The 134,961-nt window shown below is 41.7% G+C and overlaps 4 protein-coding genes across 5 annotated transcripts in view; 2 read left to right on the forward strand and 2 right to left on the reverse strand.

Moving 5' to 3' along the window:
- Positions 1 to 4,166, forward strand: part of armc7 (armadillo repeat containing 7) — a 4,609-nt gene extending 443 nt beyond the window's left edge. Inside the window, exons 2-4 of the mRNA XM_028818587.2 lie at positions 535 to 651; positions 3,052 to 3,195; positions 3,481 to 4,166. Coding sequence (XP_028674420.2) covers positions 558 to 651; positions 3,052 to 3,195; positions 3,481 to 3,818 — 576 coding nt within the window. The 5' untranslated portion in view covers positions 535 to 557 and the 3' untranslated portion in view covers positions 3,819 to 4,166. The remainder of the gene's footprint in view (positions 1 to 534; positions 652 to 3,051; positions 3,196 to 3,480) is intronic.
- A 2,089-nt stretch (positions 4,167 to 6,255) lies between these two features.
- LOC114664421 (5'(3')-deoxyribonucleotidase, cytosolic type-like) lies at positions 6,256 to 14,788 on the reverse strand. Its single transcript, XM_028818503.2, has 5 exons — positions 14,361 to 14,788; positions 11,680 to 11,780; positions 9,419 to 9,479; positions 6,858 to 6,972; positions 6,256 to 6,511 (listed from the first exon to the last, which is right to left on the reverse strand). Exons 1-5 carry the CDS (start codon positions 14,538 to 14,540, stop codon positions 6,369 to 6,371), a joined length of 600 nt encoding a protein of 199 aa, XP_028674336.2. The 5' UTR covers positions 14,541 to 14,788; the 3' UTR covers positions 6,256 to 6,368.
- A 6,919-nt stretch (positions 14,789 to 21,707) lies between these two features.
- Positions 21,708 to 28,752, forward strand: LOC114664472 (uncharacterized). Of its 2 annotated transcripts, none has more exons than XR_003718258.2 (2): positions 21,708 to 21,879; positions 28,137 to 28,752. XR_003718258.2 is itself a non-coding variant. In XM_028818586.2 (2 exons), the coding sequence occupies exons 1-2, from the start codon at positions 23,684 to 23,686 to the stop codon at positions 28,214 to 28,216; spliced, it is 669 nt and encodes a 222-aa protein (XP_028674419.2). In that variant the 5' UTR covers positions 23,544 to 23,683; the 3' UTR covers positions 28,217 to 28,444. The 2 variants fall into 2 exon arrangements, 1 of the variants encoding a protein (XP_028674419.2); XM_028818586.2 differs by lacking the exon at positions 21,708 to 21,879 and adding an exon at positions 23,544 to 24,272 and having other exon boundaries at positions 28,137 to 28,444.
- A 16,146-nt stretch (positions 28,753 to 44,898) lies between these two features.
- Positions 44,899 to 118,302, reverse strand: LOC114665072 (monocarboxylate transporter 6-like). Its single transcript, XM_028819446.2, has 5 exons — positions 118,163 to 118,302; positions 108,826 to 109,218; positions 95,658 to 95,801; positions 72,960 to 73,838; positions 44,899 to 52,566 (listed from the first exon to the last, which is right to left on the reverse strand). The coding sequence occupies exons 2-5, from the start codon at positions 109,205 to 109,207 to the stop codon at positions 52,322 to 52,324; spliced, it is 1,650 nt and encodes a 549-aa protein (XP_028675279.2). The 5' UTR covers positions 109,208 to 109,218; positions 118,163 to 118,302; the 3' UTR covers positions 44,899 to 52,321.
- Between the last annotated feature and the right edge of the window lie 16,659 nt (positions 118,303 to 134,961).

A 134,961-nucleotide genomic window follows, 5' to 3' on the forward strand; every position in this document is an offset into this window, starting at 1 on the left:
ATTTTCTTAAAACAGGCGCATTTGCTTGCACTCTTTGCAGTTTTTTTTTTTTGCCCTGAAGTACATTTACGGTTTGTCAAGCTATATGTATTTAATTTATTGCATATTACGCCAAGGCTGCGTGATTCTATCCTACTTGAATGCATGCATGCATGCAGTTTTCCTTGTTTGGTATAAAGTCGCCCGCAATAAACCATTTAAACTTAAAAGTGCTCATCGTTTTCACAGCAACCTGAATCTCAAAATGAAGTGTATATGAAATCGCCATTCTAGACGTTCGTTTTGTACCCCCCAGTGTCCCTTATAGGGGAGTCATGGAGATCTTTGAGTCGATCACGCCAATTCGATTTATTTTCAATCTCCAAAGTGTTTCATTGGAACATGGAAGCTCTTACAATGAAAATAGCGGCTTTCCCATAATCCTCTGCACACGAGTGCAAGTCACTAGACTTGAGACATTTCAGAAACAGTATTCTTATTGGTACAGTGTTTTTGTCTTCTTGTATAACCCTTCATTTTAATGATTTTCTGAAGGCTACCTTCGTGGCATAAGCTGTATGATGTCCCACAGGAGAAGTGGCACCCATGAAGATGACCGGTTAGAATACCTCCAGGCCCTGGTCACAGAATTCCAGGACACTGACAGCCAAGGTTAGCATGTAGGCTGGGATGCAGTTCTGTTTTTCCTAAAATTGATATTCTTTAAAAATGAGGAATGTGGGTGTTTTGTAAAACTGTAAAGTATGACTGGTAAGACAAAGTAGTTTGTTCAAGCAGTGTATCAGAGTACGAATGCAGCTTTTGTGCGTGATTTGTGTGCAATGTCGCCCTCTAGTGGGTAGGATGTTGTCTTTGCAAAGTTTGAGTGTAAGTCGGTCAAACTTGAAGGACTAGCATCCGGTAAAGACGAGAGCAATTCTACTATAGCACCTCGGGGTGGCGAGGGGTCTCTGGGAAAGTCACATTATGTAAACACAAGGTCACAGTATCAGTCCTCATTACTACACTGCCTTCACCTGCATGGGCTTACAGTGAAATACCGAACCTGTGCATTTTGGTGGTTCTGTTCACACTAGAGTGATTCCCAGATTCGGTCCTGGCTGCAGGTTTTTGTTCCAACCAGATTCACAATCGGTGATAATTAATAACAACTGATCTCATTTAATTAGCTCGTCTTTTTTACTCTTATTCTGCATTCAGAAAAAACACAACAGAATGGTTTTTACATTTATAAGACATTTATTGATTACATCTTGCCTGAAGAAGGGGCCTGAGTTGCCTCGAAAGCTTGCATATTGTAATCTTTTTAGTTAGCCAATAAAAGGTGTCATTTTGCTTGGCTTTTCTCTACATTCAAAATGGCTAACACGGTACAACACCCTAGTACGAAGACATTTAGAAATATTTCTATTTTTTCTAAAGCTATAAATGTTTAACTCTCTTTTGTTGTTTTCCTACTATTTTCCTCCTTTCCTGTGTAGTTTGCTTCCTTCATTTAACCCTAATACTGATATTTAACAGCCAGCAGAGCAGACACCCAGGATGATGAAAGCAGCAATGACATCAGTGTCAGACCCGCTAATCTTTATTTATAATACGCTACCGTGGCTGTTCATGTCTGTCCAGGATTTTAAATCTCCTGTAGCTCGCAAACTGTTTGTCCTATTGACCTGAAATTTGGTACACATGTACTACGTTACGTCTGCTATCCACTTTTGAGGTAATGATTGACCTCCAAGGTTATTCCTCTCTTTATTTTTTTTTATTGTAGGATCAACTCTCAGCAGGGCGGCTGTGTGGCGCACGCGTACAGGTGCCGTTCTCATCCCTACCTCTTCATATCTTAAATCATTCTTGAGGCAGATTGAAGACCGCTTAAGTGAAAAACTAAAGATAACGTACTAAGTAACTGCAACACAAACACTGACTTAATCAGTTTTAATGTGCCGACGAAAGAAGAGAAGAAGCGGGCCGCTAGGGTGGAGAACAGAAGAGCTGCTCAGAAAGCAGCAAGCGCATCAACCTCTTGAGCACATGAATGCTAAACACGCAGAGAAAGAGGATGAAAACTAGGAATGCTCAAGTCAATTGGATTCATGCAGTGTGCCGTTACTGGTTAGTAAATCAATCAAATAACCAGAACACCTAGAAAAGCAGAATGAAATTTAGGCTGAAAATACTGTTGACTTAAAAAAAAAAAAAAAACTACATATTCCCCTTATAACTGCTTATTACATTTTAATAAAAATCTACCAAACTTAGTTTGTAATTTCTACATTGACTCCAAAACACAAACTGGGAAATAACAACTCACTTAATTAGGCTAAGAGTCCAATGAAAAACAAAAGATGGTTGGAACAAAAACCTGCTGCCCCAGTGGGTCCCCAGGACGGAGTTTGGGAACCACTGCTGTAGACGGTGCAATGTAAAATCATAAGTGCAGTTCACATTTCTTGACTTTTTTGATGGACGCTTTCACCAGCCACTACTCGCACTGCAAAAATACATTGCTGCAGTCAATACTTGTTAACTTCTGCTCCGTAGATACTTACCGAAAATGTACATTTTTGTAATATATAGCTTGTTAATATGATCTGCTGTGGCAACCCCTAACGGGAGCAGTCGAAAGAAGATCGCGTATTAATATGGTATATTTATAGAAACATTTAATCTTTTATGGGGGGGGGGCAGAGTGGTGGCTCTGAAGCTAGGGATCTTTGCCGGCAATCGTAAGGTTCCTGGCGTGAATCCCGTAAACACCACAAGTGACTCCATTCCTTTGGACCACTGAGCAAGGCCATTAACCTGCAACTACTACATCCTGGGTATGATGCTAACCTGCAAGCAGGTCCTCCAACTTACAGGGAAAACTTAGGGGTTGGTGACAGGATTGGCACTCCAGCCACCTTAATAAAAACAACCCTCACACTATTCCAGTGTGGTGCTGAGGTGTCGCTCGCTGCACTCTGGTCCCAATCGGGGTGGTTTGGCGTGTGGTGGCCTGCTGCTGTCAGTGCATGATTCCAACCTCTCTCTTCTGTTTCTTTTAAGATGCTAAAGAGCAAGTGCTGGCAAACTTGGCAAACTTCTCATATGATCCCAGTAACTATGTCTATCTGCGACAACTGCAGGTCGTTGACCTTTTCCTGGACATGCTAACGGAAGAGAATGAAAACTTTGTAGAGTTTGGAATAGGTGTGTATGATTATCTGTACATCAATTTTCCAAGACTGCCTTCCCTGTTGCAGGATTCTAAGAAGATTGACTGTCCCCGCTTCATCAGGAGCAAAGTAGGAACTGACTTTGAACACATGCTGGACACATTCACAAGCTTTCTTGCAGTCACTCCGACTTACTATAGTAGTTAACCTAATGCTTCCATCTGCGGTGCAGCGTGTAATGATATGTCTAAACTCCGTTGTCTTACCATTGTTGAAGTGTTGTTTGAGTATGCCATTTCCTTTTCTTCACGTTTTTCAGGAGGAGTATGCAACCTGTGTCTTGACAAAACCAACAAGGAGTATATTCTGCAGAACGGTGGACTGAAGTTGGTAATTTCATGCCTGTCAAGTCCCAATGAGGAAACTGTGCTGTCTGCCGTCACAACACTGATGTATCTGATGACGCCTGACTCGCGCCAGGACATTACTGCTCCGCCAGTAGTGGAGTGCATGCTGCGCTTCTCCTTGTCTGCCAACAAGAGGCTCAGCAATCTGGCTGGAGTTTTCCTTCAAGATTACTGCAGCCCAGAGCAAGTGGAGAGCGCTAGAAGCCTACAGCAGCATTCAGCACTGGGAATTCCACTGCCTAGGAATTAGAAGCAAAAAAGGCAATGGACAACATGTACTATTTGGGTACTACACAAATACAGCAGGGAATGGAGCGAGTCGGCTTAAAACTCCGAGAGCCAAGGGTACAAAGTTGTAGTGGTACATGTAAAGGAGCAGTTTTTCTATCTGCAGTAAATGTCTTTGGTCTTGGATAGTCAAAAGAACAGACTTTATAGGTGATGATGGTAGGAGGGGGAAAAAGCTAATATTGAAGAACTGTCTACATTAATTAAAGTTGAATTTAAGTTCAGTGTTCTGCTACTCCAAACCACTGGAGTCTGCATGTAAAGTCTGTAATGTGTTTTTTTTTGTTTGTTTTATTATCGTAATTCACAACACAAGGTTGAACATTTTGACACAATTTTGAATTTGACATGCATTGGTTTTAGATTTATTGATTCACTCTGAATGTATCAGTAGAGGATTGGCACTCAATGCTCAGTTTGTTTCTTGCTTTGCACTTTATGCTGCTGACGTGTATTTGTACAACACACCTCAGTCCCGAAGAGCAGGCTCATAAAATGGATGGCTGGAAGAATATTTGTTTCCCACAACATCATTGACAGTTAATGTTTTCCCCCCATCTGTTTTTCAGCATTGCTTTTAATAATTTGCAGCAATAAGGATGAGGTAAGAACTAACTTTAAATAGGTCAGTCCAACATTGGACACACACAAGCGATTACCAGCATCCGGCGCGTTTAGAAATACTGTACTTACCTAAAAACCAGCAGGAGGAAAAGTCCCCGACACATGGAATCTTGACAAGAAAGCACCTCGGTCATGAATGGTGATGGGTGACAACCCTGTGTATAGCACCATCACACTGCCTTAATATACTTTTGTTTTTAGCATCCCATGCCCAACTGTTGTTTGTGAGGTTTTCCTACTGGATACTCTGTTTTTCCTCTCATATTCCCAAAGAAGTGCAGATTAAGCTAATTGGGGGAATTCATTTGCTCCCTTGCATGTGTGTGAGTGGCTCCTACAATGGACAGACACCAAGTTCAGGGTGAGTTCCTACCTTGAGTTTTGTGTTTCCAAGATAGGCTCCCACCCTCCCACAACCATGCATTGGATTAAGTGGGCTTGAGTATGTTATGTAATATTGAATGAGACAAACAGGGTTATGGTCCTCACTGCAACCTCAAAGCATTGTGTTCATCTTCAGTCCTGTCAAAAGCAATTCTAGCTTTTCTCACAGGCTGGACCCAAAGACATGCAATTCAGGTTAAACAGCAACTCTAAACTGCTCCAGTAACAGATCACAATGTGGGTGGTATGGTGGCACAGTTGTACACATTCTCCTGCTTTTTAGTTTTAGTCCAGTTATTGCCTCTGTGGAGTATTCTCATTGTGTTTTTAACTTATTTTTTTAAATTGGATGTTCAGAGTTTCTGCACACATTCCAAAAACATGCAATTCAGGTTAAACAGCAACTCTAAACTGGTCCAGTGCAATGCACTGGTGCACCATTCAGGGTTGGTTAATATATTGTGCCTGATGCTACTGGACTAGACGGAGACTTGCCCGCAATCCTCTACTAGACAGAGTGCTGAGAAAATGAAACAATTTCAATGGAGCAATAAAGTGAACAGAGCTAACTATGTATTTTAAACTAATGCTTACTAGTGAATATTCCAGAACTGGCATAAACTTCTTTTTTTTTTCTCCGCATAGTGATTAGCATGACTTTGTCATGGCTCCAACATCCTGGGCTCAAATCTTCTGTACAGTCATTGGCTCAGTGGCATTTGCCCATCGTCCCATGTGTGGGTTTTCTTCCTATATCATTAAAGACTTGCAAGTGAGTATAATTGTTGACTCTAACTCGACCCGAGTGTGAGTGATTGTGGACGTGTGCCCTGCAGTGGGGTGGCACGGAGTCCATGACTGTTTTCTTGGTATGTTCTGGCTACTTGTGACCCTGAATTGGTTTAGGTGGTTTACATTATTATCTCGTCTTGGGAATTTCAATGTCTGATGTTGTGTAATTTAGTTCTAGTTTGAACCTATTGTCTCTTCTGTAATGATCAGTTAGAAACTTATTAGAAAATCATTGGATCCAAGTCATCATATCATGCTGGCTTTATGAAAACTGCCTCCTATTCTTCTTGTGTCATCTCTTCCGTCTCTGTAAGCTCCTACCTGACACCCATACCCCAGTGCTCGTTTTTAGCTTCTAGTTCACCCGTGTGCCCAGGCCTCTTCACTGTTGACTTCACTTGCCACATCGTTTTTTTTTTTTTCTCTGACGGTTCTGCTTCTCCATGACACAGTCACCTGATGATTCTCATCTCGGTGATTTCCATCTTTGCTTCATATTCCACCTCCTCTAAGCACATCCCCATATCTAGCCCAACTCCTCAAACAGACTCTATAAATGTCTTACTCCATGAAAAGTTTAATATTCATAAATAACATTTTGCCTTAACCCAACATGTACTTTTTCTTTTAGGTGTTTCATTTGGGTCTCTGTGGCCATTATTTCCAAATGGAGCAACTTGTCCCACTGGCCTGCATCTGTAAAACGCCACTGTCAGGTTTTCCTTTTGCTGTCTACGATGGACCTCCAGTCATCAGCCCAGGACTGCAGTCTGCGGCGAGGGGGCCTCGGATCCAAATGTGTGTTGTGACAGCAGGTGAAGAGAATGTGTTCCCATGAAGGATTGGGCTCGACTCCTGCAAACATGTAAGAGCTTCTTACTATGTGGGAAGACTTTATGACAAAAATAATTTACAGGGTATTTATGTTTGGCGGAGGTTTACATATTTAAGGCCATTTAGCAGTTAACAGATATCGGTAAATAGACACCTCCAAGGAAAATCAGAGTTCTAATTTGGTGCCATTTGACAGTAAAGCTTCGGTACAGTATGCAACGTACTGAAAATTTGATTTGGCAAGACCTGAAGGTGTTAATATCGATATACCACACCACATGTTCTAATAAATGTGAAAATGGAATCCAGATGAGTATCTTTCTTGTCACAGTTCACTTTTGGGGGGAAAAAACTGCTGCTGACTTACCTGTTATACAGTCTTTGTCATCTATAAGAAGATCGCCCCACACAACAGTTTTGTCACTAGTCAGAATTAGACGTCTCACAAATTCCGGCCCAAGGTGCTTCTCCACCCATTCATACTAAAAAAAAAAAAAAAAGAAATATGCCATTCTCTGATGCAACTAACTACGTAAAGTACAAGAAAGCAATCGACAAAATGAAAACTCAAGTGGTAGTTTGATAAGGTCATGGGGAACAATTTGGGCCAGCAAACCAGGAGATAACTTGGGAGCTGTGTGCGGGACATTTATATAAATAGTGTAGCAATGGTGGGAGAAGATTGGCTTACAGTATACTGAAAGACTCTTGTGCCCAACACACACGCCGTACTCTATGGAAGTTGTTCACTAGAAGCAACCTGTCGGGTTTGGGTCCGTTTCTGTAGCTGAAGTCAGTGTGACGGCTGAGAAGTTCTACAGTGGCAACATTAACGTGGTGGATGAGATCGAGCTTGTCAGGGGGTCTTAGTCAAGCCATACAAAACAGGTTAACTAATTTGAGAGATTTTCAATCTGGTGTCCGTCTTAAGATGTGAAGAATGTGCACTTTGGGGTACACTGGAGGAATTGATCAATGTTGGGGACGTAAGAAAAAGTGAGGACAAAGAAAGTTGATCATTAAAATGGCACAGTTATGGAAATAATGTAAGCATTATACCAATGAAGTAGGAACCATGAAGTTCCTGTGATTTCAGTCTGTCATTTTGGATAATGACTGATGAGTCTTTAATAATTACAACATTCACTATCATAATGGAGGGATACAAATCTTAATTTTGGAACAACATTATTAAACAAGGTGCAGTCTGCCACAATTTATGAGTTTTGTTTTCAAATGGGGTGCAGTGAACTTTTGAAGGCAATTTATTTACAACTGCATTCCTTCTTTTTTTGAGACCATAATTTATGACTTTAATGCATGTGGGTGTTGTTCCTTTCTTGTTTATATAGTCATTCATCCTTGTTTTCCAAATTTATGACACTCTTAATTTAAAATGATCAAACAATTTACAACTTAATAGTAAAATAACTGAAGACAGCAAGAGATTGCACAGGTAAGTAGGAGGATTAAATCTTTCAGGCAGAGCTGGCCATCACCAGGAAATTTGGTACACATATGCTATGTGACGTCTATTATCCGCTTTCGGGGCGATGATTGACCTCCCAAGGTTATTCTTTTTATTTTTATATTATTCTAGAATCAACTCTTGGCAGCAGCCGTGCAGCGCATGTGTAAGGGCGCCATTCTCATCCCTACCACCTTCGCTGTCACTTCCCCTACCTCTTCATGTCTTAAGTCTTCAATATGCCTAAAGAATGATTTAAGTGCCAGCTTAAGTGAAAAATTAAGGAAAACGTACTAAGTAATTGCAACACAAACGATCAGGGTGGAGAAAAGTTTTGCTGAGGAAGCAGCAAGCGCATCAACCTCTGAGCAAACGAATGCTAAACGCACAGAAAAAGAGGAGGAAAACTATGAACGCTCAAGTCAAGTGTATTCACTGCACATTATCGGGCAATGCGCTGTTACTGGTCTATTTTATATTTTTCTATTTTTTCTACTGGTATTCGTTTAATAAATGCCATGTTGCGAAAGGTGCTATATAAATAAAATGTAGTATTATTATTATCTATATCTAGAGGACTGGTGTAGAAAATATCACTTCTATTTTTTTTCCGGCAGGGTTTTCTGACTGGGGACAGAAGTTTCCAGTAGAAGAGCAGTGCAGTAAAAGAAAAACCTTCTTGGTTGGTAAGTGGCATATAACCTAATGGTGAATTACTGTTTAGCATATTCTTGGGGACCAAAGTAGTCTTTCGACAATGGGTTATATCTGGGGACCACCCGTATGTTGTTCACTCCAAAGATGGCGGTACACTATGTGGAATATGAGGAGTGACTGGCATTGTAGGCATCACTCATAAATCAGATTAGATTTCAAATTAGAATTCACTTTATTGACCAGATACACTAAGGTGTATTAGGACTTTATCTCGATAGTATTTGTGCAAAATACATGGACAACACAAAATATAGATGATAAATATTAGATGATAAAATATGATGCAGCATACAAGGGCAATACAAAACAATAAAGAGAGAATTTGATTAAAATGTCTGGGCAGCCTAGTGTGCAGGTGCACGTAGATACCGAGTAGAAGAACAGACCTGATCAGTAAGAATACCTGCACATGGGGCGGGGGGGACTGTTTAGGTGACGCTGTTGTTTTAGCTTTCACTGCACGAAGACGTTTGCCGGAGGGAGCTCTTTGGAACAGGTGACGTCCTGGGTGAGTAAGATCAGCAATTATTGTGCTTAACTAGACAGGCGCTGTGTGTGTTTCTTTCTGTGTGCATTGAGCTTATGGCTTGAGAGTAGACTAACCCAGTAATACAACTAGGGACAGCAATAAAAACAAGAAAATGGGTGAAATGGTGACAATCATATGTACAATCAAAGAAATACAATTTAAACACCCTTTTCTGGGGAAGAATGGAATGTGTCTCTTATTTTTGTGCAGATACCTTTTCCTGGACACAGTGTTCATACTTCATTAATGGACTGGTGCAGATAAATACATCTGTGCTGAAAAGAAAAACCAAAGAAGTGCATTAGTGCCAGAGTGGCCACATCTGAAATGAGATTCAAGTTCTCTTTACAGTTGAGCATTGTATAGCCTTCCCCTAATAATTAAACAACTTGAAAGCATCACACTTTTTTTGGCACTACTGGTTACAGTGTGTTTTTAACATGTTTATGCCAGTCCTGGAATATTCAATAATAAGCATTTTCTGCATTAGTTTGAAATACGTAGTTGGCTTTGGTAGATATGTTCACTTTATTGCTCCATTTAATCTGTTCATTTTCTCAGCACTCTGTCTAGTAGAGGATTGTGGGTAAGTCTCTGTCTAGTCCTGTAGTGTCAGGCACAATATATTAACCAACCTTGAATGGTGCACCAGTGCATTGCACTGGACCAGTTTAGAGTTGCTGTTTAACCTGAATTGCATGTTTTTGGAATGTGTGCAGAAACTCTGACCATCCAATTTAAAAAAATAAATAAGTAAATAATAACGAGAATATGAGAATACACCACAGAGGCAATAACTGGACTAGAACTGAAAAGCAGGAGAATGTGTACAACTGTGCCACCATACCACCCACATTGTGATCTGTTACTTGGATCCCTATATGTCGCTGACACTCAAAAAATTAGACATTTCTTACAGAATATTTTGCTGACTCACAGGTGTTTGGCATCTCATGTTTCTGAACAAAAAAAATTTATTTTACATTTATTTTTTGTTACCATTAAATATTTTGCTATGATGATGTAATATTGATACTGCCTGTTTTTTTACTTTCTCGTATACGAAGCAGAGGGAAAGTCTTGTAATCGTCCAAAGATTCGATGTCGAGATTTTGGTGAATCTCTGTTTTAGACCTCCCTGAGTCTGAAAATACAATTTCTGGAATTGTACGTGTGTAAACACAGTAACTCATACGTTTTCAGCCAAATTTTGCATACAAGTATTAGGTACAAAACATATATTTCAATCAACTTTTGAGCTATTTCCAGACGTGGTACTTTACCTTTTATACATGCAGCTGCAGAGTTGGATTTATTCAAATTTACTTGTATAATAATTATTCAGTATATTATTAATTTGACTTGATGTTGATGGTTCTTTAATGGGCTCACTAGACTGAATACTACCTTCTTAGGCGGACATGTTCGTTATTTACTTATGTTTATGTATTTTTCACTAGCTGTGCTACCTGTCTAGGAGGGATGAAATTTAAGTAATCAACTCGGACATCAGCATTAATGTTTGCAGGGCACCATCTATGTATTTTGTTATGCATGTGGTAAAAAAAAGTTCATTGCATTTGTCAATCCAACAGATGGTGCATCACAAACATTTGTAGTAGTAAAATACATGACCACAAACGTTTGTGATACACCATCTCTTGAAATGATAAATGCAATACATTTTATTACTACAAATGTTTGTGGTGTGCCATCTGTTGGAATGACAAAGACATAGCAACCGACGCTTTTTTATTAATTAATCTGAGGCTTTTCACTTAAAAATGGTGAAGTGTTGCATGCTGATGAACACATACTAGTAAGAATTCCACTGGACCCTGTGTCTGTGACAATAAAAACTCAGTAAAGGCATCTTAGACACTGGGTATTTGTAAGATGGTGGTGCCCAGCATCTAACATCTTAGCTTTGGATGTCTTCTCTCAAGTTGTTTATTTGGAAGATCGATGTTTGTTGGGTTTATTTTGGTTATTCAGTCCTTTTCTGTTTCCTGACCACAATTTGTGTTTATTACTTTGGGTTCCTTTACCTCCTGTTTTCTTTTTTCGCTTTTGTTCACGGTCTTAACATTGAATAGAGTTAAGAAGATGGACACTTGGGTTAAATGCCTAGTCAATAGCCTCTGTCCAGTCAGTGCTGAAATGGAAGAAGCAAATAATATGAACAGCCTCCGAGCCTGGGGAACAACCATTGAAATCAATTGGGGGCAACCTCTCTGGAGGAAAGAAGACCAACTGGCAAGTGTTTCAGCATATACTATTAAAATGTTCATAACAAATGCAGCAAAAACATAGCAACCTGTTTTCCTATATAATTTCCTTTATACAGCCATTACCACTGAATATCAGTAAGAAAAAGTGTCACAGACTTTAATGCAGGAGAGACTGGGCATTGTATTTATTTATAAATCACAAGTTTAACATAATACAGTCTCATTTAGAAAACACATTTCTTACTTTTTTAAGTTGCTCATCTCATTCATGGCCTCAATGGCTCCAGGGATGGGCTCCAAATTCAGGAAGAACCCTGGTGTCTCATAGATGCTTGCTATTTTAGGCTGTAAAAAAAAACCAAAAAGCACACGGTGCCAGCCTTGTTGAATACGATCTGCTTTTACAGGTAAAGCAACCCGTCGCCATATGCGCTATAGAGAAACAGAAAATGCACACAGTATACACAGTGCCTATAAAAAATATTCATCCCCTTTGGAAGTTTTTAGATATAATTGTTATTCAGTACTGAATCCTAGTGGACTTCATTTGGCTTTTTTGACACTGATCAACAGAGAAAGTCAAAATGAAAACTAATCTCAAAGTGTTTTAAAATACATTACAAATGTAAAACACAAAATAACTGATCACTTAAGTATCATTAAAACTACACCTATGGAAACATCTGCACACTTCATAAACAGGACATGCACTGCCATAGTACAGTACTGTCTTTGTGAGCTGAAGATCTGCCTCTCCCCTCAGTCGCTGGTCAGGAGTCCTGTCTTCAGCTCATAAGCACAATCCCATGTGATCTGCATTGATGTGCACTCACTTTCCCAGAAGTGTCTATTTAACCTTATTTTAGCAAAAAAAAAGCGTGTTTTACACATTCTGAATGCATAACCTTGCATATCAGTTATCCAGTTGTGTAACACAAGTAACGTGACATTTTTGCCCATCATTTGCTGTCATGCAGCATTGGTCCCCATTGGCTTCTGTTATACCATACAAACTTTCTTCACCATGCTTAATAAATTAACGAGACTAAAATGTTTTCTCAGTCATCACTACAAACTAGATGGAGAAATGTGTAAAAGTTTTGGATGGGGTATTTCTTTAACCCCAGAGGACACCTTTAGGATCACAACACCTGGAAATGTGACCCTCTGAATGCCAACGGGCAGCCACTTCTGCAGGCTGTTTTGTGGGAGTAGGATGCCATCTGACAACTGAAGACTGATTCAAGGTCAGTGATTGACTTGAAATCGAGTCCTCTATGGCTCTCTATCAGAGGGTGGAAGTGACGCACATCTATTACCATCGAGAATATTTAAACATTGAAATTAAAGCACACATTTTAATATTTCAATATTTGACATAATTATTCATATTTAGTATGTACTTCTGCCTCATGAAAATCATTATACTTCTCATGATGAGAACACCCTGACTTAGGGCGGCTTACGCTAATTCAGATGTTCATTACATTGTGCTCCAAGTATTGTGCTTGTGTTTCAATGCGTTACTTTTTTGCCATATGTCAACGTTTCACCAGCCAAGCTTGTTTGAGTAATGTTGGCATACTGCTTATGTGTACATTAAATCTTCAATTTCAGGAGAACAGATTTAGAGGAAAATTGGCACCAGGGCATACATGGCCTTCATATGGCCCTCCTGGCATTTGCATTGTAACATCACTAGTACAGTAAATTAAATTATTCACAGCAGCGTCTTCTATGTGAGTTAGCCGATTAATAAATGTGCTTCAAGAATAATCATATTCTATCATTTTACAAGGTTTAACTAAGATTTACATAGTTTTAAAAACGAGGAATTTATAAACATTTTGTCTGAAGTATGTCTGACAAGGAAAAGTTTGTTCATGCAGTAGGAGTAAGAACGCAGCTTTTGGGCTTAGTTTGTGTACAATGTCGCCCTCTAGTGGGCAGATGTTGTCTTTACAAAGCTGACCAGCGGCTCGAGTACAAAGCGCACTGCACGTTTGACCGGCGAGAGCAATTGTGCTGTACCTGTGCAGCACCTCTGGATGGGGGGTCACTGTGAAAGTCGCGTTCTAAAAACACAAGGTCACAGTATCGGTCCTCATTACTACACTGCCATCACTCTTATGGGCTTACAGTAGACAAATACTTAAACCTGTGCATTTTGGGGTTGTGTCCACTGTAAACGGTGCCATGTAAAATCACAAGACCAAACGTACAGTTCACGTTACTTGACCAGTTGCGATTCAGTGGAACACTTTACAAGCGAATACTTGCCCTGCACAAATAAACGGATCGCGGCTTACACAAATTCAGACTTCTTATTTCAGCAATGAAGGTTGAAATTCCAGTCCAGTTTTTTTTTTCTCGGTGTATTAGTACTTTTTTTATTTCATCAGTGCAAAGAGATAAACATTTTGTCGCGTGGATCGTTTAATCAATTCAGTTCCTTGGCCCCCTTTTTCCAGAACCAGACCTCCAGCGGATGACAGTCCATCAGAGGTGAGGCACACACCCAGTCGCCCGTCGCTCAAATACCAAGTCAAAACTGGACGACATCCACACAGCCATGGGGGGTCACCAAGCGGGCAGCCCACTCAGACATCCTCCTGAGGTCTAAAAAATGTGAGATGCCTACTATAAACTTTTTTTTTGCAGTTTGCAGGCTGCACATTTCTGCTTTGATGCGGTCAGATCCGAGTTGGGACGCGCAGTTTTCGGTTTCTAAAACAAAACTACAATCGGTGAACACCCTGATAGAGCACAGGTGTTAAAGCGAAACGGAATACATGACAGAGCAACGATCTCCTTACTTGCCTTGGGTAATGTGACCTGTAAAACTCTTGAAATAACCGATTGCAGAATAAAGTACGTCTGATAACACTCCCATTGTAGCTACTGCAATTCTTTACGGTCTCTCACCCTGAGGTCCGGCCTGATGCCTGCGTATTGGTCCCCGGCCAGAAAGCCCCGTCGATCATTCGGTTCAATGGAGGGCTCGTCGGGGTAGCGAGATCTGTAGTTCTTATACAACGAGGTCTCGAAATCGGCCAGGACCCCATCCATATCGACCAGAACTCGAACTGTGCTGGGCGAAACCATACTAAATCCACGGGCGGACACGGCAACCTGCAATCCGGATTACTGTATTAATAACGAACAGGAACAAGGCAGCCGGGCAGCATAACTTCCGTCACAGCGGTCTTATCTGAAGACAAGCCCATCTGCTAAACCTGAAAGCCGGAAAACTGGCAAGCGCAGACTGCGCAACGGTTTCATTGGAAGGACACATGACGTTAAACGCAAACATCGTTAAATACAAACAGTAAATTGTCAACCGTTTCACTTGACTGATTAGGTTTGATCGACAGATTTTTTCAAGCCAATCAGAGACAGGAGGTGGGACTGGGAACTCTCGAGTAACAGGATGTTGTTACTGGGCGTCAGTCGGCGCGTCGTTTTGTTGTGATGTGCAACACGATTCTTTTCACTAATTCGATTCATCTCATCAAAATGATTCGAATCTTTGATTCACTGATTCGTTCACTTTAAAAATAACAAGCTATATTCTTGTTTAAAATCTAAAATTGTAATATAACAACTAGCCATCAACCAATATAAAAACCAAACATGTGCCTGTAATATGCTGTTAACGTATGCTGCAGTTAAAACGTAGGCTAACAAAGTTGGATTGTTCATATTGTAAGTTTATAAATGTAGCTCCGTAAAAATACTAGCAGTTTCTAGTAGATTGCCTTCTGAGGCACCCTCCAGTCGCTCAGTGAACTGAGATTCAATGTACTGCTTGGCGTGTTTCTGCAGTTTGCTCCACACTAACCGATCCTTTCAGTGAACTTGTGCAGTGTACCGTACCAGAGAGGGGGCGCCAATGACCTTGCAGTGGTACTCGAGATCTGTTGGGGCGTACTGGTTCATTCTGTCAGTCAGTGTGGTGAAACGGCCACAGTCACTCTGTCAGAGTAACTCGTTTCGGGGTGGCAAGTGGGGCGACCGCCCCAGGCCCCGCTTTTGAGGTCCGCGTGTCCGTTCGAGCGGATTTGTCAAGTTACATTCTCCAGTTATATTTTGATAAAATCCGCGTTTTATCTTGTCAAAGTTTAGCTGAATACTGTAATAAGAAAACCCGGTGTATGTTAACATTATTTTTTATTAAACTCACGCGCAAGTTTATACAGTTCACACATACCAGTAACAGCGTATGACGTAACCGGCCAAGCGTGGGGTTAGTCCGCCCAAGGCCCAGCACACTCCTAAGGCCTCCTCTCGTGGTATCAAAACAGGAGTAAGAGGTACATCAGATAAGCCCTTTGAGTTTTGTATTAAACTAGGGGGCTTTGCTCTCTGCTTGCTTTGCTCCCAGAACCACTACCCAAGGGGGCATGCTACCTGCCAGCCACTTGGCGTCTCTGCCACTCGCATTGTGAAAGGGAGGGGGGAGTGAACAGGCACTAAGGAGATGCGGTCTGATCAGCTGCTGGCTTGCTGCTGCGGTGGAGCTGGATGTTTTGCTTGTTGTGCTCTGCATCGACCATTCAAAAGTCTGTACAGCAGCTGTCCTTTTGTCTCGCGGGCCATTAAAAGTGTCTCTCGCAGTCACAGGATGTTAGTGTCTCCAAGAAAATCACGCATCGTCTCCTTCTAAGCCTTCCAAGATTTTTTTTTATTATAATAAAATTTATATATGAATTATAGAAGAGATAAAATGAATTTTAAAAATCTTTATCACCACTTTTGAACTTGTGACTGCAACAAGGCATTATGGGTCATAACTAGAACTAATAAATGTGATCATGTTCCTCTAGCTCTTTAAAGGGGGGTACGTTGGCTTCCCACTGAGTTTGGAGATGATTTTGAGGCTCTCCTTTGGACACTGAGAACTGATTTGTGAAGTACCATTCGTACTTGGCTATTTATAAACCCTGTTGCAGATATAAAGCAATAACGCTCTTTCTGCAGTCTTCATACTGATGGTTACCCTACATCATCGCTCGAAAGGGCAGCTTTACTGTTAAGAGTGCAGGATTGGGATTGGAAACCACTGCTCTAGAGCAGGGGTAGGCAACGTCGATCCTGGAGTGCCACAGTATGTGCAGGTTTTTGTTCCAACCCAGTTCCTTAACGAGAACTCAATTATTGCTGATGAAGCACATATTGCTTAAGTGACATTTTAATGCTTCATTTTAGTGGTCTCGCTTGTTAAGGTTCTCCAACCTTAATTGCTTATTTCAATCTTAAACTGCTGCATTCAGTGTTTTAATTGCTCCTTATTAGCAATAAGATGTAAAAGACAAAGCAGCCAGCAGTTCTCCAGCTAGCTTTTTTCCAATTACATCTGTGTGTGTTCATCATGCACGGTTTGATTTAATAAAACACTTAATAGAAAAATGTGACAGACTGAAAATGATCTGTTTTAGGCTTCAAATAATTTGGATGATATCCTTGGAAAGGAAAAAAATCTACGATATAAAAGCCTTACATTGCACAGACTAACAAGCCATAAAATTAAATAACGTCTGAGATTGGCAATGATTGGTTTCTAATTAAGCAATTGGGTTGAATGAAAACCTGTAGCCACTGCGGCTCACCAGGACCGACATTTCCTACCCCTGTTTTACATCTTATTGCTAATAAGGAGCAATTAAAACACTGAATGCAGCAGTTTAAGATTGAAATAAGCAATTAAGTTTGGAGAACCTTAACAAGCGAGACCACTAAAATGAAGCATTAAAATGTCACTTAAGCAATATGTGCTTCATCAGCAATAATTGAGTTCTCGTTAAGGAACTGGGTTGGAACAAAAACCTGCACATACTGTGGCACTCCAGGACCGACGTTGCCTACCCCTGCTCTAGAGGACGAGGACCTTGCAGGTGGAATTTGAAAGTCAGGCAAGTATTAAGTTCTTCCCTGGACCAGCAGATGGCGGTATTGTGCTTACTGGTGTAAATCAGTCATTGCAAAATCTACAAGAATGGGGGAGAGATGGAATAGGAGAGTGAGAAGGGGGGGGTCATGTTAGGACTTCATGCGTTCCCAGCGTTCATTTGACGTATGCTCTGAGCAGGTTCTCAAAAATTAATGCGACAAGTGTGCGAGTTGCAGTACCAGCAAAAAGTCAGAGGGGCGCAGTGTGATAAAAGTTGGAATGTGAGGTCAGAGTCTCTGTTTACTATCTACATGTTACTGAAAGCCGCTATGCATTTATACTTGATATCACTTTCATGATGAAATGCATTAAAGTATGTATTTTGCATTTTACAGATAAATCGCTAATTTTGTTTAAATGATGCATACTGTTAATAATTACACACGCTGGGTTGACACGGTGGCGGAGCGGTAGCACTGCTGTCTCACAGGTAGTCACGTGGCTGGTATTCCCTGCCTGGAGTTCTCATGTTTTCCTGCTGTGTTTCCACACTGGGCTCCGGTTTCCTTCCAAAGATATGCAGATTTGGTGACACTAAAATGATGCCAGTGTAAGTGAGTGCTTGTATTCACCTTGTGATGAGCTGATGCCCCTCTAGGGATTGTTTCTGCCTCGTGCCCAATGCTTGCTCGAATGGACACCTCCGTTGATTGATGGATTTAATCACTAAGCAACCTTTTCAGAGATATTGCGGTAAGGTGTCCTCGGAATTTAACGGGTGTTTCAGGCAATTTACAACACAGCGAAGCCGAGCCTGTTCTCACCGTGATAATATCTCACACTGCCACCTGGTGGATTCTTCCAGATTTATGTAAAGTACGCACACAAGTATAAACAGTAAAACGCTTGAGTAGCAGGAGCATCTGCTGGAGCATACGTGGCATTGCGTGAAGTATAAACCCAGCCTTATTGGACTGCATCTCGTTTCTCATTGGGGGGGGGGGGTTGTTTTTTTCTTAGGGTGTCGCTCGAGGCTGTTACTGTAGCAAATGCCATGCAGTTTCTCCAGGTGTGGAAACGGCACTGTTTAGACTCCTCAAGCATTTGCTTCTCCTTTGTGCTTTGCTTTCTTACAATTTTCCTCACTGTGAAAAATCATCGTTTATCTTCCAAACATTCAAAGATGAACCAGAAAACTAATATAATTAGGGGAACTGAAAATATAAATGTAATATGATCTGTTCACATTTGATGGTTACATTTATTATTATTAGTGTTACTTCTTTTTTGGCTAATGATATTTTCCAAGGGGACTTGCACCGTTTGAGATCCAACTGGTTCATTTTTGTATTGTCTTTCTAATTGGCGCACAGCCAGATGAAGTGACCTGCTCGGGGTCACACAGGGTCAGTGGTGGGCTCGGAACCGACAGCCTCAGGGTCTGCCAGACCCGACTAAAGATGGCTCATCAGTCACATCTAAGGTTCCATTCTTTACATCCGGGGTCTCTAATCCCAGTCCTGAAGGGCTGCAGTGGCTGCAGGTTTTTGTTCTCACCCGGTTGCTTAATTAGAAAGCAATTCTGCCAATAATTTAATTTCATGGCTAGTTAGTGCTTTAACTCTGCTATGTCAGGTCATTCTCATATCCTAGACTTTCTTCCCCTATCTAAGGATATCATCCAAATGATTTGAAGGCTAAAATGGACGAGCAATTCTCAATCATTCACTTTTTTCTCTTTACTTTCCTTCCAAGTATTTAATTAAACCAAATAATGCAAGATAAATACACACTGGCGTAAATGGTAACAAGCCAAATGGAGAAATGCTGGTGTCTTTTGTCATTCGCATGTTATTGCTAATTAGTATCCATTAAAAACTGAATGAATACAGCTGTTTAAGATGAAAATAAGCAATAAGCATTCAAAATCTTAATGAGCGAGACAACTAAAGTGAAGCAGAAGTGTCACTTGAGCAATTAGTGCTTCTTATTAAGCAACTGGGTTGGAGCAAAAACCTGCAGCCACTGTGGCCCTCCAGGACTGTGATTGGAGACCCCTGCTTTACATGAATAATCTGGCTATAGTAAATAATTAGCACACTTTTCTAATCGGTTTGTAAGATTATACCCTTATAATAAAAGCTATGAATTAACAATGAATAATGATTGAGGATATTTGATACTTTTATTTTCCAGAGTAAACTCATTCACCTTAGTGATTAACGCTCAGTGAGTCGCATGAAGTTGTGTGATATGTAAGAGAACTAAAAACATGAAGAAAAAATGAGCCCTAAAGATAAAGGATTTATGGGGGGGATTGTGTTGGTCCTTCACATGGAGAGAAGATTCTATGAAGTATTCCAGTAAACCAGGGCACCACACGGCTCGACTCCAATCTATTAACCTTAGTGAATAAATCATAAAACGCTGCAGGAAACCATACAGATATATCACAGGTCCTCAATCCCAGTCCTGGAGGGCCGCAGTGGCTGCAGGTTATTTTCCTAACCCGGTTACTTAATTAGAAAGCATTTCTTGCCAATAATTTAATTTCATGACTTGCTAGTGCTTTAACTCTGCTATGTCAGGTCATTCTCATATCCCAGATTTTCTTCCCTTTTCTAAGGATGTCATTCAAATGATTTGAAGGCTAAAATGGAGGAGTAATTCTCAGTCCTTCAATTTTTTTCTCTTCACTTTCCTTCCAAGTATTTAATTAAACCCAATAGTGCATGATAAATACACACAGGAGTAAACGGTAACAAGCTAAATGGAGAAATGCCGGTCTCTCTTGTCCTTTGCATCTTATTGCTAATTAGGAGCAATTAAAAACCAAGAGTACAGCCGTTTAAGACTAAAATAAGCAATAAGGGTTCAAAATCTTAATGAGCGAGACAACTAAAGTGATAATGCAATAATGGCTTCTTATTAAGTAATTGGGTTGGAGCAAAAACCTGCACGGCCCTCCAGGACCGTGATTGAGGACCCCTGAGATATAGTAACATAACAAAAAGAAAAGTCAGAGATGGAGTGGAGAAAGAGTCCAGTCCATTGTAATCCATTAAATGGTTGAATAGATGGCTGGCCATGTCAGCCTCATCTGCAAAGCAGGAACCATAAGGGCTGTGGAACTTCTACAGCGGACGTTTAATAATTTTACTACTATAATAGGGAAAAAAATGTAAAACTCAGTTAACCCTATGGTAGCTCTTAACGGATGGTGCTCCAGACTCACAGCCATACCCACCTACTCAAGACCAGCTTGATGGCTGCAGCTGACCTAGAACTTGAGGGAGAAACCGTGAAAGCCCCTGCAGACAATAAGCGTGTAGCAATCTGAATTTATGTTGGATTTATATTTTCACAAAAAGAATGACAGCTAATGACTGATTGCTTTGTGTGGTGATCAGGCAGTGAATTATTAGAGACCTGGCATTTCTCCCAAAACACAATCGTAAAACGAATATGAACAGCTCACCTAAAACTATAAAGTCTTTAATAGGTGAGGGCTTACCGAACACGGATTATTTTTGTTATTAGTTTTGTCATTTATTCCATCTAACCACACAGCCATATATTTTCAATGCATCTAATCCACATACTTTTTTGCTGACCTTGAGGGAGACCACTGTGTTTGAAGACAAACCTTTTTGCTGTGAAAGTTGTTCTAGTGGTGGTCAATGACGGAGTTGGAGGTGCGTTTGGCCACACGTCACAGCTCGACAAAAAGTACAGAAGAGGGCACCACGTTCTACCCTCCTCAGTGCATTGTTGCTGCGCTTCTTCAATGTTTCCAAACTCGGCCACCTACAAAGGTTCAAGTATTTCGTAGGACTCATAACACCGTCCAAGTCTTAATAAACATTCAGAGAAAATGTCATGACATTTTTAACATTCCATATATGTAAATGATTGCTGCCCCACATTTTTAATAGAAGTCTTCTGAACATTTAAAAGTAGTGAATATCGCAGAACAGTACGAGTGAAAAATAGCGAAGTATGTGAAGTGCCGCTACGTCGATTATTCTGGAAACAAATCCTCTCAAAACGTGACATGCAAATATAATCATACATATCGTTTTCTTGCCTGCGCAGCCGAACGTCAACTTTAGAAGAACTCCATCTCTTTAAAAACATTCTCACGTTGCCCCGCTTAACAGAATGCCACCCAAAAACAGCATAACTGAAGGCACGCGTGGTTGGTTATGAAGGAAGACGTCGATTGGGTCATCCAAAAGATTGACGGGCAACTCTGGCGCCGATATCGCATCACAAGCCCGATTGACAGCTAAACGTAAAAGCTGGTTGGCTCTTGCCCGACGCCTCCAAACTTGTGATTGGATGCTTTTGTGGCACCTGCCCACACGCGTATTCGTATGTGAGGTGCGCATGCGCTTCGTGTGAGATGTCCATGGAGGTGTGACGCTTTTTGGAGTGTTTGTTTGCAGTGCCTTTAAAGATGAAGCAAGTTCAGCTATCTGCTAGAAAGCGCTACACCAAGCCGCTCTTGTTCGGAACAGTGCTTCTGGGGTTGGCGGCTGCCTTCATCAACAGGTGTGGAGTGACCTTCAGGCTTGAGTGCGCCCGTCTGTCTTAACTTTGTCTTCATGTTTTGATGACTTTGGCCACCATGGGTGATCGTTGTTGCTTTCTTGTCCGTTCTTGTATTTTTCTGCACGTACGTAGGTAGGTTCCCGCTACTAATGCAGAGGCCGCGATCGGTACCCTCAGGTCACGATAGACTCCCCTGACATTGCGTGGCCTTCGTGTCAAGGGGTGCGTTAATGTTACTAGACGGGGCTCCGAATTATCGCTGGACAACACGTTTGAGTGAAATCTTGATAGATTTTGACCTGCTGATTTTATAAAATTAATTTATAAAATTAATTAGCCCATGCTGAATGTTTATTTCGTAACTACGTTTTCTGAGTCGTTTACAAAAATACAACAAGCAGATAAACTAAAACAACATTTTGTTATTTCAGTATTAGTAGTAGTACTTGTGCACTTTTTGGTCATTTCAAAGTTATAAATGCTGAGATTTAGGTTATACTGCAACTTGGTTTTACAGTCAGTGGAACGTGACTTGGGCAGTACGGCTGTGCCGTTAAAAATGCAGGTTTTTAATAAATTAAAGTGCAAATTTACTATTAAATATAGATTTTAACACTTTAAACATGCAGTTATTTTTTAATGATTCATCAGCCTCTAAAAAAAAAAAAAAAAAAGTTAAATTCTCCCCATGCCTATTAATTCTTTCTTGTTGTCACACAAGAAATCTCGTATAGAAAAAGTTGTCCCAGAATTACGAGTCAGTAGTGGCATCCTTGCGCCCATTAGCTTCCCCACGGCCTTGCTCAGGATAAGTGGGTTTGGAAAGTGGATGGATGGTAGCCGTGTGTGTGTGTTCACCCTAAAATGGACCGGCGTCCTGTCCAGAGATTGTGCCTGCCTTGTGCCCAAAGCTTGCCGAGACAGGCTGCACCTTCCCTGTGACCCCGCCCTGGATAAGTGGATGGCGGCATACTGTCTGTGTGTGTGTGTTCACCCTGTGATGGACTGGTTTCCTGTCCCCGTGTTATTCCTGCCTAGTGCCTGATGACTACTGGGATAGGCTTCAGCTTCCCTGTGCCATTAAACTGGATTAGCGGGTTTAGAAAATGGGCAAGTGGATGGATGGTGGCTTATAATGTATCTGTAATGGTCACTCTTATGGTAACACTTTCAACTATGATTACAGAAAACTGTCACATATACTAAAATGTACATTTATCGTAGCATTTTACCGACAGCGTGTTTATCATAATATTAAAATGAGCACAAAGAGCGTACTTGGACGTTTGATGCACTGACAATGGAGGGTACGTCTGCAAAAATCTGCAACCCCGAGCCTCCGCCGCGGAGTTGACTTAATGAATAGTGGTCGTTATTTGAGTCAAATAAGCCCCGATCTTAAAAATTGAGTTACAGGCCGGAGTTCTGGAGGTCTTCAGACCCCCGGTAGCGCTTATTAGAGTCCACTCCGCCTACTTGGAACTCCAGGAGGCAAAGATGCACGAGACGTGCTACTCCTTCCACTGGCTGCTGTATTTTCGTTTGGCCACCAGATGTCGCTGTTATCTAAAGTTCGTCTCTTTTGAGAAGAATCTGGACTTCAATGTTGTTCGTTTTTAATGACTGTGAGACTTGTCGATTGCTAATGACGTTTCGGGGCCCTGGGAGAAAACACGTGCGGTAAGACCCCTGCTGCAGGAGCCCGGTACATGTGGCGCGTTTGAGCGGAGATTCACACGAGCGCACCGAAGGTGAAGTGCCGACACACCGCGAGTGCAGCCCCAGCCTTCTCATCACTGCAGGAATGTCTCGCCAGTGTCGTAACAGCCGCGACACGTTCTGTTACATCTGTGGCGAGTACACGCTGAAGCCACAGAGACGCCGCATGACCGCGCTCGTCAGGAAGGCTTACGAGCTCTACTTCGGCTCAAAAATCGCCGATAAGAACAAGTCGTGGGCTCCCCGCGTGTGTTGTGCGACTTGCGCCGTCCATCTGAGGGCTTGGCTCCGTGGTGCGCGGAAGGCGATGCCGTTCGCAGTCCCGATGATATGGCGAGAGCAAGAGGATCACGTAACGGACTGTTACTTCTGTCTGGTCAGCGTCTCCGGCTTCTCCACTAAAAATAAGAAATCGATCGAATACCCCAACCTGCCTTCAGCCATAAGGCCGGTGCCGCATGACGACCGCTTGCCAGTGCCGAAGCCCCCAGAGACGTGGAGCCTCGATGAGTCGGACAGCGACGGGGAGCCAAATGGGGAACGACTTACGGCTGATGGGCCTCACCTGATAACTCGATCAGAGTTAAACGACCTGATCACAGACTTGGACTTGTCAAATGCAAAGGCAGAACTGCTTGGCTTGAGGCTGCGAGGATGGGGTTTGCTGTCGCCGGGTAGGACTTCATTTTGTCCTTCATTCGCGATCCAGACACTCGGACATTGGACTTGATGTCGGCATGAAGGTGCCTTACCGTAACCGCTAGCCACGTTTCAGGAAGCCAGACGTCTGTTGTCCGGTGTTACGGGGGGATACGAGAAATGCAGACATTGTAGAGAAGTGACCGAGACAGCTGGTGGCAATTTAAGTTATGTAGCGCCTTGATGTGTGCAAAGGCAAGGCAAAGGAGTGCTTAAAGCTTCACAATAGTTGGATCAATCTGTTAGAACGATCTGAAAGGCACTATATATCCATCTTACAGTGCCCTTTTCAGTTTGTTCAATCTATTAGTGCATATCAGTTATTTTTATCTAGCTATCTGTATTATAGTGCCTTTCAGTTCACTCTAGCTATCTGTTATAATGTTCAGTTCATTCTATTTTATATTATTGTGCCTTTCAGATGATTCTGTCTAGCTATTCTGTATTATTGTGCCTTTCAGTGTGTTGTAGCTATCTGTTATAATGTTGTTCTGTTGTATATTAAAGTGCCTTTCATAGATATCTGTTCAAATTTATAGCACCTTTTGGTTCATTTTATCTAGCTATCTATATTGTAGTGCCTATAGAATAGCCAGATTGAACAAACCAAAAGGCACTATAATATAGAATAGATAAATATGAAGGCACTATAATTTAGACTGATATAAGATGTTAACTATTCTATATTACCTTGTACCTTTCAGTTTGTTTTATGTATTGCTGTGCCTTTCAGTTCATTCTGTCTATTCTGTAGTGCTAGTTCATTCTGTTTTGTATCAGTCTGTATTATAGAATGAATAGATACGATAGGCACTATAACATAGAATAGCTAGACAAAACGAACTGAAAGGCACTTTATTCCAGCAATTTTATATAATATAGTTCCTTTCAGGTAATTCCAGTGAGCTAATGTGCCAGTGAAGCCTCATCTGGAGTTACTTAGAGCAGACCACCATAGTTACCTGCAAGGCTAACAAGGTGTCTTAAGGATGTGAGAGGAAGAGCACAGGGAGAACATGCAGAGTCCACATCTGGCAGGCGCCTGGAGCTGAGAGCTTAGCGGTGCTCACCATTTTAAATTGTCGCAGTTTTGTAAAGCTCTGTGAGTGCAGAACGAGTCATCATGTGAAATGTGAATTTCCCCTTGGGATTAATAAAGTATCTATCTCTGTCTATCTAATCCTGCCAACTACGCTAACATTAAAATCTATCTAATCCTGCCGACTATGCTAACATTAAAATCTATCTATCTACAGGACTGGGATAAAAGCAACAGATCAGTACGGCGTCTTTTTATTTTTATACATCATTGGATCCCAGTGGATTTCATTTGACACTGATGAACAGAAACGGACTTCAATGTCAAAGTGAAAACAGATCTCTACAAAGTGGTCTAAATTACATATATCAAATACAAAATAATCAGTCCCATAAGTACTCACCTGTTCACATCAGTGATCAGTACATGGGTGTCCTGGAGGGCTGCAGGTTTTCATTCTCACCATTTCCTTATTTAGTGGTTGGTTTTTGCTGCTGATGAACTTCTTCTGCCTTCATTTTTATTGACTTGCTATTTAAGACTCCGGCAGCCAAAGTGCTATATAAATGTAAAAGTATTACCAATGAGATTCGAAACGAGTCAACACATGCGCAGCTGACCAGTGTCCATCATACATCTTTTAAGACTGAACCCGGACATCCTGTGAAGGAAGCTCATTTGTGCTGCTTGTCTGAACAAGGACATCGAGCAACTGGCAAACAGAGAAGTCGTGCTTTTTTGGCTAAGCGCTCACTTTAAACGGGAGGGCCAGAGTGGGCATTTAGGTAATGAAGAGTCCGAGCGTGAGAGAGTAGAGACCCCTCTACGGTTAAACGGGTGGATACTCAAGTGAACAATAATTCTGTGCTTTCTTTTTGTAAGTAATGTACAGTAATCCCTCGCTGTATCGCGCTTCGACTTTCGCGGCTGCACTCTTATCGCGGATTTTATATGCAAGCATATTTTAAATATATATCATGGATTTTTCGCTGGTTCGTGGGTTTCCGTGGACGTCTTTTAATTTCTGGTACACGCTTCCTCAGTTGGTTTGCCCAGTTGATTTCATACAAGGGACGCTATTGGCGGATGGCTGAGAAGCTACCCAATCAGAGCACGTATTAAATAAAACTCCTCAAATATATTGTGAGCAGGGGGGGCTGTTCGCACCCCTAGAGGATACGGACGCTCCTCAAAAAAAAAAAAAGCTGAAAGACTACCTTCACATTGCTCCCTTCCTTGCTGGGTTTACTTGTGGCTGCTTTGTCAAGCAACATGCTTCCCGCGTGGTGCTTCGCATACTTAAAAGCCCAAACAGCACCTGTCAGTTTTTGCTTTTTTCTCTCTCTCTCTGACATTCTCTGCTCCTGACACGCACTCCTTTGAAGAGGAAGATATGTTTGCATTCTTTTAATTGTGAGACGTCTTGTCATGGAGCACAGTTTAAACTTTTGAAAAAGAGACAAATGTTTGTTTGCAGTGTTTGAATAACGTTCCTGTCTCTACAACCTCCTGTGTTTCTGTGCAAATCTGTGACCCAAGCGTGACAATATAAGAATAACCATATAAACGTATGGTTTTTACTTTGTGGATTTTCACCTTTCACGGAGTGTTCTGGAATGCAACCCCCGTGATCGAGGAGGGATCACAGTAGACCACTTTGTGGAGATCGGTTTTTCACTTTTGACATTAAAGTTGTCTTCTGTTGCTTGGCATCAAACAAAAAAAAAAAATCCAAATTCAGTCCACGGTGTTATATAACAAGAAAACGTGAGACTCTAAGGGGGGGTGAAGGTTCTTTAAAGGCACTTGACATCTTGGCTTAGCCGGTAATACTAAGTTGCTGGACCCGGTGCTGCCTGAATTGGATCGGGTGCGTTTAAGGAGGCCATGTTGTGGTGTATTCTTATTACTCACTTTTTTAATACTGTAAATGTATTTTTCCTATTGCACTGTACCTCACCAAAATGTGCCTGGCTGAGGAAATTAAAGAAAAACAAAATGACTTGGCTAAAACCGGGAGAAGCTTTAGATTGGTTGGACTACTGAATCCAAAAAAAGGGTAAAAAAATGTAATTGGAGGGTTCAGTCCACACTCGCCTTGGGATTATCTGGAAAGAAAAGGTGCAAAAAATTTAAAAAACGCAGTTGTTAGCCCGAGTATGAAGCCAGCTTGGAGGAAAACTTGGCAGCCATCATTGTGCCTGTTCAGGACTGAAATTACCTGCAGCTTTTCAGAAGACGTGCCTATCGAAACAAACTTAATTTCCATCCATCCATCCATTTTCCAGCCCGCTGAATCCGAACACAGGGTCATGGGGGGTCTGCTGGAGCCAATCCCAGCCAACACGGGGCACAAGGCAGGGAACCAATCCTGGGCAGGGTGCCAACCCACCGCAGGACACACACAAACACACCCACACACCAAGCACACACCAGGGCCAATTTAGAATCACCAATCCACCTAACCTAAACCTGCTTTGGACCGTGGGAGGAAACCCATGCAGACACGGGGAGAACATGCAAACTCCACGCAGGGAGGACCCGGGAAGCAAACCCAGGTCTTCTAACTGCGAGGCAGCAGCGCTACCCACTGCGCCACCAGCCGCCCAAACTTAATTTCCACTGTAATAAAATAAAGTCACTCTGCCGTTTGTTTAGTTTTGTTCTCTTAGGGTTGACCGGTGGACTCCAAATCGCCATCTTCACTTGTGGCGTCTCCCGGCCCCAGCGTTTGTTCCTCAGAGACGCTTTCTAAAATGCGTGCGTTTGCTGACGTTGGTTTTGTGTTTTGTTTTCACAGACACAGATTTTTTCCCGATGTTGATGAACTACGTTCACAAGAACGTGCCAAGTATGGACAGAAGCTCCCAGAAGTTCTAGAAAGAAGAGAAAAGCTGCTAACTGAACTGGCACAAAAGAAAACCCCCAAGTGATGGTGGGGACTTCAGCTTTGGGAACAGAACTGCGTTGTAAACCTTCAGCTTGCGGCTGCCCTTGAGACGAATCTCAGACTAAGTGAAAAAGTTTCAAATTAATAACCTATACGACATCAAACATATATTTTTTTTTTTTTTATTATTTGGATATTTTATAAATAAAACAATTAGCATTGCCAAAACTGATCAGATACAAAATGTACTGTTGAAGAGATTTTCCAGTGTTCTTATAATTTGTTGAACTATTTATTACACATTCACGAATGCGCCAGCGTTGTGAGCCTGCAAGTTAAGCAAATCCGCGCGTCACTCGAGTGCGCCAGTGTAGCACAAACGAAGTCCTCGATTGATGGGAAACGTACTCGTTACTTCGCCTGACACGGTAATTTAAGAAAGCATTCTCGGCATTTGCTTTGTGCTTTTATGAATTGCACAACCAACGCGACTTGGCAAGTCGCTTCACCTTCTGCTGGAAGGCGTTGTGATGTGTGGAAATCAAAAACGTAAACCTCTTCAGAGTCCGTTACCCAGCACGATTTTAGAGCAATGTATGGCGGACGCCCCACAATACTGGACAATGAAGTTTGTTCAAAAAGTTTCAGTGATTATGCTAGAAACAAATCTAATTTCCGCATTTGGAGAAACATGAAACAAGCTTTTATTGAAGTTCGTGTGTTTAGTTGTTTTAGTGCATCCGTTCAGTTGAGTTTAAAATGATCACAGGTGGTCAGCATTGATGGCTTCCACCCTCCCCAATCCTGCTTTTTTCACCAGGACCATCACTGACTACACCAAGATTAACAAAGAAGCAGGTCAAGTGTGAATGCCGAAAACGAATCCAAGCATCACGTTGTACTTCCTGCTTTTGTGTGCTTGAAGCATTTTGTCAACCAGTTGAAAGTTCTGTAATTTGGTGATGCGTTGTTCTCAACGACATCCTTTCATGCTATCCGTGCCAATTCCTCTGGTTAAACTGCTTGTTGCTGATGATGTGTCTCATTTATGACCAACATGCCTCCCTTAATCTTGTCACCAGTTATTCATGGAAACATCGGCCTCAAAAATCGAAATCTTTCAAATTCCTCATTCACCGCTTTCACAAGTTTCCATCATTGTGTATAGGAGAGGTTAGGAGAAGGTGCTGATACAGCGTGTTGTCGCACCCTCCACAGGATCCCAGAGTAGGACCCGAGTGCAGCCGTGCAACGGGTGACACCACAGCACCCCACTCGTTCAGATGGAATGGAGCAGTACTGTGGCTGGAGTGCCAGTCCTGTCACTAACCCCCCCCGAGTTCTCCCAGTAAGTTGGAGGACCTTCTTGCAGGGCTGTCGCAGGTTAATGTAATACTCGGGACAGAGCAACTGCAGGTAAAGGGCCTTGCTCAACTTAGTAGAGTTATATCTGGCGTCTATGGGATTCGAACTGGCAACCTTCTGATTGCCAGCGCAGGTCCGCATGCCCCCATGAAGGGGAGGCAAAAGTATCGTTGATTTGCCAAATGGTTTATGGGCCACACTTTTCTGCACGACTATCCCATTCGCAGTTACTTGGTGTGTCTGAACTGCATCCCCAGTAGCAGTGCCATTACTTTTAGACCACCATAGGCGTTCAGATGTTGTACAGTACAAGGATACTTATAATGGGGGGGAAATCACAAAAATCGGCAATTGCAATAAAGTGGTACACGATAGGAACATTTAAATGTGATTTCTGTGATCAGTGGGCCACAATCCATAAAGTTCACACTGGACAAGAAACATTTTAGTGAATGTAAAGTGTGACCAGGCCTTGGCAGGAGGAAGGCCTCATGTCCCCAAGTGCTGTGAGCTGAGACGGCTCCCCAGATCTTAAGGACTTCCTTCAAGCATATTTAAAAGGAATTCAGTTAAAATTGTTAACTTACTGGATTTAATTGTCTTATTTTGATTGTCTACTTCACAGATCCCTTTTCTCACTGACTTATATTTATTTTTTGTATTGGAGCAGAGGCGGCCTTGGTTAGGGTCACCCAGTGTGGCTGAACCGGCATGGTGAGGATTTCTGTGTCCCTACAGACCCTGTGCGGTGACTGCTATGCCACACAATTATTTCGACCATAATGAGCAGAAAGGTATTGTATGTACAGTGGGTACGGAAAGTATTCAGACCCCCTTCAATTTTTCACTCTTTGTCATATTGCAGCCATTTGCTAAAATCATTTAAATTTTTTTCCTCATTAATGTACACACAGCACCCCATATTGACAGACAAAAAAAAGAATTTTTGAAATTGTTGCAGATTTATTAAAAAAGAAAAACTGAAATATCACATGGTCCTAAGTATTCAGACCCTTTGCTCAGTATTTAGTAGAAGCACCCTTTTGAGCTAATACAGCCATGAGTCGTCTTGGGAAAGATGCAACAAGTTTTTCACACCTGGATTTGGGGATCCTCTCCCATTCCTCCTTGCAGATCCTCTCCAGTTCTGTCAGGTTGGATGGTAAACGTTGGTGGACAGCCATTTTTAGGTCTCTCCAGAGATGCTCAGTTGGGTTTAAGTCAGGGCTCTGGCTGGGCCATTCAAGAACAGTCACAGAGTTGTTGTGAAGCCACTCCTTCGTTATTTTAGCTGTGTGCTTACGGTCATTGTCTTGTTGGAAGGTAAACCTTCGGCCCAGTCTGAGGTCCTTAGCACTCTGGAGAAGGTTTTTGTCCAGGATATCCCTGTACTTGGCCGCATTCATCTTTCCCTCGATTGCAACCAGTCGTCCTGTCCCTGCAGCTGAAAAACACCCCCACAGCATGATGCTGCCACCGCCATGCTTCACTGTGGGGACTGTACTGGACAAGTGATGAGCAGTGCCTGGTTGTCTCCAAACATACCGCTTAGAATTAAGGCCAAAAAGTTCTATCTTGGTCTCATCAGACCAGAGAATCTTATTTCTCACCATCTCAGAGTCCTTCAGGTGTCTTTTAGCAAACTCCATGCGGGCTGTCATGTGTCTTGCACTGAGGTATGTGTGGAGACAACCAGGCACTGCTCATCACTTGTCCAGTACAGTCCCCACAGTGAAGCATGGCGGTGGCAGCATCATGCTGTGGGGGTGTGTTTCAGCTGCAGGGACAGGACGACTGGTTGCAATCGAGGGAAAGATGAATGCGGCCAAGTACAGGGATATCCTGGACAAAAACCTTCTCATAGTGCTAAGGACCTCAGACTGGACTGAAGGTTTACATTCCAAAAAGACAATGACCGTAAGCACACAGCTAAAATAACGAAGGAGTGGCTTCACAACAACTCTGTGACTGTTCTTGAATGGCCCAGCCAGAGCCCTGACTTAAACCCAATTGAGCATCTCTGGAGAGACCTAAAAATGGCTGTCCACCAACGTTTACCATCCAACCTGACAGAACTGGAGAGGATCTGCAAGGAGGAATGGCAGAGGATCCCCAAATCCAGGTGTGAAAAACTTGTTGCATCTTTCCCAAGAAGACTCATGGCTGTATTAGCTCAAAAGGGTGCTTCTACTAAATACTGAGCAAAGGGTCTGAATACTTTCCGTACACACTGTATGTATGTATTTTAACAGCTTTTATAAAAAGCTAGATTTTCCCCCCGGGCACAAATAAAGTTCTATCTTTCTAACTACTGGCACACGTTGGATTCCATTGGCATGCATATTTGTTTTATATTTAGTGCAGCTCCGGGGATGGACTTGGGCTCAAACCCTGTAGTGATGCCCTCTATGCCAACTCTTCACGTTCACATCTCCAAGAGTCAGTCGGTCCTGGAGGGCCAACGATGTTTGATCCATTAGAAGCCAATCCTTGCCGATAACCGATCTTTATTTTAATTTTATGGCTTGTTAGCCTGCCAGGTCTTTCTTAGATCGTGGATATTTTTTTCCTTTCCAAAGATATCTTCCACAGAGTGAAGGAGTGATTCCCAGTCATTCACTTTTTTTCCCTCTTCAGTTTCCTTCCAAATATTTTATTAAAGCAGGCCGTTCACGCTGAACCCCCCACAGGTGTAAAAGGAGAACTGATGGCACCTTTTGTCTCATACAGAGCCACTAAAAGCAGTGACTGTAGCTGTTGAAGACTAAAAGAAACTCTTACGGCTGGGGAATGCTAACAATTAAGACCACTAAAATAAAGAATAAAAATGTTGCTTGGGCAATAAGTGCCTTCTCATTAAGACACTGCGGCCCTCCAGGACCAACTTTACAGACCCCTGGGTTGAGCTGTGCGAGTGCACCGGTGGGCCGAGTTCTGCTTTACACTCAAGTGATTGAATGTAGTCCTGCGGTGGGCTGGCGCCCTGCCCGGGGTTTGTTTCCTGCCTTGTGCCCTATGTTGGCTGGGATTGGCTCCAGCAGACCCCCGTGACCCTGTAGTTAGGATTCAGCAGGTTGGATAATGGATGGATGGATGATTGAATGTAGCAGTGCCAATTTGTTACCAGCAGGTGGCACTGTCCCCTCTGTATGTCTTGTAGATTTGTCAAGTGATTGATTTGTAGTAACAAGTCCACTGTAGTTTGGAGGTTCATTGGTCTTTTGAAAGTATTGGGATGTATTTTTAAGGGTACATATGGAGGCATCTTTGTTAGTACAACATTACTAATTTAGCGTTAACCCTTTGTGAAGGATAGGGACGCCCCTGCTGCATCTGTTCCGGGGGAGCCACTATGGACAGCTCAGTACCTCCCCCGGGACACTTGGTGGCAGTCTCCCTGCCGGATGGTGATCCCCCAGCCTAGCACATGGCTCCATGGGAGATGGAGTCCTCCACAGCCTGGTTGGGGGCTCGGATGGCTGCTATGGGGAGCTGCATGGAGTCTGCAGCCCGGCTGGTCAAATCTTCAGCCCCACCCGGAAATGCAATTAGGACCAGGTGATCAAGCACCTGGAACACTTCCGGGTGGGCTATAAAAAGGGCCAGCCACCACCACTCAGGGAGCCAGGGTCGGGAGGACTAGGACTACGCTTGCGAGGAGTGGTGGGAGAGGAGAAAAGAGTGCTTTTGGGACTGTATTGCCTGTGGGTCATGGGGAAGATGTGCACCCACGGGTGAAGAAGAAAAATAAAAAGTCCTTGTTTTATACGTGCCTCTGTGTCCTTCTGTGCCGGGTCAGGCGCATATATAGCGCCTTTTCTACACTTTACAAAACTGAAGGACTGGGGCAAAGAAATTGTGCTCCCTGATCATTGCGCCTGAGCCGTGTTGTGCTACTAGGAGTCACACGTCACAATATTAACCCAATGCACAATGTCTTCAAATGCTGCCCCCATGCTGTGCCTTGTGGGTCTTTTTTTTGACCCAATTCTGATGTCTCGTTTTAGGCGCCCTGGTTGTGAGATTTTTAAACTGATTGACCCACTCAGTGTCTTCAAGGCTGGGCTCAATTGCTGTGCCCTTATGGGTCTTTTATTAGCCCGATTCTGCCACCCCTTATCAGGTGCCCAGGGTGGCAGATCTTGCACTCTGATCCTGTTCCTATTTCTTCACCATCTTGGTCTGTAGTAGCGGTGGCCCAACGTTGTTGATGTAAACAAACAGAACCATAAATGTGGATGGATACTGAAAGGCACTATATGAGAGAGTCCTTAATTTGGCATGACATTTTCTAACCCGCTTCATCCAGACCAGGGGATGCAGGGGCTGCTGGAACTTACCACAGCTAGCATTGGGCACAAAGCGGGAACAAACCCTGGTCACAGTGACAATCCGTCGCAGGATGAACACACACATGGGCCAACCTACCAGTGCCAGTTCAACCAACCTGCATGTCTTTGGACGGTGGGAGGAAACCTACAAGGACAAGAGGAGAGCATGCAAACTCCACACAGGGAGAACCCGGCCCACAAACCCTGGCCTCCACACTCTTGAGGAAGCAGCTCATCTGCTGTGCCACCCACTTGATTTGTGCGAAGGGGCAGTTTAGGTTTTTACAGAGGCTTGAGAAATACCGAAGCAGGATGGTTAAACACGGACTTGAAGGACAGAACGGTGTTCAAAATTTGTAGCAGCTGTACAAAAATGTGACATTTGTGAGCTCATTAGCTTTTTGTAAAAGTCGGAGCATTTTACGAAAAGCCTTCACAACTCTGAGCTGAAACGATGGCATTTAGGACGTCTTTATGGGTTGTGACCTGGCAACCTGCCTGCGTACAGTCACACCCTAAATGCAGTGGAAAATCCAATAAAGTCAGTGATGGGGCAAAACTGACCCGAAAGATGGAAAGTGAAACATTTTTTTTGAAGCTGTACAAATTATGGTATGAGGTGTTTTTTTTTGTTTTTTTTAAATTGATTAATTTGGGAGAAATTTAGGAAAAGTCGCAAAGTTCTGTGCTGAACAGATGCCATTTTGAAAGCCGTTACTGATTTCAAACACAAGTTGGGTCAGTTCTGACCCAAAGATGTTTTAAGGCACGCGTGTCAAACTCCAGTCCTGGAGGGCCGCAGTGGCTGCAGGTTTTCATTCTAACCGTCTTCTTCGTTAAGTGACCGGTTCTTGCTGCTCATTAACTTCTTTTGCCTTCATTTTAATTAACTTGACTCGGGCCTCTTTGTTGTTTCTTTTTCCTTATTTAGCAGCCAAACAATAGTGAGGCACAAAACGAGCCACCACGGGACCAGCTCACCCGTATCCATCACACAGTATCTGAAAGTAAAGAAGGGTGAAGGTCTCAGTACAGTGGGTAGCACTGCTGCCTCGCAGTTGGGAGATCTGGGGACCTGGGTTCGCTTCCCGGGTCCTCCCTCCGTGGAGTTTGCATGTTCTCCCCGTGTCTGTGTGGGTTTCCTCCGGGCGCTCCAGTTTCCTCCCACAGTCCAAAGACATGCAGGTTAGGTGGATTGGCGATTCTAAATTGGCCCTAGTGTGTGCTTGGTGTGTGAGTGTGTTTGTGTGTGTCCTGCGGTGGGTTGGCACCCTGCCCGGGATTGGTTCCTGCCTTGTGCCCTGTGTTGGCTGGGATTGGCTCTAGCAGACCCCCGTGACCCTGTGTTCGGATTCAGTGGGTTGGAAAATGGATGGATGGATGGAGGTCTCAGTAACGCTGATCTCTCAGGTCACCAAAACATTTTGGTGGTGTGCTTAGAAAAAACAGGAAAATCAACAGTTTGGGAAACGTGTGCTGTGGCAGAATGAGAGCAGCAACAAGCCATGGAATTAAATAACGGGTTTAATTAACAGCGAGAATGGGCTTCTCATTAAGAAACTGGTTGGAATGAAATTGATAGATAGATACTTTATTAATTCCAAGGGGAAATTCACATACTCCAGCAGCAGCATACTGATAAAGAGCAATATTAAATTAAAGAGTGATAACATTGCAGGTATACAGACAGACAATAACTTTGTATAATGTTAACGTTTACCTCTCCTGGGTGGAATTGAAGAGTCGCATAGTTTGGGTGAGGAACGATCTTCTCAGTCTGTCAGTGGAGCAGGACGGTGACAGCAGTCTGTCGCTGAAGCTGCTCCTCTGTCTGGAGATGATCCTGTTCAGTGGATGCAGTGGATTCTCCACGACTAACAGGAGTCTGCTGTGACGATGCGGGTTCTGCTCCATTCGCCCATCCGCTGTTCGGGAGCCCTTGAACCCAACACCGTCGGTAATGTTACCAATGAGCTAGACAGCGAGGGGATGATGAAAACGTGCAAAAGTGCTTTTATTAAATCATCAAAACAAAGTCCAAATAGATAAGTGCAGCGCTTCTAAAAAGTCTTCATTAAATTAATAATCCCTTAAAACAGTGACGATCGTGGAGGTTAACAATAATTACAAAAAAACAATAGCAAAACAATCCTTTAAAACGAGGTTAAAACCTTGCTGGAAGCAGTCTTAAAACAATGACAAGCCCGGTGCTTCTTTTAAACTAGCGTCTCACCGGCTTCTCCCGTTAGGGCCCTGTAACAGGCGAGACACTGTCTCTGCAGCTGACCTTCTCAGTGTGCTTCTGCTGCCAGTCACCGTACCGATCCTTGGCTCCAGTCGGCCCCTCCTGACAGTGACTTGGGACTCCCCAACAACCAATGGGTTCTCACGCTGGGGACACCATGTCCCAAGTCCCGACTCCCGTGGCCTCACGTGGAGAGTCTCCCACCTTCCGGCCACTTCCGCCCTTCCAAAGTAAACTCTACGGTAGCGACCACATCTACTACTCCCCCGGGTGTTGGCCAAACACCCAGGCTGTGTGCTCAGCTGCCATGAGCCCGCTCACGCTCGCTTGTTCTGTTCGCTGATTCTAACTATATGTTTTTATTAATGTCTTGTGCGTCGTGTTTTCGTTCTGCAGCACATCTTGGATGTTCTGCTGAATGACAAATACAATTGAATTGAATTGTTCTCCCGCACCGGCTTTCCCGCTCACTCACTCGCTCACTGCTTCCTCCTGCAACCTCCGTTTCCTTCTCTTTTTCTTCCTCTTGTTCTTCTCTAACCGTCTCGGGCTTCTCTATATAATGAATGTGGCAGCTGTGGCAATCAACAGCTCCCGGGAACAATTACGCTGTGGACTGTCTCTCATCTGTGCACTTAGGTGAGAAACGACCGCAGCACGTATCCACCCGGGAACCACTTCAGCCACACTACCATGCCCCCTCACTACGCCGTGAGCGCAGTGATTATTCATTTAAAAAACTAGCCTTTGCTAAGAGAGCTGTGGACCCACTATACCATACCTGCTCAGCGCCCGTCGCTCTGCCACGGATGTCAAGCTGTCCAGCTCCGTGCCTACAATAGAGCCTGCCTTCCTCACCAGTTTGTCCAGGCGTTCGGTGTCTTTCTTCTTAATGCTGCCTCCCCAGCACACCACCGCGTAGAAGAGGGCGCTCGCCACAACTGTCTGATAGAACATCTGCAGCATCTTATTGCAGATGTTGAAGGACGCCAGCCTTCCAAGGAAGTATAGTCAGCTCTGTCCTTTCTTACACAGAGCATCAATATTGGCAGTCCAGTCCAGTTTATCATCCAGCTGCACTCCCAGGTATTTATAGGTCTGCACCCTCTGCACACAGTCACCTCTGATGATCACGGGGTCCATGAGGGGCCTGGGCCTCCTAAAATCCACCACCAGCTCCTTGGTTTTGCTGGTGTTCAGGTGTAGGTGGTTTGAGTCGCACCATTTAACAAAGTCCTTGATGAGGTCCCTATACTCCTCCTCCTGCCCACTCCTGATGCAGCCCACGATAGCAGTGTCATCAGTGAACTTTTGCACGTGGCAGGACTCCGAGTTGTATTGGAAGTCCAATGTATATAGGCTGAACAGGACCGGAGAAAGTACAGTCCGCTGTGGCGCTCCTGTGTTGCTGACCACAATGTCAGACCTGCAGTTCCCGAGACGCACATACTGAGGTCTGTTTGTAAGATAGTCCATGATCCATGCCACCAGGTATGAATCTACTCCCATCTCTGTCAGCTTGTCCCTGGAGGCTGAAGTTTGAAGCCCCAGTTTAGCTGGTCATCTGTTGGCTCGTTTCACATCTCATTTCTGTTTGGTTTTCATTTAATGAAGAAAAGAATCAATTCAGAGCACGGAATCCTTAAAAATTTAAAACGATGTGAAAAAGAATTGAATTAGCAATGAAAACTGGTCACTGATTAGGAAAAGGAGTAGAATGAAAACCTGCGGCCCACCGGGCCTGGAGTTCGACACCCGTGTTTTAAGGGTTAAAATGTTGATCTTCAGCTTAAAAGCAAAATGGCCTTTAGGGTGTTTGTAGGGGTTGTGAACAAACGAACTACCCTAAATGCAGCAGGCAGGCCTTTAGATTTAATGAGGGGTCAAAAGTGACCAGAAAGACACGGCAAGGTTAACAATTTCTGTAGAACCTTTGCAAAGTATGAGATGTGTAAATTATTTTTTTTTTTAAATATTATTTTACTTTTCATTAATTGTGGTCAATGTATTCATGAATGAAGCAGAGAGTCTGTCACATTGGTGTTAGGACAACTGCCACCATCTGAATGTCAGCAAGACAAAGGAGCTGATCGTGGACCTCGGGAGCAACCGGCAGAGGCACCACCAGTCCTCCTCAGTATTAACATCGCTCCGGTGGAAAGGGGGGAACAGTTTGATACATTGGGGTCCACATCACGGAGGATGTCGAACCGGGGCACACCGGCCGTCCCAACAGCAGCCTCTTTTCTGTGGTGTGGTCAGGTAAACCTGGAGACCACTTGAGAGAGACTGAGGAGGAGCTCCTGGCCACAGTCCATCTACGACTTGAATAAGGGAAGTGTCTAGAACTACCTCTCTCACCTTATGGGACGAAGTCATATATTTAGTTGTTAGCATAATTTATTATTTATTTAGTAGTTATTACATATTTATAATTCTATTAATGATTTTTAAATTTATAAAGTTGCATATTATTCTTGTCCCTTTATACAGGGAGATTCACTCACAAGAGGCCCCGAATATTCTGAAATAACTCTTGCTAGGACAAACCAATCTGAACGAAACAATGAGAAATGTGCTCCTCAGACTATGGAGCTTCGAAGAAGTCGGGATGTCTCTGCGTCGGATCGATGAGGTAGGCGCCGGACAGCCGTTGTGACGTTTAACCTCCGTTTGCAACTTCTGGGTGCATTCCGCCCATACCCCTTCACTCAGTCGCTCGACTTTTCATCAGGATGGTGGTGTTCAGTATCGGGCAGCGCGTCTTCTTGGTGCAAACCTATTGGCTCATCAATTCGTTTAAGCGATGTCAGAATCAACTGGACGATTGTGAGTTAACGGGAAGTTACTTCCAGCAAGATGGAGTGATGGGTCGCATATCGGCAAGGAGCATGGCAGAAATTGAGTCCTTCTTCAGCAACAGGGTAATTTCAAAGGGGCTTTGGCCACCATGGTTGCCGGATCTGACACCATCAGACATCTGCCTTTGGGGTCTGCTCAAAGGAAAAGTCTATCGGAACAAGCCTGGCACGGTGGAAGATTTGAAGGAAAACCTCCAACATAAAATTGAACGGTCAGGAACATGGAACACCGTGTCGAAATGTGTCTGGCAGAAAATGTAAGCCACTTCCAGCATTGCATGGAATGCAATCGACGATTACACAAACGTCAAGGTATAGAGCGTATTTTTTTTTGGTTCAGATTGCTTCATCCAAACGGGAGTTACGACAGAATATTCAGGGCCTCTTTTGTGTGAATCTCCATGTATTAGTCACAGCAAATACAATTTGATTTGACCAGATGAAAATTCGGGGTCTTTTATTGATTTTCAAACCCAAATCCGGGTCAAATTTGACCCGAGAACGTGGTAAAGGTTCAGAAAGAAATCCACTTTATGTTCCTTTTACACTCTTGAGGGGTAGTCACCGGGAACTGAAATAGGAGATTTTTCACGGGTCAAGATTGAAGTAGTGACACACTCACGTTTTGAAGCTCGTTCAGTTTGTGGTTGACTCGTAGTCTTCGTCAAACCTGCCTGTTCTGGCTCTATTCAATAAGGGCGACCTCAATTGAGAACGGCGAATAAAGGCGTTCGTAGATAATTTAGTTCAAAATGCACTGAATATAGGATTGGAAAATGTTTGTCTCGCTGTCATAAAAAATAATTCGTTAGAAGTTCATGCATTAATTAATTGGATGTTTTAATATTCCTGCTTTCGCCTTTTTATACGTTCAATCATTGCCTCTGTCTAATAAATTTTCTGTAATAATTTTGTTGCGTTTGCCTTTATTCGCTGCGCCCAGTTGAGGTCGCCCTTTTGAAGCTCGCCTTTACTTACGCGCCCTTATTGAAGGGTATCGCCTGTTCTTCCCCACCAATTTCTTCTTTTCTCACTCACTTTCGTTTGCTCCCCACGTCTACCGTAGTTGGGAAGTGCAGGCGTGTCCGACTCATCCTACACCCTGCCAGGGGAAAAAGCGATTTTACAAAAAGTAAATGGGTGACGGGTAAGACGACGCAACTCTGGCCGCCAATCACAACAGAAAGACTTTACAGACTCAAAAGACCACGTGAGGCGCAAATACTTAAAATAAGATCACTTTATTCAGTTCTACCAAATATTTTTGATTTGTATAAATAAATGTCACTCTTTTGTTCCTAGAAACCATAATGCAATACTAAAATTATATATATTTAAAAAAAAACTCTTTGATTACCACAATGTAAATAACATGATAAAACTATTCTCACTTTCGTGAAATAAGATTAGTCGGACATTTCTTCCACATACATAAAAGCCACAGCCATCGGCCTACAATCTTACCAGCATTAAGATTTGTGAAAAGTGCCTAAAAAGAGAGTATTTTTTCCATTTGTTAGTACATTACCCCCCCCCCCCCCCCCCAAACACACACATCCATTGTGATGTCCGATTTGGGGGTCCGGTCAGTCATGTGAATAATGCCATTTTGAATCAAACAACTCCTCCTCCTCCTCAGCAATTCGGTAGCCGTGTCCCCCATGCCGCTCATTCACCGTTTTGTGCGTATAAAGCTGTGGTGTCGGACCAGGGGCTGCCAACGCTCAGGTGGTCATCACAGAAAACACAAATCGCAGTAGGCAGGTCCACCCAAGGAGCCGTCCTTGATGTCACCCCAACCTGCACAGGCCTGTGGTGTCCTGCTGCGTGGAACTCACCAGATAGGCAGGGAAGGCCAAATGTTCCCAGTTCCATTGATGGGGTCCCTGAGGATTCTCAATTCCAGATGATTCCAGGCCTAATGGCCCAGAAATGTGAGTCGTAGCATTAAATAAACGTGCAAAGTGATCTACAACAGTCCTGCATGGCAACAACATGGGTGCCTTTCAGTTTACTCTTCTGGGGTGCAGTGCTGCGTGTGACAGCCTGCAGAAATGACAACTTTAAGGATGAAATCGCAATTCGCACACACAAGTAGGAATTTCAGTGTACAGTCCACGAAGACCCCATCTTATTTATGACATTTTTGAAAGTAAAAGATGCTTTAGCCGCATTCTGCAGAGTGTGGACGACGACTGCCTGCGCTGAATGAGGACAGACGTCCACAGGGAGGTCAGTAGTGCTTTTAAGATACAGTAACAAAAAACATGGCAAACAATAATATATGTATGTATATATTACACCAACACACAAGTAAAGTGCAGAGTCACCTAAATCATGGGGGTCGAACTCCGGGCCTGGTGGGCCGCAGTGACTGCAGGTTTTCACTCTAACCCTTTTCCTAATTGCCGAGTTTTCACTGCTAATTAACGTCTTTTCCCTTCATTTTAATAGCCCTGTTTTTAAAGATTCAACCCTCTGGCTGCCATTTAATGAAGAAGAGAATCCATTCAAACAGAAATGAGATGTGAAACAAGCCAACAATTGACCAGCTAAATTGGGGCTTCAAATTCACTCCAACCAGTTTCTTAATGAGAAGTCGATTCTTGCTGTTAATTAAACTCGTTATTTAATTAAACTCGTTATTTAATTCCATGGCTTGTTGCTGTTCTTATTCTCCCACAGCAGACATTTCCCAAACTGTTGATTTTTCTGTTTTTTCTAAGAGCACTGTCAAAATGTTTTGGTGACCTGAGAGATCAACCTTACTGAGACCGTCACCTTTCTTTATTTTCAGATATTGTGTGATGGGCACGGGTGAGCTGGTCACGTGGTGGCTCGTTTTGTGTCTCCTTATTGTTTGGCTGCTCATTAAGGAAAAAGAGACAACTAAGGGGTCTGAGTGAAGTCAGTTAAGACGAAGGCAAAAGAAGTTAATTAGCAGCAGAAACAGGTCACTAATTAAGAAGATGGTTAGAATGAAAACCTGCTGCCACTGCGGCCCTCCAGGACTGGAGTTTGACACCCCTGAATGACCTAAAACAGAAATGAGACATCCAGTGGCATTCACTGCACACACTTTCAGATTGGTCCACCTTGTCTCCACCTTGCGTCAATTCCTCCGGCTTATACGTCAAACTGGCATGGATGTAAGCCAACGCCAGCGGCTGGCTGGCTTGATATGCTTTTGTATGAGCTGTCAAAAAAAGATAAAAAGGAAACGCAAACGACAAGAGTGCAGTTAAGGGCAGCCACGCCTCACGGTGCCCGCCACAGGAAACAATCTGCTGATAAATGGCTGCCATTTATGGAAACAGCAGTGCAACGAAGTATGGCGAGCCGTCAGGCCTGCAATTCCCACCACAGTACAAAAATATACAGTACTGTGCAAAAGTTTAAGGTAGGTGTGAAAAAATGCTGTAAACAAAGAATGATTTCAACAATGGAAGTGTTAATCATTTATTTTCATCAATCAACAAAATGCAGTGAATGAACAAAAGAGAAATCGAAATCAAATCAATATTTGGTGTGACCACCCTTTGCCTTCAAAACAGCATCAATTCTTCTAGGTACACTTGCACACAGTTTTTGAAGGAACTCGGCTGGTAGGTTGTTCCACACATCTTGGAGAACTAACCCCAGATCTTCTGTGGATGTCGGCTTCCTCACATCCTTCTGTCTCTTCATGTAATCCCAGACATACTCGATGTTGAGTTCAGGGCTCTGTGGGGGCCATACCATCACTTCCAGGACTTCTTGTTCTTCTTTACGCTGAAGATAGTTCTTAATGACTTTAGCTGTATGTTTGGGGTCGTTGTCCTGCTGCAGAATAAATTTGGGGCCAATCATACGCCTCCCTGATGGTATTGCATGATGGATAAGTATCTGCCTGTATTTCTCAGCATTGAGAACACCATTAATCCTGACCAAATCTCCAACTCCATCTGCAGAAATGCAGCCCCAAACGTTCAAGGAACCTCCACCATGCTTCACTGTTGCCTGCAGACACTCATTATTGTATTGTCCAGCCCTTCGACGAACAAACTGCCTTCTGCTACAGCCAAATATTTCAAATTTGAACTCATCAGTCCAGAGCACCTGCTGCCATTTTTCTGCACCCCAGTTCCTATGTTTTCGTGCATACTTGAGTCGCTTGGCCTTGTTTCCACATCGGAAGAATGGCTTTTTGGCTGCAACTCTTCCATGAAGACCACTTCTGGCCAGACTTCTCCGGACAGTAGATGGGTGTACCTGGGTCCCACTGGTTTCTGCCAGTTCTGAGCTGATGGCACTGCTGGACATCTTCTGATTTCAAAGGGTAATAAGCTTGATGTGTCTTTCATCTGCTGCACTAAGTTTCCTTGGCTGACCACTGCGTCTACGATCCTCAACGTTGCCTGTTTCTTTGTGCTTCTTCAAAAGAGCTTGAACAGCACATCTTGAAACCCCAGTCTGCTTTGAAATCTTTGTCTGAGAGAGACCTTGCTGATGCAGTAGAACTACCTTGTGTCTTGTTGCTGTGCTCAATCTTGCCATGACATGAAACCGTCTTCCACAACCTCACCTTGGTAGCAGAGTTTGGCTGTTCCTCACCCAGTTTGAAGCCTCCTACACAGCTGTTTCTGTTTCAGTTAATGACTGTGTTTCAACCTACGTGTGACATTGATGATCATTAGCACCTGTTTGGTAGAACTGGTTGATCAGACACCTGACTAGAATCCTACAAAATCCCTGACTTTGTGCAAGTGGACCTCTAAGAACTGATGCTGGTTTGAAGGCAAAAAGTAGGAACACCAAATATTGATTTGATTTAGATTGTTCTTTTGTTCGCTCACTTTGCATTTTGTAAATTAATAACAATAAACAATCATTATTTATATTTCTGAAAGCATTTGTTTACAGCATTTTTTCACACCTGCCTAAAACTTTTGCACAGTACTGTATATATATATATATATATATATGTATAATTTAATGCTAAAAACAAGAAACCGATAGCAGAAACACGAAATGCAGTTTATAGCATTCCATGCAGTTCTTGCTCAGCGGCATACATAGTACAAACTTCAAAAAGAATCGCAACACGTGTACAGGAACATCGCAACACCGTCAGACGAAAGGACTCACGATCACTGATCTACACGCATACTAAATCAACAGGACATACATTTAACTGGGACAATGTACAAGTAAAATTTAAGGCCAGTACTAAAAGTGCCAGAGAGCTGTCCGAATCTTGGCTATCAAATGAAAACGCCATCAACAGACACTTGGGACATAAACCCAGCATATGCAAACTTAAGAAGAACATGTTCATAATAAATAAACTGTACACCCAATAACCCCCCCCCCCCCCCCATCACACTGACTTAGCCACCCCCCCACCCCCTCCACATAATGTTTTGCTATATATTGCCTTTGATTCTTGTAAGTCTGAGCATTATCCTCTGATGAAGACCCCTGGCACGGGTTGAAAGCTCAGGAATAAAAACTACTTTATGATACGTGATTCATTTTTTTCCCTTTGTGGATCTCCAGCTGCAAATATATTATATATATATGACACTGTAATCGAGCAAACGTAAGGCCCTCGGCCAGGCAGATAAAGTTCTCATTGGCGGATGGACGCCTAAATGGAGGGATCGAAAATTCGCAAACACAGCCACAACTCGCCTATTTTACAATCTTCAGAAGCAGGCAAACCCGTAGAGAATGCACTACAGTATATATAAATTAAAGGTTCAAACTGCAGTCCTAAAATTAACACATTCCCAGGGAGCAATGCACTCCTTGGTGGCCACACTCACATTGTCATTCTCAAGAAATAAATACAAAATGGAAAACCAGCTCTGAAAATCATAAAAGTAAATCCCTCATGTGACTTGACAACAGGCTTCTTTTGGGTGTCAAATCTGCCGGTCTGGAGGCCTTCCTAAAATGAAACATTCTAGCTTCGTGAAATTGGCCACATTTACAATTTGACATTTTTACTTCAGTAAAGGAGAAAAAGTCAGCCACTGATCCATCCCTCCAAATCCACGTCTGCAGTTTAGTGTCGTGGCGGAGGATAGTCCACTGGAAGGGTACACTCACTCACTCATACCGGGCCGCTTTAAGGAGTATGCCACCCAAAAATAATATATATTCATTTTAAATGTTATTTACCTCATGCAGTTTATAGTGACGAAGTGAAGTTTCTATGCACGTTTTCCTGGTGACCAACAGCAAAGAATTATCGAAAGCGTCCAAGAACAAAAATCTTACATTCCTTGTGTCCCGTAATTCATATTTCAAGTCGTCCAGTTGTATGCTCACAATGTCCCAAACATGCATTTTTACTAAAATACTGATAAATAAACCTGTAAGAGCCAATCTTAGAGAGTTCATACTTTAAGTTAAACTCTTATTAATTAGTGTTTGCTTAATTTGAATAGAATATAATTTTCTTGCGTAGATTATGGTATAGCCTTTTATCCCCGTAGTTGAAGTGAAACAGAACCATCTTGGCTATTCCTGTACTACAGTGTTAACTAAGTCCGTTTGGAATAAGCACACTGCTACATGGACAGAAAGACACATCTGTAGTTTGTAAACGAGATAGGCATACAGCTTTTGAACATTTAATACGCGCAAACTTAAAGAAACAAACAAGATAAAGGCCATAATCTGAATTTTCTTTCAACGAGGACTTTTCTTTACTTCGCTCTACCATCTTTTTTCTCTATTTTTGTGTGAACTGTTTTACCTCAAAATTTTTTACTAAACTTTTTCAACAAATGAAAATATTTTGTCTGTGGAATCATTTCAACGTGTCACGCTGTTGCCAGAATCCCGTGCAGCAAAACTAAAGCCACAGAACCTCGCTAATTTTGCGTAAACGCAGCTACATAGCGTCTTTTGGTAAACGTTCTCATGGTTGAAAATGGAATACGCTCGAGACGTGAAAGAGCACTTGAACTGCCGTCGTTACAATTCCGTTCATGGTCACAGGTGGAGTGCTTTGGGATTCATTTATCCCAAATGGTGGACTCGCCTTCCGGCTGTTGAAGCATCGCAGATTTGCACAAGTCTGAGGCGGATTCTCTTCCTGATGTTAGTCTTGCGTGTTTCTCAGCGTACGCTTTTTGTTGACATCACGTGAGGTGCGACGTTAGCCAGTTAATTACTGGCCTGGAGAGGCGGGGGAGTTGGGTCCACAATCCAAATCCTCGAGTGTGTCTGAGCACATATTTTCGTTCACGAGAGTATTTTTCAAAAGTGGCTAATTTAACAATAGTTTAATAACACTAGCATGTTTGGGACGTTGCAAATATTAGACTAGACCACTTCACGTGCGGATTCCGCCAGTGTTTCTCAAACTTTTAGGTGTCGTCACCCACTTTTTCCCCACATAGGCGTCTGTCTGCATGATGCACGCAACCTACCCCCTTGGCAAATCGAGCATGATCGTCAGAGCTTGTTTTTGGGTTGTGGTGAATCGAATGTGTTGAGCAGTGCAGGGGAAACGGGGTCTTCCCTCACTTGGAAAATTCGAGAAAGATTGTCAGAGTGGCAACCCACCGTGACCCACCATCAATATAAACAATGGCAGCCCGTGACCTGACCCAGTTGGTTGAGAAACGTTGGATTAAGCGACACGAGTATTGTGCCGTGTTTTTTTCGTGGACTTTTTGAATTTTGTTTGCTGTTGTCCAGCGTTGCTCACCGTAGCCCCTTGTTCTATCAGAACCTTTTCACTTGGCTCTGCATGAAAATACGAGCGTAAAAATTTTTCACTACTAAGCTACAACTAATAAAATATCATTTTTATGTGGCGTATTCCTTTAAGTTTACATATGCAAGGGATCTGGAATGAAAACTGGAATAAACAGAGGAAAGCTAACGGGGAGAGTTGTATGACATCCACTTCATAAAAAACCAAACTCATTTTTAAAAATGAACACGGACAGGGGAGTCGACTCTGCTCAGGTTTAAGCAATTTCTCCACAGAGAGGCATGCAAGGAATGTGACATTTAATTTACTTGACAAAAATAAAAGTAGAGAATCTTGAGAATACGTCTTTTACGGGTGAAGTTGAGGTTGGCATTGATCAACTAAACAGCATTAGGCAAAGTGAGACCCATCTGCTGCAGGCCTCTGCAACGAGACGACCAGCCGAGTTTCCTCAAGTATTTTTCTTCTATGCTATCAGCACATCTGAATTTCCAGATAAGGGAGAAACGCTGTTTACCACACGATGGCCACGGTGAACAAACACAGCTGTGGCCAATTGTTAAATAAAATCAAACTTCCCCAAGACGTTTGTGACGCCGGAAATGGTCTCAGGGACTTCCCCTGAAAGTGGTTTCTGGCCAGGGTTTTAAAAGCCCCTTTGAGCCAAAGTGCCTCTGAGCTTGGAGTTGGGAAATGAGTCAGACATAAAGACTGTGCTGGCAGGACAAGGAGGAGGTAGGTCAGGTTACAGAGTTTGTGGCAAGTGGGCACACCACCAAATCTGTTAACGTCTGGGTAGGTAAGTCGTGAGGGCCAGCAGAATTTTTATTTTTTCTCTGAGGTTGTTGATGAAGAAGTACAGAGAAGACCAGAAGGAGCTGCATTGTGTCTTTGTGGACCTGGAGAAAGCAAATGAGAGGGTGAGGAGAGAGGAGCTGTGGTATTGTGTGAGGAAGTCAGGAGTGGCAGAGAAGTACGTAAAAGTTGTACAGGATATGAAGTGTGACAGTGGTGAGGTCTGCAGTAGGAGCAACGGAAGTGGGATTACATCAGGGATCGGCTCTGAGCCCTTTCTTATTTGCAATGGTGATGGACAGGTTAACAGACGAGATTAGACAGGAGTCCCCTTGGACTATGATGTTTGCTGATGACATTGTGATCTGTAGCGAGAGCAGGTTGAGGAGACCCTGGAGAGGTGGAGATCTGCTCTAGAGAGAAGAGGAATGAAGGTCAGTAGGACCACCACCACAGAATATATGTGTGTGAATGAGAGGGACGTCAGAGGAATGGTGAGGATGCAAGGAGTAGAGTTGGCAAAGGTGGATGAATTTAAATATTTTGGATTAACAGTACAGAGTAATAGGGATTGTGGAAGAGAGGTGATAAAGAGAGTGCAGGCAGGGTGGAGAAGAGTGTCAGGAGTGACTTGTGACAGACGGGTATCAGCTGTAGTGAAAGGGAAGGTCTACAGGACGGTACTGAGACCAGTTATGCTATATGGGTTGGAGATGGTGGCACAGGAGACAAAGCTGGAGGTGGCAGAGTTAAAGATGCTAAGATTTGCATTGGGTGTGACGAGGATGGACAGGATTAGAAATGAGGATGTTAGAGGGTCAGCTCAGGTTGGACGGTTTGGAGACAAAGTCACAGAGGCTTTGGTTTGGACATGTGCAGAGGAGAGACGCTGAGTCTATTGGGAAAAGGATGCTAAGGATAAAGCTGTCAGGCAAGAGGACAAGAGGAAGGCCTAAGAGAAGGTTTATGGATGTGGGGAGTGAGGACATGCAGGCGATGGGTGTAACAGACGACAGGAAGATATGGAAAATGATGATCCGCTGTGGCAAACCCTAACGGGAGCAGCCGAAAGAAGAAGGAAAGTTATATTTTTAATCAGTCCCTAGTAGTGGGCAGTTTTACAGTGTTAGCCATTATTCTTGCATATTGTAATCTGTTCAGTTAGCCAATGAAATGTGTCATTTTGCTTGACTTCTCATTTAATCAGTCCCTCATAATTATTTCGTTTAATAAAGAAATCATTTTGGGATGGCATGGTGGTGCAGGGGGTCACGATGCTGCTTCACGGAGCCCACATCCTGGGTTTGATTGTCCATGTAGAGTTTGCACATTCACTCCCTGATACTGGGAACTGTGATAAAACTGGCACTCTGTAAATGGCTGGAGCCGCCGGGATAGGCCCAAGCTCCCAGTGATAACGGACTTGACATTGAGACGAGGAAAAGAAACGTTAACAAAGAAACTCGTACAAATAATGCATTTTTTTTAACTAAGCCACAAACATTTTAAACAAAATACAACTGAGTGCGTCTGGACTAAGGCAGATAAAACACAAACGTTTTAATTCTAACTTGTTGAATTATCTAGGCATCTAACTGCAGTTAGGGGTCACCCAAAGCCCCCCAAACCTTACTGGTGGGAATAAATATCAGCAGTGAGAGGTGGGCGTCTCGAGAGTTTGGAACGAGAGGTATAGCTCAAACATTACATTCAATTTAATCAAAAGAAGATTAAGAGGCGACAGGATTGAAGTGCTTAAAACGATGAAGGGAATCAGTCCAGTGAATCGAGACGGTGACTTTAAAATGACTTCATCAAGAACACGGGGACACGGTTGGAAACTTGTTAAGGGGAAATTTCACAAAAACATTAGGAAGTTTTTCTTCACATAAAGAACTACAGACACATGGAATATGAGACCAAGTAGTGTGGTCAGACTTTAGGGACCTTCAAAACTCGACTTCAGTTTTGAGGTTACTTTAGAACACGGGTGTTGGACTCTGGGCCTGGAGGGCCGCAGTGACTGCAGGGTTTTCATTCTACTCCTTCTCCTAATCAGTGACCAGTTTTCACTGCTAATTAACTTCTTTTCCCTTCATTTTAGTAGGCCGGTTTTTAAAGATTCGACCCTCTGGCTGCCATTTAATGAGGAAAAGAATCCATTCAAACAGAAATAAGATGTGAAACAAGCCAACAATTGACCAGCTAAATTGGGGCTTCAAATGCCAACCAATTTCACTCGAACCAGTTTCTTAATGAGAAGCCGATTCTTGCTGTTAATTAAACCCATTATTGAATTCCATGGCTTGTTGCTGCTCTCATTCTTCCACAGCAGACATTTCCATAACTGTTGATTTTTCTGTTTGTTCTAAGAGCATTGTCAAAATGTTTTGGTGACCTGAGAGATCAACCTTACTGAGACCTTCACCTTTCTTTATTTTCAGATATTGTGTGATGGGCACGGGTGAGATGGTCACGTGGCTGGCTCATTTGGTGTCTCCTTATTGTTTGGCTGCTCATTAAGGAAAAGGAGACAACTAAGGGGCCTGAGTGAAGTCAGTTAAGATGAAGGCAAAAGAAGTTAATTAGCAGCAGAAACAGGTCACTAATTAAGAAGAAGGTTAGAATGAAAACCTGCTGCTACTGTGGAACCTCCAGGACCGGAGTTTGACACCCCGTAGATAACACTGGTGGGTTTTGTTGGGATGAATGGCCTGTGCTAGTGTTCTGATGTTCTTTTAATCATTTTGAAAAGTGGTTACCTTATGTTTACATCACTGGTTCTCTCTCTATAGTCCGTTTCTACTGACACACGCCAAAGACCGGCATGTTAGTTTGACTGATGTCCTTTAAACTGGCCCCATATGAGCGAGCATGGCCTACAATTCATTAACATCCCAGCCAGGTTTCCTGTGCTCACTGCTTCCACGATAGGCTCTGGCTCCCCGCAACCTTAATTCATATTACGCAGGACCTAAAATGGATGGACTGACAGAGAAAAATATATTCCATCTAACAGGTTCTGCATCTGGAAAATGTGGGAAACTGTTAAAAATGTGTAGGCCCTCACATTATCCATATGTGCAGGATGAAGGTCCTTGATATTTAACATTATAGTGGGCATTAATTGTGTCTGTTTTTAAAACAACAGTTTAGTGTTATACAAGTTAAGTGCTTTGACCAGGCGTAAACCTTGCAAAGTTTATGCAAACATCATCACGGCCTATTGGGAAAAAAAAAATCAAAAAACAAAACATTCCCAGTCTGTAGTGGTCGACCATCAAGGTTGAGTCAAGTCCGCTTGAGCATTAAAGACAATGCACTTCATCCATTATCCAACCCGCTATATCCTAACTACAGGGTCACAGGGGTCTGCTGGAGCCAATCCCAGCCAACATAGGGTGCAAGGTAGGAAACAAACACAGGGCAGGGTGCCAGTCCACCGCAGGGCACACACACACACCAAGCACACACTAGGGACAATTTAGAATCGCCAGTCCACCTAACCTGCATGTCTTTGGACTGTGGGAGGAAACCCACGCAGACACGGGGAGAACATGCAAACTCCACACAGGGAGGACCTGGGAAGCGAACCCGGCTCTCCTTACTGCGAGGCAGCAGCGCTACCCACTGCGCCACCGTGCCGCCCATGCACTTCATCCTCAAATTTGAAATTGTTACGGGGTCATTACAGGTTTTAATTCTATGCCCCAACACAGCTTCATTTCAACTGCTTGCCACTCATCTCTGCCTCCGAGTGCCATGGTGGTTATATCGGCCATTCGTCATCTTGGCAATGCCTAAAGAAAATGCAATTCTCGGAAGTAAAAAAATGTTTCTGTGAACTTGACGATCTCAGGCTGAAGGGACCATCCCTTGGCGTCATTCGTTCTTTTTTCTTTAATTAGCGGAATATGAACTCTCCGATGATGACTTGACGCTAGGCACTCTTTTCGTAAACAGAAGACGACATTCACAGGTCATGACATTTGGCTGGCAATGATATCAAATTGAAAGGAGTTACCAAATCTAACAAATGTTCATCATACGTTTCTCTGAAAATGTAACTTGGCCTCTAAAAGTGCCCAAGTTATGGCTGAGTACCACACACAAATCATCTTTCACTTCAAAGTCTGCCAGTGGAAAGCTGGAAGGTTGAAGAGTTGAACACCTCCGCCCACGTTTTATCTCGCTTCCACACTGTGGTCAACTTTGGTGTGGGTTTGTAAATTTGGAATTATGGAAGGACGCCAACTGTTAATCTGAAATGGATTTTTCCACAAGGTCACTGAGGCAAAGGTGGGGAACTGTAACAAAATTTCTTTTACACAAAGAATTCCAGAAAAGGCAGTGTAGTTGAAAGCAGCACCATGTGGACCTTCAGATCTCCATGTAATTTTGGATGTTTGGTGAGCAGGACTTGATAGTCTTGGTTGCGTTGAATATTCTTTTCACCAAAAAGATTTTTTTTTACAATCTTGTTCGCTCACATAATGCAGTCTTCAGACAGTCCGAAACATTTGCACGCCCCTCTTCTTGGACACAGCAACCCATCCTTGCAGATAAGGCCTGTGATTTCTCACCACATGATCAGAATATTTCTTCTCATTTTTGGACAAGTTATCTGCTGAAGCACCATGATTGGTAAAGCATCAATGGGGTTTCTACGTCATTGGATTTATTATTACGGTATGATGCCACTTGGAGAGGGCGCTAAAATAATTCTACGTAGACCAAAGCTCACTGTGGTGAAACGCTTTCCACATCAGACATCTGTAGTGGCTTCAAACGCTGGTGATGTAGATCGTCTCTGTGCTTCTCCTCTGCACAAGGACCCTTTCCTGCTCCATCCCAGTGTATTGACATTCTGGTGAGAAAACTGGCGAGTGGTCCTGTGTTGTGCTGATCTTGCTCTCTTTGCCCTCTAAAAGGTAGGTGGACACACCCATGAAGACTGCAGAGGATGCCACTGCGGCGCTGCAGGCGTAGAATACGTACTTGTACTCCAGGGTAGTATCCACAATGAGGCCTGAAACACAGACAGATACAGTTAAGAAAGCAAGTCTCGTAGGCTTGCCGTCAGCCAATTACTATTAGAACGGAGACATTCTGGGAGTGTCACGACATTCACCTGAAAGCGTTATTCATTCGAGAATCTGGATTTTTGTACTTTCTGTACAAAACCAATGTTTCAAGGTAAAATACAGTGTCCTATGGGCAGCTTGGTGGCGCAGCTGCCTTGCAGTTAGGAGACCTGGGTTCGCTTCCCGGGTCCTCCCTGTGTGGAGTTTGCATGTGGGTTTCCTCCCACAGTCCAAAGACATGCAGGTTAGGTGGATTGGCGATTCTAAATGGGCTCTAGTGTGTGTGCCCTGCGGTGGGCTGGCGCCCTGCCCGGGGTTTGTTCCTGCCTTGCACCCTATGGTGACTGGGATTGGCTCCAGCAGACCCCCGTGACCCTGTGTTCGGATTCAGCGGGTTGGAAAATGGATGGATGGATGGGATACAGTGTCCTCCATAATGTTTGGGACAAAGACACCTTTCTTATTTCATTTGACTCTTCTGTTTGTTTGTTTGTCTGGGTCAAATCTTGCAACTGATTTTAAACCCACTTTTGACAAAATTTCTTCAAATTGTAATACGTGTTCAGTATCGATCACAATACAATAATCTGTCAAAACTGATCCAATTACGTAACAAACTTCGCCGTAATCAATGGTTATGAGATTCCAATTAACACACACAACAAGGGCGGAGAGAGAATATAGTGAGGTATAGGAGCCTACAAGTGAGAGACGCATTGGATTGCCCCTACTTGTCTCTTTCCAGTGAGTGGAGTGGGTAAATATGTGTGCCAAGTTTACTTGGTTACTCTTGCGAAGGAGTAGCCATGATGATCACGGTGAGGAAGCATTGCTGTAAGCTTGCCGTTCTGTCGTCAATATTTTTTTCGCCACGACCTGAGCGCTAATCCCATAAGATCCTGAATAGAAAAATAGAGCCTAAAATATCATTCTTTTTAGTATTCAAACAATTCTCCAAAGAAGATATATTATGTAAAACTTTTTTTTTTTTTTTTATTTATTAATTTTTATTAATGATTCCATACAAATAGATCAATTTATAACCAAACAAAATTGAAGACAAATCAAACCCCACCACTGAGAAGGAGAGCTTAGCCAAAGGAGAATTGCTTAGGGCCTTTTAGTAAGGCAACAATAAACAAAAGAAAGGGAGAAATAAATATACAAGTAAATAAGAAATGGAGAAGGGAATTATGTAAAACTTTTAAAGAAGCTTCCCGTCCATGAAAAATGATTAAAGAAAACTCATTGGCAAAATACTCAAAAACTAAAATGTAACAAAATATTTAAAACATTTTTTTTAAGTAAAACGATTTTCTTTAGTTATAAATGCAGTAAAAGCAAAAAATATTTTTTTCTTTAACCGCAATTTTCATGGTTATACAGTCATATGAAAAAGTTTGTGAGCCCCTCTTAATTCTTTGGATTTTTGTTTCTCATTGGCTGAGCTTTCAAAGTAGCAACTTCCTTATAATATGTGACATGCCTTATGGACACAGTAGGATTTCAGCAGTGACATTAAGTTTATTGGATTAACAGAAAATATACAATATGCATCATAACAAAATTAGACAGGTGTTGGGCACCCCAACAGATATATGACGTCAATACTTAGTTGAGCCTCCTTTTGCTAATATAACATCCTCTAGACGCTGTCCTCCTATAGCCTTTGATGAGTATCTAGATTCTGGATGGAGGTCTTGTTGACCATTCTTCATACAAAATCTCTCCAGATCAGTTCAATTTGATGGACAGCCTGCTTCAAATCATCCCATAGATTTTCGATGATATTCAAGTCAGGGGACTGTGACGGCCATTCCAGAACATTGTACTTCTCCCTCTGCACGAATGCCTTTGTAGATTTCGAACTGTGTTTTGGGTCATTGTCTTGTTGGAATATCCAACCCCTGCGTAACTTCAACTTTGTGACTGATGCTTGAACATTATCCTGAAGAATTTGTTGATATTGGGTTGAATTCATCCGACCCTCAACTTTAACAAGGGCCCCAGTCCCTGAACTAGCCACACAGCCCCACAGCATGATGGAACCTCCACTAAATTTGACAGTAGGTAGCAGGTGTTTTTCTTGGAATGCGGTGTTCTTCTTCCGCCATGCAAAGCGCTTTTTGTTATGACCTGACCAAATAGCTCAATTTTTGTCTCATCAGTCCAAAGCACTTTGTTCGAAAATTAATCTGGCTTGTCTAAATGAGCATTGGCATACAACAAGCGACTCTGTTTGTGGCGTGAGTGCAGAAAGGGCTTCTTTCTCATCACCCTGCAATACAGATGTTCTTTGTGCAAATTGCACTGAATTGTAGAACGATATACAGATACACCATCTGCAGCAAGATGTTCTTGTAGGTCTTTGGAGGTGATCTGTGGTTGTCTGTCACCATTCTCACAATCCTGCCCATATACCGCTCCTGTATTTTTCTTGGCCTGCCAGACCTGTTGGGTTTAACAGCAACTGTGCCTGTGGCCTTCCATTTCCTGATTCCATTCCTTACAGTTGAACCTGACAGTTTAAACCTCTGAGATGGCTTTGTGTAGCCTTCCCCTAAACCACGAAACTGAACAATCTTTGTTTTCAGATCTTTGGAGGGTTGCTTTGAGGATCCCATGCTGTCACTCTTCAGAGGAGGGGGGGTAAACGTTAACATTTAACATTATACAAAGTTATTGTCTTTTTTTCACCTGCATTATTATCATTCTTTAATTTAATATTATTTATTGTATCAGTATGCTGCTGCTGGAAAATGTGAATTTCCCATTGGGATTAATAAAGTATCTATCTATCTATCTATCTATCTATCTATCTATCTATCTATCTATCTATCTATCTATCTATCTATCTATCTATCTATCTATCTACTTCTTCACTAAAAATCTTTGTGCGGAAATCACCGCAGTACTCAGATGTTCCTAGGAAATGAAAGACAGACCACTGTTATCTTTTTTAGTGAAAGGAGAGTACATTATTATGCAGGCTGAGAGGGTCCCAAACTTTTTCATATGACTGTATGTGACTAAATAAAATCGTGGGGCGCACATAAATTAATTCATTCAATCAATTAACAGAATAGCTACCTTCATCATAAAATATAAAAAAACAACAACATTGTAATTCCCCACCATGCTAAACAAGTTTAAAAAATTGTTTGAATCAATTAATTTATGTGAGCCTCACGATTTTATTTAGTCACGTATAACCAAGAAAATTGTGGTTAAAGAAATTTTTTTTTTTGCTTTTTAGCGCATTTATAACTAATGTAAATAAAATCATTTTACTTAAAAAAAAATCATACATATTTTTTTCATCCCTCTGCTCGACAGTTTTAAATTACAAACCTTACAATTCCAATGTGATTAAAGTGCACACTGCAGTCTTCATTTTGGTCGCAACATGAAGAAGTGACAACACTTTTACTACATGGTCCCCACATTTTAGGTCACCATAATGTTTGGTGTCACAGGTGTTTGTGATTCCTCAGGTGTGTTTCATGGCTTCATAAGATACCTTGGCTTGCTTCTACCCTTTGGAGTCTGTACTTCAACATGAGGACAAGAGTTGTGCCAATGAAAGTCAAAGAATACTTTTTCCACTCACAAATATGTAATATTCGGTCATTTTCCTCAATAAATAAATGACCAAGTATAATATTTTTGTCTCATTTGTTTAACTGGTTTCTCTTTATCTACTTTTAGGACTTGAGTGAAAATCTGATGATGTTTTAGGTCTTAGGTTTTATGCAGAAATATAGAAAATTCTAAAGGGTTCACAAACCTTCAAGCACAACTGTATTACTCTACCAAGACAAAACAGGTGCCCTGAAATGAGGGGGACCATGTAGAAAAATGTCTGCAAATCCCTTTAAATGAAAGCCTGCAATGTGCACTTTAATCACGCCTGAATTTATGTTTGTCCTTCTGTCACCTCTTTCCTTGTGTCAAGATCCTATGTGTTACTTCAGCTGGCATGTTACTCCCCTGACGTTGGTCAAACCTTAGCGGTTACAATATGGGCCAACAGGATATAAAATGTTCCAGTGTGAAAAACCAGAGAGCTGAACAAAGATTAACGAGAATTACAGCCTAAAGAGTCCACCTGTGGTGACGCAAAACCCAAACTTGTGAATGGGACCATTTTGAAAGACATTTAAAAAGGAACTAACAAAGTATCACATAAAAGTACACGTTCAAAGCCAGGAAATGTAAATGACATGTGTGCCGTCCTGCAGAAGCTTTTGAACAATTCATCATTTCTTAGATGTGTTCTGCTCCTTGGCAATCTGTCGCATGAAATAACCTTCACTTTGTAAAAACGGCAATACACCGGCATGTTGTTTGAGAAAGCTGCTTCATTTTGATAAATCTGTAAACCCAGAACTGAACGTCTGGAATTTCAAGAACCTTGCAACACAAGGAAAGTCAATTTACTTACTTTATAGAACAGAAAAACAAAGTCCAGCTGTGTTAACATTTTGTTATCATCTAAACGTGATTAATTACAGATGAGCTGTAAGAGCTTACCATAAGGACACTGGAGGAATGGCTGCTGGGAATGGGGCTCTGCAGTCATGCCAATGATTATGAATCACTTATTTCATGCAGTAATCGCCATTTGCAACATTAGGAATTTATTAGCAGTATTTGTAAATCAATTTTAAGAGTAGCTTTAAATTTTTGCTTTTTATCTTTTCTATCAAAAACAACTTTTGAATGCTAGTGCATAGCTAATTCATTTCAGGACTTCCTCTCAGGCACAGCAAATATAACACACCTTTCTGTGCCTTAATGACGAGGCCTCACTTATATCCCTTAATACTGTAGGTGTCTTCAAAAAGTGACGTGCAGCAGCCTAACAGAAGAACAAGACGTTAAACTCCAATTGGTCTGTATGGACTACCATCAGAGAGGGAAACCTGCGGTCTAGAGACCCCAAAACTTTAAAGACCGATTTCCAGGGAGTTGATAGATTTGAAATTTGGGTGGATTCCGTGCTGCAGAACATTAAGCTTAGAGCAAACAACGAGGAATGAAAGCTTGGAAAACGAGAATGAAGATGAAAGTTCAGGGAGCAAAAAAAACAAAAAACGCAGAAGTCATTTCAGGAAATATCGAATCAAAATTGCCAACTTAAATCCTAGAAATGTTTCTCCTCTCTTTTGTTTAGACAGCACAGCCAAGTGAGTAGGACAGTAAAATGGAAAACATCTTGCATCACCCCAGTCCCAAAGGTATCACGTCCTAGTGAGCTGAATGACTTTCAGCCTGTTGCTCTGACGTCACATGTGATGAAGACCATGGAGAGGCTGCTGCTTCACCACCTGAGGCCACAGGTTCAACACGCCCTCGACCCTCTGCAGTTTGCATATCAGGAGAAGGTGGGAGCAGAGGATGCCATCATCTATATGCTACACCGATCCCTCTCACACTTGGACAGAGGCAGTGGTGCTGTAAGAATTATGTTTCTAGACTTCTCTACCACCTTCAACACAATCCAACCTCTGCTCCTTAGGGACAAGCTGACAGAGATGGGAGTAGATTCATACCTGGTGGCATGAATCGTGGACTATCTTAAAGACAGACCTCAGTATGTGCATCTTGAGAACTACACATCTGATATTGTGGTCAGCAACACAGGAGCGCCACAGGGGACTGTACTTTCTCTGGTCCTGTTCAGCCTATATACATCGGACTTCCAATACAACTCTGAGTCCTGCCACGTGCAAAAGTTTGCTGACGACACTGCTATCGTGGGCAGGAGGAGGAGTATAGGAACCTCATCAAGGACTTTGTTAAATGGTGCGACTCAAACCACCTACACCTGAACACCAGCAAAACCAAGGAGCTGGTGGCGGATTTTAGGAGGCCCTGACCCCTCATGGACCCCGTGATCATCAGAGGTGACTGTGTGCAGAGGGTACAGACCTATAAATACCTGGGAGTGCAGCTGGATGATAAATTAGACTGGACTGCCAATACTGATGATCTGTGCAAGAAAGGACAGAGCCGGTTATACTTCCTTAGAAGGCTGGCGGCCTTCAACATCTGCAATAAGATGCTGCAGATGTTCTATCAGACAGTTGTGGCGAGCGCCCTCTTCTACGCGGTGGTGTGCTGGGGAGGCAGCATTAAGAAGAAGGACGCCTCACGCCTGGACAAACTGGTGAGGAAGGCAGGCTCTATTGTAGGCACGGAGCTGGACAGTTTGACATCCGTGGCAGAGCAACGAGTGTTGAGCAGACTCCTGTCAATCATAGAGAATCCACTGCATCCACTAAACAGGATCATCTCCAGACAGAAGAGCAGCTTCAGCGACAGACTGCTGTCACCGTCCTGCTCCACTGACAAACTGAGGAGATCGTTCCTCCCCCAAACTATGCGACTCTTCAATTCCACCCGGGGGGGTAAATGTTAACATTATATAAAGTTATTGTCTGTTTTACCTGCATTGTTATCACTCTTTAATTTAATATTGTTTTTGTATCAGTATGCTTCTTCTGGAGTATGTGAATTTCCCCTTGGGATTAATAAAGTATCTATCTATCTAAAATAGACATATTGTGCCTGTGCTATAAAGAACCTGATGAAAGTGCACACAGTCAACTGCAACATGGCATAAGGATTTCCGCATTGAGCTCCTGGGTTACCCTGCGCCATGCTGTGATGCCACAGGTGCAGCTTAAAGGCTAGACGAGCAGATTCCCGGTGGTTTGTCTCCTGGTCAACATTCAGGGCGCCTCTATTAGTCTGATGGCTTCCTGTGGGAAACGCCACACTGATTTCTGAATAAGAAGTACACTTCCAAGGAGACCGTGTTGACAGAAGAAAACAAATTATTCTCCTTTAGTAACTGATGCCACACACGTTAAAAACAAGCTACAGAATGCTCAGTATGCTAAAGAAGCAGGAGTGTGCCAATAGCTGCGTTTCCATTAACCTCCTTAATACGCATTTTGCAATTGCGAAACACAACAATGGCAATGGAAACGTGAATTTCGAAAAAACTCTCAAAATTCGCAAAAAAAGTTTATACGCACGCTTGAGGTGGTTTTTCAAACAATTGGACAAATCAAAAATCTACAAAACTGCAATGGAAACACTTTTTTTTCACATTTAGGTCACATGGCATGATGTAAGGCATTAATCTGTCATCAATTACTGCCCGCAGAACAATAGAGGCTTTCCTATTAACATAATTCCGATACCCGTCACTTGGTGCACGACCAGGGGTATATGAGGTATTTTGTGTGCCCCGTAACTGTGCTGTGTAATCTGCTGCGCCTCTTCCACATCGGGTAAAGTGAAGTATTGCCTCATTGGTTTGGAGCATATGGTCTGGCACCCCCTATATATATATACACCTGTGAACGGTGGGTTTGCTCACACCTAACAACCCTGTACTCCACACAGGGAGCTAATTTATAAATCACGATGGCTATGTGCTTCTCGGTTGGGACGGGCGGCTCTCTCGTGTGCGCTGCGGCAGGGGACACAAGAGGGCCTATTGTGCTGCATACTTACAGAAATGCTGAGCTGCTCATCCTAAAAGTTTGTACCCACAGTTCCTCAGTAGAATATTAGAACACTCGAGACGAGAACAGGCCATTCAGCCCAACAAAGCTTGCCAGTCCTATCCACTAAAAAAACATCGAGTCGAGTTTTGAAAGTCCCTAAAGTCTTACTGTCTACCACACTACTTGGTCGCTTATTCCAAATGTCTATCATTCTTTGTGTAAAGAAAAACTTTCGAATGTTTGTGCGAAATTTACCCTTAAGTTTGGAAATGTGTCCCCGTGTTCTTGATGAACTCATTTTAAAATAACCGTCTTGATCCAATGGACTGATTCCTTTCATCATTTTAAACACTTCAGTCAGGTCTCCTCTTAATCTTCTTTTGTTTAAACTGTAAAGGCTCAGCTCTTTTAATCTTTCCTCATAATTCAACCCCTGTAGCCCCTGAATCAGCCTAGTTGCTCTTCTCTGGACCTTCTATTGTGCTGTTATGTCCTTTTTGTAGCCTGGAGACCCAAACTGCACACAGGACTCCAGATGAGGCCTCACCAGTACGTTATAAAGGTTGAGCAGAACCTCCTGTGACTTGTACTCCATACACCATGCTATATAACTTAACATTCTGTTTGCCTTCTTAATGGCTTCAGTAAAATCACTGCGGACAATTTCAAAGAAATTCCTAATGCGGGGCCCTCTACCAAGTATAGGAAACTTGCCTTCCCTTTATTGTATTCACTTGCTCTCACTGCATCCAATCAAAAACCAATATGGTGATTGTAGACACAATTGAAATTACAGAACCAACACCCAACATATCGGTCGCTAGTTTTAATTTCAGGTCATAAAACAATCTTTATTAGCATAGAATTGTAGCAGTGCTACTATCAGTTAAAACAGCATCTCCCAGAAGTCCCTGCAGGGGCTGTTGGGGTCAGAGGTGGTCAGAGGAGTTTAAAAGGAGAGCAGGTGTCCTAGGGAGAAAAAAGGTGTTTTTTTGTTGTTGTATTTTGTGTTACGTTTACCTGTCGGACTGCCTTCTGTCAATTAAGCCATATTTAGTCGCTGTGTCCTGGATTGTATTCGTTGTTGGGGTCTGGATCGTCTGTCTACCTGTGTGCTGAGGACTGATTGTGGATTCATGGCTTTCCCGCAAGTATAGGAGCGCTCCTGAACCATCCATCCGTCTTCACCCTTACAGGACTGTTTTTTCATTCCCTTATAACATACAGATCTCTGGACTTACTCTCGTCATCTCTCATTACATCCGGTGTGGTATTCCATGGACTTTGCGACTTTGTGCAGTTGTGTTTTTGTGTTTCATGTAATATCGCCGTAGGGGTACTGGGGTGGTATTATTTATATTATTTAATTTCATTATATTCTTTAATTGTTGTTAGTTCCCAGTGTGCTTTATTTTGTCTCTGTTGTGTGTGTGTGTGCGAGTCGGGCCAAGGCTGGGAGCGTCCCTGGGATCCGCTATAAAAATAAATAAATCACAGTCATCTTGACGTTGTGAATCTTAGCGGCACTGGACCGCTACTAACTCACTCAATGGAAGCACAGACAATTTGCAGTTTTGGTTTGTGGTTCTTTCTGAACTGTCGCTTCGATTCTGCACGTAACTGCAGTGGAAACACAGCTTGTTTCAGACTTCTGAAGTATTCCAAACTCTTTTTTGCTTGTTCTCTAGGAGGCATAAACAAAACCAGACACATGTAAACACTAGATAAAGCAGCAGGTTTAATCCTGTGAGGTCTCCTTTGGAGGCCAAAACATTTCATTATTTGTGTAGCTCCGTACTGTATAGCCAAATGGAGGTTGGAAATTTTGTGACAGGAATTTTTGTTTCGATTCTGAGTGACAGGGTGAGGAGCTCAACAATACGGGAGGAGCTCTGCTACTGCTGATCTGAATAAAAAAGGCACCAGTTGGCTTCTGTGGTCATCTAATAAGGATTCTCTCTGGACGTGTCCCACAGGAGATTTACCAGACGACTTGGAAAATGCTGGAAGGATTACGTCCCTAGCAGGCCTTGGAGGGCCTGGTGTCTCCCCCAAGCAGATTTGGAGAATGGGGGCTACAGAAAAGGAAGCGTTGTATGCCCTGTGTAGTACTGTACCACTTTGACCCCAAAACCAAGACAAGCAGTTTAGAAAATAATACAAGATTAAAATTAATAAAAAATAAAAAAAAGCTAATTTTCTGTTTAATCACACGGTAACTGAGCAAGGATCACATGCAAGACTCTCAGCTGAAATTCTGTTCTATGGCCATTACTCATCATATGATATTCAGCTAGCTTGTTATGTAACTCTAATCAATTAGAAATGGTTGTGATTTTAGAAAAATTATAAACCAGACCAGGAAGAATCAGGGATGAATTTGTCAGTGGTGGGCTGCCATCCTATTCTGGGTTTATTCCTGCCCTGTATCAAGTACTGACAGGGTGGGGTCTGGCTAGGGCTGGACAGTATGACAAATAATTAAATCAAGATGTTTTAGAATTTATGGATGGTTTACAATTTATTTAAATATTGCAAGATGGAAATCACCTTCAAGTATGGTATGGTAAATAAAACACAAAATGAGGAGGTTGTCCGCATCTTGCAAACTGAAAATACAACTGCATTTTTCTTAGAAATGCAAAAACGTAAACCTGTGTACAGTGGAACCTCGGGTAACGACCGTAATTCGTTCCAAAACTCTGGTCGCAACCCAATTTGGTCGTGACCCAAAGTAATTTCCCCCATAGGATTGTATGTAAATACAATTAATCTGTTCTGGACCGTACGAACTGTATGTAAATATATATACGCTCGCTCGTGCTCTCTCTCTCTCTCTCGCACTCTCTCTCTCTCTCTCGCTCGCTCGCGCTCTCTCTCTCTCTCGCTCGCACTCTCTCTCTCGCGTTCTCTCTCTCTCTCTCTCTCGCTCGCTTGCGCTCTCTCTCTCTCTCTCTCTCTCGCTCGCTCGCACTCTCTCTCGCGTTCTCTCGCTCGCTTGCGCTCTCTCTCTCTTGCTTGCTCGCGCTCTCTCGCACTCTCTCTCTCTCTCTCACTCGCTTGCTCGCGCCCTCTCTCTCTCTCGCGCTCTCTCTCTCTCTGTCGCTCACTCGCACTCTCTCTCTCTCTCTCTCGCGCTCTCTCTCTCTCTCGCTCTCGCTCACTCTCTCTCTCTCTCTCTCTCTCTCTCTCTCTCTCTCTCTCGCTCTCTCGCGCTCTCTCTCTCTCTCGCTCGCGCTCTCTCTCGCTCTCGCTCTCTCTCTCTCGCTCTCTCTCGCTCTCGCTCGCGCTCTCTCTCTCTCTCGCTCGCGCTCTCTCTCTCTCTCTCTCTCTCGCGCTCTCTCTCTCTCGCTCTCGCGCTCTCTCTCTCTCTCTCTCGCTCTCTCTCTCTCTCTCGCTCGCGCTCTCTCTCTCTCGCTCTCTCTCTCTCTCTCCCTCTCGCTTGCGCTCTCTCTCTCGCTCTCTCTCGCTCGCTCTCGCTCGCGCTCTCTCTCTCTCTCGCGCGCTCGCTCTCGCTCGCTCTCGCTCTCTCGCTCTCTCGCTCTCTCTCTCTCTTGTGCTCTCTCTCTCTCTCTCGCTCTCTCTCGCGCTCTCTCTCTCTCGCTCGCGCTCTCCCTCTCTCTCGCTCGCGCTCTCTCTCTCTCGCTCTCGCTCTCTCTCGCGCGCCCTCTCTCTCTCTCTCTCTCGCTCTCGCTCGCGCTCTCTCTCTCGCTCTCTCTCTCTCTCGCGCGCTCGCTCTCTCTCTCTCTCTCGCTCGCGCTCTCTCTCTCTCTCGCTCGCTCTCTCTCTCTCTCGCTCGCTCTCTCTCTCTCTCGCTTGCGCTCTCTCTCACTTGCTTGCGCTCTCTCTCTCGCTTGTTGCTCATGCCCTCTCTCTCGCTCGCGCTCTCTCTCTCTCGCCGTCTCTCTCTCTCTCTCTCTCGCTCGCGCCCTCTCTCTCGCTCGCGCCCTCTCTCTCTCGCTCTCTCTCTCTCTCGCTCTCTCGCGCTCTCTCTCTCGCTCGCGCTCTCTCTCTCCCTCGCTCGCGCTCTCTCTCTCTCTCGCTCGCTCGCGCTCTCTCTCTCTCTCGCTCGCTTGCGCTCTCTCTCTCTCTCTCGCTTGCTCGAGCTTTCTCTCTCGCGCTCTCTCTCTTGCTCGCTCGCTGCACAGGGAATGCACAGGGAGAGACTGAACACGTGCGGAAATCATCAGCGCGTACGAACCGGAAGGGAAACTGGCTTGTTCATCACCCGAGTGTGTGGTCGTGAACAGATGCAAAAGTTTGTCGAACTTTTTTGGTCGTAACCCGATTTGTTCTTAGTGGTCCAAGACATTCGTGACCCAAGGTTCCACTGTATTTACTATTGTCAATGAGAAAATGGGCAAAATAAGACAACTTCTGTTTGTGCAGACGTTGATGTCCTTTTTTTTCTCTGCAATTTGTTTTTACATTTGCAGCGCTTTGTTCTTCTTCTTCTTCGCTGTAGCAGCCACATTCCTTTCGCATCACTTCCAAGCACTTTTCCTTAAACTCTGCAGTTTTCCTTACAACTTGTTCTTTTTTGTTTTACAACTTGTTCCTATAGCTGAGGTACAACTTCCGCTACTACGATATATCAGTTTTTGTTTCATTCTTTGTTTGTTTTTTTCCACCCCAAACAAACAGTTTAGCCTGCAGGGCATATACCTCTCTGCTACAACTACAGGTCACCAGAGTGACCCACCTTCTTCCAAGCGCTCCCTGGTCGCCCTCCGGCCGCTCGTTACAGGTGGCCTTCTTGTTCTTCTCTCCCATTATAGCCAAGCCAGTGTGGCAGACATAATAGGGCATTATGAACAGCTCTGGCGTATTCATTCTTCCCTTGGCCCCAAACATCTTCCTAACGCTCTCTTCCATCTTTTCTATAAACTCAAGTACTGAAAATCTTTATGGGTTTTACAGATGGAACAGCTGAATGTGCCAAATGTCATAAGAAACAACATTATTACCTCTTTCCGAGTTTAATCTCTTCACTACTAAGCAACACACAATAGAGCAGAAGAATTATTTGTTTTATTGTTTTAAAAGAATCATGGCACACTTTAAAGATCCATGATTTACATATGCAAGGCTGAAAGTGAACTGTGCAATGCAAATGCATGAGCAGTTACAGAAGAGGCCATTTTAAAAATAATAAAAGCATGTAACACAGTTAACCATCAACTTACATTTACTGGTCTGACAGTCAGCTTTACAAATCTTTAACAAATTTACCTCACAGTTGTTTTAAGGCTAATTTGTTATCGGTAGAGATTGTACCGCAGTGGGTAGAGCTGCTGTCACACAGTTAGGAGACCTGTGTTCGCTTCCCGGGTCCTCCCTGCATGGAGTTTGCCTGTTCTCCCCATGTCTGCGTGGGTTTCCTCCCTCAGTCCAAAGACATGCAGGTTAGGTGCATTGGCGATTCGAAACTATCTCTAGTGTGTGCTTGGTGTGTGTGTGTGTGTGCCCTGCGGTGGGCTGGCACCCTGCCCGGGGTTTGTTTCCTGCCTTGCGCCCTGTGTTGGCTGGGATTGGCTCCAGCAGACCCCCGTGACCCTGTAGTTAGGATATAGCGGGTTGGATAATGGATGGATGGATGGATGGATGGATGGATGGATGGATGGATAGAGATTGTACTTTAATAGTAATGCATAAAATTTTATTCTAATTATGGGTCTCTTTTTAAACATAGAAGTTACTACATTAACTCTCTCACTAGGTTTAAATAACAAAAAACAAGACATTTCGATTCTGAGCTAACCCTAACTAAAATTTTTTTTTTTTTTACTGTTTCTTTACTTTGGCAATAAGCCATAAACGATTCACCAGACAGAGAGGATCAGCTAAAGTGCATTAAAATATTATTGCTATTAAGGTATGGACACACACACTCACAAATCTGGAGTGCTCTATCAGCTGTTTGCTTTGTCCTCAAACTGTGCGCCATGCAAATTAGGCTCCTTGCATCAGATTTCATTTGCATATATATAATAATTTCACAGTAATCTGTTCATTGAGTATACAGTACAGTACTCAGCAGCAGCTGCAGGGCTCCAAACAAAAAGACCAAAAAGCTGTTGGCCAGGAAATCAAAAATACCTCGCAGCCCAACATGGCTGACTGGGATCACACACTGGTTTTTATGGGCTAGGCAGAGCAAAAGGCTTTTAAAACAAACAAGTAAAAAAAAAAAAAAATTAAGGACATGACGTTTTGGGATGCCAAACAAGATAAAGGTGTGGTACCCCCTAAATAAATTCTGTAATTTATTCATTCATTCATTCATCCATCCATCCAGTTGGGGATTCTCAAACCTGCTTTATTCATCTCAAGGCCCATTCTACATTTCACTCCTTCAATAAAAAAATCAAGTGGAGAAGGACAAACAAACTGTGATGGCCTTTACTTCACCATTGGCACGTAGACTTATTTTGCTCAACTGGAAGAATCCTAACTCACTTATTCTAAGTCAGTGGGTAACTGATGTTATCTACTATTTGAAACGGGAAAAAATCAAATTCGCACTTACGAGGATCTGTGCAGAACTTTTTCAAAACCTGGCAGGATCTGCTCAATCACATTTTAGAATAAGCGTTTAAATTGAGGAAGCAGGTTCTCTCCCCCTCTTTTACTCCATTTATCTTTATTCATTTATTAATTTATCTATTTACTTATTTTACTAGCATAAAGTTTTACACTGCTGGCCTAGCTCTCTTACTCAGGGGTGGGGGTTGATTTGTTTAGAACCTTTTTTTTCCTTTTTTTTTTTTTGTAAAACTTGAGTTATTTTTATGGAATGTTATTTGATTTTAATAAATCAATAAAATGATTAAAAAAGTAAATAAATAAAATCCATTCTAATCAAAAACACACAACAGAGTATCTAATCCTCTTTATTAAAATCCCTGTGTGCATGCAGGTGTCCGTGTGTGTGTGTCTTCTGGTGAAGTGCACATGCGCGGGGGCACGGTGTGATGTGCGATATTACTGTCAGAGAAAATTACAGCCGTTTTACGGAAATACAAACCAGTATTACTGCGAGAGGAAATTAAAGGTACACAATACAGTGACGCATATTACAGCCACATACAAGCCAGTATTACTGTCAGAGAAAATTAAAGGCATATTACCGACGCGCACGCCTGTATTATCGCCAGAGAAAATTAAAGGTATATTACGGACGTACAAGCCAGCAGACGTACAAGACAGTATTACTGTCACAGAAAATTAAAGACACACAATACACGACGGCAGCCCACGAAGAACTGTCAGCTCAGCAAGTAAACATCAACAAAAGAAAGGCTGAAAGACAAAGAAAAATACGACCAACAAACAGAATGAGGTCAAAGTCCCTTGCCATTTAATATAGACTGTTCCTACTAATGTTTATGCACTACTGTTCTAGCGCCCGTTATTGTAACGGGCTTAATGACTAGTATATATATATATATATATATATATATATATATATATATATATATATATATATAGTATATATATATATATATATATATATATATATGTGTGTAACATATCTAATTATGTTTCTAGACTTCTCTAGCACCTTCAACCCCATCCAACCTCTGCTCCTTAGGGACAAGCTGACAGAGATGGGAGTAGATTTATACCTGGTGGCATGGATCGTGGACTGTCTTACAAACAGACCTCAGTATGTGCATCTCGGGAACTGCAGGTCTGACATTGTGGTCAGCAACACAGGAGCGCCGCAGGGGACTGTACTTTCTCCGGTCCTATTCAGCCTATATACATCGGACTTCCAATACAACTCGGAGTCCTGCCACGTTCAAACGTTTGCTGACGACACTGCTATCGTGGGCTGCATCAGGAGTGGGGCAGGAGGAGGAGTATAGGAACCTCATCAAGGACTTTCTTAAATGGTGCGACTCAAACCACCTACAACTGAACACCAGCAAAACCAAGGAGCCGGTGGTGGAATTTAGGAGGCCCAGACCCCTCACGGACCCCGTGATCATCAGAGGTGACTGTGTGCAGAGGGTGCAGACCTATAAATACCTGGGAGTGCAGCTGGATGATAAATGGACTGGACTGCCAATACTGATGCTCTGTGCAAGAAAGGACAGAGCCGACTATACTTCCTTAGAAGGCTGGCGTCCTTCAACATCTGCAATAAGATGCTGCAGATGTTCTATCAGATGGTTCTGGGGGAGTGCCCTCTTCTACGCGGTGGTGTGCTGGGGAGGCAGCATAAAGAAGAGGGATGCCTCACGCCTGGACAAACTGGTGAGGAAGGCAGGTTCTATTGTTGGCATGGAGCTGGACAGTTTGACATCCGTGGCAAAGCGACGGGCGCTGAGCAGACTCCTGTCAATCATGGAGAATCCACTGCATCCACTGAACAGGATCATCTCCAGACAGAAGAGCAGGTTCAGCGACAGACTGCTGTCACCGTCCTGCTCCACTGACAGACTGAGGAGATCGTTCCTAACCCACACTATGCGACTCTTCAGTTCCACCGGGGGGTAAACGTTAACATTATACAACGTTATTGTCTGTTTTAACTGCATTTTTATCACTCTTTAATTTAATATTGTTTTTATCAGTATGCTGCTGCTGGAGTATGTTAATTTTCCCTTGGGGATTAATAAAGTATCTATCTATCTATCCATCTATCTAATATGGCAAAATGCCCACAGCCAAAGTGGTTCAAAGCCCAGTTATTTTATTCTCGACTTTTCACTATTAATGATCTATATATTAATATGACTGTGCATTTAAATAAATAAATAAATAAATATATTAAATATTTAATACATTAGATAAGTGCAAGGGTTACATACAGGGCAAAATAACATTAATTATAATACGAGGGACGTTGAAAAAATTTCCGCACTTTTTTTTTTTTAACTCTTTATTAAGAGTTTCAAAAACAAATGACATCACTTTTCCACATAGTCCCCTTCCTTTGCGATGCAATTTTCTAAGCGTCGTACGAACTTTTTAATGCCATCAGCAAAAAATGTTTTTGGCTGAGCGCACAGCCACTGATGCACCACTGCTTTCACATCATTCCTTGTGGTTGTGGCTGAACATCTGGAGTGCTCTGCATCTGTCACACCAGTACGGCCATTTTTGAACATTTCAATCCACTCATAGACGACTCAACAAGAGAGAACTTTATCCCCATACTGAGCACACGTGTGGAGATTAATTTTTGCTCCCGGCACACCTTCTACCCACAAGAAGCGTAAGACAGAACGGTGTTCCTCTTTGGTGCAATTTATAAGTTTCGCAGCCATCTTCACCACAGGGTGACAACTCTTATACTAAACTGCAAGGGTAGCCAGCTTGTCAGACAGAACTCGTCGTCACATGACACTCTCAGACACGACCAATTACTGCTCCTCCCGCCTTCACTGTTTCCAACGAAAATATAAAAGTGCAGAAACTTTTTGAACATCCCTCGTACAAAATGGGCGTAATCTTTAAAAGGATTTACACCGACACAGCATTCTCATCCCAAAGGCAATGCAGAGATTAAATGGGCAAAGAAATGGTTAGGATACATCATAAAAAAAAACTGCTCAGTACAAAACAAGGGGCATTCTGCACTAATAAGACTACATTTTAAATACTGTACGTAAGTTCGGTCGTTGTGCTACAAAAAACAGATAAAAGGGCAGAGGCTGCACAGAGAATCACAGCCAAGTGCATCCCTGGGATAGCCCTACTCTGAGAAGCCAAGGGAAATTAATTTCTTGAGCCTTCAGCACAGACATCATCACAGGGGCAAAATGAAAGCCTTCAAAGGTATCCTGTTAATCAAGAAGAATTATTACAGCTAAACCACATTATCAAGGGCACAACTGTATTTAAAACAAGGAGGACATGTAATCAAGATGGACAGCAGGAAGCACTTCTTATCACAAAGGGTTACGTAAATCAGGAACAGACTACCAAATCAAGAACTTTAAGTAGAGACCCTGGCAGCTTAAAAAAATGTCAAGATAAGAGAATAGAATAACCAAAAATGCCACTTAGTGTGAATGGTCACAGCTCTGTTTGTAAAATGTGTTATGTGCTTATGTCTTGGAAACGCAAAAACAAACTTCATACTCTTAAAACAGCACGATTTAGTACTAAACCTACATTGATGAAAAATATCGAATACAAGCATCTTGGCGGGCATGTGCACTCTGGAGCAGAAAATAAAACTGCTTCACTGGAATATTTAAATATTTTTGCTGTCTCTGTAGTTTTCTAGGTTAGTCAAACAGTTTGTTGCCCTCCTATGGTGATGTTTATTTTTAAAAAGTGACTGTTTGCTGCAGATACCCATTTATTATCAACTTAGGAGACAGTAGGCTTCATCACCCGAGTTAACGTTTTGTTGGTTGATTATAAATATGCTGCGTCAGGTTATTCTGGCAGCACTAGTTTGAGAATACTGTATACAGAACACTACCAGAATACAAAAGAAAAAGGTTAAAGAGCATTTCTTCCAATTACTTCAGTTTAGCATATCCTGACTAGAGCTGCTGATTAACTGTACAGACTGCATCTCTGTTGTTAGTCATTAGCACTAACACATAAGTAACGTGACAGTTATAATTGGATACTAACCCTCACCTATTCTATTTCTCTTCTCGGTACACAAATGTGGCACTTGGTGCCATGGCCCACCTGCCAAGTTGTTTTGCCTGCCTAAGGTAAAGTCATCCCTGATGGAGGATCCCAGGAATCGTGGGAAGGAGGGATCCTTTCATCGGATTGGCTGGCCCAGTGCTGTTTCAGCCGTGGAATGGCCAAATGGGGGAGGCAGCTTGATGGATGAGGTCTCCAGGACTCTAAATATATCCAAATCTTCCTATGTGATATCATCTGCTGTTAAATTCTGCTCCGTACTTCTAAAATTTTAATTTTTATACTGTATTGATGATTTGTTCTGTTCTGTGTATTGTATTGTATTGGCCCCCTTCTTCTGACACCCACTGCATGCCCAACCTACCTGGAAAGGGGTCTTTCTTTGAACTGCCTTTCCCAAGGTTTCTTCCATTTTTCCCTACTAGGTTTTTTTTTGGAAGTTTTTCCTTGTCTTCTCAGAGAGTCAAGGCTGGGGGGCTATCAAGAGGCAGGGCCTGTTAAAGCCCATTGCGGCACTTCTTGTATGATTTTGGGCTATACAAAAATAAATTGTATTGTATTGTATTTCTGCGTGGAAAAGGAAATAAGTTAAAAGACATAACATTTTGTGTGTGCAACTGAAACGTAAAAGTCAGGTCACATATATAGGAAATGATGGAGGGAACAAATCCAGAACTGATGAAAGGAGAGAAGGTGAAAGTAGGTGAGATAAATCTGCCATTACAGGCGACCTTAAGAGGTTTGTTGGCCACTAAGACCTGGAGATGTACATGACCCCAGGCTTAGAATAAGCTAAACTTTTTTTATTATTTTTTTTAGAAACTAGGGGGCACCGACCCCTGCTCGCTTCACTTGCCCACCCCCATGTTTAGTTTACCGGATATACAATTTAAAGAGATTGTTATTTTCATGGGAATTGTTACATATGCATTATTTTCATTTTTACTTTAAAAACATTTTGTAAAAACAATACTTGTCCTTTATTTCCGGCCCCGTGTGTGGTTACATCTCTTTCTCGCCAGATGTATAATGCTGCTCGCGTTGTGAAGGAGAGGCGTTTCAATGCACGCTAAGGATATGCCATCAGATCATCTGCTCTCTTTTTGCTGCTGGCGAGCTGCCTGTTCTGCTTGTCGCATGTCGTTGTTTGAAGAGCTGGGAGCACATGATGCGTGTCTGCCAAATGCAATCCAACAACTGCTAGGTTAGATATCTGTGGACTTGTTTTAAATGATGGCTCACTGCCTTGTCTCACGTGACGTTGTAAAAACAATAACTGTCCTTTATTTCTGGCCCTAGGCGTAGTTAAATCTCTTTACGCTGCTCGCGTTGTGAAAGGGGGGGGGGGGTGTGGGGAAGGGGGGCAGCTGCTGTCACGCTGCCCGTTGATCATTTTAAAGCCTGTACAGCCGCTGTCCTTTTTGCCACTTTGTGTCTCTGCTGCTCGCGTTGTGATCGCTTCTCCGTGATCCTAAATATATACCTGACTGAATTGTGTTTTCTTTGAAATTAAACTTGTCGTTGCTTTAACTGTTGCGGGACCACAGATTCTCATAGCGTATGGTCCATTATTGTGTACATCTACGTTTTGTGCATTGAATGTTGCGAATGCGAAAAGACTTTGTTTTCTGCTCTTTGCCTTTTATTTCTGACCTCACTTTGTCCTGCTATTTTTTCAATCACACCTGGTCCTGATGATTAATTTCCTTTAGTTTGCGCTAATGCGATCTTTTATTCGTCAACGTTTCATTTATAACGTATTGTCCTCTATACACTTTATATGTACTGAGACCCCTGTATCTGTGTGTGCTGCGTGCCTTTACACTACTGATTTTTTTTGCTGGCCGTCTCGCGGGTCTTTTGTCTTTCGTGATCTTAACGTAAAGATCACGTATCGTCTCCTAGTCATTCTTTCACTCAGGATTTTTTTTTATAACAGACAGAAGTGTTTTTTTTCCCTCCGATAAACCACCTTGCAATACCTGGCAGTTTCTTGAACGTTTTGATTCATTTTTTTTCCTGCTCTAGTTTTTTTTCCCACAAGCCATCAGGAAACAACTAACTGTAGGATTACTAACTAAAATCACAAATGACTGACTAAAAGGCTTGCTTGTAATTAGTTCAAAAACCTGTAAAGAACATTTTGCTTTGTCAACAACACAATGTGACAATAAAAAAGTGAAATGTTTTACCTGTTAACGGTGGCCCAATGAGGATAGTCACACTTTCCATTATGGTAACAAGTCCCAGAGCACTGGGAAACCTCTGTATCTCAACAGTGTCCATCAGTACTTGGAAGAGCAGGGACCCAATGAAACTCATAGATATGCCATATGCTACGACATAAACAAGGAGCACATTGAAACTTGCAGAGATGACGCAAATGCAGTCACTCAGACCATTGATGAGTACGGCAAAGCTAAATACGTAAATGTATTTCCCTGAGAAGAAGCTGTGCCCTGAGATTAGGCCAGCTAAGGGTCGCATGAATATGTTGATAAATCCCAGAATAGCAAGGAGCAGGGCAGCTTTGCTTTGTTCCATCCCATAGGTGGTTGCGTAAGGCACAAGGTACACCAAAGGTACGACAAATCCCAGCATCATCCATGTTACCCCCACTGCATAGATTTGGTAGCGCTTGTTACGGCAGAACAGATCAAAGGCCATGTACTTCTGAAGCAATAAGGTAAAGGAAGCTAATTTTCTACCAGTATTGTGTTTAACATGGGATGGAAGTCCATTACTCATCTTCTTGGCTTCCACTTGTGCCATTTTGTCCTTTTTCCCGGTTATCTGTTTGTGCGACTGGCTTTGGACTTCCTTCCTTTTTCGAGGCAACAACGGCCGCATGACTGCCCCACAAACACAACAGTTCAGCAAGATACCCCCAAATATAAGGAAGCTCCCTCTCCATCCCATGTGGCTTAGCAGGTACTGGGCCAGAACTGGAAGAGTCGACAAGCCAAGGGCAGTGCCCGTTGATGCCAGTGCATTGGCAAGTGGTCTGCGGCGCACAAAGTAATGTCCCATGATGGTGATGGATGGCTGAAAGCTCAGACAAAATCCAAAACCTGAAACAGAAAAAGGAAAACAGACGCGTGAGCCTTTGACTAGAATGTTTTCTTATTTAAAACAAGGTGATATGAAAAAAGCAAGTTCATGTACTGTGGTGACAACCAAAAGGCTATTTAACTTAAAATTTTTATTGGCCTTCCATTGCTCTGTTTGTGTCCGCTTTCAAATGCAAAGTTACAAAAAATTTTCAACCAGTTCAGTCTGTGGACATCAACTTTGTCATCATATTTTACATATTTTTCAATTATTGGAACTGAATGCATCATACAGTATATGCAAATTCCAAAAACAAGGATCATCTGAGAACTCTCATTCAGAGGAAATTAAATCATGGTAGTGAAGGATGTAAAGTAATTTTAGAAAATTGTATTTGCTAATTGAGTTGCTAGGAAATTGAGCTCTTCTTGCTTCCAGAACATCATCATGCCATACTTTATATGTCAGTCTTCAGCCTCCAAGGATTGCCTAAATGATGCCATTTCTATGGAGCTGCAATCTTCTAAACACCCGTTCTTGGCCTTGAAAAGGCCACCACATTATTTTTCAAAACTGTTTTTGTTCATCTTCGGTTTCAAAGTAAGTTTGGTATTTTTCAAGTGTAAGTTATTTCTTCATAAACATGGTATACTGTATATGCCTATGCCATGTGAAATGGTATTCTAAAGTTAGGTGTTTTCTATGGATTTGAGAAAACGTTCTTGCCTGCTCTGCATTGTCTGCTGAACACCATGGCTCTTTTTCATATCATTTATATTGTAAAAATGGAATGCAATGGTTACTTCAGAGCTCAAAACATTTCAAGTAAGGTAATAGGGCACGGTGGCGCAGTGGGTAGCGCTGCTGCCTCGCAGTAAGGAGACCAGGGTTCGCTTCCCGAGTCCTCCCTGCGTGAAGTCTGCATGTTCTCCCCGTGTCTGGATGGGTTTCCTCCCACAGTCCAAAGACATGCAGGTTAGGTGCATTGACGATACTAAATTGTCCCTAGTGTGTGCTTGGTATGTGGGTATGTGTGTGCCCTGCAGTGGGCTGGCGCCCTGCCCAGGATTTGTTCCTGCCTTGTGCCCTCTGCTGGCTGGGATTGGCTCCAGCAGACCCCTGTGTTAGGATATAGCGGGTTGGACAATGACTGACTGACTGATATCATTAGGGATACATTTTGCACAATCAAATAATTTACTACATACAGTTTACATGGACTTTTCTGACTTACTGCTTTATGCATTCACACAGTCACGATATTCCTCCACACCATCTCCCTTTCCCTAGAAGCAGCTGCTGCTGTACACTATTCTGTGGTGGACGATATGCTGATTATCTTCATGTGCTGCCGTTAGCATTGCAGGCACAAAGGTCGTTCTTTATGTTTCTCAGACTTGTGGTCCACAACTGATCGACTGTTCAGGGCACAACTCATAAGGGCTTATAGATTTTACAGTGAGTGTGTGTAATTCCGTGTCTATCTACTCAGGACTGCATGAGTCGGGTGCAATCCAGCGTTTTGGCACCGTCTAATCCGTTGGTGTGAAATCTCACTATAGCAAGCCAGAATTCATTTTGGGATGGAGGTTTTTCTTCGTTTTTCTTTCTGGAACAGACCCCTAAAGTAGAGGTAAAGAAAACTAGGAAAACACAAATCTAATCATTTGTACAAGCAGATACGCTGGTTTTCTAGTTACAAATATTTTCTATATACAGTGCATCCGGAAAGTATTCACATCGCATCACTTTTTCCACATTTTGTTATGTTACAGCCTTATTCCAAAATGGATTAAATTCATTTTTTTCCTCAGAATTATACACACAACACCCCATAATGACAACATGAAAAACGTTTACATGTACATAAGTATTCACAGCCTTTGCCATGAAGCTTAAAATTGAGCTCAGGTGCATCCTGTTTCCCCTGATCATCCTTGAGATGTTTCTGCAGCTTCATTGGAATCCACCTGTGGTAAATTCAGTTGATTGGACATGATTTGGAAAGGCACACACCTGTCTATATAAGGTCCCACAGTTGACAGTTCATGTCAGAGCACAAACCAAGCAAGAAGTCAAAGGAATTGTCTGTAGACCTCCGAGACAGGATTGTCTCGAGGCACAAATCTTGGGAAGGTTACAGAAAAATTTCTGCTGTTTTGAAGGCCCCAAATGAGCACAGTGGCCTCCATCATCCGTAAGTGGAAGAAGTTCAAAACCACCAGGACTCTTCCTAGAGCTGGCCAGCCACCTAAACTGAGCGATCGGGGGAGAAGGGCCTTAGTCAGGGAGGTGACCAAGAACCCAATGGTCACTCTGTCAGAGCTCCAGAGGTCCTCTGTGGAGAGAGGAGAACCTTCCAGAAGGACAACAATCTCTGCAGCAATCCACCAATCAGGCCTGTATGGTAGAGTGGCCAGACAGAAGCCACTCCTTAGTAAAAGGCACATGGCAGCCCACCTGGAGTTTGCCAAAAGGCACCTGAAGGACTCTCAGACCATGAGAAAGAAAATTCTCTGGTCTGATGAGACAAAGATTGAACTCTTTGGTGTGAATGCCAGGCGTCACGTTTGGAGGAAACCAGGCACCACTCATCACCAGGCCAATACCATTCCCTACAGTGAAGCATGGTGGTAGCAGCATCATGCTGTGGGGATGTTTTTCAGCGGCAGGGACTGGGAGACTAGTCAGGATAAAGGGAAAGATGACTGCAGCAATGTACAGAGACAGCTTGGATGAAAACCTGCTCCAGAGCGCTCTTGACCTCAGACTGGGGCGACGGTTCATCTTTCAGCAGGACAACAACCCTAAGCACACAGCCAAGATATCAAAGGAGTGGCTTCAGGACAACTCTGTGAATGTCCTTGAGTGGCGCAGCCAGAGCCCAGACTTGAATCCGATTGAACATCTCTGGAGAGATCTTAAAATGGCTGTAGGATCGATAGTTTATCAATGTTTCATTCATCACCTCAGAGTTAAGTATTAAAAATTCTTTAAATAAAATGAAAAGACAGAACCGTGGCTGAAGTGGGGGATTTATTTACACAAAGATAAACAAATTATTTTCAGTAACTTTCTTGTCATTTATGACAGAATCTCAAAGCCTCTCCTATTCTATGCCTCATTAGCTGCTATCCCACGACTTCTCTTGATGTCAAACACATCAAACCTGTACTTTCATGCCACTTTAACAGTAGAGTGTTGTACCGTGTTAGCCATAGATTGATACAAGAGAAAGTAGGGTGAAATGACACATTTTATTGGCTAACTGAATAGATTACAAATGCAAGCTTTTGAGGCAGCTATGGTGTTACTCCTTGCCTGATGAAGGGGCCTTAGCTGCCTTGAAAGTTTGCATTTGTAATCTATTTAGTTAGCCAGTAAAAGGTGTCATTTCACCCTACTTTCTCCTGTGCCACTTTACATTTTGTGTCATTAATGCCATTAGCTGGAATGTAACTTTCAAACAAAAGAAAGGGCAGGCACATTACAGAAGTAGGATTCAGTCCATAACCATACTACCAATGGCAGTACTTTGGATGGAACAAAAGCAGCATCCATTTTAAAGAACATCTAATGCCATCCAAAACGCAGGTTGATTATGCTGATAATCCTTTGCACAGCAAATATTTAGATTCACTACAAACAAATATAGCAATGCACCTGTGTTTCTAATACAGAAGCGTTCTGCCAGGCTTTAGTGTTATTTATATAACCGAACAATGAAGGGTTTTCAATTATAACCACATTTTAAACCTCTTTATAAAAATGGCCTATCCAATGTCCCTCTTCAAATGAAGCACCTCATTTTTTTTTTCAAATTATTACTCTTTCCCTTCAGTTCCTTTGAATTACATTCAATAGGAAAAATGCTTTTAGCAGCAACATAGGTGGTTTAGATTCATTATGCAGCAGGCAAGCCATTGTGAACCCTTGTAGGACTGCCATCCTTAAAATAAATTGTTTTTTTAATTGGATGATTCACATGCACAGACTTGTCTTCTTCTGATAAATGAACCAATATAATGAAACTGGGCATGAAGCCAACCCAAACTCTTTAAAGGTAAAGGCTGGTTAGTGGATGACCAAAAGAACAGGTTTTGTTTCTCAGCAAAATGTGCTACAGAGATCCCCCGCCTATTGCAGAAGTTATGTTCCAGACCCATCAGCGATAGGTGAAAATCCACGATACAGAAAGACCATATAAATCAACATTTTTTTATAGTTTAAGCCTTAAAATACCCCTCCCACACCCTTTAAACACATGTAAACTTATTAAAACACACTTTGTAAACACATAAATATGTGGATGTCGGGCTAAAGACATGAGTAACATCTCTCTATTATAAAGAAAAAATCTTGGCAGGGAGACCAGGGAGACGAGGCTTGATCTTCTCAGAAGACAATTTGACATCCCGCGAGAGACATTTTAACGTCATGTAAGACAAGGCAGTGAGACAGAAAGACAGCTGCTGTACAGGCTTTTAAATGATCGACGCACAGAGCGACAAGCAGAACTGGCATCTTAGCAGAAGCAGCGCAAAGCCGGTAGCTGATCCGTCCACTTCTGCTTAGCGTGCGTTCAACGCAAGTGGGAGAGATGTGAAGTGGCAGGAGCGTAGTGCGCCTCCAGGGGGGGTTGAGTGAAGAGATCGAGACCCGATCATCTCGGAGAGACACTTTGGCGACACGCAAGACTAGACATTACAACCTTAGAAAGCAAAACCCGTGAGACGGTGACTTTTGCACGTCACGCCCTACTTACAAACAATTTAAAACAAGTTCACTGACATCTAACCTAGCAGTTGTTGGAATGCTTTTGGCAGACAAACTTCAGGTTCTCCCATCTCAGCAAGCCAGCAGATGATCCTAGCACTTCTCCTTAGCGTGTGTTCATCCCTCACACATTCCCCCCACCCTCCTCCTTCAGAACGGTAGCCGCAGAGACGTGAAGTGGCAAAAGGACAGCTGCTGTACAGGCTTTTAAATGATTGATGCAAAGCGCGACAAGCGGAACACGCAGCTGGCCAGCAGCAGCAAGACAGCAGCTGAACCGATCGCATCTCTTTAGCATGCGTTCAAACCCCCCCTTCATATCGCGAGCAGCGTTATAAGTCCCGCGAGAAAGAGATGTAACCACGCACGGGGTCGGAAATAAAGGACAAGTATGGTTTTTACAAAAGTTTTTAAAGTAAAAATGAAAATAATGCATATGTAACAATTCCCATGAAAATAACAATCTCTTTAAATTGTTTATCCGGTAAACCAAACCCAGGGGTGGGTTAGCGATGCGAGCAGGGGGCTCCGCCCCCTACTAATATTAATAATATTAATAAATCTGCATTGTAGCGGAGGCGCGATAGCTGAACCGCGATATAGCGGGGGATCACTGTATTTGTTAAATCTATTTATTTCTTTTGTCCACTGTTCCACAAGCAGGACAGAGTTGTTCCTCTTTGATCAGAGTTTCAGCTATCAGCAGGAGCCTGCATTCCAGTAACCTAGCACAAGTTTCTCTGGGATTCAAAGAACTGGCCAGAAATGATTTATTTAATAATATTTTATCAGATAATACATGTGTTTGGGACATTGTGATAAAATGACTGGATACCTGTGGAGCACGTGAGATATTTCTTTGTGGACACTGAAACCCACCAAATCAGGAACTTTGTTTTATCTCCGTACTCCATGAAAGCATGATGTTAGAAATTTTTCTCACGAATCGCTACAAACACAGGGAGAGTAACAATTAAAAAAAAAAAGAGATAATTTATGGGTGGAGTGTTCTTTAAAGAGAATACACTGCAGAACCACATCATTTTGACAGTAAAGCAAGCTAACATAATGAGAAACCCCTGACGGTGACATGCTCCTCAAGTTTTAATGAATATATTTATTTTTTTTGCAAACCCATAACAAGCACCAAGTGATATATAACACCAAAACAGGTTTTTAAAATGTACATTTAGGGACTCCCCACAACTGGTGGCTAACACGGGATAAATAGTTAATCAATGGATCCCTCAACCCCCACACAATATTTCACACCTTGATTTAAACAATGCCCGCATTTTTGGTTCTTATTATATATACAATAAAAATACACACGCCCACATATTATATATATATATATATATATTATGTACATATACGTATTATGTATAGATGTATATATTATATATATATATAGTCCTGAGAGTCTACAAATCCTGCAGAGGATGTAAAATGACAGATTGGAATCTCAAAGTTGGACTATGCAATATGATACCACTACAGTACCACATGCCTAGAGGAACTATTTGGGTAGTTAAAAACAGGTAATAGTTAACTATTAAATGTATTTATATTGTACTTCTTCCTCTATGTAGTTTTCAAATGGGGAAGTAGCACTGCATCTCATTGGCTGCTACTAGCTGCCACATTGACTTTCTGGACTTGTATCTTTTTCTATAGACTAAACACCCATAATGGTTTACTGTAAACATGTAATATTTACTATCAGTGCAAAGAAAGTGAATTATGAAACCTGAAAGTATACTTTCGGGTAATTTAAGTATTCTAATCCTCTTGTAATTCTTTAATCAATGAAACAAAATACAGTACAGGCTCTCCACAATAGCAAACGCAACTCCCTGCCCTGTTCATGACCCTTTGCTCACAACAATTTCTTATCTTGCAGGAGGTATAGCAAGTGTGTGGGAATGAAAGTGTGTAGGTATGAGAGACAGGTGAGGTAATCAAGCCTACCAAGGAGGGACTTTTCATGTTTAGTGAAGCCATTTTGTTCTAAATTTGTTTTGAGCAATTTTATAATTTCAGTGGATTATATTTGTCTCTCCTAAATGTGGTCCCAAGATTTACCGTATTACTCATGTTCCTGCAAAAAATATTATGTTGACGGTTCTGACCCGCTGTTTGTTATGCTTGATGATTTTCTATCACAGTATTAGCAAAAAAACTCTTTAGTGCAATCCTATAACAGCCTGCCACAGCCTAATCATTTTAGATAGATAGATAGATAGATTTTAGTATAGTAGGCAGGATAAGATAGATAGATAGATAGATAGATAGATAGATAGATAGATAGATAGATAGATAGATAGATAGATAGATAGATAGATAGATAGTCTGAACCCACACCAGAATGACTAAAAAGAAAATAAAGAAAAATTTCTGACTTGGCAGTCCCAGATGCAGTGAGGCGCTATACAGGCATATATAAAGGAACCCCTATTTTGTTTCTTGACATACATCTGGGCGGCACGGCGGCGCAGTGGGTAGCGCTGCTGCCTCGCAGTTGGGAGACCAGGGGACCTGGGTTCACTTCCCGGGTCCTCCCTGCGTGGAGTTTGCATGTTCTCCCCGTGTCTGCGTGGGTTTCCTCCCTCAGTCCAAAGACATGCAGGTTAGGTGGATTGGCGATTCTAAATTGGCCCTAGTGTGTGCATGGTGTGTGGGTGTGTTTGTGTGTGTCCTGCGGTGGGTTGGCACCCTGCCCGGGATTGGTTCCTGCCTTGTGCCCTGTGTTGGCTGGGATTGGCTCCAGCAGACCCCTGTGTTTGGATTCAGCGGGTTGGAAATGGATGGATGGATGGACATACGTTTGCTGAATAATTTGTTGTCTTAAAGTCCTCAGTGTTAGAGAGAGGATGTGCTTCATTGTTCATAATTACACTAAGTTTTGCTTTAATTCTCTCCTTTGCTACAGAGTGCGCCCTCTAACTGAGCCTGCCCTTTCAATTAGTTTGTAGGTTCTGTGGGCTTCCCTTGAAGTGATGTCCAAAGTCCAGCAAACCACAGCTTTACTGTTTAATTCTCAAGAAATACCCAAAGCAAGCCCCCCACCCCCTTTACTGTAAACTGTTCAGTGAAAACCTGTTTTTCCCAGAATTCTGAACTTGTAAGATGATAATCCTATAATTCTGGGCTCTTTGAAATCATTTTAAATAAGACTTAACTGCGCTCATTGTGTACTCTGCTGCCATGGTGATACCCAAGTGGGAATAGCTGCAACTGAAATGGCAATTAACAACGCCGGATAATATTACAGTTTTAAGGCTGCATGTTACATAAGTTTAGCTGAAGCTGTTGTGAGCTCATCGTTAAGACAAAGAGTGTGTAATTGTATAACAGAATCACAATGTCTTCTTGAGGTTTCTGTAGTAACAATTTAACTACATGGTAGCATTGCCAACTGCCAATGTTTGGGCTCTAGGTTCAAATCAGATCTGTACTGCCTTCAATATTATATGCACTGTATATTTCATGTAGTTAGACTAGAACTAATGATAAGACTTGTAAAGCATGTAATCAGATTATGTTTTAAGCTATAAGCTGATCATTATTTAGAATTCAAGTAAATTAAATAAGCTGCTTGATTGTTTATGGCCTCAATGGGTGCTGTTCATCTTAGGGTCACTCCATATCAAAAGTTGTGGCTGCGTTGCGATCGTCACTCATTTTAAATCTGAGATCGGCTAAAATTTAAACAATGACCATTGTTAATACCCAGCCGTCATTACTCATGCTTCTAACTTGTATTGAGTCGAGGTATTGACACAAACACCATTCATACGGGGTATTGACGTGAATTGAGGTATTGACGCGAATACCATACATACGGATACTATCAAATTATATATAAGGATTCAGTTTGCAAATGGCTGCCAAGGGGCAAGTGTACCACCAGGACGGCAGATTGCAGGGGAACAGTCCCCTTAACAGCCTGATACAAATGAGAAAGATAGAGAAAATTATTATGGGAAGACACCAGTTGCCAGGAGACAGTATGCCATGTTTAGTTTGCATTGGGTGATCTAGGAAGGCAACAGGTAGAGACATCAGTAAGAGAAACAAGTGTTGGGCCTCGATGGAAATGTGTAATATTTCCACAACATCCTAGAAGGCTGGTGACCCAGCAGGTTCCAGGGATGCCCAGTCCTCCACAGATGCAGAAAGTTGGTAACAGAGTCTTCCAGAAAATCAGTTGCTAGCACAAGATCACTAAATGGCAGAGATAGGGGGTAAGTTGCTTATTCACAATGAACCTAGTCCTCTCCCACTTAATGATTAGGAGACCATACTTCTCCTTTTTTGGAAACTGGCATCTGACATGCTAACTAATAGACTTGGCCCTCTAAGGGCAATTTAAGACTGTTGAAGAAGCATGGTCACCCTGGCCACAGAACTGATTCTACGGCTTCCGGAGAAGTAAATCTCAGCAGGTAGCTTAAAACAATCCCAAGCCAGTGTGCTCAATGATTCTGGAAACAGGTGAAGATTAGGGGAAAGAAATACTGCCATGAGGAAGAGGATAGAGAAAAGGAGTACTTGCAAATACTTTGATGGTGGGCAAGTGGGTGAGCCAACTCCCATGGCAGAGAAGAGTTCAGATACCTTTATTGGCTCAAGAAAATTTTGTTTTCTGCTAACAGAAGAGCACAGCACTACCCAGGGCAGGTGCAGTCAATAAATAAATCCCTCAGGGAAAGATTTTGGCTCCAAACCAAAAATTTGACTGACTGTTTTGCATACCCATAGCAAGTCTTAAAAATACTTCCCAGGTACAATAAAGCACAGGTTGAGTCACTAACTAAAGCTCCCTGAGTGAAAAGGTTCTGGAACACAAACATCACCTGTGATGTTCCCAGGTATAGATGGGGAATCTGTGGAAAATCTGACAGAGATCGGATCAACAGTGTAGATCTGCATACCGGACAGTCACATAAACACACATTCACCTTTGTAGATTAGATTCTGCTTTCATTTGCATTGTTTTTCCTTTATGTGACCCTCCCTTATGTGCTGTAACTCAAAATATTTTCTGATTTTCCAGGTACCATTCTGTGTATAGAGAGAAGCCTCCAACACACTATCTCCTTACGCTAGTACAGTATTTCACCATCCTCGCTATGAAAACAATGAAGGCTCTCATTGTTTCCTCTTTAGGCCCAAACATTCCCAAAGCCTGGCTATCTGCCCTGTCTCTTTCTTTTTGGCAGGTGAATACAAATCCCGGATGTTTTATTCAAAAAGGCAGTTTCTGAAATATGCAGACTTTTTATAGTTAGCAGTGTTAAAGTATTACAGCATCTTTGTTTGGAGGTACTGCAAATACACCACTAAAACTAACAGTACTAGCATCTCTATAAAAAACAGGTTATCTGGTTACAGAGCATTTTCTTGAAGGGCAATTATGCTTCCATTCTCTTCACTCCAATTTTCCATTCTCTGAATCAGGTTAAATATGACATCGATGTTTATAAGAGTTCACAAGGTTTAACCCTGCACACTTTCTCAGTAATGTCTTTCATTAATCAAAAATGGTGACAGGTGTGTTTCAAATTTTTAAAAGCTGCATCTATTGCTCGTAAGCCCGTCAAGTATATCAGTGGAACGGTCCGGGTCAGCTCCATGCTCCCTTGTCACCTCTTCAACCTGGAAACGTCGATAGTCATAGACAGAGATGACCTGGGCAAACGAGGACACAATATAGTCCATCCGGCAAGGGGTTGGTGCAAAAGAGCTCAGTGCTTTCATTAAAACAACAACCAAATAAACACTGTCCAAATAGTGCAGTGATCAAAGTCTTCAATAAATAATCCATAAAATCCAAAGTGAATGTGGAGGTTGAAACAACATAAAAAAAATAAATGATCCATTAAAACGAGGTTAAAATCCCAAGGCAGGAATCAGTTAAAAACAAAAAAAAAACTGTCAATCCCAGGAGCATCCCTCAGTATCTCCTCTGCTAACCCCAAAGGGATCCCGCAGCCACAGGAGACATCCTGCTGACAGGCACAGCCAACCCTTGACCTCCGGTTCGGGTCACTGCTGTCACCTGCTCTCAGCAGTGCACCACACCGAGCCGAGCCTCGCTGCTCCTTTGTTTCCCGCTGCCAATCTTCGGCCTTGTGCGGGAGCTCCCTGTGAACATCTGGTCGCTCCACCTACCCAAAGAAATATTCAATTGGAATGGCCCTCTTTAGCCCCCCTCGAGGGTCAGCCCTATACTCCACCTGGGGCTCTGCCTCCTTTCCTCAACACCCTGGCGTCCCCCAATCCTCCTTTCCTCTTTAACCTCCTTCTCTCGTTTATTCTCCTTTCTGCCATGTGCAGGCTCCTTTATATGTGTGATATGCCACTACCTCCTAGGCGTGTTTGAGACACCTGACTGATCCACTCACATCTGCACCTGTATGTGTGATCAGCCAAGCACCCCAGTCAACCCTGGAGTGAAGCACACTTGCACACACCACACCCGACTGGATGCAGGATGCGATTATTTATTTAAAAACTGCACTGTGCTATGGACTTCTTATTACAATCAGATACAGAGTATGCGGTGACAAATAATACAAGATTAGGAAAGACTGAAATCTAGCCCATGTTTGTAGCCTGTGTAGCTGTTAAAAAGAAAGTAAAAGAAGAAAACACGACATGCTACAGGAATGCAAGGTCATGCATGTTATTTGGAGATTCATTTTAGCACAAGAACCCATTACAATCGATACTTCCAAATGGAGGCAGTGTACAGTATTAGAATATTCAGTATTATGGTTAGCAACTGTATCTTTTTTAAACTTCTGAAAATGCTCTCAACTTTCTCACATATACTATTACCTACCGACAAAGTCAAAACGGGTTTTACTTCAGGTCTCAGCTTTACCCTTCATTTAACATCCTGCATGGGCAATAACCTTTAAATCCCTAAGACGTAATAGACAATGTGACTAAGCTGCTTAAGCTTTGTGAAACTACAGGATTTCAACTATGGAGAAGAACAAAAAAGGGATGCTAAACTTTGCACAGTATTATAAAATACAACAGACATAAACACTTTTAATTACATGTCTATCTGCTTACAAATCCAATCGTGGGATTCAAAAGGAAACTGCCCGTTAGCTGTCTGCAGCACAAAACCATCCAGCTACAGACTTCAGTCTTAATAAAGAAGTATAACTCAAAGTAGATTTAAAGTCTTTCCATCCATCCATTATCCAACCCGCTATATCCTAACTACAGGCTCACAGGGGTCTGCTGTGAAGGAGCAGTACAAGAGAAAGCTGGAGCAGAAGTTGCAGAATAACAGCATGAAGGAAGTGTGGGATGGGATGAAGATCATCACTGGCTGCAGCTCGAAGCGGGGTACCACCATCGAGAGAGACGTGAAGAGAGCAAACCAAATGAACATCTTCTTTAACAGGTTTGACCACCCTAACCCACTCTCACTCTCACCTTGGAGTACTGCACCCTCCACACATCCTTCTGCTGATACCAGCATAGGAGAGACATCCCCCACCCATAATTACAACAGCGCAGGTGAGCAGAGAGCTGAGGAGACTTCGTGCCAGCAAAGCAGCGGGTCCAGATGGAGTATCGCCACGACTGCTGAAGGTCTGTGCATCGGAGCTGGGGGGTCCTCTACAGCGCATCTTCAACCTGAGCCTGGAACAGGGGAGAGTCCCGAGGGTTTGGAAAACATCTTGCATCACCCCAGTCCCAAAGGTATCACGTCCTAGTGAGCTGAATGACTTTCAGCCTGTTGCTCTGACATCACATGTGATGAAGACCATGGAGAGGCTGCTGCTTCACCACCTTAGGCCACAGGTTCAACACACCCTTGACCCTCTGCAGTTTGCATATCAGGAGAAGGTGGGAGCGGAGGATGCCATCATCTATATGCTACACCGATCCCTCTCCCACTTAGACAGAGGCAGTGGTGCTGTAAGAATTATGTTTCTAGACTTCTCTAGCACCTTCAACACAATCCAACCTTTGCTCCTTAGGGACAAGCTGACAGAGATGGGAGTAGATTCATACCTAGTGGCATGGATCGTGGACTATCTTAAAGACAGACCTCAGTATGTGCGTCTTGGGAACTGCACGTCTGACATTGTGGTCAGCAACACAGGAGCGCCGCAGAGGACTGTACTTTCTCCGGTCCTGTTCAGCCTATATACATCAGACTTCCAATACAACTCGGAGTCCTGCCACGTGCAAAAGTTCGCTGATGACACTGCTATCGTGGGCTGCATCAGGAATGGGCTGGAGGAGGAGTATAGGGACCTAATCAAGGACTTTGTTAAATGGTGCGACTCAAACCACCTACACCTGAACACCAGCAAAACCAAGGAGCTGGTGGTGGATTTTAGGAGGCCCAGACCCCTTATGGACCCTGTGATCATCAAAGGTGACTGTGTGCAGAGGGTCAGACCTATAAATACCTGGGAGTGCAGCTGGATGATAAATTAGACTGGACTGCCAATACTGATGTTCTGTGCAAGAAAGGACAGAGCCGGTTATACTTCCTTAGAAGGCTGGCGTCCTTCAACATCTGCAATAAGATGCTGCAGATGTTCTATCAGACAGTTGTGGCGAGCGCCCTCTTCTATGTGGTGGTGTGCTGGGGAGGCAGCATTAAGAAGAAAGACGCCTCACACCTGGACAAACTGGTGAGGAAGGCAGGCTCTATTGTGGCATGGAGCTGGACAGTTTAACATCTGTGGCAGAGCGAAGGGCGCTCAGCAGGCTCCTATCAATTATGGAGAATCCACTGCATCCACTAAACAGTGTCATCTCCAGACAGAAGAGCAGCTTCAGTGACAGACTGCTGTCACTGTCCTGCTCCACTGACAGATTGAGGAGATCGTTCCTCCCCCAAACTATGCGACTCTTCAATTCCATCCGGGGGGGTAAACGTTAACATTTAACATTATACAAAGTTATTGTCTGTTTTTCACCTGCATTATTATTATTATCAATCTTTAATTTAATATTATTTATTGTATCAGTATACTGCTGCTGGATAATGTGAATTTCCCATTGGGATTAATAAAGTATCTATCTATCTATCTATCTATCTGGAGCCAATCCCAGCCAACACAGGGCGCAAGGCAGGAAACAAACCCTGGGCAGGGCGGCAGCCCACCGCAGGATTTGAAGTCTTTAGTAAGCTAATTATTTGTTTTTGTTAAATTCTACCCTGGCAGTATGATATACAGCACAGTCTAAATACAGAGTTTAGAATTCCCAGCTGTGTTCCTATTTTGGAGCGTGTCCTCCCAATCTTCATGCTAGTTACCACCAAGGACTCTGTTTTCTGTCCAAGTTCAAAAAAAAAAAGGTGCACTTAAGGCTAAACTGGTGTGCTGTGAATGACGTTTGAGTTTGTACTTGAGTGAGTTTGTTCTGCAATTGACCGGAACATTGAGTGGATTGTGCCCTTGCCCGTGACCTTTCAGAAGTAGTGGTGGTGTTGTGGGCTTTAATGGGAGAAAGCAGGTAATGTTAATGGATTAATTTGCTGGTACAAATAAAAAAATTGGCACACGTTGTAGCTCAGGACCAGGTATTGAAGAGAAAAAAAACCCCACAGACTTAATATCATTTTACTCATTTTTACTTCCATGTGATCAAAAAATGGGCACTTTGAGATAACTTCATGATTTGATTCTAAATCTACAATATTTAAAATGTCAAGAAAAGCGGATTTTAGCATTGTGTCTCTGAGCGTATTAGGTGTGATCAAAAACTATGGTGAATGTTTTAAAAAAGAAACGTTTCTTGCAGTAAAAGATTTACAACTGCTAGTCACCCTCAAAATACTCTCCTCCACTTCGAATGCACTTATCCCAACGCTCCTGCCACTTTGCGAAGCAGTTCTGGAAGTTTTCTTTCGAGAGTGTCTTTAGTTGGGCTGTCGTGGTTGCCTGGATGTCCTCAATGGATTGAAATCGTTTGCCTTTCATGGTCATTTTCAATTTAGGGAACAGCCAGAAGTAGCATGGTGCCAGATCCAGCGAATGAGATGGAAAGGGACACAGCGTAATGTTTTTATTCGACAGAAATTGTCGTACTAGAAGGGATGTGTGACAAGGAGCGTTGTCATGATGAAGAATGAAACCGTTTCAACATTTTCCTCGGTTACTGATGTTGAAGGACGTCCTGATCTTTTCTCGTCTTCAGCCGAGTCAGATCCATTACAAAATCGATCAAACCGCTTGTAAACAGTCTTAATGGTCGGTGCAGTGTCACCCTAAACCGATTTTAACATCTGATGGGTATCCTGAGCTTTTTTCCCAATTTGAAAAAAAATATGTTAATGCGTTGCTCGATATCCATTATTAATGACAAACTTGAAAAACACACTTGAACTCAACAATGGCTCACAAACGACTGACAGTATCACACAAGTTGAAACTTGTCACAAACTCGGCTCTAGGATGGACATGTCAGAACCGGCATTGAATTGTTTTGCGTTGCTCTTGGATGGTGCTCTGCATCAACATTCACCATACTTTTTGATCACACCTCATATGTGCGTCTATGGAAACTGAAAATTGATTTTCATGTCGTAAAAGTACAATTTTCATCAAAATATTACAATTTTGCTCAGAAAACTATGCAATTTTTTTTTTGCGTTGTGTAGAGCACATCCTACAACCTAGCCAAATACAAACATTTAGAAGAAGCAGTTTTTGACATCGACTTTGAGGCCGAGACCGATGTACAAAGATAACTTGACACAAAAATTGACACATCTTCATCAAACCAGTAGCATCAGGATTTTCTTGTTGCCGGCTCCGGGCCTATTGTTTCTGGGTCCAGTTTGGTACAGTACTCATTTCCCTTATCCTTCAAAAATGGTTTGACCTACTGTATGTCCAACAGTAACTGCTGTAGAGACCATTTAATTTAACTGGGATTTTTGCAGACTGCTCTGTTTAGTCATGGGACCAGGCCCACTGATTTGCTGCAGTTTTGCACAAGTAGTAATATAGGCATACATAACAGCAAGCACATAATAATCACACTAACAGAAATGTACAGGGAGATTCACTCGAAAGAGGCCCCAAATATTTTGTTGTAACTCCCATTAGGATGAAGCAATCTGAACCAAAAATATACGCTCTATACCTTGATGTATGTGAAATCAATTGCATTACATGCAATGCTAGAAGTGGCTTCCGTTTTCTGCCTGACACATTTCGACGTGGTGCTCCATGTTCCCGAACGTATCGGCAAGCACCTTGGGGGAGTATCAGCAATTTCACATTGCATTTTTTCCTTCAAATCTTCCACAGTGCAAGGCTTGTTCCGATAGACTTTTCCTTTCAGCATACCCAAAGGAAAAAGTCTTTTGGTGCCAGATCCGGCGACCATGGTGGCCAAAGCCTCTTTGAAATTACCCTGTTGCCAAAGAAGGACTCAATTTCTGCCATGCTCCTGGCCGATGTGTGACTAGTTGCTCCATCTTGCTGGAAGTATTCTTCCGTTAGCTCACAATCATCCAGTTGATTCTGACATCACTTAAATGAATTGGTGAGCCAATAGGTTTGCATCATGAAGACACGCTGCTCAATACTGTACACCACCATCCTGATTAGAAGTCAAATGACTGAGTGAAGGGGTACGGGCAGTATGCACCCAGAAGTTGCAAACGGAGGTTAAACGTCACGACGGCTGTCCAGCACCTACCTTATCGCTCCAACGCAGGGGCATCTCGGCTTCTTCGAGGCTCCATGTTTCGTTCAGATTGCTTCATCCTAGCGAGGGTTATTACAGAATATTCAAGGCCTCTTTCAAGTAAATCTCCCTGTATAAGTGTGTCCTACCAGAGCACATGCTGGGTAAGGAAAAAAGAAATCAACAACACAGACCCCTCTGTAAAGGTCGACATGTACAGGGGCACTAAGCCTCCCAGTGCCAGTCTATCTATCTATGCTGCTTGTTTACTTCCTTTCTCCCAATGTGTTCATTTTCAAATGAAGTATTATTTACGTTTGTGACTTGATTCAATTTCCTGTTTATTTTACTCTACAATTATTTGTGTACATAAGAACTATGTTAATGTATCAGATTGTACAAGGGGGCTCCACCCCCTGCTCGCTTCGCTCGCCTACCCCCGGCGTTGGGTATCCTGAAATACATTAGTCGAGCTCGTTCGTTTTAGAGCCGAGCCCGCTTTCCCCGCGGCATTTCAGACGCGCGTTGTAGGCGCCTGCGTTCATTGAGTTTATCCAGGCGGGCTCGTGTTTGTATATCCGTCAGTCGAGCTCGTTCGTTTTGAACCCGTGCCTGCTTTGCTTCCGCAGTTTCAGACGCGCGTTTTAGGCGCCTGCATTCATTGATAATATCCAGGTGGGCTCGTGTTTGTATCGTTGAGCTGTATTGTGTTTGAATTTGGTGTAAAGCGTTCAGCGGTTTGTACAATCCCAAGCAGCACATTATTCCTAACTTCACTATGCAGTAGTGCCACTCACAATATGGCGGTGACGCCTGCGCCTTCACTCCGCAGTAGTGCCACTCACAATATGGCGGTGACGCCTGCACATTCCGTACTATGTCGGGTTTCACTATGCTGTGTAGGCGCCTTTGCCTTTCGTACTTTCCCGCGCCTTCCGACGTGCGATGTAGGCGCCTGCACCTTCCGTACTATGTCGGGTTTGCCTCTGCTGTGTGGTGTGGACGTGTAGGGTTCCGTATTCTCTGGGCTTGTTGCTTTATTTCTTATTTCTGTTAGTTGAGCTCTTTCGTTGTTGGCGGTGTATAGCGCGTTGTAGGCGCCTGTGCTTTCCGTACCATCTCGGGTTTGATTATGCTGTGTGTTGTGGACTTTTGTGGACTCTGTAGTCTGTCCCATTTTACTCTGGGGCGGGGGGCTGTATCCTCTTTTTTGTGTGGCTGTGTCGTTACCGCTTTCTGTACTATCTCGGGTTTGATTTGTGAACTTTTGTGAACTCCGTAGTCTGTCCCGTTTCACTCTGGGGCGGGGCGCTGACTCCTCTTGTTTGTGTGGTTGTGTCGTTCGTAGTCTCTCCTGTTTCACTCTGGGGCGGGGAGCTGATTCCTCGTTTTTGTGTGGCACCTGCGCACTATGTCTCCTGCGTCCATGGGCATGTACCTGCGTCCATATCCGGTTTACCATTCTCGGTTAGTAATATGGATATTATTGTACAGTACCATCGTTTGTATTGCATTGTAAAAATCGTCCACTGTGTGATTTCCTGTGATATTATAAAAGTGAAATTTGAAGTACTGATTTTTTTTTTTATTCACATAAGGGGGCTGGGTGGTCTCGTGGCCCGGAACCCCTGCAGATTTTATTTTTTTATCCAGCCGTCTGGAGTTTTATTTTGTTTTTTCTGTCCTCCCTGGCCATCGGACCTTACTTTTATTCTATGTTAATTAGTGTTCCCTTATTTTGTCTTTTTTCTCTTTCTTCATCATGTACAGCACTTTGAGCTACATTATTTGTATGAAAATGTGCTATAGAAATAAATGTTGTTTTTGTTGTTGTTCTTGTTAGCACACATTCCAGCCTTTTTAGGGGCACTTTTGCTGCGGTTAAGTTTTTCCTTGTACAGTACATGTCTAAGTGGTTTAATTTGTACTCATCCAAGTATTCTGAGAAGTCTGAAGTCTGTGACATTCCTAATCTCCTTACAATATTTTAGTATTACTAACATTTCTCTTATCGTCAAAATTCACTCTTTGAAAAATAAAAGATTTTAGCTCATGGAATATGAAGTCCAGACTTCAAGTCATGGCATTATTTTTTTTTTTTTTTGTTATGTGCCTGAAGCCAAACAAAGTCACTGAACTGCAACTAATAAACTTGTAAGGCACGTAAAATGCGTGATATCAAACTACACCATTTAGTACTGTTTTTACGGAATAATGATGCAATCTGCCAAGAAAAAGAAAACACTCCCTTTTCAATCTGCCATTCATTTTATTCTACCACTGTCTTTTAAAGGCTGTAACACAAAAGAACATGGGAGAAAGTTGAGATAAAATATCCTCACAAAGTCAAAACCCCAAAAGCCTAAATGACATTTTTCTTTAAAAATATCAGCTGATTTCTTTTTGAACTATATGCTTATTTTTTTCCATTTCCCTTTAGCAAAAACATGAATGTGGAAACAAAAAATGATGGTGATATTCAGAAGTATTTTAACTTACCATTCACAACTCAATGGGAAAATGATGCCTTACACTGTCTAAAACTTAATAAGAAAAAAATCTACAAGAGGAAGCAGTCAAAAACTTATTCAGAATTTGGAAAAAATTCACTAATGTCCTTAAACATCTACTTAACATTGGACTTTATGTCCACACAGCTCTCTGAATTGGGCAGGGAGGGGTGCAAAGCATTCAGTTTTACCCAATTTGATTTTATTTTAAACATTGTGGTCCCCAGGGGCCACTGCAGCTCTCCAAACTCATGACACAAGTTCGCTAAGAATAAAATGTTTCATTACAAGGAAGCGTTTTGCACACCACAACTACCACTCTAATTCTTCCACTCTCCATAACTCTGTTGCATTCAGTAAGATTGTCCTCTCTCCTACACTCTTCCAGTCAAGCTTTGTCTTCCTCCTCAAAATTCTGGCTCCCTGAACTGCAGTAGGCTGCTCCTTTTATGTAACACCTCCGTCGTCCTAAAACTATGGTCCGGAAGTACATCCGGGTAAGGCTGCGGCCTGACAAAGTACAGTTCGCTTGTCCCTTCTGCACCCCTTGACAGCACCCACAAATGACAGCAAAAAGGCAAGCCTGGGGTTGAATAAGGACTTAGTCAACAGCAGTTTTCAACTGATAATGTACAGTACATCGTTTATTTAATAAAGTTTCACTGTTTAACATAGAAATTCGGTAATACTGACTTGTTCATAAAAGGTTAAAGCATGGTTCGAATATATGTTGTGAGTCAATTTCTTGCTTGAAAATTACATTTATCTAAAATCCCTTATCTTTCACAGGATGCAGGAGGTTTATCCTTAGGGGTTTTCTGTATTTTCTTGCCTAAATTTTGTCTTCCCTCTTCAAATGTCTTTCGCACCTTGTTGGAGAAAAGCAACATGATGTTGTAACAAGCACATTTGATGATAAAAATGTTGGTCATAGGTGTGTGTTATGCAATGTGGCAAACCTGTACACAAAGGCAGTGGCATATTTGTGTTAACTGTGGACATGCATTTGCGATAATGAGCTATGATTTTGTTTCATGCTTATAAATTTAGCAATGATGCACCCTGTGTGTTTGTAAGGAAAAGAAACACTGTAAAGTACAGTATATATTTCTTTTCTAAGTAGATCATGTGCTTCTTAACTTCGTTGAAAACTCTACACAACCCAAGACATATTATTGTACAAAACAAGAAATATTTACAATAAAACATACATTTTGTGCTAATGATTTTACTTAAAAATACTAGGGGTCCTTGGCCCCTGCTCGCTTCGCTCGCCAACCCCCCCGCCTGTGCTACACACCAGCAACTTCACGTCTCTACCGCTCGTGTATGTGGATTTCACTTTCACCAAACAACAAAACTTTTAATTCTTGCAGATATGCCTCTTCATTGAGAAGAAACACTACTTTTCCCTGATGGCAACATGAATTAGACAATCTACAAGTCTCTGACTTAAACTTTAAATCCGAACAATATATTCGATCTCTTTTCGCTATTCCGTTATTTCACAACATAATAATTTCAGTTTGTTTGCGCTAATGCGATCTTTACTATAATTTTTTTGAGAATTTCAAATTTTCATACTTCCATTATCTCTAACCTGCTCTGCATGTGTATCATGCCAACGTTTCTGAATTCTTTACAACGTTCTACTTTGTCTTCTACTCTTTGTCATTTATTTCCTGCCCCGGGCCTGATTAAATCTCTTAGCACAAAGTCTCGTCTCGCGGGATATGAAAGTGTTTCTCTGAGAAAGTCACGTCTCGTCTCTCTTCCCAAGATTTTTTTATTTGTAATAGAGAGATATTATTTTTAATAAAAGATACCTTTGCATTTCAAGCATAAGAATGGTATATGTTTACAGTATTAAAGATATACGCCTGATACAGTAACTGTGGCCTGCGTCACCACCTTCCTGGACTAAATTCTCTGAGGCTGATGGAAAGTAGAGCAACTTTAAGGTCTTGTCCCTAATGACTCTTTTCTATTCTTTTTCTTTTTTTTTTTTAAGCATTTTATTGATTTTATTAAAATCAAATAACATTCCATACAAGCAAGTCAAGTTTAACAGAACTAGGTTCGAAACAAGGTTCTTTTTCTGTATCTTAGATATACGATAGAATGCCCAGTTGGGCTTTTGGTCACAGAACCCCAGAAGTTTTTCTCCACTGACCATCTGATCCTTAGCATAATTAAGCTTCTTTTATGACTGCTTTTCTTTGTTTTCACCTACTACCATTTGTAAAGAGCCTTGAATTATACTTTGTACTGGAAGGCCCTATATACAGTAAATTAATGTAGTTAAACTGCTACTGCATTTATGCCGCTACAGTCTACAAGAAGTTGCTTTAAGTTGAAACAGTCCCAGATGAGACAGTTTATAATTTTAATCTTGCCGAAAACAACTTGTTTCGGAGAACAAAAGAAACACATCTAACTGCAGAAAGTAGTTTTCTCAACTAACACTTTGTAGATCTTAAACCTGACTGAGCGCGATAGATAGATAGATGGATGGATGGATGGATGGATGGATGGATGGATGGATGGATGGATGGATGGATGGATGGATGGATGGATGGATGGATGGATGGATGGATGGATAGATAGATAGATAGATAGATAGATAGATAGATAGATAGATAGATAGATAGATAGATAGATAGATAGATAGATAGATAATTAATCCCCAAGGGGAAATTCATTAATTCGCAAATGTCAAAACAGCCATAAATGGCTATGAACAGGCACTCTCTCACTTTTCACATTTCAGACAACTTTCAATTTAATTTTCCAGCTGTGTTTTTTTAAACATACTTATGTTAACATTAAACAATATCAAAGGTTTTATACTTTCATACTAACCTGTGATGAACCCAGCAGTGAGATAAAGCTGACCAATCGTCTGGGAGAAGGAGCTAGCAGCCATGCCAATGCCACTCAAAATCCCACCAAGCATTACAGTGAAACGACAGCCATAGTGTTCCACTAAGATACTGCACAGAGGACCTGAGAAAGAAATACAATCCACAAGTCAATCTTCTACACAAGAATCTTACAGACAATTACAGAAGACATTTGTCAGGGTTCTTGTAACAAGGTATGAAGGGACTCCTCAGCCAAAGAAACAATTTGTAATTCTTTTTTCATTTTTAGGCACAATGTTAACTTGCCCTATTTTTTTCCTTTATTGATGCAGTGGGCTGGCACCCTGCCTGGGTTTGTTCCTGCCTTGAGCCCTGTGTTGGTTGTGATTGGCTCCAGCAGACCCCCATGACCCTGTGTTAGGATATAGCGGGTTGGAAAATGACTGACTGACTGATTCATATGACCATTTTCATAAAAAAAAAGTTCTACATAGAAATTAAACTTTGATATATCCCTTTCATGCAGACTGCTGTATTTATTGCCTCTAGCATGTTGCTTTCATCTGCTCTCCAGCTGAACAAAATGCTCTATATTAATAAAAAAAGCAGCTGCTAAAATGACTACTAAAAAAGGGCAGAGGATACACTTCCAAACCAAAGGCATGATATCATACATACAAAACTCCAAAGGTGATAAAGAAATAATAAAGTTAGAATTACAACAAAGCTTGACAAAACTAACAAGTAATCTTGAGTTAGGTTCCAGTGACAGTAAATTTAATCATTAAATCAGATCATTAATACGGTAGCTTTTACTTTCAATTAAACAGTCAAGAACATGACACACGTTACTGTGATTAAATTACTACCACATAAAATAATTCTGAATTAATTCAGAGTGTTTCAGTGCAAATCCTAAGCCTGGATAAATCGATGAGGTTTGACGTTAGGAAGGGCATCCAGTCTGCTACAATCCAACTGGAGTATTGGGAAACATACAGTGGAACATCGGTTCACGACCATAATTCATTCCAAAAGTCTGGTCGTAACCCGATTTGGTCGTGAACCGAAGTAATTTCCCCCATAGGATTGTATGTAAATACAATTAATCCGTTCCAGACCATACAAACTGTATGTAAATATATATATTTTTTTAAGTTTCTAAGCACAAATATAGTTAATTATACCATAGAATGCACAGCGTAATAGTAAACTAAATGTAAACACATTGAATAACACTGAGAAAACCTTGAACAACAGAGAAAACTAACACTGCAAGAGTTTGTGCTATAGCGCTACCAACAGCTGGCTAAAAACACTCTTTTTTTTTTAATGAGTTTTATGCACAGGGAAAAAAATGAACATTTGAAAAAATCCGTAATTTAATAAACCACCAATAAAAGTAACATTGCAACAATGCACGCTACGAATCGATCGCTGTAAACAGAAGTGAAAACAAAATCAAGCCCAGTGCATTCTTTAACTGCCTTCTCTACCTTATGTGTCCAGCCCTCTCTCTCGCTCACTCGCCCGCCCACCTGTGTGTGTGTGTGTGTCTGTCTCTCTCTCACGCATGCCTGTGTGTGTGTGTGTGTGTGTGTGTCTGTCTCTCTCTCTCTCGCGCCTGTGTGTGTGTCTGTCTCTCTTTGTCTGTCTGTGTTTCTCTCTCTCTCTCGTGTGTGTGTGTGTGTGTGTCTCTCTCTCGCACGCCTGTGTGTGTGTCTGTCTCTCTCTGTCTGTCTGTGTCTCTCTCTCTCTCTCTCTCTCGCACGCCTCTGTGTGTGTGTGTGTGTGTGTGTGTCTCTCTCTCTCTCTCTGTGTGTGTGTGTGTGTGTGTCTGTCTCTCTCTCTCTCTCACACGCGCCTGTGTGTCTGTCTCTCTCACGCACGCGCCTGTGTGTGTGTCTGTCTCTGTCTCTCTCTCTCTCGCACGCCTGTGAGTGTGTGTGTGTGTGTGTGTCTGTCTCTCTCTCACGTGCGCATGTGTGTGTGTCTCTCTCTGTCGCGCCTGTGTGTGTGTGTGTGTGTGTGTGTGTGTGTGTGTGTCGCGCGCTCTCTCGCTCTCTCTCTTGCTCGCTGCACAGCAAATGCACAGGGAGAGACTGAACACGTACAAACCGAAAGGGAAACTGGCTTGTTCGTATACCGACTGTGTGGTCGTGAACAGATGCAAAAGTTTGGCGAACTTTTTGGTTGTAAACCGATTTGTACGTGTTCATGACATGTTCGTGAACCGAGGTTCCACTGTATCTTCTTGTCAGATGTGCATCCCTCGATTTGGTTTGACAAATTTCAAACATGGGGGCTTGATGTGCCTCTTAGGGGGTCAATTGATTGGGTGCACTGTGAAGTGATTTGAATGCGACACCACAGCTTACCCATCTTCCTCTTCCATCCACAGCCGGCTTCACACATGTGCACTTGGGAGACAACTTCAGGGCTTGTCAAATGGTAATTCCACCCCGAGTCAAAGGTGGGCACTGTCACCTAAAGCTCCTCTTCTTCCTATGTCTGCATATCTGACACGTAATGAAACAACGACATCTAACATCACTTACGGGTTCTGGTCACCCGAGCCTGCCCCTTCTGCCTCTGCCACCTCCTAACCAGCTCAACCACCATCTTGTAGAAGCCTGGTGTTGGAATCTCGTCGGCAAAGACGTCCTCACATTTGTATTGTCAAACTGATTTTGTTACTTTGTCAACAATTATATGTGGATCACCTGCTGGTGCTTTTATGATCTTGTTTGAGGACCAGAACCTGGAAGATGAGCAAAGACATCGCCTCAGACTCCTCCACTTCCAATAGGAGTAATCCCCTGCTCAACATGGCATCATTCATTTGATGACCAAAAAGGAAAATGTCCTGGTGTTTCTCAACCCAAACATCTACATTTAAATCTTTTTTGTCTTCCCACCTGCCTAAGGCAAATAAAACGAGGGCACCACTAGTACCTGCACTCTTTTTATTTTCAACTGTATTCTCTACTTATAGCATGTTAGACTGAAAGTGGTTCGTTAATACCAACTATTAGTTGGCTAAATGTTTTTCCATTTACCACCAACTGTGAAATACAAACAGTTCTTTACCATATTTAAAAAATTAGGCATTGTTCTACTTAAAGCTCTTTTAATTGCTGCCTTGGTTCACTACATCACTCAGTCAGATTACAGCCAAGCTTTCAAAGAACTAATCAAAAGATTTCTTAGAAAGAAAGAAGGAACACTGCCTGCAAAAATGTGATTAGCATAAGCACACACTGGCAACAAAATAGCTTTTACCTTGAATGTTTCACAGTAAAATTCCACCACTTATCAAGACTGTGTGTGAGGAAATCAAAATGTACTAATCCATGACAGCCATCAGCCATGTACAAACTGAACTGTGATTGAAAAGTACAAGTCAGGAAATTGATACAGAAAAATGCCCAATTCACTGACTACCCATTAGAGTACAGTTAAGTCAATCACTAAAAAAAATGGAAAGAGAATGGCACAGCAGTAAGTCTGACTATAGCAGGCCATCAACAAAAATAGAGTGATCATGTATAAAGATGACTAGTGAGGAAAGACCTCAACAGAATTAAGAACTATCAACAACTGTTGCAGATTCATGGGACAGAAAGCGAAAAAGAAAAACAGACACACAGGACATCTTGGCAGAAGGCATGTGAGAGACTTTGATGTCACCTGGAAGAAAGTTCAACGGTCTGATGAGACCAAAATGGATCTTTTTTTGGCCATAAGACTAAACACTCTGTTTGAACACTACACATTAACATACCATCCCCAACGTGAAGCATGGTGGTGGCAGCATCATGCTGTAGGGAGGCTTCTCTGCAGCAGGCCCTGGAAGGCTTATGAGGGTGGAAGATAAATGCAGAAAAATTTGGAGAAAGCCAGGAGGAAAACCTGATTGCAGTCTGCAAGAGACCTGTGCCTTGGAAGAAAATTGGTTTTCCAGCGAGACAACAACAACATCAACACAATGAAGAAACACAGGAATAGCTTAAAAGAAAAATAATTGGATAGAGTGACCAAGTCAGAGTTCAGATCTAAATCCAACTGAGAATTTGTGACTGGACTTGACAGAGGCTGTTCACTCCTGATCTCCATGATACGTCACAGAGCTTGAGAAGTTTTATAAAGAAGAATGGGCAATAATGACAGAGTTCACATGTGCCAAGCTGACAAAGAGAGACCTGTACACACAGGCTGAAGGCTGTCATGGCTGCCAAATATGTGTCAACTAAATGCTGACGTGAATATTTATGCAATCAGTTATTTTGTGTTTTATATTTGTAGTTATTATATGTGCGGAATGTGTCTCTGTCTTATACAGCTTGTTTGAAATAAATTGTTGAAATCTGCTCTCTCATTTTGAATAGCCCTGTATATATATACTAGCCATGTGTGCCCAACTACGTTGCGCGTGTTAAAGTTGTCTGTGAAGGGCTCCCTGTTTAAACGGGGCTGCCAGTCGTGAACTGGGCCCTTCGTCTCCACAGCATTATGATTTTTTATAAGGGAAACAAAATTACAAAACAAAACCCTTGGACATTGGTTCGATAGGAACGGCCTACTCGGAATCACTGTCCGAATAGTAATTATGTGGTGGTGGAGGAGCATTTCTGCTTCTCTCCGTTCACAGTCTGTCTCGTTTTCATGACGCTGTCGTTTCCTCTCACGATCTCTTCTCAACCTTTCTCCCATCTCGCAGGTTGCTTTGTGGCAATTCAAAGAGTAAGGAAGAACCAATGCTTCTTTCTTGAACTCGAAACGCCGACTGATGGAAAATCACAGAAGTATGTCCGACTTATATACTCTGACTGCCAACTCCAAGAAGTGCTGCCAACGACGGTCGATAGAAACACAAAAAACCACAGTCTCGACAACGAAGCAGGTGCTGACGCCAGATCTAAACACAAAGCACGGTGTCGACGCCAGATCTAAACACAAAGAGTGGTATCGACAGTGTCTGTAAACAAAAGTAACAACCAAGGTGTTGTGTATTCAGCCAGTACAAACAGCACGTAGTATCCTTTAGTTCAATCCTCTTTATTCACCACACTCCAACCTCATTCAACGATCCTCCCCCTCACTTTCTCTTCTTCTCCATCACTACTGCCCTCTACTGAACACAGCAGGAACACCACACAAGGCAGTGAATTCGCGGACAAACAAAGATCAAGATCCAAATGAAGATTATATATAAAGATATGTATATATATATATATTCATAGCATTCGCAGTCTGAATCATGATCTGATTGTATGGGTGGTTACCTAGCAGGTAACGCATGTGGTTGGTTTGCAAGTCGGCAAACATCTGCCATGCCCTCTCGGTTGCGAGAAGCAGATCACTGAATGTTACATAGTTTACTGTCAAATAATGCAATATATATACATATATATATATATATTGTGAGAAGCAGCCCGGACACAGACAGACGGACACCATGTTAAAGTCCACCACACGTTTATTATACATAATCACAGTCCAATAAAGTGCACAACCCAGTGTCTCAAGCACCAAACTCCCCCAAAGTCCAGGCCTCTCTCACTCTCTGCCTGTTCTTCAGGCCGCCTCCACTCTCCTGCACACAAACCTTGTCAACTCCTCACCCGACTCCAGTCCTCCTTTGCAGGGAGGCGGCCCCTTTTATCAGTACCCAGATGTGCTCCAGGTGATCCCCGACACTCCCTAGACACTCCCCTGTGTGGTCGGAAGTGCCGGCTGTGTTCCCGGAAGCCCTCAGGGTGTTCCCAGTCTTCTTCCCCCTAGCACTTCCTGGTGTGGCAGAAGTGTTGGGGTTCCGGGTCCTATAGGCATGGGGGCACCCCCTGGCAGAGACCACGGGCCCCTACAGGGTTGGGCTTCCAAGCCCTGCACCCGTGGCCCCCAAAGGAACCAGGGCGGTCGCTCCCTCGTGGTCTGGAGGAGGCATGCACCCTCCTCCTGTCTTCCTGTGCCACACCCAGCCGCGTGCCACAATATATAAAAATATATAAATAAAATCAACCAATATACACAGGTCAAGTCGAACACCAATACTAAATTTACTCAACATTTATTGTAGGAGTAAAATTAGCAAATGTAAAAAACTTCCATTTTTCTTTAAATACTGGGAACCAGGGTAGTCTACTGTTTAAAGAGTTGCACAGGAAATTTATTTTGTGAACAGTATTTTCATAAAAGGTACAATATGCTGAACTGAGATCTTTGGAAAAGTGCTCACCAGACCTTGCAGTATATACAAAAAAATAAAAGATTACTTCTGGGGAAAATATAGAGGATATACAATAAAAACCGATAATCTCCCCTGAATGGATCTGCCTCTTCCCTACATTGTCATTCCTTAGTTCCATTAGCATGTTGTCATGTGTATCCTAAACCAGGAGATCCTTCATCATTTGCATAGTGTCATGTCAAAAGAATTTCACAGACATTACTTGGATTAAGTGAGTTGGGGTTTTTAAGTTACTGATTTTTTAAGCAGTTTAGGTTGAATTGGCAGAGGATCAGATGCTTGTTAAAAATTTCTCTTTGCAAGAAGAATGTTAAACTATAACCCAGATTACACCCAGGTTCACCACAGCCACTTGTCATGCCCAATCCTCAAACAATGTGACTATTTACTCAGCCATAACATTGATCTTAATTAATGCCATTATAGCAGGACTTGTTCTCCTGTCATACTGAAAGTAAACAGAATTTCCCATTGTTGGACAGTACATTGATAAATGTTAGGATTTGCAGCCCATTAAATTTGCCACAGATTTTCAGTGTGTTTTCTAACATTGGCTTTTACTGGATGTGAATGGATAAGTTTCCAAATCCAACAATGTAATTTTTTGTTGGTTACAAGATGAGTGACAGTTGGGTGTGCATTATTAGCAAAGTAGGTTGTTTTAGTCTGTGTTTAAAATTACTGTGTACCAATTCCGTAATTCATACTGGAAACAGTTTACATAAAAAACTTCCATCCACTTTCTAAACGAAGCCGATCCGGGCAACTAAAAGGGCAAGGCCAGAACCAACCGTAAACAGAATGTCTGCACATTGCAGGTATAATGGCTCATATAATGGCTCAAGGCATGCAAATTTGGATCTGCCGGGCCAGTACACCTGACAAGACATGCAATGGTGAGAACATGCAATTTCTGTAAATTACACAATTCATTTGAAACATGTTAGAAACGTCATTAGATACGGGGGTCTTCCCAGACTGTCTTAAGACTGCGGTAGTTAAACCTCTACTTAAGAAAAATAATCTCGACCCCTCTGCTCTTGAAAATTATAGACCCATCTCTAACCTGCCTTTCTTAAGTAAAATTCTAGAGAAGGCAGTCATTATACAGTTAAATGAGCACCTCAATAAACATGCTATTCTTGATAAATTTCAGTCAGGTTTTAGAACAAATCACAGCACAGAAACTGCACTCGTTAAAGTAGTAAATGACTTGCAGGTAAATGCAGACAGAGGCCATTTATCTGTTCTCATCCTCTTAGATCTGAGTGCCGCATTTGACACCATTGATCATAATATTCTTAAGTATCGCCTTAGTCAATGGGTGGGCCTCTCTGGCAGTGTCTTAAATTGGTTTGAATCCTGCCTGGCAGGGAGAAAATTCTTTGTTAGTTGTGGTAATTATAATTCAAAGTCACATGATATTCTATATGGTGTTCCACAAGGCTCTATCCTGGGTCCGCTGCTCTTCTCAATCTACATGCTTCCATTAGGTCAGATTATCTCGGGACATAACGTGAGCTACCACAGCTATGCTGATGACACACAGCTGTATTTATCAATAGCACCTGATGACCCCGAATCTCTTGATTCGCTAACACAATGTCTAACCTGTATCTCAGAATGGATGAATAGTAATTTTCTCAAATTAAATAAAGAGAAAACCGAAATCTTAATGATTGGCAATAATGGATTCAATGAGGCTATTAGAAATAAACTGGATGCATTAGGATTAAAAGTCAAAACAGAGGTAAAAAGCTTAGGGGTAACCGTTGATTGTAATCTGAATTTTAAATCGCATATTAATCAGATCACTAGGACAGCATTTTTTCACCTAAGAAACATAGCAAAAGTTAGACCTCTTATATCATCGAAAGATGCAGAGAAATTAGTTCATGCATTTGTTTTCAGTCGGCTAGATTACTGTAACGCACTCCTCTCAGGACTGCAGAGCGACATGCAGATCACGCAGCACGTCACAAGCAGCAGTAGCAGCTGTACAGGCTTTTAAATGATCGATGCGCAGCGTGACATGCAGATCATGCAGCAAAAAACAAGCAGCAGCAGCTGCTGTACAGGCTTTTAAATGATCGTCGCGCAGCACGACATGCAGATCACGCAGCACAGAACAAGCAGCAGCAGCTGTACAGAGTTTTACATGAACAATGCGCAGCGCGACATGCAGATCACGCAGCACGTCACAAGCAGCAGTAGCTGCTGTACAGGCTTTTAAATGATCGACGCATATCGTGACATGCAGATCACGCAGCACGGCACTAGCAGCCCCGGGGGAGGGGGGGATAACTCATTCACTACAGCTTTATTACTGGAAAATATCAAGAAATAAAAAATGAATGAAATGAAAATAACAATCTCTTTAAATTGTATATCCGGATAACCAAACCCAGAGGTTGGCAAGCAAGGCGAGCAGGGGGCAGAGCCCCCTAGTTTTATATATGTTTAATATATTTATACATTTTATTCTGCAGTTTTAGTTCCAAATTTATGTACAGCAACTTGGCCATCATTTGTTGTGCATTTTAATAAAATTTTGATTGATTGATTGATTGAAATAAATCCAATACAACACACAAAATGGGCATTGAGATCAATAAAAAATGTATACATTCTTCACCACCAAATTAAATATTTTTCTTCAGTTTTGCCATTGTGAAAATGAATGTGAAATGAGAGTCAGTTATTGGGCTCATCCCACCTGCTTCTCTAAATACTTGGGCACTTCATCTAACTTTTGTCCGACGAGCTAAAAATCACCTGCCCTTTATAGCTAAGCTCATGCATTGCAAACTTAAAAAGACATTTAACAAACAATGTATCTAAAATAGACACCTTAGTCACTTTCCAGAAATTAATTTTTTAAAATCTCAGGATGTACCAAACTGTCGATTTTGCCACTCGTAATATTGGAGCAATTTCTCGGATGGGTTTTTTCTGTTTTCACAGCTTAAAGATGGCTTCTTTCACCTGCATGGAGAGTTCCTTTGACAGCATGTTGCCTGTTCACAGCAAAATCTCAAATCAACTCCAGGCCTTTTCTCTGCTTAATTGATAATGACATAACGACGGACTTGCCAACACCTGCCCATGAAATAGCCTTTGAGTCAATTGTCCAATTACTTCTGAGCCCCTGAAATGAAGGGATTGTGTTAAAAAATGCTTTAGTTGCGTCACATTTTTATGCAATCGTTTTGTTCACCCCACTGAATTAAACCTGAAAGTCTGCACTTTAACTGCATCTGAGTTGTTTCATTTAAAATTCATTGTGGTAATGTACAAAACCAAAATGAGAAAAAAGTTGTCTCTGTCAAAATATTTATGGACCTAACTGTATACTGTTAACTTTTGGCTTGTTTGGGGCTCAACTTGATTGGGTTGAGTCCACCTTATTGTTGTAATAAGTTTATATATTTAATATGTCACTGTGCTCTGTACAAATAAAATATTTCATAAATCTGCTTCTTCTCACATATACAGCTAACACAAGGCCAGATTTAGCACACAGGGGCTCATCATTTAGAACTGCTAGGCAAGCATTAGAAGACAAGAAAGGGACAACAGCGAAACGGGCCTTGTATTATTTCTGTGTGTCAGAGTCAGCATGACATTGGATCTTCTTTTCCTTGTTTGGAATGGCATGATTTACCAAAGTAGGGGCCTGCACATGAAGAAAGGGTATAAAACCTTGGAACATTGCCTGGCACACCTTTGAAGCCGACGGACAGATGGGAGATAACGTCATCCGATCCTGAAAATCCTTCCAGTGCAGCGATGAAAACAGCAGACTGTATACATCGAGATCCCACTTCGGTGAAAAGTCTTGTCATGGCTTCCTCGTCTGTTATGCCGTGTAAATCGTCATTAAAGGAAGCTAAGTTATTTCTCCTATGTGATTTCTTACCGCCGTATCACTAAGGGAGGAGTATCACCTTTTAGTATTATATCTATATATTTTCAGGTTATGTAACACGCCGCAATTAAAAAAGAACTTATTCCAACCAGGGAGCTAGCGCCCCCTAGAGGAAAACAATTGTTTATTGCAATAAAAATTGATTGCTCTGTTTGCCTATCTTTTGACTCCTAGAGCCTTCTTTTAAGGTGAGAATATCCAGTGCATCTTGTGCTTCGACATTATGAGGAGTTCAAGGCTTTAAAATCCATCGAATTTCAAATCTGCTTAGTCCAATACAGTTTCCATGATGGCCAGAGTCCATCCAGTAAGCAAAACAGAAACTAATTATGGGCCGGGTAATACAATTTCATAGGGTACTCACACTCAAATATCAAGTCAGAGTGACACAACATGTAGGAGAAAGATCACAGTGCCAGAGAAAAACCCATGCAGACGGGAAGAAAAAGTGTGAGCTCAAATGCAGAACTGACCCTGAGTCAAACCTAGCAAGCTGGAAACTTCAGCCAGCTCTTATAATCTACATTATATTAAAAGCAACGTAACCAACAGGCCACAAACAAGTATTAAAAAAAAAACAAAAAAAAAAAAACAAGAAGCCAGCCAGCACGAGTGTGCTGAGAAAAATCCAGCATTGGTATAGACAGAACATATCCTCTTTCACAAATCAGCTGAACTTGTACACAAGCAAAACAATGTAATTGGACACCATCTTAGGAAAATCCCTGTCTAGGCTTTTGCAAACATTTGTCATGTTTTACAAAACGTTCCAAATATCACACTGCATGAATTCAACGCAAGATCCAGATCAAAGCAAAATTTCACAAATGTTAATTATATTTTCAATATTTTCCATACTGGCTCTCCCAGCATTTGAAAAGTACAGTAAATGAATGGTCCCATGACCTGAACTATAAACAGAAAGGCAAAATCTTCACAAATCTCCTTCAGAATCTGAGCTGGCCAGCAACATGAATCCTTGTGAAGCATCACACTGTTAATAAAATACCTGCACATATCTATAATTTTTTTTTTAATTTAATGAAATTTCTTTCCAATGCAATTTGTTCTCCACAACTATACTGCTGGTTAGTTATGTGAATTGCTCAGGTTCATAAAGTGATCCAGCATAAAGGACTGGGCCAACAAAACTGGGCTTTACTGTCTATTAAATAACCCACTAGACAACACTTGTTAACTACTGTACCTGCATAAGCACTACAAGAGCTTGTACTGAATATAGAAAAGACTGGCTTTATTGTGAATATGGGATCATTCTGATAAATACAGGCCAGTGTCACAAGGCTGTTCCAGCACAGACACGAGTAAATCCAGTATCACAGACTGCCCATGTCTTCTGGGATCAGGTAGCAGTTTCCAGAAGTACACCACTAAACACCAGGAGTCTACTTTATAAATAGATTGAACTTTACTGTCCATAAACATGTCTGTTCTTATCAATATGAAGGAGACCACACTGTAAAATCAAACTTTATGAGTCTCTGAAAACACAAACACAAACATAATAAACTGCTGGATTCCTCTCAGCATGGCCCAAACTGCATTAGTACATCAGATGGAATAAGTTAGGAGCTAACAGAAGGTGAACTTATCACCCCCTTAGTACGTGCAACACACTTTCAAAATGGGAGAACATGTAATGAATAGCAAACAATAAACTGTGTTAAGGTTGAGTTTTGTTTTTTTTCCTGGAATCTGCACACAGTAAGGTGCTTCTCATTGTTACTGAAGCCCATGCAGTTTTACTGTAAAAAATTATTTGCATTTATATAGCGCTTTTCTCACTACTCAAAGCGCTCAGCAATTGCAGGTTAAGGGCCTTGCTGAAGGGCCCAACAGAGCAGAGTCCCTTTTGGCACTTACGGGATTCGAACCGGCAACCTTCCGATTGGCAGTGCAGATCCCTAGCCTCAGAGCCACCACCACTGTACTAGAACTTTGAATATGTAAATAAGTATGTAATCAAATCCTGCTGTTACAAACAGTATCTTATAAAAGGTGAAATACAAAATGAACATTTATTGTGAACACTGCATTGTAATTATGTTTTGTTTACTACTTACACTGTACAAATAGTCATATAGGTGAATACTGAAATCAATTTTCTGTCACAAAAGTAAAATCACCGAAATGATTTATAATAATAAAAAGATACAGCAAGAGTGCATACAGTATGCACAATAATGTTTAACTGGCAACACTTTGAGGACGCAACAGAAATAACAAAGGAAATTTCTTGGGATTTGAAAAAGACATAATAATAATAATAATGAGTTGCACTTATAGAGCGCCTTTCACAAACCCAAGGTCGTAAAAAAAATTACACAGAAGACAAAAGTTTGTAGAAGAGGAAAGTTTTCAGTTAAGATTCAAAGGTTGAGAAAGAGGAGCAATCTCGGAATGACTGAGGAAGAGAGTTCCAGAGTTGAGGGGCCATAGCACTGAAGGAGCTGCCTGCCTCCCAGGGTGGAGAGTCTGGTGGGTGGGACAGTAAAGAGATGACTGAGAGAGTGACAAGGAGTGTAAGGTGCTAGGAGCTGAGTGAGGTAGAGGGGGGCAAAGGTTATGGAGGGCTTTGAAGGAGAGCAGCAGAATCTTGAATTTAATCCTTGATGGAAGTGGTAACCAGTGAAGCTGGGAAAGAACAGGGGCAACATGAGCAAAACGCTTTGTGCGGGTGAGGACTCTGGCATTAGACAAATTGTGAGTTTCTTAAAACATTTTGACTGACCAACATGCATTTAACATCTGTTGCTTATAGATATTTCCAAACTTGGATGGATGATTAGGTAGACCTTTAATACGGAATAAAAACATATCAGCATGTCTTCTAATCTTTTTCAAAACCTTATCGTTAAAACCTACTTTCTAATTCTACCTAAACCTTGACATTCAGCATCATTCCATTTTTTTTCTCGTTAGATAGGATCTGACATATCATGGAGAAATATTTTTTTTTCTTCTTACCTCCTGCATGCAGCACAGCTGTCATAATAGATGGCACCCATGATGTCTCACTGTTGCTGGCTTGAAACTGGTTTTGTAGATCAGTGTAGAAGATCCCCAAACAAGAAGGGAAAGCCAGAGTCAATGCCAAGATAAGAATTGTAGCCAGCACAACAACCCAACCCCAGCCACCATCAGGAGCCAATGGTTGTCTGGCCGTAAACTTCTCTGCTGGCACTGGCTCTTCTTCGGAAAAAGTGCTGCCGCTGGTCACTTTCAAGTTCACGCTGTCTGACAATGAATCTGGGACACAACGCCCCTGACATTGTAGGTCCTCGCAGCAACATTCTGGGACGGATTCCTTCTGAGTCATCACTGGGTCCTTTACTTCCCTTGGTGTCATCTCTCCTTTTCCTTAAAACATAACAAGCACAGTTAACATTTCGAACAGATTATTCCCTGTACCGTTCATCAAAGCAACAACACCAACACAATTTATTTATATAGCACATTTTTATACAAAACAATGTAGATTAAAGTGCTTTACAAGATGAAATAAAAAGGAATATATAAAACAAAATAATAGTATATAGTATGTAACAAAGAAAATAGTAAGGATGGATGGCCAGGAGTACAAAAAAAAAAACTCCAGTTAAGGTGGAGAAAAAAAACAAAAAAACAAAATCTGCAGGGGTTCCAATGCCAAAAGAGAGTTTTCACTTAGTACATTACATTTTTCAGTTACATTTCCCCCCAACTAATAAATCTATAGCAGACCTTGGTGTCATTTCTGGTGAAAAACCCAAGAGACTCCTACAGGAGGCACTTCTAAGTGTCTTCAGTGTAAAGAATGAATCAATAAAAACTGTTTAACAATAACTAAAGCATGAAAATCTGACTATAAGACAGATGTGTCCATTTTTTTTATTTAAATGCTAGAGCTTGTCAGCTCATTTCTTCATGAAAAAGACTCCATTTGCCAAATCTATATATATCTATATCTATAAATATATATATATATATATCTATATATAAAAATGAGAACTGATCTCGGTACAACAGGCTGGTGTAATAGATGCGGGTGAGATAAAGTCCAAACGACCTTAGACACGATCAGATGTCTGGTCACGGGAGGTGTCGCTATTAACTCCACGGTGGTACAACTTTGTTTGTAAACTCCCCTTTCCAATATCGAGGTAAAGATTAATTGCAAGCACAATCTGAAGTCTGAAAGTACTTTAATTCCTGTGGCTGTGGTCTGTAAACAAATTAAATACATACACTAAGTTACAACGTTACGTACAAATACACATTTTAACACTCTGAACGTGTAAGTTTAACAAACATTTGAACCTCTTTATATCAAATTATCTATGATAAACTTACTTTTCCGCAAGGACGCACAGCATGGCTCAAGTGATAAGAGAAAAGGACAAACTATTCCCACAACGTGCAGCAAGCAAACAAAGGGACGAAAGACGTGCGAAGCCTGAACTTTCACCCGGAAATATGTAGGAAAGGCGCCACAAGTGATTTTTAATATTCTGCCATTAGAGGTTCAAATTCAACCTGACAAAGGACTTTCTGACATAATATATACACATATATACACATACATATTCACACACACTAGGGGGCTCGCCTCCTACTCACTTCGCTCGCCCACCCCCGGGTTTGGTTAACCGGATATACAATTTAAAGAGATTATTTTCATTTTATTCATTTTCATTCATTATTGATTTCTTGATATTTAACAGTAATAAAGCTGTAGTGAATGAGTTATTCCCCCTTCCCCCCCGGGGGGGGCGCTACGCGCCAGACACTTCACATCTCTGCCTCTCGCATTGCGAAGAGGGGGACTGAACGCATGCTAAGGAGATGCAGTTGCTCCTCTGAAACCCCCTCTTAAACTGTGATACAATGGGAAACAAATACATTTTTTACCTCCTCTATGCTCGATCAGCTGCTTTGTTGCTGCTGCTTCTGCCGTGCTGCGTGATCTGCATGTCTCGCTGTGCGTCGAACATTTAAAAGCCTGTACAGCAACTGTCCTTTTGTCTCACTTCCTTGTCTCAACGTTAAAGTCTCTCCGAGAAAATCACGTCTCGACCCAAGATTTTTTTATTATAACAGAGAGATATATAAAATCCAACGCCTGTCTGACCGTATGACTGTCCGCTTTTCACAGGAGAACTACTTAACGGATTTAGATCGAGTTTTTTTCTATAATTTGCTTGAATATTCCGGTTGATTTTGCGACTTCTCTCATCGTGCAAAGTATCCTAGTTTGGTTCCAGCAGCGATTTATTTGTGTGAATTCAAGAGACAAGCTGCAGGCCGAGGAGGGGGGGAAGCGTGACGTCACGAGTGGGGAGCCGGGCAGGGCCCTCCTCACGACACACCAGCCTCTATTCGAGTTGCTCTACATCTCGCCACGTGTTCAAGCATACCTCGCCTCCGCTTAGCTAACGATACCTGTTTGTTTAGTGGACAATATCATCTAGAGAGTGTTAAGGAGTAACGTTTGACGTTTTTGAGAGAGACAGAGAGAGAGATCAGAGCTTCATGTGTGTTACAGGGTAGCTGCTGATTTCCAGAGATATCACGGCCATGTGCTCTTCTCCCCACGCGGGGTACGCTCTCCCATCAGAGCTGAACACGATCAGATACGGTGCCAATGTTTGATTTTGGAGCGTACCTACCTTAAGCTTGGCCAGACATACTTTCCCAACTTTTTACATTTTTGGCAAAGACATCACAGCAACATTCTCGCCCCTGATAGTGAAACCGAAAATACTGTATATGAAGAGGCCCTTGGATAAGAAAGCTATCAATATAAATTCTTCTCAATACAAATTACATTTTTTTAGTTATTTTTAAAGTTTGTCCCGTTTCACTACTACGCGGGTGGAGCCATGGGGGACAGCTAGTATTAACAGAAAAGAGAAAGCCCCTAATCCATTCTGCAATGAAAGACCGGAACCCAAGCCAAGCCTCAACTATTTACTATCAACTAGTGATCTTGGCTGAAAAGTGTTTTTGCATTTTAATAAATACAGCATCCAATCTTCAGAATTTCTACAACACTGGGAACCCCATTTCAAAATTAAAGTTCTTAAATTCAGACTGATCGTCACTGTCCCCAAATCCCCAGAGTTACAGCATTCTTCCTGTACTGGTTGGGTTTTCCTCTCAGTACTCTTATTTTCCTCCCGCATCCCCAAACGTGTGCCGATTGACGAGTATTTCCACACTGTGCAACTGTGTATGTGACGAGATCCTGCAATGGAGTATCTGTTGTAATGATCTCTGTCCACTTGTGATTCTGGACTGGATTCAGAAAGATTGAGAATGTTACATTTTATGAATGAACCTATCAATAGACAGTTCTCTTTTCAGTTATGTACTCCCAATCAATTAAGTAACCTTTATATTGCATAACATCTATCATAGTGTGCACCATCCAAAAGCAACACACATCTAAATAATGAAACTCTAAACATACTTGAGAACAAAGTAAGAAACTTACTGTAAGTGCATTAAAGACAGAAACCAGGAAGTGTTTCTTTACACAAAGGGTCATGTGTATTAGAAAGAAAATACTGAGTCACTCAGCCAAAGCAAACACCACAATAGCTTTTAATATCAGGCAGAATTAGATACTGGGACATCATAATGATAAGCCAGCCAAAAAAGCTTGACGTAACGAATGAACTCTAATCTGTAAAAACCATTTTACTCCCGTTTACTTGCACACAGTTTCAAATATTTATATAGAATTGTCACCTTTAACTCACCTTGCTTTGTTACGAACCTGATACTGTATATGTCTACACTTTCCATAAAATGGGAATTCATCTTGAAGATCAGGCGAAAGCGCAAATATTTTGCAAAGTGGAATGCAAATAACTGGATTATAGACACACTTTTAACTGTTAAATGCTAATGGTCTATATAAAAAAAATTTATAAGGAAGTAACAAAATTAAAGGTTTAGTAAGCAGTCATGCTATAAGACAAATTTGTGAAGCAAACTGAAAGAAAAATTGAATATTGTGGTCTAAGTCAGCATCCATAACTTTAAAGTAACAGTCAGCAAAAGGACTGTTTAAATTAAAACCTGGAGCTGCCGTGGCCCTGACGGCCCAGAGTTTTGACACTTATTATATACAGTATGTATCATTTACTATACCTTATAATGCAAAAGAGCACTACATAAAAAGGATTCATCTTTAATGCTAAAGGGCACCTCACAGGGTGAGGATTTTCTTTCTGGATGAGGGTATTCCAGTTTAGAGTCTGCATATGTTTGTTCCTCCCTATACTATAAAAAAAAAAAGTATGACCAGAAATGGATAGGAGGATATTATCAAAAAGAAAAAAAGGCCAACAATTTGAAATGTTCTGTTTTAAATAAATCAAGTATGTATTATTAAGACACAAGGCACTCCTACATACTGTCCTATCCATGAGTCTATTATCAAACCTGTTTAAACCAGCTCAAGGTCAAATGTCCTGGAGCCTATCCCAATAGCACTGGTTACAAAGCAAATGTCAACACTACATTGGGAACCATGCCAGGGACACACCCACACATATCAGGGACAACCAACCTCACTCACATCAGGCCAATTCACACTTATCAATTTAACACGCTTGCCTTTGGAATGTAGGAGTACCAAGCAGAAACCCACGCAGATGTTGAAAGAATGTGCAAATTCATCATACGCAGCGCCCAGGATTTACATTACATTTTGCCTTGGCATCCAAACCTTGTGGTACGGCTGCAAGCCTTAATGCTTAGGCAGAGAGATGTAAGGCTAGGAAAGTGAGATTCCGCACCATAAGTAATGGAGAGACGCCGGGAACATGTTCCAGGTTGGCATGCATTAGAGCAGAAAGAAGAAATTCCAGTAATTGGTCACAAAGGCTTCCACAATGTTACCTTAGTGTCCTGGAGAGACAAACTTGGAAGTGGGGTTGTATCCAGCAGGAAGCGTTAGCTCCCTTGTTGGAATGAGTTCTTTTGTAATTGCGGCGTGTTACATAAGCCAAATCTACATACGAGGGGGGACCCAAAAATAACCGGAAATATTTTTAAAACGTGTTTAATTTAATTTTCTGTACAAACTACAATTAGTCTCCTTCAAAGTACTCTCCATTGGCGGAAATACACTTATCTGTTTGTTCCATTGTTCGAAACATTTTTTAAATTCGTCTGAAGTAATGCCCATTAATGCTCTGGTCGTTTCTTGTTTTACCTCTTCGACGTCAGCAAAACGCCTTCCTTTCAAGTCCTTTTTCATCCGAGGGAACAAAAAGAAATCACACGGAGCTAAATCCGGTGAGTAGGGTGGGTGGTTCAGGGTTGTCATACCGTTTCTTACCAAAAATTGGCAAATGCTGAGAGCAGTGTGAGATGGAACGTTGTCATGATGAAAGAACCAATCGCCCAACTCCCACAAATCAGGGCGTTTCCTTCTCACACTGTTGCGCAACCTACTTTTACAAAAAAATTCACTGAACACAAGCACAACCTTCCAGACTGATAGTACTTGGCAGACTGACTTGTGAGGAGTGTAACTAGATCGCCCTAGCAGCCCAACCACGTACTACAAGTATCAACCTAACAACAACAAAATTCCGGTTATTTTTGGGTCCCCCCTCGTACATATGATATTAAAAAGTGATATCCCTCCCTTAGTGATACGACGGTAAGAAATCACATAGGAGAAATAACTTAGCTTTCTTTCATGACGGCTTACGAAGCATAACAGATGGAGGAAGCCATGACAAGAACCCAGTTCGGGAGTGGGGGCCCGATGTGTAGAGTCTGCCATTTTCATCGCTGCATTGGAAGGATTTCCCAGATCGGATGATGTTATCTCCCATCTATTCGTTGGCTTCAAAGGTGTGCCGGGCAATGTACCAAGGCTTTATACCCTTTCTTCATGTGCAGGCCCCCACTTAGGTGCATAATACAATTCCAAATAAGGCAAAGAGGATACAATTTCAAGCTGACTCTGACAGACGAAAAATAGTGCAAATTATTGTTGTTGAATGAAAACCTTGACTCCGATGTAACAACGTTACCACAGTTTTCTATATGTGTGGCCTATAACTCAATGAGTTTCACTAGCCTACCCCTAGCAGTACTTCTAGGAAAGTCTTTGAAGTAACAGGATATGGGCTACAACTCCACTCTTTGCCAAGGCCTACTAACTTTAAGCTGGAGATGTAGCCAAGAGTTAAAAATATAATCCTTGCAAAGTACAGAGATAGTGCCACAGCAGTTAACGATGCTGCAACACAGTTTAAGGGTCCTTGATTGGAATCCAAACCTGGCCACTGCCCATTTTGAATTTGCATCTTCTCACCATCTCTGTATGTGTTTTTCTCCAATGTCCCAAAATCACAGAAAATGGTTTATGTAGTGGAACAGTAGACCAGTTCTTCTCCCTGGCACAGCTGCTGAAGGGTGAGTATGATAACGCAGTCTATAATTGTTCTAATAGAGTTGGAAAAGGCATATGACCGTGTCTCTCAACTAATATGTTGTGGAAATATAGGACAACATGGCGACGCTTGTAAGTTGTTAATTCCCTGTATGAATACAGTGAGATCTGGGTCTGAATACTCGGCATTAAGTCGAATTTGTTCATACAGAGTGTTGGGCTCTGTCATGGCTGTCTCGTGTTACCACTCCTGTTTGTGGTTTTCATCGACAGGATATCAAGACACAGCCGAGAATTTGAAACCATCCAGTTAGGGAGGCTGGTGGGTAGCATCCTTGCATTGTGCAAATGATGATGTCCTCTTTGCCTCATCTGACTGTGACCTTCAGTACACACTTGAGCAACAAGTGGATTGGAGTGGCGGCAGCTGTTCTCTTAGAAATCGCCTTAGTCAAGGGGTGGGCCTCTCTGGTAGTGTCTTACATTGGTTTGAATCCTACATGGCAGGTAAAACATTTTTTGCTAGTTATGGTAATTATACTTCAAAGACACATGATATTCTATATGGTGTTCCACAAGGCTCTATTCTGGGTCCACTGCTCTTTTCGATTTACATGTTTCCGTTAGGTCAGATTATCTCTGAGCATAACGTGAGCTTACCACAGCTATGCCAATGACACACAGCTGTATTTATCAATAGCACCTGACGACCCTGACACTCTTGATTCACTGACACAATGTCTCACTTGTGTTTCCGAATGGATGAGTAGTAATTTTCTCAAACTTAATAAGAGAAAACAGAAATTTTAGTGATTGGCAATAATGGATATAATGAGGTTATTAGAAATAAACTTGAGATGCATTAGGATTAAAAGTAAAGATGGAGAGGTAGCTATTGACTCTGACCTGAACCCGGGTCTCCTAACTGCGAGGCAGCAGCGCTACCCACTGCGCCACCATGCCGCCCCTTGTATGAAAATGTGCTATATAAATAAATGTTGTTGTTGTTGTTGTCTGGCACTGTATCAGACCGTTGCAGCAGTGAGCTGAGGAAAAAAACCACCAGTTTACCCATCTATGTATACCCCTGTGCTCACCTATAGTCATTAGCTGTGGGCAATAACTGAAAGAATAAGATCATGAGCACAAGTGTCAGTAATAAGGTTTCTTCACAGGGTGGGGTGAGAAGCTCAGTGATTCAGGGAAGCTTCAGAGCTGAGATGATGGTCCTATGAATTGAGAACAACAACAACATTTATTTATATAGCACATTTTCATACAAAAAGTAGCTCAAAGTGCTTTACATAATGAAGAAAAGAAAAATAAAAGACAAAATAAGAAATTAAAATAAGGCAATATTAGTTAACATAGAAAAGGAGTAAGGTCCGATGGCCAGGGTGGACAGAAAAAACAAAAAAAAAAAAACTCCAGAAAGCTGGAGAAAAAAATAAAATCTGTAGGGGTTCCAGACCTCTTTGTAGTTGAGAAGATCCAGTTGAGATGGACTGAGCACGTTGTAAGGATGCACACCTGGGCAGCTCTGCCTAAACATATTCTACTGGGTGAAGATCCTATAGCAGATCCAGGATATGTTGGAGGGATTTTTTTTGTCTCTTGACTGGCTTGGGAATGCCTAGGATTTCCCCAGAAATATTTGGGATCTGTAACTGGGGACAGGGAACCTTGAGCTGACCTGCATGAGCTGCAGCCACTGTGACCCTCACCAGGAATTGTTTCAGAAAACAAGAGAGATGAGATGGTTTATATGACGACTCACCCAGGAGAAGGGACTGCTGGTGCCTGTTGTAAAAGACAGGTACCCAATCAAGGTTCTTGTTGCAAGAAAAGCAATGGCTCGAGGAAGAGACTGAGATAATAGATGGGAGGGAGACACTGCACCCTAGAGACACTGCTAGATGTTTGTTTCTCCTTCACCACAAAAACGTCTTACTATCATAATGATCAGATAAGAAACTAACATTCACTTAATGTATGTGTGGTGAGACTGTTTATCCCTCGTCAGGATGATACCACCTGCTACAGTACTTGCATGCATAGTACTATTTATTGTATTTCATTACCACGCACATGTAGAGCTTAGTGAATGATGATTTATTGTACTCTATTTTGATGTTTATATTTTTTATTTTGCATGCTTATTATTTATTCTTGCTCTTAGTGTTACATGTGCCTTTGTCTATGTGTACAGTTTCAACGTAAGCAATTTCCCTCGGGATTAAGAAAGTTTTCTGATTCTGATAATATACCCAAATTGGTATTTATGTGTTAACATAATGCTTTTGGAACCTTAGTCCTAGAGGGGGGGCAATGGTTTATGATGTTACCGGATTACACCAGAGGAGCGCTTTTTGTAATCAAAGAACTCGGAATCAAGAAGTGACATTAAACAAAAGGTTCTATCGTAAGAACAAATTCGCTCTCTGACTGGCAGCATCGGAACCCTCTTTGGAACGACTGTAGTCCAGTAAGTAACTTTAGAAAGTTTAAAACGGGGTGTTATCTTATACAGTGAAAGACTGCGGCGTGCAGTGTTGTTGCCAACCTACCGTCTTAGAGTAGCAAATATGCAGAATGAAAAGAGAAACAAGTTCTGATCTTTAATTTTAACAACAAACCTCCTTCCAAATATTTACATGAATTTATAAAAGAAGGTGAACGATGACGGACTGGAGATGAGATGGGTGAATAGCAGGAGACTGCAGTAAGCAACCAAGTCGTATTTAGCAGCGAAGCACCGAGGAAGCGTGATGTGACAATTCTTTAAAATAGCGGCTACAGTCTCTAAAACGCAGGACACAAAGAGAGCACCACGTCGACGCTTGAGTATACAGTGCCAACATCTCTCCGCACACAGCACACCACTAACACTTATTAATTACTTACCTTCGCTGTGATTAGGTTAGGCAAGTTACGACCGGTTTTTCCTCCAGCCACGCCACCATTGCTACGCTCCACTTCTACAGACCAACGGCGATGTCTAGTAGCGTACAGCTCCAGAAGACTGCGACTCCAAGCACAAAACGGTCTTCTCTCGCCAATCAGGCGAAGGCTTCCCATGACGTCATCCAGCACCGCCTATAACGCAGAGCGATTCGTTTTTAATAGGGGGCGGGGACAAACAAAAAGGCAGGGTATGCGGGATGGTACAGCGAGGATGCTAGTGATGCATCTGTTCATTCTGTCAAGTGCTGCGAAGTTTCCCCGGGATGGGTTGGTTTATCTAATAAGTTTCCTTTTAGCCGACCGAGCCTAGATTCTAACTCCGAATAAGTTAGTGTTTTTATTTTAAATCTTTATTTTCCTTGTTTCTACTCATGTTGTCCTACACGAGTAGATTGAGGAGTTCCATTAAAGTTTGTGGAGCTTGCACTACATCACCGGTGTTTCTGTGGACATTACGCGGGTACTTGTGGTTGTGATTTGCATCCACAAGAAAAATAATGTATTTAAGGTTGCTTGGATAAATCTAAACCTTAGGTCTACCTCCTCTTTTGAAATCCGAGTGTTCAGAAAAAGGAAAACCAAGGTGTTCTATTGAGTGTATCGAGAGCTGGAATGTCTCCCGATTGTCGATTTACTTTTAAATATGAGGTTCTTTCACAGCTTTAAATGAAGGGCTTCCTTAGGGGCGATAAAAGGTTGTAATGATATTATGAATATAATGAATACCAAGTACAGAAAAAACTGTCAGCTTTCCAATTATAATGCATTATACTGTATGTAGCATCTGCAATATTCTCAGCAACACATCATTTGCCTTGCTCTTGCATTGGCTGTATGCTTGGATTCATTGTTATGCTGAATGGTGAATTGTTTCCCCGGTCTGAGGTGACCTGCACTATGAAGCAGGTTTTAAGGACCTCTCTATATTTGTCTGCATTCATCCATCGCTCACTTGTGACCACTTTCCTTGTCCCTACTGCTGAGAAGCACCCCTGTAGCATGATGCTGCCACCACCATGCTCCACTGTAGGGATGGTATTAGGTAGACATAGTGCTTGAAGTTCTGCTCAAAGAGTTCAATTTTTGCATCATCAAACCACAGAACCTTTACTCTTCATGCTCTCAAAGTCCCTTAAACTGTCATATGCCTTTTACTCAAGAGCCTGAATGGCCTGATCGATGGAGTGCTGCTCAGATGACCGTCCTTCTGAAAGGCTCTACCACTCAATTCTTCACAAATGGCTCTGTGCCTCCCTACAATTTAATCACAGAGGTCTCAGGGAGTTCCAAGGACTTCATGGCTTGGTTTGTGTCCTGACATACAGTGTGAATTGTGAGACCTTCTATACACAGGTCCACGTGAGCCTTTCTAAATGATGTCCAATCAATTCAGTTCGCCACAGGTGGACCTCAGTCAAGTCCTGAACACAAAGAGAATTCAAGCAAACAGGAAGCACCTGAACACAATTTGGAGTTACAGCAAAGTGTTCGGATTACTTATATGAATATATGACAGATTTCATTTTCATGTTTTTACTTTGTCCTTATGGCCTATGGAGCTAAGATTGATGGACAAAAATGGCAAAAGTATCTATTCAAAATTCAATTGAAAATACAAATCAAGTGTGCAGAAAGTGAAGGGGTCTGATCGTTTTCTGAATTCACTGTACCTTGCATTTTAAAATGAAGGTGATAGGGGGAGGGTCCAAATGAGCAAAACAGAAAGATCTAAAGTATTTCAGGGCAAGTTTTTTTTTAATTTATAAAACAAAAAAATCTAATTTCTTGGGGCAAATTAATATATATTACGATTGTGAAGAAATAGCCAAATGCCAAGCTTAACCTTTAAGCATATCTGCAAAAAATCATGTCAGTGATTTTCTGCTAGAACAGTGTATATATGTATATAATGCTTCTGCAAAACTGTGTTATATTCAATAAAATACTTCAGAGCTCCCAGAAAAAGTAGAAAAAGGAAGAAGGTCCTAATACATTTCATCACCATATTTATTAACAGCAGTTTTGATTTTAATACCTTTGTGTATTTACAGATTTTCCCCCTGATGTGTATTCCCCAGATCCTCTCGTGTATCCTGTCTCCAAGGAAGCAGATCATCAAGCTACCGCAGCTATTCACCATGGACTTTGACACCCTTGACGTTACATTAGACCCGGACAAAACCAGCTTCTCATCTGCCCAATCTGAAACCTGCAAGGTAATGAGGTCCTTATTTCTGACAAGGAGCGTCATCTCAATATCTATCACACTGCTGAGCCTTCTGTCCTTTATGTGAGGAGTCCCAAAGTTGCTGCCTTAAGAACCATACATATCAAAGTCAGGCCTGTCCTCTTGACCCAGATGAAAGGCGAATGTCTACAAAATATGTTGTTTTGTCATGGTCTTCTTCAAGCAGCTCTTATTGACATGGTAGAGTAGCACAGAGGTTAATGCTGCTGCTTCACAGGTCCAACACCTATGCCTGATTGTTCTGTGTTGCATTTGGATGTTCTGCTTATGTCCGTGTGGATGTTTATCTAGGCACTCATGTTTTCCACCCATATCCTAAAATGTGTGTGAATCAAGGTTATTATAGTTTTGCCTTTTTATATTAGTTTTTATTTCTATATTTTTTCTGACCTTACTTGGAAATTCAGTTTAGTTTTAGTTTTCCTTCATTGTGTACTTTTAGTTTTAGTTTACTTTTTATTTTACAAAGACATTTCTGTTTTACTTTTATATATTTATTAGTTTCAGTTTTAGTTTTAGTAATTATAGTATGGTTAAAGAGCTACAGTACTATGGAGTTTAGTTTTTGTGTCACAATAAGACAGAACTGTACACTTAATGGATTTGGATATAATATGAGTTTAATGTTTGTGGAAGCTTACTACGCTACATGACAGAGTTTACTATTTTTGTTTTTATCTGATAAAAAGCATAATCAAAAACAGGTACTGAATATAAACAATTTTACAAAATGTTATAATTTTTAAAATATTTTCTATGTCATTTGTGCTGAACAATTCTGCGCTGACTGTTGGCACTTTTTTCTTTTCCTTTTATTGCCCAGAATGGGCCAATTTGTAATGAACTTTAGGTGAATTTTAAGGTGTGAGGGTTTTTTACTCTAAATGTCTACAGCACACCACATATCCTGCTCCAATGACAATGTGCTTATGATGAATGCCTTCAATATTTCATTCAAAAATCTCAAACACTGGGTTTTGTTATTTTCTACCATATTGGTCTCTGATTCCATCTCAGGCACACAAAATTTATAGACAGAATGTTGCACCTGCAGGCCTGGAAAGATATAAAAAAATAAGAAAAGAGATTCTACTGTGTTCTGACAGGTGTGGTTATTAAAATCATGGGGGTTAAGGAAGAACAAGGCTCTTAGGCTTGAATGAGTGCGCAGACCCCACCTAGCTGTATTAAGGGAGACAAAGAAAAAAAGCATGTAGTGTGAAGGTTAGGGGCATTGAAACTTGAATAGTCCATCATAAGAACAGTAAACCCTTAATGAGCAGAGCAAGAGTAGGTGATAGGTGTATGAAGGGGCACAAAATGACAGAGACAGCATCTGAGATTAAGAACAATATATACATTATCTAAACCTGTTTATCCAGAGAAGGATCACAGGAACCATGGAGCCTACCCAAGCAGGTTTGGATGCGAGGCAGGAAAATCCCTGGTATGCAATATGTATGATATGGCTGATGTTAAGAACAAAAAGCAATTTGAAAAACAGATAACACATTGCAGTAGTCAATTCCATGAGAAATAAATGCATTCATTAATTTCGCACTATCCCTCAAACTTAGAAACGATCTTAATTTTCCAATATTTTTAAGATGGAAAAAACAGGTTTTGTAACGTGTGTTTTAAAAGACATACTGGTTGCCTGCTGAATCAGTAAAACAAATGTTTTACACAGACTGAGTGAAAAAAGTGACACATTATGTGACATTCATGTCTTTATGGTGCAGGAGGAAAATTGACAAACTCCCCATTGACAATGCGCAGTTGCAGTGAGGCAGCTGGTCTACACATTGGACTGCTCTACTACCATGACACCAGATGTTACACTAACTTAAATGACTAATAGAAATATGAAGGTTTGCATGGACATTTAAGAAAAAATAAATAAAAATAATAATACAGTAGACCCCAGTAACCCTTGGCCCATTAGGAATGTGCATGGTCTGTGTCACTACAATGGGACATCTAATTTTTTTTTTTTTTTTGTAAACAAGCACACAGCATTGAAAGAAATGAAAATAAAAACTTGCTTATTGGCTGCAGACAGACATGAATATTGAAGCGTGTCAGCTACCTTTAATGTATCTCTTTATTGGGTCCACGGTAGCCTCCTTAGTGTTTCATTTTTTCTTGAAAAAACACGTAAAAAGCATTGCATTTTTTTGCTTGATCTTACTACTGTAAAACGTGCTAAACAACAAAAGTACAGAAGCATAGAAAGTTTAATAATGCTAATACTGTATATATTCTGTCAAAATGTGTTGTTTGTCTGCTGCATTTTAAAGCATGGTGGGGTACACAATCCCACGTCACAGTCGAGACAACAGTAGCGTGAGTCCTTGCAGATTGTCTTTCCTGACTGATCAGGTTTTGAAGAGCACATGTGCGACTGGCACAAGCATCACTTTCGGATTCATCACAATCACTTTCGATTTCACTGCCTGAAGACAGATTCACTTCGTCATCACTGCTCCTTTCACGGTCAAGAGCATGCAACATTGCTGAAAAACAATTCTTACGAGACGCCATTATTAGCCTAGGAGAAGATGTGTCTGCACCATTGCCAGGATAATACTCGGGCCCATCACTTACACAAGACACGTCAATATTGTTAACAAGCAATGCTCGGCCCTAACGCTATTGGCACTTTTACAGCCCGAGTAATCCTCGGGTCTAATGCTTACACAAGACACGTATATATAGTTGCTCGCGTGACACTTGTAACTAACGCTTTGAGTACTGTTGTTACAGCCTGAGTGACTTTCGGGTCTAACACTAAGGAGTAAAACAAAATTGTGAACGTTTATTGATCAACAAACCTTCGTACATGTCATTTTAAATTACCTCCTAAAGGAAACTACCAGTACTTCATGCTAAATGCACCTGATTTGCAGTTATTGTGTCATTAATCCGCTTTCTTTTTGTGGTTAGAACTCCTAGAAGTTTAGTGGATTCATATTGTGTAAGGAAGACAACTGTTGGAATTGTTCAACTAAGGTTCAGGCAAATGCATGTATACCATGTTTCTGAAGAAGTATCTCTTCACCTTGAAAAATACCAAACTTATTCTTTAAAGAAGGGGTTCTTAACTTGGAGATTGCATCATAGTTACGTGGTATTGGGTATGGCTGATGGTCGAGAGAATATCACCACTGTAAATATTTGCAGCTAACCAGCCACAAAAGAAACTGGCTATAAAAGAGGGCAATATGGCAGTTTTTCTTTTTTTTTTTGTTTTTTAACTTATTTTACTCCAAAGAGAGTCGTCCTTTTCCGAGCCATCACTTTTTTCAGAGGTGAGTGACGAAAAATTTAAAAAACAAAAAAAAGTGTTGTATTCTTAAAGACTGGGAACATGTTACAACCACATTTTCAGGGAAATTTTAAAACACAAAAATAAAAGTAGGCAGTAATTTGTGGCTGGGAATGTAACAAGTCTTATCTTGCCCTTTCACCCCTTTGCAAGACACTGCCCACCGAAGGGTCTGCACACATCACTGCCGTTCAGGGCTGTGGAAGAAAATTCTGCAAGCTGAACTAATAAATTCCCCAGTTACTCAGTCTCTCTGTGTTGTTGTCTTCCTCTAGTAGAGGAATAAAGACTGAAGTCTCACAGGAGGTTCCAGTACAACAGTTGTTGATGAGCTACAGTTGACATGGAAGACTCTCTGAATAGCAAGGGATACCTTAGGGAAGAGGAAGTGCTTAACAAGTTGTCATACGTGTTTATTTTTGTTCAGCTAAGTGTAAATTGTAAAGATGTACAGGAACACAGAGCTAACAAGTCAGTGTTGGAGATTACCTGCCATTATTTTTCTGAATACACCTATTCCAATATAGAGTTGGAGAGAGCCAAGTGTGCAGGATGAGATGCCCATTACAGATCACACTCATCCTCATTCTCACACTCCTGGCCATTTTAGTTGCCCAGCAAACTTCACAAATAGGTCTGCCAGCGACCTCCACAGTGTCAGAGACAGTAACTGAACACAAGTCCCTGACTCTGAAAGGCAAAGGAGTCAACAATCGAACGACCCTGTCATTATGGCGCCTATGAAAGTTAGTATATTCTGATGGTGCATGTACAATCTTTTATGTTTTATTATAATAACATTCAGGTTAGCACAGCTGTCTCATAGCTCTGGAGTCCTGGACTCAGCTCTCAGCCTGGAAACTGTCTGAAGCTCCATTTCCTACAGAACAAATTCCCCAAGGCAGTGTGATCGCAGGCAGTGTTTACTTACAGCAGTGGCTGGTGATTCATTTTATATGTACAAAGCAAGACAGAGGCACTGTAAAATCTGGAAGAGGTATAACACAGATATTGAAAACCTATCATAACACAGTGGCCTAAAAACATTAACTCAGTCCATTCGTTTTCTAAACCAGTTATCACCATCCATTCATTTTATAAAACAAGTTATCCACTTCACATATGATGGGAAGGCAAGAACTGTTGCACATAATGAGCTACAAAATAACACAGACCTATAATTTTTTTTGGACTTGCTTAAGCCAATGCAGGGTAGCAGTGAGGAGCCTATCCTGGAAACTTCACATACAAAGGTTGAAACAACCATGGAGGGGAACTAGTCCCACACACAACCATAGATAGATAGATAGATAGATAGATAGATAGATAGATAGATAGATAGATAGATAGATAGATAGATAGATAGATAGATAGATAGATAGATAGATAGATAGATAGATACTTTATTAATCCCAAGGGGAAATTCACATACTCCAGAAGCAGTATATTGATAAAAAAAAAAATATTAAATTAAAGAGTAATAAAAATGCAGGTAAAAACAGACAATAACTTCGAATAATGTTAACGTTTACCCCCCCGGGTGGAATTGAAGAGTCATATAGTTTGGGGGAGGAACGATCTCTTCAATCTGTCAATGGAGCAGGACAGTGACAGCAGTCTGTCGCTGAAGCTGCCCCTCTGTCTGGAGATGATCCTGTTCAGTGGATGCAGTGGATTCTCCATAATTGATACGAGCCTGCTGAGCGGCCGTTGCTCTGCCATGGATGTCAAACTGTCCAGCTTCATGCCTACAATAGAGCCTGCTTTCCTCACCAGTTTGTCCAGGCGTGAGGCATCCTTTTTCTTAATGCTGCCTCCCCAGCACACCAACACGTAGAAGATGGCATATGAGACATATTTACAATTGCAAGTTAATCTTGCACACAATATGGGAGAGAAACCAACATGTCTCTGGGGGGGAATAACAGCAACATCCAGGCACTAGAATCAGTGACTTAGTAAAATTAGAATTGCATGCTATCTGGAAGGAACAGTGTGGGTTTACTTCATATTTTTCTTACTTGCGTGAAGACCATTATTCAATTTTATATACTAAATACTGTATAAAATCTACACAGTTTAACCTTGTTAGGTGCATTTGCAAATAGGCACTTATTGTTGTAACCATGGCTGTGCGTCTGTCTCTGTCTGCATGAAAGACCGAAGGATCTATTTTGCTGTTATTTGACATGCCTATTCAGCTGAACCCACACTTTTTGAACTGGCCCAACTTATTGTTGATAGTAAAACATTTTTACTCCGCCTGAAACAAACATCCTCACAAATTCCCTTTATTCTATGTAATATATGTATACGGTCATATGAAAAAGTTTGGGAACCCCTCTCAGCCTGCATAATAATGTATTCTACTTTCAACAAAAAAGATAACAGTGGTATGTCTGTCATTTCCTAGGAACACCTGAGTACTGGGGTGTTTTCCTAAACAAAGAGTGAAGCAGTATATTTAGTTGTATGAATTTAAATCAAATGTGAAAAACTGGTTGTGCAAAAATTTGGTTCCCCTTGTAATTTTGCTGATTTGAATGCCTGTCACTGCTCAATGCTGATTACTTGCAACGCCAAATTGGTTGGATGAGCTCGTTAAGCCTTGAACTTCATAGACAGGTGTGTCCAGTCATGAGATGTAAAGGTATTTAAGGTGGTCAATTGCAAGTTGTGCTTCCTTCCCTTTGACTCTCCTCTGAAGAGTGACAGCATGGGATCCTCAAAGCAACCCTCCAAAGATCTGTAAATAAAGATTGTTCAGTCTTATGGTTTAGGGCAGGGGTCCTCAATCACAGTCCTGGAGGGCCGCAGTGGCTGCAGGTTTTTGTTCTCACCCAGTTGCTTAATTAGAAAGCAATTCTTGCCAATAATTTAATTTCATGACTTGTTAGTGCTTTAACTCTGCTATGTCAGGTCATTCTTATATCCTAGATTTTCTTCCCCTTTCTAATGATATCATCCAAATGATTTGAAGGCTAAAATGGAGGAGTAATTCTCAGTCCTTCACTTTTTTTCTCTTCACTTTCCTTCCAAGTATTTAATTAAACCCAATAGTGCATGATAAAGACACGGAGGTGTAAATGGTAACAAGCTAAATGGAGAAATGCTGTGGTTTCTTTCGTCATTTGCATGTTACTGCTAATAAGGAGCAATTCAAAACCAAGAATACAGCTGATTAAGATGAAAATAAGCAAGAAGGGTTCAAAATCTTAACGAGCGAGACAACTAAAGTGAAGCAGAAAGTGTCACTTGAGCAATAAGTGCTTCTTATTAAGCAACTGGGTTGGAGCGAAAACCTGCAGCCACTGCGGCCCTCCAGGACCGTGATTGAGGACCCCTGGTTTAGGGGAAGGCTACAAAAAGCAATCTCAGAGGTTTAAACTGTTCGTTTCAACTGTAAGGAATGGAATCCGGAAATGGAAGGCAACAGGCACAGGTCTGGCAGGCCAAGAAAAATACAGGAATGGCATATGCGCAGGATTGTGAGAATGGTTACAGACAACCCACAGATCGCTTCCAAAGACCTGCAAGAACATCTTGCTGCAGATGGTGTATCTGTACATCGTTCTACAATTCAGCGCAATTTGCACAAAGAACATCTGTATGGCAAGGTGATGAGAAAGAAGCCCTTTCTGCACTCACGCCACAAACAGAGTCGCTTGTTGTATGCAAATGCTCATTTAGACAAGTCAGATTCAAAATTGAGTTATTTGGTCAGAACAAAAAGTGCTTTGTATGGCGGAAGAATAACACGGCATTCCAAGAAAAAACCTGCTACCTACTGTCAAATTTGGTGGAGGTTCCATCATGCTGTGGGGCTGTGTGGCTAGTTCAAGGACTGGGGCCCTTGTTAAAGTCGAGGGTCGGATGAATTCAACCCATCATCAACAAATTCTTCAGGATATTGTTCAAGCATCAGTCACAAAGTTGAAGTTACACAAGGGTTGGATATTCCAACAAGACAACGACCCAAAACACAGTTCGAAATCTACAAAGGCATTCACGCAGAGCGAGAAGTAAAATGTTCTGGAATGGCCGTCACAGTCCCCTGACTTGAATATCATCAAAAATCTACGGGATGATTTGAGGCAGACTGTCCATGCTCAGCAGCCATCAAATTGAACTGAACTGGAGAGATTTTGTATGGAAGAATGGTCAGAAATACCTCCATCCAGAATCCAGACACTCATCAAAGGCTATAGGAGGACAGCGTCTAGAGGCTGTTAGATTTACAAAAGGAGGCTCAACTACGTATTGATGTCATATCTGTGTTGGGGTGCCCAAATGTATGCACCTGTCTAATTTTGTTATGATACATATTTTCTGTTAATCCAATAAACTTAATGCCACTGCTGAAAAACTACTGTTTCCATAAGGCATGTCATATATTAAAAGGAAGTTGTTACTTTGAAAGCTCAGCCAATGAAAAACAAAAATCCAAAGAATTAAGAGGGGTTCCCAAACTTTTTCATATGACTGTGAGGTCAAAACTCCAATGAGGAAACCTTAATGAAGAAATTGTGTTAGATCTGAACGGCATCATCAAAATGACAAAGAGGCAGACAAAAATGAATAATGCTGCAATTTGTTTGTTTCCACTTCAAGCACTGTGTGGAATCAGTTGTGTCCATTTATGAAAGTGGTTTTCTTTTGTTATTTTTTTTCCATGCACTGATCTTTCTCTGATGATGCGATAAAGCAGGCATTGAACGAATGAGGATGGACTTTATGCGTGAGCATACAGGCTAAACAAGTGTCCCAGTTTGGGACTTTGAAAAGCTGTTCACTCCATAATGTGCGACATTCATCTGATATCCATAATGAGAACTTGCTCTAATACAGTTTACCTTTCACTTCAGTTAATTCCCTAACATTTGTCAAAACTGAACACTTGTAGCTTTGCAAGTCTCATGTCATGAAAATTCCCATGGCCAGATACCCCCAAGCAAGGATGGAATCAATTGCAAAAGGTTTTTTTATTTATTAAATTTAGGTTATTTTAATTGCCAGTTGCAATTAGTCACTGTGTATGAATATGGGTGTGTGTGTGTGTGTGTGTCACGCACACATACACACAGACAAGAGTGGTCCCTGTGATGGACTACAGTCTTGTCCAGGCCTCTTTTGACCAATCCTGGTCTCTGCCTACTCCCCACAACACTGAAATAGATGGAGAAGGTTCTAGAACTGACCTGCTAAAGTCCATCCATTGAAGTCTACAGGGCCTGCACAGCCCTCGAATGCACCTGAATGTTACATCATGAATAATACTAATTTCTCTAATTCTAAACTATTTTATCTAATTCTAGTGATTTATCTAATTCTAGTAATTTATCTAATAATATAATCTAAACATGTATCTAATTATTTCTAATTCTAACTTGTTAACTACAGGATATTGTAAACTGCTGTTAAAAGAGTGAAAAATTAATGTTGTCAACTAAAACAAGTAATTGCAATCGATTATTATTGTTTTTGAATATGAGTCATGGTTTAAAAAATATTTAATAAACAAAACAAAAATGTGGTAAACTGGCTCATTGATGAAGCAATTCAAATATTTAAATATTACTTTCAAATCATTTAACAAATTGTCCAAATTTGTGAAATCTTCTATCCAAACAAAAACAGAACATCACTTCATAGCTTTTGACTTTGGACCAAATTGTTTTCCTTTGGGGTGGCTTAGACATCACTTACTTTTTGTTTGTTTCTTCTATCAAATCCAAAGTCCTTCAGAAGACACTCTTCCTTGATTTAATTCCCTTCAGCATTTTTGCCTGTCTATAAAAGCACAAAATTACACCAACTTAAAATAAAATGCATTTTTAGAATGTCTGGCAGCACAGTGTTACAATGATTAGTGCTGAAATATTCTGATACCAGAAGATATTTTATTTTCAGGAATGTATCTGAAAAAAAAATCTAATACAGACCTTCATTGCAAGGGTCTTGTCCCTCTAGGTCTTTCCTGCCACTAAACCGGCATCACACCCGATCCTCACCCTTCACCTCGCAGGTGGTGAACCTACAAGATGGCTCCACTTCTCCACTTCAGACTAAGTCTGGCTGAGCCGTGTGGGTTTCCCAGCCACCAGTGCCACTCCCAGGCCTGGCTCCAGGGTACACAGCTTATTTTTACTTGTAATATGAACTGTCACAAGGGTCTTTGTGTAGCATTCTTTGTCTTCCCTTTCAGCCCAAACCTGTTTGCCAAGGAAGATCTTACCAGAAACGCAAAGCTCCTAACAACCTAGCTCTGAGCACCTCTATGGTACACAAGCCCTACAGCAAGGTAACAATCCAGGGTGGAGTACATTCCACTGGGCGGAGACCCTGCAGCAGACCCAGGACATTCTGGAGGAATCATAAGTGTCAGCTGGGTTGGGAATGCTTGGAAATTTCCTAGGAAGAATTGGAGTCTGTAACTGGGAACAGGGAAGACTGGGCCAGCTTGCTTGGCTTTCTGCCACAGCGACCCTCAACAGGAAAAGCAGTTTCAAATGATGAGAAGTGACGGACCTTCATTTTAGAAAATAGGTAAGAATTTAGTAGGAATACAGTGAAAAATACAGAGGAGTACTGGCCTACAAGAAAGATGAAACCACAATGTATTACTTTATATCGCCATCACTGACTCCACATGTGATTTTTGAGCACAGTTCTGACAATGAGACTTGCGGTTTATAAACTGAGGAGCAAAGATTTTTTGAAGTGGAGCTCACACTTAAGAAACACTACATACTGTAAAGATGGTTTAAAAAATATACATTTGGTAGGGAAACTTTCTGTAATTAGACATGAAGTTAACTGCAGCAATAAAGCTCAGTTCTGCACATAAAGCTGGATAGCCGACATAAAAGTTATGCGACACAAGGAACGCAAGATTTTATTCATTTATTTCATTCTACATGGCCGTTTTTGAGATTGTATGCTGTTGTACTGCATTTTTCACCATAAATGCCCATTCTACCATAAACTTTGTTTTCTACACCCTTTTGAACAAAAACAAAAAATACCCCTATCTGAAACCAACTGCTTCTCTAGTTGTAATTTCTCAGTCAAACTGCTCAAATCTCATGTACTACTTATTAAACCCAGGTGGCTAAAGCGTAGTTCAATTTAAAGCTCAAACCCCATACATGGTTATTTTTATTTTTTTGGATTGATGAGCAGCAGCTAAGGTTTTAATGCCTGATCACACACCAAGCTCAAATTCTGTGTAGACAATTTCTCTTCAGGTTTATCCTCATAATTAAGATTAGCTTTTTTAATATCCATCCATCCATTATCCAACCCGGTATATCCTAACTACAGGGTCACAGGGGTCTGCCGAAGCCAACCCCAGCCAACACAGGGCGAGGGGCAGGAAACAAACCCCGGGCAGGGCGCCAGCCCACCACAGGCTTTTTTAATATCAGTTATGAATTCCCTCAGCCCAGCACATGCCTCATTAGTATTGCCTTGTCTAACAGATTCCACCTACCCTTATCAGGGGTGAAAAAGGTCATACCGTTGCTCAAGTGTGACTGACCCTTCACAAAGTATTAACAAAGCAGTCTTTTTCATTAACCCAAACAGAGACAGCACGATCATCGACAAATAAACCATCTTCCACAAGAGATCCTAAAAGGAAAAAAAAAAAGGCCAGCTGCTGCCAGTTAGACAAAAAGAGACAAAACAACTGTAATCTGTAACACAGCATCACATTTTAATATGAAATTTGTTTTTCTTCAGTACATTAAACACAATAAAAAACACATTATCCTGTCAGCAGACAAATGACCGGAAACAAAAGCAGACGAGTTTAACTCCAGAACTGTACAGAGAAATCTCCAAAAGGGGTAAAACACCCACTCTGGTTACAGAAGAACACTAGGAATAAATAAATAAATATTACACTGCAAAACATTTTTTTTTTCTCTTATAAAGACAACCATGTCAACATTTGAAAATATTTTTGCTAAATAAAAAAAAAAAAGAAAATAATAAAAAAGGTAAACATGCAGGTACTTTCCTTGATTTTAAAATGCAAGCAAAGGTTTAGTTGGGGTTGCAAAGTATCTTAATTCTTGAAGAGATGGATCTGAGAATGCACAATTATGAGTCTGTTAGTTATCTGGTTAAAATAAGCAGCTGAACGATTTAGGCCTTTGAGTTGTCCATAAATTTGTTCTACCACATTGTGAAAACAAAGAAAAATAATATTCAATAACGATCTAATTTTACTTCTTAAATTAGTCAAAACTCTTTTGAGTCTGGTTTGGTGACGATGTACGTCACTAGTGCAGTGGTGGGAACAGGCAGCTCTTACTGTAAAGCACCATATTAAAAGAAAACTGGACATTTGATTAAGTGCTTAACTATTATTTTTAACAGAAAGCTAAGCAAAAATCTACATTATTTAACTCTAAGGGATATGAAAACATTAGTCTGCAGGTTCAAATATCTACCACCATGAGGATGGCTGTGCTTACCTTGTAGAATTATTGATTTCTGTTAAACTGTGTGGGGTTTTAACATATCCTGGTAAATGCTAACTTAAGGATCACTTACTAGTGAAAATATTACCTGTTGTTATTACACTGCCAGTTACTAGTATGCCCCCATCAGCTGATAACAGGCCCACACTGACAAGAGGAGACACTTTAATTCACGGTTGGTCTGTTTAAGGGTCTGTAAATGTGAATCCAAGTTGGTTTCGTTTACAATTCCACTACAGCACAATTTAGCACCACTGTATGACCCTGTGAATAGACAAAAAATAAAGCAATCCATATGAATAAATACTGAACGTGAAAGAACCAAAATCTTCAAGAAAGATCTTTTGTAACCCCTGAAATGGAAGTTTAAGGTGCTATGCTAGCATTTTTTTTTTTTAAATATCAGTCATTTTTATAAAAAGGCAAGATAAAGGATGCAAGGGCACACTTGTAATGAGGGGGATCAACAGTGTGAATCAGTGGAAAAAAAAAAAAAAAAACAAAAAACAGTGAAACACAGTTATCGATTGAACAAACAGTGTTCCTTAGCATTTGAACATCAACCAAGAAATTCCTCATAGTGTCATGGTCTGCTAAATACTATCAACTAAATCTGAAGAGAGAAAAAAAAAAAGAATGAAAGCCTTTCATCTCAAAGTGTTAACAGTTAAGGCGTGAGAACCACTTTGATGCACTCGTTAAGCATTTTCCCCCCACAAATGCAAATTGAAATGCATTACTCTGCTTGTGCACTGAAAATTACAAATGCGTCCAATACAGGTATAAAATAAACAGTTATAAACTTGCATAACGGAACAGGTGCATATTAGATATCTTTAAAGCTAAACCAGGAATCCCCTTTCCAGAAAAAAAGTACCGTCGTCACCTCCGAACAGTAAAGGCGTTAAGAGGATTTTTAGGGTATGTGTCGAAGTGGTCAGTTTCTCCTTTATTATTCCCAAATTAGAAGCAGCATCTTTTTTGTATGGAGATGTTATTTTTCCAACTGCTAACAGCACAAAGTAAGCCAAGGCCAGAGTTATCTAGTTTGGTATTTGAAAACAAAATACATTATGTGCATCCTACACACACCGTCACCTTGACATTCCATGGATGTGAAAAATCAGAGACACAGCGGTTCTTAATGTTGCTCCAGCTCTTCTCATGTTTCTTTCATATCTTATTGTAATTAAATGCCAGTTTCTGCTTTTAATTGATATTCCATAAATTACACAATTTTTCATCTCATGAACTACCCACCCCACTGTAGGTGTAAACCTCAAGAATCTAAACATTTTTTCAAACCTATGCCATACTTCATTTTTTTATTAGAATTTGATATTATTTGTATTGTAAAGCATCTTTTGGCAGTACTCTCTGAGACTGGCACTGTACCGTGTAGTGCAAGGATGGACTGTGCGCGCTATGTAACAAATTTGTGAACTTCATGCAACTAGTTCTGAACTTCTTATTAAGGTTTCCCTCTTTCTAAACAGCTAGTCATATTTTTAATTCAGACATGAGTGAGGTTGACTGTAAAATACATTTCTAAACACCCAGTGTGTTAACTAATACAAACAGGTATCTTAATGGAATATTCAACCCAAAAATACATATTTTTTCCTATGTTACCTACCCCAGGTGGTTTTAATTAACTTTTAATTCTCATTGTTTTCATGGAGGACAGCAGTAATCCTTCTGGCAGAACAAGTATATCAAAAGCGTCCATGAAAAAAAAATTATGTTACTTGTGTTGCATAATGCACATGTCAAGTCATCCAGCTGTATGCTCACAATGTGCAAAACGCATGTATTTTTTGCTAAAATAACCTCAAATAAACAGTCAAGGAAAATCAGAGTAGTGTACAAACGGGAAACGCTTTCATGCAGGAACAAGCTTTTGAGTTGAACACATAACTTTGACCCAGTGAATGAAGGGGGAAGAGGTGTCTCTTCAATCCAAAGCGTAATACAGCACGAATGTGTATCCTGTCTGTCCATTATTTTTGTTTTCTGGAAGTACTGATACGTTTTAGTGAAGCAAATCATTTGCCTAGCGGCAACAACTGCACAGTTCTTTGAGTTCTCGTCTTTCACATGCAAAAGTGCATAAGGAAACTGAGTGCGAAGGTGACATGGAAAAAAGAAGGAGTAGTGACATTTGCGGAGCATTAAGTAAACTGCAGAAACCAATTGCATAATAGGAGAAAGAAGAATGACAGATCTGGCATCCGCTAAGTGTCAAGCCCACACAGCACAGCAACCTGCTGCAACTCTCAAATTACTAGAGCTAGAACCTTAATCTTGCGGCAACCTCCTGTTACTAGAAAACCTTGATCTTAGGAGGACTGGACAGAAGGTCCACGTGTTTTCCAGTTTAACAATATTTTAGCTAACAATGCATTTGCTCTCCACACTGTGAACATACAACTTGTGGATCTGATGTATGGATTATGCAACACATATAACGCAAGATTATTTTCAGGAACATTTTTGAGATTGTTTGCTGTTGCCCACCTATTCTATTAGAAACAGTGTCACCTCTGTTCTCCAGGAAAACATGAGAATTAAAAATTTCTCCCAGCCACCACTACAAAAAACAGGGTAAGTGACAGATAATAAAATGTTTTTGAGTGGAGTATTTCTTTAAGTAATAAACAAACAAAAAAAAAAA

This window comes from Erpetoichthys calabaricus, chromosome 14, assembly GCF_900747795.2.
Source record: "Erpetoichthys calabaricus chromosome 14, fErpCal1.3, whole genome shotgun sequence".
Taxonomy (NCBI): Eukaryota; Metazoa; Chordata; class Cladistia; order Polypteriformes; family Polypteridae; genus Erpetoichthys; species Erpetoichthys calabaricus.

What these genes read in the sequence shown, in the direction of transcription:
- LOC114664472 (XM_028818586.2), top strand. Translation starts at nt 23,684, where the DNA reads ATGTCTCGCCAGTGTCGTAACAGCCGCGACACGTTCTGTTACATCTGT. An exon ending in ATGGGGTTTGCTGTCGCCGG is followed by an intron (nt 24,273 to 28,136) that starts GTAGGACTTCAT and finishes TTGTTTTCACAG; the next exon opens with ACACAGATTTTTTCCCGATG.
- LOC114665072 (XM_028819446.2), bottom strand. Translation starts at nt 109,207, where the DNA reads ATGACACCAAGGGAAGTAAAGGACCCAGTGATGACTCAGAAGGAATCC. An exon ending in CACTGCTGGGTTCATCACAG is followed by an intron (nt 73,839 to 95,657) that starts GTTAGTATGAAA and finishes TTTCTGTTTCAG; the next exon opens with GTTTTGGATTTTGTCTGAGC. An exon ending in CATTGGGCCACCGTTAACAG is followed by an intron (nt 52,567 to 72,959) that starts GTAAAACATTTC and finishes TCTGTGTTTCAG; the next exon opens with GCCTCATTGTGGATACTACC.
- LOC114664421 (XM_028818503.2), bottom strand. Translation starts at nt 14,540, where the DNA reads ATGGTTTCGCCCAGCACAGTTCGAGTTCTGGTCGATATGGATGGGGTC. An exon ending in AACACTGTGTCCAGGAAAAG is followed by an intron (nt 6,973 to 9,418) that starts GTATCTGCACAA and finishes TTTTTTTTTTAG; the next exon opens with TATGAATGGGTGGAGAAGCA. An exon ending in TGACAAAGACTGTATAACAG is followed by an intron (nt 6,512 to 6,857) that starts GTAAGTCAGCAG and finishes ACATGTTTGCAG; the next exon opens with GAGTCGAGCCCAATCCTTCA.